At 34.9% G+C, this 121,896-nt stretch overlaps 2 protein-coding genes and 1 long non-coding RNA gene across 19 annotated transcripts; all 3 read left to right on the top strand.

Annotated features, from left to right (window-relative positions):
• The first annotated feature begins 3,043 nt into the window (after positions 1-3,043).
• On the top strand, positions 3,044-35,677 carry LOC127832685 (interleukin enhancer-binding factor 2 homolog). 2 transcript variants are annotated; one of them, XM_052358318.1, is made up of 13 exons: positions 3,044-3,086; positions 9,716-9,817; positions 11,505-11,604; positions 13,016-13,144; positions 14,188-14,290; positions 16,794-16,877; positions 20,745-20,861; positions 22,816-22,894; positions 25,342-25,429; positions 26,118-26,179; positions 27,426-27,540; positions 28,996-29,083; positions 33,682-35,677. In XM_052358318.1, exons 2-13 carry the CDS (start codon positions 9,720-9,722, stop codon positions 33,813-33,815), a joined length of 1,197 nt encoding a protein of 398 aa, XP_052214278.1. In that variant the 5' UTR covers positions 3,044-3,086; positions 9,716-9,719; the 3' UTR covers positions 33,816-35,677. The 2 variants fall into 2 exon arrangements, with proteins under 2 accessions (XP_052214278.1, XP_052214279.1); XM_052358319.1 differs by having other exon boundaries at positions 3,044-3,082.
• On the top strand, positions 24,009-24,654 carry LOC127832706 (uncharacterized). The gene is made up of 2 exons (XR_008027071.1): positions 24,009-24,262; positions 24,425-24,654. It is a non-coding gene; the product is annotated as an uncharacterized LOC127832706 (long non-coding RNA).
• A 555-nt stretch (positions 35,678-36,232) lies between the features above and the next one.
• On the top strand, positions 36,233-112,317 carry LOC127832676 (tubulin glycylase 3C-like). 16 transcript variants are annotated; one of them, XR_008027054.1, is made up of 27 exons: positions 36,233-37,256; positions 38,571-38,660; positions 45,488-45,662; positions 47,425-47,544; positions 47,863-47,892; positions 61,835-61,980; positions 62,533-62,740; positions 65,366-65,421; positions 66,437-66,565; positions 69,839-69,953; positions 70,995-71,255; positions 73,608-73,661; positions 79,390-79,407; positions 83,104-83,252; positions 83,941-84,002; positions 85,146-85,297; positions 86,033-86,128; positions 87,871-87,976; positions 88,965-89,117; positions 89,553-89,658; positions 90,465-90,612; positions 92,031-92,837; positions 93,840-93,869; positions 98,640-98,854; positions 106,238-106,273; positions 107,788-107,808; positions 111,530-111,603. XR_008027054.1 is itself a non-coding variant. In XM_052358296.1 (27 exons), the coding sequence occupies exons 1-25, from the start codon at positions 36,861-36,863 to the stop codon at positions 106,271-106,273; spliced, it is 3,792 nt and encodes a 1,263-aa protein (XP_052214256.1). In that variant the 5' UTR covers positions 36,233-36,860; the 3' UTR covers positions 107,788-107,808; positions 111,530-111,645. The 16 variants fall into 16 exon arrangements, 13 of the variants coding, with proteins under 13 accessions (XP_052214256.1, XP_052214257.1, XP_052214258.1 ...); XM_052358296.1 differs by having other exon boundaries at positions 98,640-98,788; positions 111,530-111,645; XR_008027053.1 differs by lacking the exon at positions 107,788-107,808 and having other exon boundaries at positions 111,530-111,632.
• Positions 112,318-121,896: the final 9,579 nt, after the last annotated feature.

Genomic DNA, 121,896 nt, shown 5'->3' on the forward strand with positions numbered 1-121,896 from the left:
AGACGTCTAATCGAATTATAAAGTCGCTTCGTCCGAATAGGGCCCTATGCAAATAGGTCCCTGATATTTACCATGCAATTTTCATATTAATGCAAGGTCTGAGTTTATTGATCTAATTTAAAAATAAGATATTGACCCAGTACATATAACGGGACAATCTTAAAAACTTGACCAATAATTGGATGCATAAACATTGGTGAGTTGAAACACTCAGCATGCAATTGGACGTAATTATTGTGATAAAGATGCAATTCAAACTTAGTGTTTAAGTATGCTATACGGTTACTGGTGGCCATATGTGTCCGTGTGAGATTTCTTAACACAAAACGCCTTTTTAATATTTATTTTTGATGACTAAATGGCGAGTATGGAGAGCCAGACACAATGTGAATATAACACACGTTGTATGCATCATTTTCATTTTAAATTGATGCCGAAAACAAAGGTGAAGTTGATAAGGAGTCCACCCTGCGACCGACAGGTCCCAAATTCGATTTGCACTTATGGAGCGTTCTTAAGGTCTATCCAAGGCAACCGAATACTGTATAAGTGTTCCAATTAAACATTGTGTTAAAAGCCTACAATAGGTCAGAGCTGCAATCGAGCGCAACAGCTCTTCCATAATACAAAACGATATTACTAAAACAATACAACAATGTTCAGCACAAATAACAAAAAATAAGACAAAAACAATTAGACAAACAACGTTTTTCGAGTTCTTTTAACTATTTGTTTTGCAAGAGGACATGTTGGACAACTGCCATCCTACAAGACAGAGGGGACGTTGCTTAAAGGGGCCTTTTCACAGATTTTGGCATGTTTTGAAGTTTGTCATCAAATGCTTTATATTGATAAATGTAAACATTGGATCTAAAAAGCTCCACTAAAATATCAAGAATAAAATTTAAAAAAGAAAAAAAAGTAGCCCGCGACAGGGCTCGAACCAGTGGCCCCCGGAGTCCTGGAGTAAAAACCAATTACGGTAGACCGCTCGGCCATCCTGCCAAGTATGTATAAGAGACGTAGTTTTTACTTTATATAAGCAATCTTCGTAGTTTCACAAAATTAAACGACAACAGAACTCTCCAAATAATTCAATCGTTTCGCGTTGCAACGCTTTATAATTTTCAGGTTTTTAAATCGTCAAAAGATGCATATAATGGCTATATTAGACCATGGTAAATCTTCTTCTTCTTCTTTTATAATAATGGCTATGTTCAATACTGATACATTATGGCCATGCGTGGGGGGTTAAAAAGAAATAGATTGATAGGTTTCCCGAGTTACTCAATCCACTCAGGAAAATCCTATCAACAGTGATAAAAAAGGTGCAAAACCTAACACCTTAAGCCCCTAAGACTTAAATATATACATATACAACTGTGCATTTGGTGAGAATATTAGTCGAGTTAAAAACAGGATAAAAGCAGAAACATGTGATCTAAGGAAGGAACACTGATGTAGACAGCACTGATTTAAATCCAGGGATCGTATCAGCGCTGACTACATAAGATGGAAGTGTGTTCCATTGTACAACTGTTCTTGGAAATAAAGAAAATTTGTGGTAATCAGCTGTACTTGGTGGTATTGGTATGCCATGTGATGGTGATGGCGTGAGTGTCTAATGTATGGAGTGAGATAGAAAAGAGGATTGACGTCAACATGATTATATACTATTTTATAGAACAAAATGAGTCTAGCTTGTTGTCTTCTTGATTGCAATGTATTCCAATTCAAATCCTTAATTATATTTGCGACCGTGCCCGGTGTCTTGCTTTAATTATTCGTTACAAATCTGGCAGCTTGACGCTGAACATTTTCAATTTTATCAATATCTTTCTGATGGTAAGAGTCCAACACACTAGAGCAATATTCCAAGGATGGTCTAACAATGCTGTTATATGCCGCTGCCTTAGTTTCCATTTTAGAAGAATGAATCCTAAGCTCTGGCTTGCTTTACTACTTATTTTATTTACGTGAGGTGACCAGTTTAAAGTTGAGCTTACTTCAACGCCAAGATAAGTGGCTTGGTTTACAACAGACAGAGCTAGGTTGATTGTGAAGAGTGTAGGCTGTTTTTAAAGGTTTACGGTCTCTCGTAACATGCATGATATGACATTTTTCTATGTTAAAAAACATCTTCCATTTCAGCTCCCACAATGATAGACTATCTAGATCTCTCTGAAACTGAATAGTGTCAGCCAAAGTTTTTATGGATCTGTACATGACACAGTCATCCGCAAATAGACGGACGCTTGACTTCACAGACGAAGGTAGACCATTAATGTAGAGCAGAAACAGAAGAGGCCCAAGAACTGATCCCTGGGGTACGCCTGAAATTACAGGGGCCATGGTGGAAGTTGTCCCATCTACAACAACCTGTTGACTACGGTTACCAAGAAAAGCTTTAATCCAAGAGTGTGTAGTGCCCGTGATGCCATAATGGGCTAGTTTCAGCAACAATCTACCGTGATGTACAGCGTCGAAGGCTTTGCTAAAATCCATGATGGCAACATCCATCTGGTCTCTCTGCATGGTAGAAGCTAAGTCATGGATAAAACCCACAAGTTGGGTTTCGCAAGAGCGCAGGGCTCGAAAGCCATGTTGGTTGTCCACCAGGATATTAAAGTTGTCAAGATGGTCTAAGATGTTACTAACAACGATATGCTCCAGCAATTTACAAGCAATACATGTTAATGAGACTGGTCTATAATAACTAGCTTGGTACTTTGCACCTGTTTTAAAAATAGGAGCTACAAAAGGCATGGACCAGTCAGAATGGACAGAACCAGAAATAAGTGATTTGTTAAAAAGAATTGTTAAAATAGGTGCAATTTCATTTGCACATTCCCGTAAGATTCTGGGTTTGATTTGGTCTGGCCCTGCGGCCTTGTAAGGATTCAGTTTGAGTAGGAGTTTCTTAACACCATTTACCGTAATATTAATTTCACTTTTTGGCCGTTGATTTTGGTTAATAGACCATCTTTAGTTTGGGCTTTATTTGGAATATATACTTTGGATAACTGGTTCGTCCACCATACATGCGCAATCAATTATCTTATACTTCCGGAAGCAACAAAGCGTGGGTATCCAATTGTTATTTTGTTTTTTTGTAAACAATGCATGAATTTGATGCAAAGGAAAAGAGTTATATGTTTTAATAAAAATGCGAAAGTATATTTGATACGGTCAAAAGCTTAACAGCTAAATATGCGGTTTTTAAAATGATTAAATAATTAGAATCTATTTCGGATAAAAAATGTTCGGATACACCGGCTAGTTTGGTTTATTGTTCAGTACATTTAAATACTTAAAAACATAATTGCATGTCCGTAGAATGAAAATTAACAATTGGTAGAAAGTTATTAGATCTAAATATTATCATTCAACAGATATAAATCAATGACATGATGATATGCTGTTACATATTAGGCAGTGGCTAGTCATATGGCCCCGTACTACTTGCCAATAGGCTAGCCATATGGCCTGAACAGCTAGCCTATTGGCTAGTCATACGGCTCTGTACCTATAGCCTTTCCTAGGGGTATTGTCTAGCCGTACGACTGTTATAACAATTACAGCAATCAAAATAAATCACATTTATTGAGCATATAAATACGCATTGTACATGCAAATATCATGTTACTGCATGTGAAATTAATGTCCATGTTTGCATGGCCTATGCATTATTTGCGCATGCCCGAATTCATTCGCGGAAATCCGTCCGGCTAATGAGAACCTTTGTTTTTTGCGTTGCGATAGAATCTCGCTGCGTGTTTGTGATTTGATACGTTAATTACATTAGAATTGCGGATATACCCCCCCCCAAAAGAGGTACAATATTATAATATTGTTATTATTCTTTAGTTTAAATGATTACTCAATATGTCTTTATCGCGAACGTCACATTATCTAATTTATATCGTAAATACATCATAAGTCATTAAGGATACATTTTGAATACAATTAAATTTTGGTGTTTCAATTCGACGTAGACGTTGTTCGTAGAAGTTGTTAATCAGCGATTTTCCTCCTTCTTTATAAAGTACCGGTAAACGGTACTTTCCCAATCGAGTGAACATTCCCAAATTCCCAATCGGCATCTGAAAAAATCCCAATCGGCGTCTGAATTTTTTCTCAAAACGATCGAAAGTTTCGTAACAAAACCCAACTTTCGGCAAGCGAGCAAAGAAAATCGTATAGTTGTGTGTAACCACGTGCTCGATTAATTTTGGGGTTTTATTTCTCAGCGCGTTCAATCAATAGAGTCGTTACTGTTTCCGGATCTTTTGTCAGGCAACCAGCATACTGTTTTACGTCGGTTTGTAACCTTATCGTAGTTGGAAATGAGTCGAATAGCAAATATTATGCAAAAAAACTAAAAAAGAGTCATTAGGAAAGTGGATCCCGTTTACTGACGCAGTTTGGTTTCAAGATTTCAAACCAAGCCCTCGAGGCCTGTGGATATGAGGCTGTGTCAAATCAGGCCCCCAAAACAGTGTCATACCAGGCAAAACTAGTAATTGATTTTGTGTGTTCTTTATAATATTTTGTTATTTATATCAACTTTATTACTTAATGCTACGTTAGCGTTACCGATCGCCGAAATCGCCATTTGCGATAACAATTCCTGGCTGGCGATTAAAAATAAGATTTTCATGAAATTGGCGATTGAAAAAAAATAGACCCTATGCTTTACAAATGCACAATCTAAATGCCTGTTTTCAGAACATATAAATCGCCGGAACATCGCTAAGATTACACAGATAACACCCTTACCGGAAAGGCCCCAGGGGATAATGACGACCGCCTAGGTCGATAATCCACTTGTCTGATGTTTTAATTGGTCACGCTTTACACTGCGACCAGACTTTTTCAAACATTTGGGTTACTTGGCGATTTACGTGATAACTGAATCACTGAAGCGTGCCGTGTAATGACCTATGCTATAGATGTCACGATTCAAAGTTATCGAATCGACCAGTACGGAATCTTCATTTAATAAGATGGGCGGAGTTATGGCATTGACATAGCCACTATAAACTAATTTCCCAGGAAACAACGATTTTGATTGGCTTAAAAAGTATAAGTAGAGTAACTTCCCTTTACGGTCGCTATGCGACTTGAAACACAGATTTAAAAAGTGAGTTGCAGATTCCGGGAAAAATGGATGCTTCGAACGAAAATGGAAAGTCGAAGCAACAGAAATTAACACAATTCTTTAGAAAAGAAAGCGGACAGAATAATATAAGCTCAGGAAATGACCAAATGTTCGCGATCGGAGCACGTCTTAAATAGTGCAGACATGAATGCAGAATCGGAAACGTCTGATCAAACCAGTGTATACAGTATAAACAGTTTTAAACAGTTTCAAAGTTCTACAGTTAACTATATTTTGGAATTTATTTCTTCAATTTTTATGAACTGACAAGTTCAGGATAGTTTCAATATGAACATACGTTGAACATATTCCTAGTTTATACAATGTAGTCTCACGGTTTTTGGCATGCAATGACGGTCTCATGCTGACTTGGTGATTTCTCACGCATTTCTTCAAAAAAAAAAGAAAAAAAGTAATGTTTGGATTTCATTATATGTCGTATAATTACTACAGAGACAGGCGGGCTGTTTTAGTGGTTTTTAACCTAAATACCACATGTACCAAAACCTGTTTAACGGCGTTAATGTATCATTATCACTACGCCGCCGGTGTGTATGTAAACAAAAAAAATCGGCTGCAAAATGTCAGCAAGTGGCTCACCAGCGAAGAAAAAACTTCAATAAAAAAAAGGGCTAATTTCAGACAAAAATAGTATTAATTTTGCTCAGGAAATAGCCCCAAAATGCACCACAGACGATCTAGGATCCAACAATTTAATGGGGGGGGGGGGCATGCACCCGGACCCCCCTAGATTTGGCGACTATGTTTTTTTCCTTAGCGCCAACCTAGACTTAATGGTCATAAGGGCATGCTTCCAAATGATTATTTTAATGGGTATGTTCAATTAAGTATGAATTGATGTATTCAATAAGACCCAAACTTTCCCAATTTAAGGATTTCATGACTCGATTTTTCCCAATTTTGAAGTTTTCACGACTCAATTTTTCCCAATTGGACCGGTACGGGTACTTTTCCCAATTGGACAAGGAAAATCGCTGTTAATAGACATATTTCATAGACATTGTACCAAAGTTGCAAGTTTAAATTACTAAAATTGTAGAAGTGAGAAGAAACAAAATATGCGAGAATAAATATATATATATATCAACCAGCGTCTTCAGTCTGATCCTCTTGGTAGTGGCTTGCGTAACCCTAACGGCATCGTTGCGGCTGTTACATATCAAATGTATACATTGAACATATAGCAGGTTTTTTTCCTTCTTTGTGACTCGCCAAAAAACTGCCCTTTTCCCTCGGATTTTTTTTCTCCTCAGCAGGTAGATTTTCCCCCAGATTTCATTCCCCCCCCCCCCCCCCCCCCCCCCCCCCCCAGGGGTTGAATTTAATTTTTCCAGAGCCACTCGCCCTGCAGGGCGAGTAGGCCTAACAATCCACTCGCCCTTCACTTTAATCTACTCGCCCTGCATTAAATTAAATAGATATTTATAGTTATGATCAACCAGAACCTTCTAAACCTTCTTAACATAGTGACACTAAACTGCAAACAAATTATCTACATTATCTGATGGATTATATTTGCTTTCCTTACGTTTTCTGCACCTCTTTCCTTTTCTCAATTCTTTCCGCTTCTCGTTTTGACGACCTTTCTAATTCTTTCTGTTCCCTGTCGCCACCACCTTGCAGATATTTTAAAATTGAACCCTTTTCCATTTTAATATTTCAGACGAACTTTTACTGAAAGACAGGCTTGATTGACAAACGGTTACAATATGGTAAATTTTGCCTAAGGCTTCTGATCACGAAAATCGGAATTATTCTGTTTATTAATAATTATTTTTTTCTGTTTATTTTCAATTAAATATAAGAAGAATTATAATTAATTAGTGATGTATTATTGTTTTATTGATATTTACATTAAAACTCACGGAATGACCAATATATTTAACAGTTTTATTCACTTTTAATCGATTAGCTAAGAGCACTGACAACGACGAAATGAGCGCAGCCGATTTCGAGAATTATTTTTACTGTGCCCGTGACGTCATTTTCATTGTCAAAACGAAAGTGCAGTTTCTTCGTGTACTTAACGTTTTTTTTGTTCGTTCGAAAAATTGTTCGCACTTTGTATCGATGTGGAAGGAGTTCTGGAACTGAATTTATATTTCTCAACTTGAAAAGCAGCACTCGCCCGGTCGGTCGAGTATTTAACAAATTTTACTCGCCCGACCGTCAACTTCACTCGCATATGCGAGCGGTCGAGTGGATTCTTCAACCCCTGCCCCCCCCCCCCCCCCCCCCCCCCCAATTTATTTTTTAAAAACTTTATATACATAAGTTAACCTGATCCAGTGTAGAAAATAGAACATATTATATAATTAAATTATCTGTTGCCTTGAATTTGTTTTAAAAACAGTAAAATATGTTTAATTGATTATTTAAGACTTTACTTATTTTCCTCAAAATCAGGCATTTCGTGTGATTTTTTTCCCGAAAATCCGGCATTTTGCGTGATTTTTTCCCCTGAAAAAAGGCCAGGCCCTTTCCCCAAAATCAGATAAAAAACCCTGTATATAAAATAATCTTAAATAAGTCAATAAACATTGCGACATCTCAATGAGAAAAGTTTATAACAAAACAAATAAAAGGAAACTTAAGGTGAAAAGGATAAAAAAGAATAAAAAGAATGGGAAATGTAAATTGACACAAGATCCCTTCAAGCGTATTTAACACCATCAACAGTGGTTGAGGAGTAAGTCAATTCTTTGACCTACCTTTGATGGCTGCAGTAATGGAATTTCACAACAAACAGTTTTTCACACCTTACTTAGGAACGTCAACTAATTAAAGAATCAAATTAGAAACCAAATTAAATTATTTGTGTAACTCAATTTTTGAGACCTACCTTTGATGGCTGCCGTCATTGAATTTAAAATTTTGATGCCATTACTCATTAAAACAGTTTTTCACACCTTACTTAGGAACGTCAACTAATTAAAGAATAGAATTAGAAACCGCATTACATGAAAGAAAGCCAAACCAGGTGAAGAATTTGTGTACTTTTATGAGCTTAAACAAACTTATTTATGATTAACAGCACTGAATGAAAATTCTATACTTTATTAAGCCGTACGACTAGACAATCCCCATAGGAAAGGCTATATGTACAGAGCCGTACGACTAGCAAATACGGGTTGATGGCTAGCCTATTGGCTAGTCATAAAGGGCCGTACGGCTAGCCACTGCCTACAAATTAATCATAATTCCCATATATATATCTGATCCGTCTTAAAGCGTTGCATAAAGGAGTGTGATTTTCCCCCTTTAAGCTGATTTCATCCCTTTAAATATTAAAGATATTTAAAAAACAGTATTAACATAAGGAAGAGTTAACTTGAACCTCTGAGGTGGTTCTTAAATCACGCCCCTGTTATATGACTCGTATCCCCGGACATTAACAAAAAAGACACAAGACATGGGATTGGCATCAGTGTATAGAGTATTTCCTCGTTTCAATATAAAGCATGGGAAAAGTATGCAGCATGTACAAAGTATAGTGTTGGTGTACATGTATTTATTGTTGTGCAAAATCGGGAACGGCACGTCAGGCAATTTAAGCTTGTTCAGTGGAAAAAATGCCCAGATTGGACATTATTACGTCAAATCTTTAAATAGTAACATATGCTTCAATCCATTTGATACTTAGTGACATGTGTTTGTGTTTATCAAATTCTTAAGCACTTTTATTCTCAATATTAAATACCAGAATTTTCTTGATAAAATGGAATTCATGGGATTACCAGGTAATTTATAGCGAAAGGAAAAAAGTAAATATGCAGTAATTGAGTCCTTTATATGGCTGTAATGGGGAATAGATCGTGTCAGGATTATGTGTTATTAAGCCTGAAAACAACTTTAAACGTATGTCTTTATGTACGACTTTATAGCTGGAATTTTTCTTGAATAATCATAAAGCACCAATTATCAACAAAAATAAATGTTGAAAAACATATGGAGGGGCCCCGACTTCCCTCCCAATATCAACCCTAACGGCCCCAGGGCGTCTAGAGAAAAATTCATGTGGAAAGCATTGCATGGCATGTGTATTCTAAAGTTGTTGTTAAGACTTGTATTTTAATACAAAATAATACAAAATAATACAAAAATAAAAATAAAAAGAAAGAAAACTTTTTAAATATTTTTAACGATCTCTGCTTATGAAGTAGGTACGCGAAAGTTTTTTTATTAGAAACTACAACAGTTTAAGTTTTTGACATGTATGATGTAATTTTAACAGTCCATTAACATCATGATATTGGCACACAACAAAATAACTCAAATTGACTCTTGCTTTTAGCCCATAGCCATGACTGTTGGTATTTGAATCTTTGTGAAATTCCTGTGACAGTAATGTACAACTCAGACTGATAGTAGTATTATTACCAATGAAACCTGTAACTGATAAAGATATTAATATACAACATGCAGATTGATTGATATAGATATTTTTTTAGCACAGATTGATGAAAAATATTACTAACAAATTACTCGACAGACAGTGATCTGTAACAAAAAGTGTCATAATTTGTTTTTCAGAACCATGCCTGGTGGACGCCCATTCAGACGTGGTAGAGGAGGTCCCATGATCCGAGGTGGTATGATGCGGGGAGGCATGATGGGATTTAAACCAATGCCACCGTGAGTGTATATTTTTTTCTTTAACCCTTTGCATGCTGGGAAATTTGTCGTCTGCTAAAATGTCGTCTGCTGAATTTGTAAAATAAGCATTTTCTTCATTTTTTTTCAAAGAATACTATCAGAATAGCAAACAGTTTGGATCCAGATGAGACGCCACGTTCTGCCTTTAAAATTCGGTTCCCGCACTGAAAGGGTTAAAAAAATATTCCCCAGTAAGAGAACATATTGCTGATAAGCCTATATGGTCAACGTAAAAAGTTTAAGTTCAAGGCACCTTTTCAAATATTTAATATTTAGTGGTACTGGTAAGTAGCAAAAAAGTGAAAGCTTTATTTAAACTCTTAATGGCATACTGGTCATGTACGTAATTCCGGCCTGTACGTAAAAAATCGGCAACCTGTGTAAAATCATCTTCATGATCTTAACGCACTTATTTTGTTTTTATTTAGAAAAGTCAACATGAAAACCATCCCTACTCTCATTATGTTGCAAATGTAAGAACCATATCACTGTAAACTTTTGTGTTAAAATGTCACAAATATAGCAGGAAATATTTGGCTCGTGGGGAAAGTGATGTCATCATTAATTGCAACAATTATATTCATATAAGAAACAAATATATTTGATAAAATTATTTTAATTTTATCTAATAAACTTTAATTAAAGTTTTACCAATTAATTGTACAAAAAAAATATATTCAAAACATACAAATCAGAACCTAAATATAAATTTTTGATATATGAATTACCTCCCTTGATAAGAATATTACTAGATTACATGTTTAAATATTATATATAAGCGTTTACTAATAATCAACACTGAAGTAATTTTTTTAAACAAAAAGTATTTACTTTTTTAGCTATGTTTGAAAAAATTGATTAAATCCATTAAAAACAAGTATTTTTAATGAATTAGCAGCTTCCAATTGTTTATATTTATTAACATAGGTAGGGGAGTAACTGGTATAATGATTTCGCATTTATTTTAAATTTCAAGTCAAAAATTTTAATAGTGTAAACATTGATTAATACTCTGAAATTGAGGACATTTGTCTAAAGATATTGCTTTGTAATTTTATATGCAGATCAAACTGAAAAGTGGCCGATTTTTTAGGTACATTTAATCTACGAAAATGGATAGTTTACATGTCATCATTTTCTGTTCATTAAGTAACATTCACCGATCTAATTCTATTTAAATTTTCATGCTAGGTGAGTTTTGAACCCAGGATTATATATGTGAAGTTTAGTTTCAACCAGTTGCCTAACACTAAAGATTTTTCTTAAATAGTCCCAAAAGTGGTCGGAATTACGTACATGACCAGTATGTTGGAATATTAGACAAAGAAGTTTCTTTTATTGTCTTTGTGACAGTTTGTATGAGACCTTGTTAATTGATTCTTAAATATTATTGATCATTATTGGATGGTGAACTTAAATATAACAGAACAGACAGTTAATTATGAGTTATATAAATGAACATTTTCTAAATACACAAAATATAAACAAAATATTGTCATGTGTCAATATATTACAACGTCTAGGTTTATAACAAAATGTAATCTAACAATTTGATACAAAGTATATTTAAGAAATGAGTATAACTTTATATTATTGTAGTTAAATATCATAATCTGGTATTACCGCCATAAAACTTTTTAAGTATTATCATTATATAATTTTTCAGGTTCCGGACATTCATTCCTCACATACCATTTGACATTACACAGTGTGAGACAAACTTTCCACAAGCACGGCCAGTGTCCGAGGAAAAAGCTCTGTCTGATGTAAATATTTGTATGCTTACCTTCAGTGATAGCAGTTTAATGCAAGTATTTACTTTTTCTTTGCAGAGTGTACTGTGTTGAATTACATGTTGGTATTTTACCTGTGTGAAGCATAACTCAATAAGTAATGAAGTGATAAAAAGTAAACTGCATATATCCAAGGAGCACATTGTGAGATCATTTTCAAGCAATCATTCCTCATTTTAAAGCGACTAGTTTGCAAAAGAGCATTTACAATTTTAATGGCCCTGTCCTTAAGGAATTTCTAAATTTTAAACTTTTAATGGTCCTGTCTTTAAGGCATTCCTAGATGACATGTACCCTTACAATGCTTGTTTTGTCATTCATTAAAAACTGGGAATATAAGAAGTATCTAGTTAACAAAAATTTAGCTATAAATGTTTCTTTATAAAGCACTATTAAATACCGAAAGTTTTTGTAAACCTATTAAAGTATGTACATAATCAGTTCCAGTAGGAACTGTTTAGTAATTGTAAGCAATCATGTTCAGCCCTCCCAACTGGCATTAGATTAAAATGTGTCTTGTTCTGTGAAAGCTGTGCATAATGCATGTGCGTAAAGTGTCGTCCCAGATTAGCCTGTGCAGTCCGCACAGGCTAATCAGGGACGACACTTTCCGCCTTAACTTGATTTTCGGTAAGGAGGGACTTCCTTGAAACTAAAAATACCATAAAAGCGGAAAGTGTTGTCCCAGATTAGCCTTTGCAAACTGCGCTGGCTAATATGGGACGACACTTTACGCACATGAATTATGACCTGCTTTCTCATGTGCACAAAGTGTCGTAGTGCTCACAGGCCAATCAGGGACATTCATGTGCACAAAGTGTCGTAGTCCTCACAGGCCAATCAGGGACATTCATGTGCACAACGTGTCGTAGTCCTCACAGGCCAATCAGGGACATTCATGTGCACAACGTGTCGTAGTCCTCACAGGCCAATCAGGGACATTCATGTGCACAAAGTGTCGTAGTCCTCACAGGCCAATCAGGGACATTCATGTGCACAAAGTGTCGTAGTCCTCACAGACCAATCAGGGACATTCATGTGCACAAAGTGTTGTAGTCCTCACAGGCTAATCAGGGACATTCATGTGCACAAAGTGTCGTAGTCCTCACAGGCTAATCAGGGACATTCATGTACACAAAGTGTTGTAGTCCTCACAGGCTTATCAGGGACAACACTTTCGCTTTTTGTACTTTTCGTTTGAATTGAAGACTCCTTGATGAAAATCCAGTTTAGGCGGAAAGTGTCATCCCTGATTAGCCTTTGCGGACTGCACAGGCTATATTCAGACAATTCTTTACGCACAAGCATTACGAAATGTAAAACCCCTAATCACAGAGAAAGACTTTTGTTTTTACTGAAAGAAATTGGGATTTTCTGGTTTCAGGCTTTGCTGAAGCGCAATGGTGATCTGACACCCTCTACGAATGAGCAGGCCTCTGTTTTAAACCTGGTGTCCAAAATCAACACAGTCCTCGATAGCCTCACCATCACCCCCGGCAACTTTGATGCAGCTGTGAGTATGCATAGGGGCAAACATTGTGGAATGTTTTTTATTGCGGTTTTGTTATATTTACATCTTGGTATCTCATTTGAAATATTTGTTAATACTTATATACTTATATATATATATTAAGATTACATTGCAAGTTTCCCGCTTGTTACTTTTAAAAAAAAGTTGTATTTTTAATGATATGCATGCATATGATTAAAACTCAGCAGTACAGCTCTTAACTGAAGGAATTGTTCTATTTACTAACTGCATGCATATAAAGAAAACTCAGTAATTTTTAAGTGAAATAATTATTTGTCCCCTACCGGTTTCATCGGAGGGGACTTATGGTTTGCGCTGTGTGTCCGTCTGTCTGTGAGTCTGTCTGTCACACTTTTCTGGATCTTGCGATAACTTAAAAAGTTCTTAATACTTTTTCATGAAACTTGAAACATGGATAGATGGCAATATAGACATTATGCATGTCATTTCATTTTGTTCCTACGTCAAAAATTCTGGTTGCTATGGCAACAAATAGACTAGAGATACTGCTGAAAATGGTGGTTTTCTGGATCCTGCGATAAATTTTAAAGTTCTTAATATTTTTTCATGAAACTTGCAACATGGATAGATGGCAATATGGACATTATGCATGTCATTTCATTTTGTTCCTACGTCAAAAATTGTGGTTGCTATGGCAACAACAACAAAAAATCTGAAAAAGGTGGAATTTCTGACCAATTTTGGAGCCGGTAGGGGACCATATTGCTTGACAATAGCCTGGTTCTATTTATAACACATAAAATTCAACATACAAAGTAATGTGAATATTTTGTCAACATCATTCATTGTTGTGTAGGATCGCGAAAATGTATGACAATATAAATGACACCTTACTTGCAGATTGCTTCATCCTCCTTAATATTTAGATTTTAATGTTTGGTGTTTCAATAATCCGTCCAGTATTTATGATAAAATGCACAAACGCAGGTCATGTTCAATAATGAATGACCTACATTCCTATCCTTTCATATGTTTGTTTTATGCTTGTATATATTTACTTTCAGCAAATTGAGGAAGTACGCCAAGTTGGGTCTTTTAAAAAAGGGACGATGATGTCAGGAAATAATGTTGCAGACATTGTGGTTATGTTAAAAACACTTCCTACTAGTAAGTTTGCAATATGAGTTATCAACAGTTACAGTCAAAAGGCTTTTTCGATCAGAAATGCTGTTTTTCTTCACATATAAATATAAGTGTTTTTGAAGGTTAATCAGATTTCTACTCCACGGCCTTTAAATGTCAGTATTGAACTTCTAATTTATTCTCTAAGCAGTATTGAACATTAAACTTATTTCTTTAGCAACTTACAATAAATTATTTTATACGTAGAATTGAACTTTAAATTTGTATTCTAAGCACCATTGAACTTTTAATTGATTTTCTAAGCACCATTGAACTTTCAATTGATTTCTAAGCACCATAGCACTTTTTATTGTTTTCCTAAGGCCACAACAAATTGAAGATTTTTTCTACCGATTTTTGCTTTCCAAAAATGAAGCGAGTGAGCAAAATAAAAATAAATAATAGGTTATGGTATTATACAATACTCGATGCATTGCTTTTGTTAATTTAGCACTGTTAAAATTAGAAATGAGAAGTTTAAGTTTTGTAAAGTAAATAAATCATAACTTCCTAATGAAAAAAAAGGAAATGACTAGTAAAAGTTTTGTATTTTAATGAAAAAAGTAAATCAAATCACAGTATTGTTGTTTTTGTCCAGCAAGTTTCTTCACTTTCTTAATTATGTTAAATTCATGTTTTTGGGGGCATAAGGTAAACCTTAGACTTAGTCATCAACAGTTTGAACTAGTAGATGACTCATGCAACTTATACTTTACTCCACATTTTTTTGTCCAGTTCAAAGGCAACACTCATTGCCATGTTAATTTTTTATATTTTAACTGAATCAAAACCATCATGTTTAAGTACCAATTGTACGCATACCGGCGACATTTCACATCCTGATGTAGATGTTGTTGAAATATAAAATTGCTAAAATCCTCTGTGAGGCAATTACTTATTGCCACAGGGGAAAATTAACATTTCTATTTGTGTCTTTGGCCAGTGTTTTTTTTAAATGAAATATTCGACGTTATTCGGCCCCATTCCCCCATCTCAAGAGTATATATTTTCCCCCCAAATATTTGAAAAATTCCCCTTGGAAGTATAATTCAATTTTAATCAATACCTCATTTAAATACGTCTTTCTTTACAGATGTATATACTATAATTGTCCTGAACTGCCGCATCCGCATGTTTACTTTCTTTTAGCCTTTACTCCTTTACTGCAAACCGTACGTAGTTCACTATCATGACTTTTGCTTTACGACATCTACCGCAAACCGTACGTAATATTTTTTTTTCTCTATGTATGGTGAATTTTGGTGTCAAGACTTGATTTTGTACTGTTACTTGCTAAGCATTGAATTTCCTCTTTTTCCCCTTTTATGGCAAATCCCCCCCCCCCCCCCTCTCAGGGGACCCAACCCCTTTCCACCAAAACTGAAAAAATACACTGTTGGCCGACATGACAAGACAGACGAAAGCTGCCATTTTTTACCATGAACCAATCAAATAACGCAAAGCGTTATAAAAGTGTATGTCGTAAAATACTTAGGCTTTATTAAACTAAATCATTTAATAAAAAGGGCACGCAGCAAATTTGTTGCTGCGGGCGCAAAATAAAAATATTTTTATTTCGTTTTTAGTTTTTTAGGTGCGGCAAATCTAACAAACATTTAATCAATTTGTTTTGGCCTAAGCAGCATTCAATTTCAAATTTATTTTGAAGACGAATTGTTATTTTATTATTTTGTTTATAAGCACTGAACTTTTAATTTATTTTCTAAGCAGTATTGAACTTTTAATAATAGACTCTTTAAGCAAGATTTAACTTTTAATTTTACTTTTTAAGAAGCGTTTAAGTTTTTTCTGCAATATAAGATGGGCTGCACATATTTATATGCTATAAATTAAGAACCAAATGTAATTTATTGAAAGCCATATGCACTCTTTTGAAACTTGTATAACTTATATAAAATCATTTGATGCCCTTATAAGCTAACAAACTTCATATTCATCTTTGTAATACTGTTCTTCTTAATAAAGGCATTTTTAATTAAAAAAGGCTATTTAAAAAAAGTTCCAGCTAAAAATAAATTTCTTGTGCAAATGTTTTATTTGATAGCAGTGTTGGCACTTATGTTATATTTAATCACAGAATGAACTTGATGTTCCTAATCCTTTTCTTCAAATAATTAAATATTTTGTTTTCCTTAACACTTAACCACTTAGATACGTATTTTGACGCATTTGTAGTCCCTAAGAAAGTTATATTTAACTAAAGACCTTTCTTGCTAGATTCCAGTTTTAAAGGCATCTTTCCAACCTTAAGAAACTGATGAGCAGCAAACAGCATAAAACCTGAACAGACTGACATTTTCACTTTGCTTCTGAGTGGTAAAGGGTTAATAATTGGAAACATACCACCATGATTTACAATCGATATATGATGCTCCAAGTCCTTCATACAAGATTGCAGGGTGCATATTTAAAATTATTGCAATTTGGTGCATTATCTATATTATTAATATGTGTGTTTTCTTTGCAGAGGAGGCTGTAACGGCCCTTGGCAACAAAGTTGTGGATGATTTACGAGCATCCGAGCCTCGCGATGGTAAACATGGAACCGGAGGTACTATGATTTTTAATATGCAACATTGCATGTCTTTCCATAAGAATTTAATTTATTTCCCTTTATTGTAATCCCTATGTTAATATTCAGTTCTGTTAATATTAACAAAAAAAAACAATCAAGGAATAAAGCACTAGCTTTTATTTTCGTCTGATTGATTGAATGTATTAATAAAGTAAATTACAGTAAAAACTGACCTAGCGGTCAACTGAGAACAATGGCCAACTGCAGACAACAGTCATTCTGGATTCCTTCTGATGAAAATGACTCTATATTATCCCCACGCTTTTCGGAGGAAAAGTGGGGATATTGTGGTTATCTCCGTCTTCCGTCCGTTCTGGCCACTATCTCCTCTAGAGCACTAGAACCTTGAAACTTACACACATGGTAGCTATGAGCATATGTGTGACCCTGCACTATTTGGAATTTTGATCTGACCCCTGGGTCAAAAGTTATGGGGGTTGGGGTGGGGCTAGGTAAGAGATTTTCACTCATTTTTTATTGTATTTTACATTAACTTCTTCATTTCTACACCGATTTACTTCAAATTGATACTGAACATCTCTTATGACAATACGGTCAATCTCATCTATGCATGGCCCCATTACCAACCCTGGTTCGCCCGGCCCACATAGGCCACACCCTACCAAAATTGCCTTTTACTATTACTTCTTCATTTCTACACCGATTCACTTCTAATTGATACTGAACTTCTCTTATGACAATACGGTCAATCTCAACTATGCATGGCCATATAACCAACCCTGGGGCGCCCATTTCTACACCGATTCACTTCTAATTGATACTGCTCTAATGACAATACGGTCAATCTCAACTATGCATGGCCCCATTACCAACCCTGGGGCGCCCCTGGGTCAAACATGCGGCGTGGGGATACGCGTCATTTCTAGTTACACTTTAGAACAAAAGTCAACTGTTTATATATAATGGCCATCAGCCAGTGTATTTCAGTCTGAAAGTCATCTTCGAACTGAGAACAAAGGTCACGAATCGTTTGTTTCGAGTTCAGTTGCGAAAAGTAAAAGCACAAGTTGTTGTCTCTTTTTTAGCTCACCTGTCACGAAGTGACATGGTGAGCTTATGTGGCCGTGTGATGTCCGGCGTCCGTGTGTGCGTGTGTCCGTCAACAATTTGTTTGTGTAGACAGTACAGTTCACAGTTTTCATCCAATCTTTATGAAATTTGGTCAGAATCTTTATCTTGAAGAAATCTGGTTTGGGATTGTATTTGGGTTGTCTGGGGTCAAAAACTAGGTCACTAGGTCAAAAACTAGGTCACATAATAGGTCAAATAATAGAAAAACCTTGTGTAGACAATAGAGTTCACAGTTTTAATTCAATGTTTATGATATTCAGTCAGAATGTTTATCTTGATGAAATCTGGGTTGGGATTGTACTTGGTTCATCTGGGGTCAAAAACTAGGTCACTAGGTAAAAAACTAGGTCAAATAATAGAAAAACCAGTGTGTAGACAATAGAGGTCGCAGTTTTCATCCAATCTTTATGAAATTTGGTCAAAATGTTTATCTTGATGAAATCTGGCTTGGGAATGTATTTGGGTCATCTGGGGTCAAAAACGAGGTCACTAGGTCAAATAATAGAAAAACATTGTGTAAACAATAGAGGTCGCAGTTTTCATCCGATCTTTATGAAATTTGGTCAGAATGTTTATCTTGATGAAATCTGGGTTGGGATTGTATTTGGGTCATCTGAGGTCAAAAACTAGGTCACTAGGTCAAATAATAAAAAAACGTCAACAATTTGTTTGTGTAGACAGTAGAGGTCACAGTTTTCATCCAATCTTTATGAAATTTGGTCAGAATGTTTATCTTGATATAATCTGGGTTTGGAATGTATTTGGGTCATCTGGGGTTAAAAACTAGGTCACTAGGTCAAAAACTAGGTTACTAGGTGAAATAATAGAAAAACCTTGTATAGACAATAGAGGTCGCAGTTTTTATCCAATATTTATGAAATTTGGTCAGAATGTTTATCTTGATGAAATCTGGGTTGGGATTGTATTTGGGTCATATTGGGTCAAAAACTAGGTCACTAGGTCAAATAATAGACAAACCTTGTGTAGACAGTAGAGGTCACAGTTTTCATCCAATCTTCATGAAATTTGGTCAGAATGTTTGTCATGATGAATTCTGGGTTGGGATTGTATTTTGGTCATCTGGGGTCAAAAACTAGGTCACTAGGTCAAATAATAGAAAAACCTTGGGTAGACAATAGAGGTCACAGTTTTCATCCAATCTTTATAAAATTTGGTCAGAATGTTTATCTTGATGAAAACTGGGTTGGGATTGTAATTGGTTAGTCAGGTGAGCGATTCAGGGCCATCATGGCCCTCTTGTTTGATATCATAGTGTCAATTGTGCGTCTTTTTTGCGGGTAAAGAATCTGATTGCAGTAACTGCCTTTGATAGGATTAAAAACCATTTAGGACACAAGAACATTCTTAACAAATACTTTATACAAAGTTACAAGAGCTTCTTGGATCCATTCAATGTACCAATCAGTAAACACCATTGGTTTCAATTCTCTTAAATATATTTGGAGATTATTACATTTTTTGTCATAATCAGTTTGTAACAAGCTTGACTGAGGATCAATATTTAATCACTCTCGCCCACTTTACATGTTAGGATTGGTTATGAAATCCTACTTAACAAACAAACAAATGCTTGTCATAAAACATTTTAAATATATAATTATTACATAAATGATAATCTTAATTATACATATTATAATAAATGTAATACCTAAATATTTTGCAAGTCATGCACAAAAACAAGAATTTGTATGCCCCCGGATCGAATGATTGGGGGTATATTGTCTTTTGCCTGTCTGTCTGTCTGTCATTCTGTGAAAAACTTTAACCTTGGTTAAAGTTTTGCAATATTGAATAACTTTTGCAATATTAAAGATAGAAACTTGATATTTAGCATGCATGCGTATCTCGTGGAGTTGCACATTTTGAGTGGTGAAAGGTCAAGTTCAAGGTCATTCTTCAAGGTCAAAGGTCAAATATATGGCTTCAAAGCGGCGTCAAAACTTTAACCTTGGTCATAACTTTTGCAATATTGAAGATAGTAACTTTATATTTGGCATGCCTGTGTATCTCATGGAGCTGCACATTTTGAATGGTGAAAAGTCAAGGTCATCCTTCAAGGTCAAAGATCAAATTTATGGCTTCAAAGCGGCGCAATAAGGGACATTGTGTTTCTGACAAACATATCTCTTGTTTTAATAAAAACTGATCAAAATATGCAGGAATGATCTTATTCGTAATATTGATATTTTGAAAGTATATTTTAGTGTCCCCTCGAGAATGTATTGTGCATATTCAGGGATTTTTCCTGCTTTTGTGAAGCGGCCTTGGCCCCCCCCCCCCATTTTGTGAAAAAATGATTTGCAAACTGTTGGAAATTATGAAAAAAAAAGAGCAGCGAACTATCTAAAATTGTGAAAATTTGAGTAGCAAACTTCTTTTAATTGTGAAAATTTAAGTTGCAAACTTCTTGAAATTATGAAAATTTGATTTGTGAACCTCTTATAATTGTGAAAATTTGAATCGTGAATTTCCCAAAATTGTGAAAAACGACCATTCTCACTGAAGCCCTGATCTTTTGGCACTAATGCTTTGAAGTTCTTGCTGACTTTGTTTTAAAAACTCAGGATAGCCATAGGTTTACTACAGTATCAGAAGAATAGGGAAATAATTAAAATCATATAAACTAAAATAATTTAACGGCAGGTAGTGCCTTGTACTAAGATTGGTAAGATTGTTACAATTTTCAAATGTAAGTGTGGGCTCTAATCATGTTTTACTGCTAATTGCCAGTGGTAACGATGTTGACAAGTGAGACGGGCTTTGAGATCAGTTCCTCAGAGGCCACAGTGCGATGTCTGATCACCACCATCCCGCCAAACCTCAAGAAACTGGATCCAGATCTGCACTGTAAGTGTTTAAAGGGTGAGCCTTGTCCTGGGTAAACTGGGCTTAGTGCATGTGTGTTAAGAGTCATCCCTGATAAGCCTTGCAGTCTGCACAGGCAATTGACTTTCCGCTTTTATGGACCTGTCAGTTAAAGGATGTCTCTTTTAAACCAAAATCCAGTATAGGTGGAAAGTTTTGTCCCTGATAAGCCTGAGAGGATGGCACTGGCTAGTCTGGGACAATACTTTAAGCACATCCATTTATGCCAGTTTTCCCAGGACCAGGCTTAGGGTTGGAAATTACCAGGGGCTAATAAAGAATGAGGATAGGCCACCAATGTTACAATGTTAGTTACAAACTTGGTATAAGGCTCTCTTTTGTTGTGGATAGTCTGCCAAGACCACACTGTTTATCAGGCCATCAGTAACCCACTTAAAGTTGATCCATTCTCAACTGTTATTTGATCCTGATTTTGTAGTCTTTTGGATGCATAATATTTAACCAGGTTTTCCGAAGGAAAAAACTGGTTAATAGTTTGGCAAATGCGGACGGGCTGGCTGGCTGGCGGGCGGGCAGAACAAGCTTGTCCGGGCCATAACTATGTCGTTCATTGTCAGATTTTAAAATCATTTGGCACATTTGTTCACCATCATTGGACGGTGTGTCGCGCGAAATAATTACGTCGATATCTCCAAGGTCAAGGTCACACTTTGAGTTCAAAGGTCAAAAATGGCCATAAATGAGCTTGTCCTGGCCATAACTATGTCAATCATTGTGAGATTTTAAAATCATTTGGCACATTTGTTCACCATCATGGGATGGTGTGGCGCACGAAAGAATCACGTCAATATCTCCAATGTCAAGGTCGCCACGACTAAAAATAGATTTTTTTAAAAAACAAACTTACAAAGGGGGTTAATTTTGTTTGTTCATTTCAAAAGTTCAGTTTGAGTTTTCTCCCTTTATCAGATTTTTTTTTCACAATGAAAACCTGGTTTTGTGACAATTTTGTCCCTTGTTATCTATATTTATTAGGCCATCATAAAAATAAATTTTCTGATGATCTATTTTGTGTCGCCTCACTATGGTCAGGGGACATATAGGTGTTACTTGCTTCGGCGGCGGCTGCGGCGTCACACTTTTCGAAAAAGTTTCATAACTTCTGTGTCCCTTCAGATATTGCTTTCATATTTGGTATGAATACAATTTTTTACCCCTGTGACCTTGAACTTGAGGTCAGCGTTCAGGTTTCAAAATCTGCGGCAGCCATTCAAAAAAGGCTCATAATTACTGTGTCTCTTCAGATATTGCTTTCATATTTGGTATGCATAATAGTAAACAATTACCGGTAACACAGGTATGCTACCATCAGGCGACACATCCAACTCGCGGAGTTCTAGTTTTAACAATAAAATTAGATCTTCAGTTGTTACTTCTAGATAATGCTGCTTTCTTTGAAATGAGTAGCTCTGTAGTCTCTATTGTAGCAGTAAGTGAATTGTGGAATAAAAAAATGATCTGCACAAGTATTAGCCCCCCTCCCCCCCATCCCCTCCCACAAAGGAAGTTTACTATGTTGAAATGCAAGATATATTTTTTGTGTACATTGCAACACTCTTTGCAGATTAATGTGCCGGATACCTACATTATTGTATAATATAGATATGCAGTTTATGGTATATCATGACTTTCTTGACAGAGTTGTGTGCCCTTGAAGTTAGGCCATTAATTTATTAAAACTGATAATCTAGTCTTTGCGACCATTTTCAAGTGCCATGTCATAATATTGTCATCTTCAATGACTGTTCTGGTTGGAACTGTTTGAATTAGGTATATGCTTTTCCTTCTTTTAATTATCTTTTGAACTTTACTTTTGTTGTATAGAGCCTCACACAAATAATAAAAACAATTATTAGGCCAAGTGAAATAAATTATTTGTTACAAGACTATAGATTGTGTTGATGTTCTCTTTCAGTGGATGGAAAAATCATGAATGGTCATTTGGCCGCTATTCGGCATGCACGTTGGTTTGAAGAGAATGCGTCTCATTCAAGGTTAGCTTACCTTGGTGTCCATTGTTTTACACCTAGTATTATACGCTACAGTTAAATATTATCAAAATGTATGCATATTTTCCTGCTTGATGTTTTGAGGTGTTTAATTAGCCCTTGGATCAGAATATGTACAGAATGTTTCCTTTAGGGGAAGGGGACGGAGTTTTTTAAATAGTTCTTGGTCATTTTCTAAATACATTTCAACACTTCAAATTTGGGCAAAAGGGTCACTCAGTAGGCAACCAAAAAGGGCAGGGTGTGAACTTTATGCAGAAAAGGCAGCCCCATGCTGGACATGCAGTCCCGGGCTATATTGCCCTGGGTCTTCTGCCATCACACATAATTTGACTTAACTTAAAATGCATGATGAACAAGCAAATTTGTTGAATTGATATCCCCTGCCAAATAAACTTTGTTTATGGAACAGTGCAACTCTCATGATATACAATAGAATCTTTAAGTGTAGAGAAATAATTAATAAATAATAATTAAGTGTAGGATAATTGTTTTTATGAATTCCAATTCTCCTATCTACGCACTCATGAAGTTTCATGAAATCTTGTAGCATATTTGAGATATAGCCTTGAAAAGTTACATCATACAAAAGCAATAAAGGGCAATAACTCTTTAGTTAAGAAAGTGCTTGGTTTTGGTTCTTGTGCATGGTACTTCCCTTTCCAATTGATTTCTACACACCCATGAAGTTTCACATTTAAATGTATCATATCTGAGATATAGCCCTGAAAAATTATATCATACAAAAACAACAATCGGCAATAACTCATATTTAAGAAAGTGAATGGTTTCGGTTCTTAAGCATGACACTTCTCCTCATTAATATCAATACACCCATGAAGATTCAAGTTGAAATCTTGCATGGTATCTGAGATATAGCCGTGAAAAAAATTGTCACATACAGAAAAACAAACAAAGGGCAATAACTCTTATTTAAGGAAATGTTGGATGACGGTTTTTGTGCATAGCACTTCTCTTCATTCATATCTGTACACCTTTGAAGTTTCATGTTGATATCTCTTATGGTTTCTGAGATTAAAGGGACTGTCAACCACGACGAGGAAGAAAAGAAAAAATGTAAAATACCGTATTTTTTACAATTATTTGTTTTTAACCAGGTTTTCCGAAGGAAAAAACTGGTTATTAGATTGGCGAATGCGGGCGGGCTGGCTGGCTGGCGGGCTGGCTGGCTGGCGGGCTGGCTGGCTGGCTGGCGGGCTGGCGGGCTGGCGGAATAAGCTTGTCCGGGCCATAACTATGTCGTTCATTGTCAGATTTTAAAATCATTTGGCACATTTGTTCACCATCATTGGACGGTGTGTCGCGCGAAATAATTACGTCGATATCTCCAAGGTCAAGGTCATACTTTGAGTTCAAAGGTCAAAAATGGCCATAAATGAGCTTGTCCGAGCCATAACTATGTCGTTCATCGTCAGATTTTAAAATCATTTGGCACATTTGTTCACCATCATTGGACGGTGTGTCGCGCGAAATAATTACGTCGATATCTCCAAGGTCAAGGTCACACTTTGAGTTCAAAGGTCAAAAATGGCCATAAATGAGCTTGTCCTGGCCATAACTATGTCATTCATTGTGAGATTTTAAAATCATTTGGCACATTTGTTCACCATCATGGGACGGTGTGTCCCACGAAAGATTCACGTCAATATCTCCAATGTCAAGGTCGCCACGACTAAAAATAGATTAAAAAAAAAAAAAAAACTTACAAAGGGGGTTAATTTTTTTTGGTCATATCAAAAGTTCAGTTTGAGTTTTCTCCCTTTATCAGATTTTTTTTTCACAATGAAAACCTGGTTTTGTGACAATTTTGTCCCTTGTTATTGATTAAAATATCACGACTGGTATATTACATTACTTGAAAAAAGTTGTTAAGTTTTCATATTTTCATTTTATTGGTAATAAATTTTACTGGGTATGTCTACCACGTAACTACCAGTTAACTATTAATAACGCCAGTAAATTGATCATCATCGTCACTTGGTTAACCCAGGAAGCAAAATTGTGAATGCTTAGTGAATTGAATATATTTTTCTATATAAAATGATCTGTCTACTGGCCTTATTTATAGTGTGTATATCGTTGTGTCACCTATTTTCGCGATGTACTTTCGATTTCACATCGCGAAATTTTATTACCGCATATACTGAAAATATGAACTTTTTCAAGTAATGAAAAATTCCATTTGTGATATTTTTATCAATATAAACTAATAAATGTAAAAAAAATACGGTATTTTCGAACTTTTCTATTTTCGTCATTCGTTGTTGACAGTCCCTTTAAATTAAAAAATTGTGTGACTGACGGACTGATAGACATGGGGGGGGGCTTATTCTGTATCCCTCCGCTTATGATTAATATAACTTCTGCATATCATAAAATATCTTTTTAATTGCTTTTATGTGTAATTTCAGCATTAAAGTCCTTAACAGGCTACTCCAAGATCTGAAAAACAGATTTGAGGGTTTCTCTCCCCTTACATTCTGGATCATTGATCTCCTGGTAAAGTATCTCAGTTATTCTGAAGAGTTTGCAGTATGCTGAAATTGTTCTGTTTTATTCTCACTCGGATCATATACTTATTACAAAACAGCATGAACAAATATGGACATAAATACATAAATATAAGCATAACTCGGGGCCTAATTTGTTGTAAACACTTGAATATCATTATAATTGTATTAATATATACTGTATTATGCATGTATATTTATCTTTTTCTTTTGAGATCTATTAACAAACTGTTGGCTTGCATTTGAAGCCTATTATAATATGGAGTTATTCTTTTTAACAAAACAAACAAGTACCAAAGTCTTTCTAACAGATGATGTTTTGCCTTTAGTTCCTAGTACATATCAATGTTGGTGTATTTAACCCTTTACCACTTAGATACGTATTTTGAGGCATATGAAGTCCCTTAAAATGTTTTATTTAACTAAAGACCGTTCTGACTAAATTCAAGTTTTAAAGGCTTTATTTCCAATTCTTAGATACTGATGAGCAGTAACACAGTATTATACCTGAACAGACTGCGCGTTACTTGCAGGCTGAGACTGCGCGTTACTTGCAGGCTGTCCTGGTTTTATGCTGTTTGCACATAGCCAATGCACTTTGCTTCTGAGTGGAAAATGGTTAAAAGTGCAACATATTCATTGTTTGTATCACTGACCAGTCTGGTTGTCTTTTACAGTCCCATTATTCCATCATGAACAATCCTGCCCGACAGCCATTGCCTCTTCACACGGCCTTCAAGTAAGTACATTTGAGCCTGGGAAAAAGGGGCTTACTGCGTGTGTGTAAAGTGTCATCTCAGATAAGCCTGTGCAGCTGTACAGTCTAATCAGGGACATGTCTAGAAGGGATTTTTGTTTAGAAAAGACTTCCTTTAAATGTAAAAAGCCATAAAAGCGGGAAGTGTCGTCCCTAGTAAGCCTATACAGACTGTACAGGCTAATCTGGGAAGAGACTTTACCCACATGCATTAAACCCATTTTTTACAGATAGAAAGTATTCAATAATACAGAATCTGGCTTGATTAAAGATAGGGTAGTTTTCAGTCACCATTACTGCTTGAAATCTGAACTTTGCTTTTATGTTTTATGTTTTAAATATGCATAAATAAAAATTTATTTTGGGTGGAGCATATAGTCGCCGCTTCGTCTGTCCGTCCGTTTGTCCGTCCGTGCACAATTTTTGTCCGGGCTATTTCTCAGCAACTAATGACCAGAATTCAATGCAACTTTATGGGAAGCTTCACTACCAAGAGTAGATTTGCATATTATCAGCGGGTTCTGGTCGGATGATTTTTCACAGAGTTATGGCCCTTTGAATTTTTTTTAATTTTCCATTAACTGTACATATACATGTAGTGCAATTCTTGTCCGGGCTATTTCTCAGCAACTAATGACCGGAATTCAATGAAACTTTATGGGAAGCTTCACTACCAAGAGGAGATGTGCATATTATCAGCGGGTTCTGGTCGGATGATTTTTCACAGAGTAATGGCCCTTTGAAATTTTCTATAAAAAAATTCTTGTCTCCCCAACTACTGTGCCCTCAAGACAATTCCTTTTATCTGAATATATAGTGCAATATTGTGACACAACAAAAACCTTTGGGGAGCATCACCCCTCTCCGACGGTTTCTTGTTTGGATATGTTGTTTATAGAATAAATCTAATTGGAATGAACAGTATTTTACATTTTTTTTATTCATGCAACTAATATGCACTTTATGAGAATCATGATGATCTATGTTGTTTATTATTGGAATTCTGTGAAAACTGGGCTTAAATCACGTGCGTAAAGTGTAATCCCAGATTAGCCTGTGCAGTCAGCACAGGCCAGTCAGTGACAACACTTTCAGCCTAGACATGATTTTCTTTTAAACAAGCATATTTACATGAGAAATACGACAAAAGCGGAGAGTGTAGTCCCTGATTAGCCTGTGCATATGCATTAAACTAATTCCCATAATGCAGCTCATGTATTTATTTCAGACGGTGCCTACAGATTCTGGCCGCTGGGTTTTTCCTCCCAGGCTCAGTGGGCATCACAGACCCGTGTGAGCAGGGCACAGTGCGTGTTCATACCATCATGACACTGGAACAACAGGTTAGTAGGGAGTGTTTGAGCCTCCCTCTGTGAAAACAAGGCTTAATGCAGGTGCTTAAGTGTCGTCCCAGATTAGCCTGTGCAGTTGGGACAGGCGAATCTAGGAAGACACTTTCCGCTTCTATGGAAGTTTGGGTTGAAAGGAAGTCTCTTCTACACTAAAGTCCCATCTGAGCGGAAAGTGTGTTCACTGATAAGCCTGTGCGGCCTGTACAGGCTTATCTGGGACTTCACGTTTTACCCTAATGCATTAAGCCCAGTAATCCCAGAATGAGCTCATTTGTAAAATGTTTATAATTTTTACATGCTCTTTATGAATAAATTGGAGTAGATTTTACGCTACACCGTCATACAGGGGTACACTTGTCACCATTCTGTTGATTTAAAAAATGGTCAAGCGTTTCAAAATAAATATTGATTGACAAGACATAATTGCTGAACACAAAGTGCTTATGATCAGCTTTTGGGCATGGTCTGTTGTCCGTCATCAATATTTGCCCTGGAACACTTTAAAGGCCACATTTACTGCCTTATCTTCATAAAACTTGGTCTCTACATATTCCTTGGCAGAGTTCCAAAAAGGCTCAGGTAGGATCAGAATCTCAGATTCAAGAAAAAGGTTAAACATGCACATACATTACAGGCAACATATACAAACGTATTGCCTAACCTTCATGAAACTTTGTAAGAACATTTGTCTCAAAGATATCTAATCCAAGTTCAAAACCGAGCTTCATGTGGTCAAACTGAGTCAAATTAGAAAAAAAGCATGCGAACACATACATAGTCAATGTTCATGAAACTTGGTCATATGGGTTCAAAAATTAGATTACAAGATCAAATCAAAGAAAAAACTTTCAAATACTCTAGAGGCAACATTTATTGGCAAATCTTCATGCAACGTGATCAGAACATCTATCCAGAGGATATCTTGGCTGATATTGAAATTGTTCACGTGGAGACAAAAAGTAGGTAACAAGGTCAGATTAAGAACATGGCTTGTGAACACTCAAAAAGCCACATGTTTAGCCAGATCTTCATGAAACTTGGATAGAACTTTGCCCCAATGATATCTCTGTTCAAAACTGGCTCACATGGGGTCAGAAACTAGGTCATAGTGAAGGAAAAGCCACTATAAACCCTGGAGACCGCATTTATTGCTGTCTTCATGCTACTTTATTTGAACATTTGTCTCAATGATGTTTTCAGCGGAAGCTGTAATTTTGTGACCTGCTAAAAAAAATTGCAGCGAGTAAAGACGAGATATAGAGCAAGTATTAATATGCTGTATACGCTAATCAATTTATGCCGATAATCTCGTTATCGACAACGCCATCTTGATTGTCATGTGATTACCCCCCTCTAATTCATAGCATTGTCAATTGTGAGGTCTGATAGTCCTTAAACTCGACCTTGAATAGAAGGCTTGTTGAATTGTTGTTTCATATTTTGCAGGACCAAGTTTGCTACACAGCACAGACTTTGCTAAGAGTTTTAAGTCATGGTGGCTTCAAGCAAATACTCGGAATGGAAGGAAATGCAAGTATGTAGAAAATTAGAGGACGCCATTTGAGACGTATTCAATAGAAATAATAACCAACTTCAGCTTCAGTATTTCATGTTTTCTGACATTATGGGCAGCATGTGCCATGTAATCATTAACAAAAATCTTTCAGTTTGTATTTATAAAGTGAACAATTATTAAAATATTTTAACTTGTAGTAAACAATACCAAAAGTTACATATGTATTCTTGCAAATAGGTTATGTGTTATGTTGTATCCAAAAATGTCTGAGAATTCTTTATAAAACCTTCAAAGCACTACTGAATGCGTATAAGTCCATACGTATTGAACAATGTTGTTGAAGCACGTTTTGATTGTTGAACCACTTCTCAATAAATTTTAACCTATTCAAACTCTGCAGAGAGGAAGTCATTCTGTCAGTTTGTCAGCTGGTTGCTCTCTTTATCAGCATTAAGTGCCATAAGTTCTTGGAACTAACTTTATCCTAAATTGAAATTGAAAATAATATCATCAACATAAAGTTGCACTAGACAATGTTTGTCCAGTAATCCACATGTTTTTAGTAACATGCTTTAGCCCTTAAAGTAAAAGACTTAAACAAAGCTGAAGTCGATTTGCAGGAGATTGTTCTTTAGTTATGAGCCTTACAATATAGCTGACATCCTGCAGGAGATTGTTCTTTAGTTATGAGCCTTACAATATAGCTGACAGCAGGAGATTGTTCTTTAGTTATGAGCCTTACAATATAGCTGACATCCTGCAGGAGATTGTTCTTTAGTTATGAGCCTTACAATATAGCTGACATCCTGCAGGAGATTGTTCTTTAGTTATGAGCTTTACAATATAGCTGACATTTATTTGCAGGAGATTGTTCTTTAGTTATGAGCCTTACAATATAGCTGACATCCATTTGCAGGAAATTGTTCTTTAGTTATGAGCCTTACAATATACAGGGGTGTCAATTGTCCCAAATTTGAAATCCGGAAAATTAAGCCGTAGGATAAAGGGAAGAGAGGGCCCAACCCCCCGAGCCCTAGCTTATTGTTCTTTTTTTAATAGTCTTTCTAGGTGCAATTTCTGGTGAGTACAATGCGAAATATTATAAACCAAACCATCCGTAACACCGCAGGTGTATTTGTCATTCTAAACAAATGAAATTAAGAACTTCAAAATTAAATTAAAATCGACAAACCAGCGTATCCGAAAACGACTGTCCGAAAACATGTCGCGATACATCATTTGCAAATGAAATAAAATATGCATATCGTTTGACTGCAGAAAATGAAAACCAGTAACCAGTAACCTAGAAAATACGCAGTCAATATATAATTTTGATGAACATGTTGTTTTAAAATATGATATTGCAGTGCTTTACTTAGCCAGTTACTGCTCATGTCAGTGCCAGCCGCTTACCAATCAGAAATCAATAAATAAAATCGGTACCAAGCGCAAATGTCCGGAATGCCGACAATGCTATAACAATATTCGTTCTGAAATGATCCCGCACTTAAAGAATTTGTCCCTACCCCCACCCGCCTTAAACAAACTCATCGGATTTACATTCACCTCAAAATCAACCCTGGATGGCTCAAATCCGGATTTCTGGAATAATCGGGAAAATTGACACCCCTGAATATAGCTGACATCCATTTGCAGGAGATTGTTCTTTAGTTATGAGCCTTACAATATAGCTGACAGCAGGAGATTGTTCTTTAGTTATGAGCCGTACAATATAGCTGACATCCTGCAGGAGATTGTTCTTTAGTTATGAGCCTTACAATATAGCTGACATCCATTTGCAGGAGATTATTCTTTAGTTATGAGCCTTACAATATAGCTGACATCTCTTTAGTTATGAGCCTTACAATATAGCTGACATCTCTTTAGTTATGAGCCTTACAATATAGCTGACATCCTGCAGGAGATTGTTCTTTAGTTATGAGCCTTACAATATAGCTGACATCCATTTGCAGGAGATTGTTCTTTAGTTATGAGCCTTACAATATAGCTGACAGCAGGAGATTGTTCTTTAGTTATGAGCCTTACAATATAGCTGACAGCAGGAGATTGTTCTTTAGATATGAGCCTTACAATATAGCTGACATCCATTTGCAGGAGATTGTTCTTTAGTTATGAGCCTAACAATATAGCTGACATCTCTATAGTTATTAGCCTTACAATATAGCTGACATCTCTATAGTTATGAGCCTTACAATATAGCTGACATCTCTATAGTTATGAGCCTTACAATATAGCTGACATCTCTATAGTTATGAGCCTTACAATATAGCTGACATCCTGCAGGAGATTGTTCTTTAGTTATGAGCCTTACAATATAGCTGACATCCTGCAGGAGATTGTTCTTTAGTTATGAGCCTTACAATATAGCTGACATCCTGCAGGAGATTGTTCTTTAGTTATGAGCTTTACAATATAGCTGACATTTATTTGCAGGAGATTGTTCTTTAGTTATGAGCCTTACAATATAGCTGACATCCATTTACAAGGGTATTACAATATAGCTGACATCCATTTACAAGGGTATTACAATATAGCTGACATCCATTTGCAAGGGTATTACAATATAGCTGACATCCATTTGCAGGAGATTGTTCTTTAGTTATGAGCCTTACAATATAGCTGACATCCATTTACAAGGGTATTACAATATAGCTGACATCCATTTGCAAGGGTATTACAATATAGCTGACATCCATTTACAAGGGTATTACAATATAGCTGACATCCATTTACAAGGGTATTACAATATAGCTGACATCCATTTACAAGGGTATTACAATATAGCTGACATCCATTTGCAAGAGTATTGCAATATAGCTGACATCCATTTACAAGGGTATTACAATATAGCTGACATCCATTTGCAAGGGTATTACACTATAGCTGACATCCATTTACAAGGGTTTTACAATATAGCCGGCCAAAAACTAGGTCACGGGGTCACTTAGTGCATTTTTTAACATTCAGCATGGTGTCCTCTCTCTTATTCAAGTAGTTTTCATCCGATCTTCACCAAACTTGGTCAGAAGTTTTATCTTGCTGATCTGTTGGCCGAGTTCGAACATGGGCCATGCCAGATCAAAAACTGGGTCACAGGGACACTTAATATTTTTTACACATTGAGCATGGTGTCCGCTGTCTATTTCAGGTAGTTTAAATCCTATCTTCACCACACTTGGTCAGAAGTTGTAACTAAATTATGTGTAGGTCAAGTTCGAACATGGGCCATGCCAAGTCAAAAACTAGGTCACGGGGTCACTTAGTGTGTTTTGAACCTCACCATGTTGTCCGCTCTCTAATTCAAGTAGTTTTTATCCAATCTTCACCAAAATTGGCAGTTGTATCTTGATAATGTCTAGGGCAAGTTTGAATATGGGTCATGCCGGGTCAAAAACAAGGTCACGGGGTTTTAAACATCGCAATGTTGTCCGCTCTCTTATTCAAGTAGTTTTCATCCAATCCTCACTAAACTTGGTCACAAGTTTTATCTAAATGATCTCTAGGACAAGTTTGAACATGGGCAATTCCGGGCCTAAAACTAGGTCACGGGTCACTTAGTGCGTTTTTTTACATTCAGCATGGTGTCCGCTCTCTAATTCAAGTAGTTTACATCCTATCTTCACCAAACTTTGTCAGAAGTTTTATGGAGGTGATGTTAAGGCCAAGTTAGAACATTGGCCTTTCTGGGTCAAAAACTAGGTCAAGGGGTCACCTAGTGCGTTTTAAAAATTTAGCATGGTGTCCGCTGTTTTTTGTGAAGACGACATGTAAAATTTTAGGTGTCAATGCGGCATGTGGGGGTATTTGTCACGTCTATGACAAAGCTCTTGTTGCCACCTGCTGAGGTGTTTCAAGTTTACAGTTTTAACTCCTAAAAATCGGCCCCAACATCAAAGACCTTTGATGTCTACAGTCTACCGACAGCATTGACAGCTTGCAGTTTTTTAGGGATTGGTTTAATTGACATTATTTGGAAACACTGTTGTGATTGTCAAAGATTTTTGTATTTAAATGATTGTATTGAATTTGTTGTTTCTACTTGAATTTGAGCATAGGGTAATTATAATGTTTTATTTAGAAGACAAAATTAATATTAAATATTAAATGAATAATACCAAAATATACCCCCCCCCCATTTTTATTTTTATTTTTTAAATTGTGGGGTTGATGGGTAGTGTATGTAAATATAATTTATTAAATACTGTAAAGTGGTCGTTTATTGTGTTGTTTTCTTTATACTCTATTGTTGATTTAATAAAAAATACCGTTTTAACGGTTAAGAGAATTGAATCAGCATGATTCATAATGCACATCTTGTATTCAGCAATTTAAAAGGGTAAAACAATAATGCAACTAATTACAAGATATACAAGATATAACAAAAAACATGACTTCTCCTTATTTCTCCTGACTTCTCCCTAAATGCCAGTCAAGAGAGAAGTCACTTCTCTCTAAAATTTTACCCTAGGTCGACACCTGCAGTTTAATGTGATTTTCTAATGAACTACAAACTAGTCAATTTGTTTATCTGAGTTGTGAAAGATTAATGTTAAAGCACAAGTGACATTACACCAACTTTTGCCATTGTTTTGTAGCCATAGCGACAGAGATGAGTGTCTGGGAGGGGGTGGTGGTGACCCCGTCAGACAAGGCCTACGAGAAACTGGAGAAACCTGTTGAAGAAGAGGAGGATGAGGACGAGGATGAAATGGAAACAGAAATGAAGTAGAGCTGTGACTTAGTATCGTGCAATGTACTTTGAACTATATGTGAACTTGGGAGTTTGGAAACTGTTAAGGAAGATGCGGATTGAAAATTGTATGGGATCTGATTGTGTTGTCAGATAGTCATGTGCAAAATGAACTTTTCATGAAAGAAAGGATGTATTGCAGATAGAGAAGAGCATGTTATATTGGTAGTACTTTCTTACAAATATATTTCTGTTGCTTTGTGTACTTTATGAACAAAAATGTAAGCCTAAGTCATTAAAACAACATTGTACTTTTTAACATTTGAGAAAACAATATTATGCAATATAATAATGTATAAGAAATATATAACTTATAAATGAATTAGCATGATGTCAGTGGTTTATATCATGTATTTATGTTTAGATTTAAACAGTCTGAAGCATAAATGTTACTGTATTTCAATTACATATTTTTAAAAATTGTATTAGGAATTCCTATAGTTTTGTTTGTTGAATTTCTAAATTTTAAAAATAAAACACTTAAGATTTCAAGATTTATTAGGTATCATGTAAATAAAGGCCTCTGGCCCAAAATACAGCATTCATTTACAATTTCATAATGATAAAATGCCATTCTTTTTTTTGTACACTGGTGTTTTAACAAATACACATTTTCAAAATGATACAAAAATCCGAGATACCAGTGCATACATGTATATATCTCCATCATTCATATATGAGAGACTCAAAAGTATTATTTTTCTGCATATTGTGACATTAGTAGAGTCTTTCAATGAAACTTTTATATAACAAAAATTATTACATAAAGTACAACGAAAATTATTACATAACAAAGTTTGTTATCAATGTAAATTTATATTCCCAATGACATTCATTAACTTCGAAACATAGAATGTTAATTGTTTAATAACAGAAATATCAGTGCTAATCATTAGGATATTAAATGATGTTTCGTTTCTTTGGCCATTATACCAATTATACAAATAACTTGTTCGTATATCCGTGTACTGGGGACACTCAAAGAACGCATTAAATTCGTATTCCAATACATGTACGTCAAATCTTCTTGAACAAAATAAGCATGTTGGGTTTTCGCGCTGTACGTTAAAATGCCTGCCATGTTCAATGTTCAATTTATGATTAGAACACCTAAAACGTGCAAATGCGCGACGTGACTTTAAGGGTACATCTATTGTTAAATATTTCTCCGGAGTTAAAATTGACTTAAACTGTTTGTAAGTGTCGCAGCGCGGAGATGCATTAATCTCATTGTGCCAGTCTTGGGTTTTACAGTCTTGTATGCGCTGTTTAAAACATTGTAAAAATATATTCATATCGCCAACGTCCTGGGAAACCCAAACAAAACCAAAACCATATTTGAATAAGAGTTGCTTAACAAATGTTGCCCAATTTTTCCTTCCATTATCATCTAATGACTTCAGCATTCTGTAACAATTTACTGGATATCTATAGTTAGGCATTTGTAGTAACTGACACCAGTATTTAATGCATTTCAGATAATACACACAACAAAGTGATAATCGACCAATATCTAGGTATATAGAAATAAATTAAGGAAACAATACTTCTTTGGTGTGCAATCTAATTTCAGTGACCACTATTTACACAGATGTTGTATCTTGATGTTGCATTAGCTCAGTTTAGTGCTGCATTTTATATTGGCAATGTTCCTGATATTTTCAGTAAATATAACAGTGTGAAGATAACATTATTTTAAATACTAAAGTAATAAAAAGTGGGTTGGACAAATAATGAATATTTACAAAGTATGTTATTTTTATTGTATGCAAAAAATTCATTTGTAAATGTTGTAATGTGATCCAAAGTGTCTGTAGATCAATAAAAATACTAAGAAAGAATTGTACATTCTTGTTTATATCCATTTGCATAGTATAGAAATGCCCTTCTTTTTTCGGTATATCCTTCAGTCTATCGGTAGCATGGTTATATCAACTCTATACCCTCTATCGTGTGAAGGATTTTCAAGAATTTTAAGGATCGATATTAGTTACTTTTTATGTATTCTCATTTTCTCTATACTTTTTGAAGGTTTTTATGAAAATTAGTTCAAATGATATGCTTGTTGAGGCATAATGCACGAAGTCACAACAGGTCATGAGGTCAAGGTCACATCTGAAGGTGGATTGTATGAGCCTGTCAATTCTATTATTATCTCCCTTTGAGTGTGAAAAGCATTTGTCGTGCAGCTGGTAAGTCAGTGATATATTGCGGAGCCTTTTTGGGATGAACTTTTGATCTGTAAAATAAGAGTTTGTGTGTGTGCTTTGGTTTTTCAAATACATGTCAACTTTAACTTTATCACTCGTGTAATTTAAAACAATCTTCCACAAATATTCATATGGATACAGATTCTTATGCAAGACTGGTGTCTTATCTCTCAGGGAAAGGTAACAAGGAGGTCAGGGTCAAATTTTTTAACAGTACAGATTGCATGGGTTGAAACTACAATATTCATTAGGCAGTTTCAAAATAATTTACCACTAATGTTAAGCACATGGGGTTGGCATTTAATGTATAAGGTCTATGTCCCTGGTCAAGGCCACAGTTCAAAGTTCACATGGTTTGCACTGTAACATCACCACTGTTAAGAATGTGCATCAACTATTTTGCTCGCTTGACCTTTACCCCCAGCTTTCTATGCTTGAACAATTTGTGATAGAGGAAAACCTAAAAGAAACCTTAATCGCTGGATTTTAATTTGATGCATTTGGGTATTTGATTTACGGTTTCAAGACTTTGGCAAATAAATTGATATAATGTGTCCTGTATTTCAAAATTTACGAAACAAGAATATTTAATGGATCTTTGATTCGGAAAAATACGGGGGAAAATCCGGTCGTTTCCGTACATTAGACATTTCGTCAAAACGTAAACTTCCGAATCATTCCGATTCTGCAATGAAAACAAAAATGGCGACTCCATAGTTACGGAGTACGCTATGTGACTTTCAAGAAGAAAACTATTATTATGAAGTTTAAATAGGAAGGTTATTATAAGGGATGGCTGATTTATGTCTAACTAATGGGGAAGAATAAGCGCGATGTAGTTTCAGACGAGAATTTCATTCCGCGAATTAGTTCTACCAGTCGTAAACTTGCTGCCAAACGTTTGGAGCAGACAAGTTTGGGTGGTCTTCCGCATTTTATGCGTGAAATAAAGTGCAAATCCACAGTGCCTTTAGCTCCCATTCCTTTGAATGAAAATAATAAAGCAGAAACGACTGCATCAGACACTCGCGCTGAAAATTCTATTAGAAAAGTTCTGCAGCCAATCACAATGACTGCAAAACCATTATTGGACGACAGCGTTTTTACATTTAAACCAAGAGTAAGCTCCGCAAGTGCAAAAATCGTGGAAAACTTAGGTACAGATTTTATGGAAAGGCAGCAACAACATTTAGACAAGCAAAAAAAAATGGTAAGAATCATAAATATCCAAAACGTCAGTCAGGACTCTGGTTGTGTTCATGGCTTTTTGCTTGTATTGCCTGTGAAGGTCAAAAAAGGGTTTCTACAATAACAGTACATGGTATAGCATCCAGATCTAGCCATGACTGATCAGATTCACAAGTGACGATGAAAAATACCATATGTCAAATTACTTATTTTATTGTTACCAGTGATATAATTAAGGAAAATAAACTTGATTAACAATAAACATACAGTCAAAACCCGATTGCTCGAACTCGCTTGGCTTGAATTTCCAGTTGGCCCAAACTCTCATCAAAGCACCGATTTTTTACTGCTATATATTAATATAAAATTTTGTCGGATGGCTCGAATACTTGAGGCTTGAATTGTTGGATGGCGCGAACTGTTTTCAAGTCCCGGTAACAAAATTCACACGTTCTTCTGTTGGAATGACTTGAATTCGCTTCTGGTCGCATAAACTGATAATCAATAAGGACCTCTTGAGTAAAGGCACTCAATAATTGATTTAACACTGTTTGTAGACATGTCATCGACTTTATCGTTAATTGATTTGAGTAAAAGATGACATTTTGTATTATATAATAATGCAATCAGAAATTATTTTAAGGAGTGAGAAAACTCGCAGCATGTTTAATGTCAACTGGATGTAATAGAAAGCTCGTTGCTCAACATCAGCTTAGGAACACAACACAGACCGAAATAAAGTTTTTCTTCATTTTTTAAAAAAACAAATCAGTAAATGTAATACTGTCTCATATGTAAATGATGTGTATATAGTGCCGATGCATGTTTTGTTCCTTATTGCTCTGTGTTTCCAGAAAATGTGCTACTTTAAAACGGCTGATATAATTTGCTATATGATATTTGTTTGATTGTATTTGTAAATGTTTTAAAAAACACATGATTTACAGTTTGAAAATAAACAAAAATCCTCCCCCATCCGGCAGTCAATTTAATATTGCATTATTTATAGACAAATGGATATCCCAAATAAAGAAGTTGAGATTTTTTTATAAGTTGTCCATGGACAAGTTAGATTTTTGTACATGGTTAAATTCAGGGCTGTAGTTTATTATACTGCTTTTTATAGCATGTATGGTAGTTAACAGTAGTATCATGATATCCACAAAGTTTCATACTGCTATGAAAACTAAACAGGCATCAAAATAGGGAAGTACATGTTACAGTTCAGTTGATAGAAGTTTTTGATTGCCTTTTAGAGTGTTAAAAATGTAGCAAATATGCAGTCTTTAGGCATATTTACCAGACAGGTTTTAGGTCATTCCTGTCAATGTTGCAGATTGAGCGGGCAGGTAACGGGTCTTACAGTGGGGCAGGGAATTTATCTCCATTGAGCCAGTACAAAAGATTGAAAGAAAAGGGATTTAAGGTAAATTGTAAGCTGCGTTTTCTAAATACAAAATGGCAAATATTGAAATATGGAGCAATATAATTGATGTAGTAAAAACATTGTTAATGTCAATATTTTAGTTGGTCAATTTAGATTTAATTATCAAATAATGTTATAGGATTGTGGGAGACTACTAAAACATATTTATGACATAACAGTGATAGTTGTAAGCAAATGTCATTTAAAAACATTAAATTATTGTTGATATTGACAAGCAATATATATAAATTATACATTTTTTCTTTGTGATATTTTATAAATAATCTTGATCAATGCAGTTGTTATAAAAACATTACTGCAATTAGGAATAAAAAGCATACATTTTGAAACAATAATCAATGTACTTTTATTCTATATGTACATTCATCCCATGAAAATTGGTTTTTGTGGATTTTTCAGATTTGCTTTTCACTTTATAAGGTAACATATTAAATGGGGCTTGGTCTTTTTGTTGGTTGTATTTTTCTAATTGCCCTCAGCATCTTCAGATGCCTTGATGCATATTGTGATTGGTTTGTCCCACTCAAGTTGAGCTATTGTGATCACCCTATGTCTGCTGTTGGTGGTCATGTAATGTGCATTGTCAATGTCTTGGTTGAGTTTGATTCTGGGTCACATGTTTCTATAACTAAACCACCAGGTCAAATCTTAGAAAAACTGTGTTACCTCTATAGCGGCCACATTCATGCCTCGATCTTTATGAAACGTGGTCAGAATGTTTATTTTGACATTATATCTAGGCCAATTTGCGTCACAATCGTCATGTGTCTAGAAAAAAGGTTACTAGGTCAACTCTAACAAAAATTCTTACCACTATTGGAACAACATTAACAACTTAAGCTTGATGAAACTCAATAGTGAAAAATTTTATGTTGACAATTACTAGGCCAAGTTTGATTCTGGATCAGGTGCATCAAAAGAGTAGGTCACCAGATCAAATCTCTAAATGAAAACTTGTTTAATGTGAAGGCCATCTTACGTGTTGCCAAAAACTAGATCACCTGGTCAAGTCTTCAACAATTGGTGTCTGTGAACTCAGGTTAGTGCAAAAGCGGCCATTATAGCCATCTTGTTTTAGACAATTATTTTTCACAAATTATTTGGTACTCGTAGTTTTTTTTCTTTAAAATTTGGGTCCAGTAGGCTTCAAGGGGGACCCATTCGCAATGGAAATAGGAAAAAAAAATTCAAATGGGACCTTCAAATTCCTAATTGAAGGTTTCCATCAAAAAAAGATATTAAAAGACATATTAAGTTATAACATAATTATATAATACATTGTAATACATTTAGTTAATATCCTCTCAAGTTCTATAAACTGAACCTTACTAAATGTAATATTGAAATCACTTGTATTGTCAATTTTGAGGTACAGATATTTGTTGGCAGAAAGAACTACAACACTAATTTCCCAATTTAAGTAATTTATTGTCCCCTACCAGTGAAACCGGAGGGGACTTATGGTTTGCGCTCAGTGTGTCAGTCAAGTCTGTCAGTCCGTCACACTTTTCTGGATCCTGCGATAACTTTGAAAGTTCTTTATATTTTTTTATGAAACTTGAAACATGGATAGATGGCAATATGGAGAGTATGCACGTCATTTCATTTCGTTCCTATGTCAATAATTCTGGTTGCTATGGCAACAAATATTTAAAAAAACAAAAAAAAATTACTGACAATAGTGGAGTTTCACCGGTAGGGGACAATATTGCTTGGCAATCTCTTGTTCTTATTAAAAGGGACCTGGCCCGATTTCCAAAATGATGAAAAAAACACTGGTACTTTTTATGGCACTAACAAATGTCCAGTTTTATAATTCGTTACTTAATTTTATTTTCTACTCATTCACACTCTTTGGCAACGATTTGCTAACGCTCTTTCAGCTTTCCTGTTTATGGCATTCTTTGTTGACACACTGGGCTGTACACATCCCCCAAAAAGCATATCTTTAATTTTACTCAATACATTACAGCAAAATAGTGCCATTTGGGGACCAAAGATTCAATTATTCCATGCATTTTGGCATAAACATTTGTCCAGACACTGCTATCTCATTCTGAGAATTACTTAAATTAAGTATTTATTGAATGGATTTTTTAAAATAGAAAATCTGTATTAAGGGTTGTATGTTATGATGCCCATAGTATGAAACAATTCCCTTATAACAGGTCCAAAAGTTAAAAAAAACTAATTTCACCATAAACATTACATTAATTCTTACAAAACTAAACGTTACAAATGTCATACTTTTAAACACACCATTGTTCAGCTGCAGGACAGCCTACAATTTTCTCGTTACCTCTGAGTCCCTTCATATTGTACTGTTTGGCCAGCTTACTTTACTAGTTTTTGTATGGACTTATTTGTGAATTACCATTGAGAATCTGTTTGGGACCATTGTTTTCTTGGGGATCAAAAAATTAAAACTGTAATTTTGGTGTAATTGGCGAAAACATTGCAAAATTGATCGATAACCTCGAAAAAAGGAAATGAAACCAGTTGCTTGAACATGTATACAATAGAACAAGGCGTAAAAGGTTAAAACATAAGGCGCTAAATAAACCTCATCAAGGGCTTAATTATAAAACATTAAATTGAAAAAAGGCAATATGTACATCTTTCACAATCTTTAATAGTGAGGGATTTTAAAGGGTAGGGGACACCATAATATTGCTAATAAGACTGTCAAAGCAATATGTTATGATCAGTTGGTTGTATACAGTCATGTAAGACCATGATCATACAGACTTTAAATGTCTGAACTGCTCTTGAAGTCGTATACAATTACTGCCAGATATTTCAATTGAGGTACTAATTGATGTATTGATTTGCTATGTCAAAGAGCTTATATCTGACCTAAATCTATCAATACCTAGGGTGGCTGCATAAGTCGGTTCATTTACATGAAGTTGTAAGCTGTCAAATCAAAATTTTACAGCTCAAAACTATTAAGACAGTTATTGCCCTTTGGTTAGTAATATGATATCTTTTAATGAATTTACCATTTATATGTCAGATGACATGAAGTGATGATCCGCATTTGATGAAACTTTATATGCCTTGGCCCTACAAGGTGGGCATTTGCATATTGTCATGTTGTTGTGCTCCACTGAGTTTTCAGGGAGTTAATGCCCCTTGAATAGTAACTTGTTTCCACACAAGCATCCGGGATCAGCAATTTTTCTTCCACAATTGGGAAAAGTACCCGTACCATACCAATTGGGAAATATAAGTGCGAAAAACCCTGAAATTATGAAAATTTGCGTCGTGAAATCTTAAAATTGGGAATTATAGGGTTTTTTAATTGGTTGGTTTCAAAAGCAAAAATAAACTAAAATATTGATTTACATTTATTTTGCTTGAAATGTTCAGTGCTCATTTTATTTGTTTACTTGCAGATAATGCACTTTTGGAACAGTTTTTCTTCAATTGGGAAAGTACCTTTTACGGGTACTTTATAAAAAAGGGAAAAGATTGCTGGGGATCCATCAGTTTTACTGATATTCTTGTTTTAGGATGACCTTATTAAGTTAGCATTCATGAAAAAACTTGAGATCTACATCTTATGATTAATCACCCAGCAAGCACGCCTTGATTTATAAAACAACCACGTCATATTAACATAAGTTTATCTGTGTCTTGTGAGGTCAAGCAGAAGCTGGCTGGCCGTAAAATGACCGACCAAGGCTCAAAATGATTATTTTTTTGCTCCCCGAAATAAAATTTCGGCGGAGCATATAGTTGCCAGTTTGTCCTTCCTTCCTTACATCCGTCACACTTTTGTTACCGTTTCTCATAGCGCCTTAAATACTTAACCAATCTCTTTCATATTTGGCATGTAGGTACCTAGCATGGACCTCTACCTTTTGATAAGGTTTGAGGTCACTAGATTCAAGGTCAAGGTCACCAAGGCTAATAATAATAGATTTTCCGTCACACTTTTGTGTCAGTTTCTCATAGCGCCTTCAATACTTTACCGATCTCTTTCATATTTGGCATGTAGGAACCTTGCATGGACCTCTACCTTTTGATGACGTTTGAGGCCACTGGGTTCAAGGTCACCGAGGCTAATAATATATTTTCTGTCACTTTTTTTTACAGTTTCTCATTGCGCCTTCAATACTTTACCGATCTCTTTCATATTTGGCATGTAGGTAACTTGCATGGACCTCTACCTTTTGATGAGGTTTGAGGTCACTGGGTTCAAGGTCAAGGTCACCAAGGCTAATAATAATAGATTTTCCGACACCCTTTAGTGTCAGTTTCTCATAGCACCTTCAATACTTTACCGATCTCTTTCATGTTTGGCATGTAGGTACCTTGCATGGACCTCTACCTTTTGGAGGTTTGAGGCCACTGGGTTCAAGGTCAAGGTCACCGAGGCTAATAATAGATTTTCTGTCACACTTTTGTTTCAGTTTCTCATAGCACCTTCAATACTTTACCGATCTCTTTCATATTTGGCATGTAGGTACCTTGCATGGACTTCTACCTTTTGATGAGGTTTGAGGTCACTGAGTTCAAGGTCAAGGTCACCAAGTCTAATAATAATGGATTTTCCGTCAAGCTTTTGTAACAGTTTTTCATAGCGCCTTTAATACTTTACCGATCTGTTTCATATTTGGCATGTAGGTACCTTGCATGGACCTCTACCTTTTAATGACGTTTGAGGCCACTGGGTTCAAGGTCACCGAGGCTAATAATAGATTTTCTGTCACACTTTTTTTACAGTTTCTCATAGCGCCTTCAATACTTTACCGATCTGTTTCATATTTGGCATGTAGGTACCTTGCAAGGACCTCTACCTTTTGATGAGGTTTGAGGTCACTGAGTTAAAGGTCGAGGTCACCAAGGCTAATAATAATAGATTTTCTGTCACACTTTTGAGTCAGTTTCTCATAGCGCCTTCAATACTTTACCGATATCTTTCATATTTGGCATGTAGGTACCTTGCATGGACCTCTACCTTTTGATGAGGTTTGAGGTCACTGGGTTCAAGGTCAAGGTCACCAAGGTTAATAATAGATTTTCTGTCACACTTTTGTTACAGTTTCTCATAGCACCTTCAATACTTTACCGATATCTTTCATATTTGGCATGTAGGTACCTTGCATGGACCTCTACCTTTTGATGAGGTTTGAGGTCACTGGGTTCAAGGTCAAGGTCACCAAGGTTAATAATAGATTTTCTGTCACACTTTTGTTACAGTTTCTCATAGCACCTTCAATACTTTACCGATCTCTATCATATTTGGCATGTAGGTACCTTGCATGGACTTCTACCTTTTGATGAGGTTTGAGGTCACTGGGTTCAAGGTCAAGGTCACCAAGGCTAATAATAATGGATTTTCCGTCACACTTTTGTTACAGTTTCTCATAGCGCCTTCAATACTTAACCAATCTCTTTCACATTTGGCATGTAGGTACCTTGCATGGACCTACACCTTTTGATGAGGTTTGAGGTCACTGGGGTCAAGGTCACCGAGGCTAATAATAGATTTTCTGGTACACTTTTTTTTACAGTTTCTCATAGCGCCTTCAATACTTTACCGATCTCTTTTATATTTGGCATGTAGGTACCTTGCATGGACCTCTACCTTTTGATGACGTTTGAGGTCACTGGGGTCAAGGTCACCAAGGCTTATAATAGATTTTCTGTTACACTTTTTTACAGTTTTTCATAGCGCCTACAATACTTTACCAATCTTTTTCATATTTGGCATGTAGGTACCTTGCATGGACCTCTACCTTTTGATGAGGTTTGAAGTCACTGGGTTCAAGGTCAAGGTCACCGAGGCTAATAATAGATTTATGTCACATTTTTTTTTACAGTTTCTCACAGTGCCTTCAATACTTTACCGATCTGTTTCATATTTGGCCTGTAGGTACCTTGCATAGACCTCTACGTTTTGATGAAGTCACTGGGGTCAAGTTGAAGGTCACAGAGGCTTATAAGAGATTTTTTTAGGTGGTTATTAGCACAAAGCACATCATCGGGGAGCATCCATCAGTTTCACTGATATTCTTGTTTATTTATGGCTAATAAGCTTATCTTACAGTATTATTGTTGCCTATTTTTATATTAATCTGTTGGTATTTTCAGTTACAGCTATCAAATTCATGCAATTTTAATAATGAAATATCAAATGGCAAGCAAGTTTCATGATATGTTATACAAAGCGTATTGAACTTACTCATCAATATGGGTACTTGAAAAGGTGTTTGCTTGAATGATTTCTCCCCTAGTGTATAAATATGTTTTATTGATTTCTATAAGTATGTGCTGGGCACAATAAAAAAATCTTTTATTGAAATACAGATGATTAGTTTCCAAACTCACAAGTGATCACAAATGAAGTTTTTTTTCCATTTGAATAGATCAATAAGTAATCAGCATACGTTTTTGTATGTTTTTGTGGTATAAGGACGTGACATTTATGTGTAAGAAACTGTAATCAATTATAAGATTTCTTCTATGGGGTCTTTGGACCGAAATTATGATACTCATTCACTGAGCAGTATATTTAATAGGATCATATTGCATTGAACAGGTGATATAAGTATTATGAACCCACCAACTTAATTAATTTTTATTATGTCTGGTGAAAGTCTGTAGTTTTCTTAAGTTTTGTTGTTTTACTATACCTGAAGTAAATTAATTAAATAAGATATTTTTAAATAAAATAACTTGCTTTATGCACTTGTCATTAAAATGATATTGCAGTTCATACAATTCAGAATATAAGGCATTTTTTATAAAAAGTTATGATGATAATTTTGTAAGGGTTATGCATGTTATGATGTCAGATTGAGGAGAGCGACAACACAAACAACAACTCCTCCCCACCAGATCAGGAGGCAGAGATTGAGGGCCCTGACTCGCCTACAGATCGCTCAGAACTGGAGGAGCTTGCGGACACGATGCCAGCGCTCATGAGGACCAGGACTTCCATGTCCAAGAACCTCCAGCGAGTCTTGGATGGTATGTAACCATGGTTCTGCGATTGGTTTTTCTTGTACAGCTCTGAAAATGGATTTGCGACCTGGCATACGTAGAATATTTGATATATTGATGTAATGAAGAACTTTAAGTATAGGATAGACCCTTTACAGTAGCAGCTTTATATGGAATTTCGACAAGTAACTCTCTAACATTTTGGTGATAAGTAGTTATGTGTTAAATGGTTAAAATGTTTATTTATAGAATGACAAAACATCATTTGCTACGATTGAAAATCAACACATGCTTAAATTGTTACTCCACTTTTACATCTAAATGAAAATACGAAGCAAACTACAGTTGTACAAACAACAAAACGGCATTAAAAATAGCATAACAATGAACGGTAACAAAAAACATAACATTTATAACAGCACGAAAAACATGAATAATAACACACTCTCAAACGCAAAAAGAACTGCGCGCTGTTAAACAAAAATATAAACAACAAGAGAATTATAACAATAATATGAACTGAAACGACCTGAAAATCAACATTAACAAAATCAAGAAGGCCATTATGGTATAATATTTTGGTTTTGTATGTTGGTACATATTCAACAAACCTATTCAGAATCAACCCAAAAAGTGATATTAATGAGCGATTTAAGGACAATAAGCATTTTCAAATGTTTAAGGACAAGCACTTTCAAATCAGATCTAATCAATGCTGATTATCTACACATTTGATAACTAAATTGTTAGGCTAGAAAACAATTGAATGCATAAAAAAAATGATTTTGAAGTAAATATTGATAATTAGTGGGAATATGTTGTTGGGACTGGAATTTAAGTTCATAACATGAATTTATGAGTTTGCATGAAGAAATTTGAATTAAAAATGCGGATTTTAGTTAAAGAAAGATGGGGAAAAAAATGGGACTGCAGAAATTGTTTTAAATTGCAATTATTTTTATTGAACCGTGTTCAAAATAGCAGAGCAGTGATCAAATGAACAACACTTTTCCTTGTCTATGATTGGTTGGCTAGCATTTCTAGCTTAAAAAACTTCTTTAGTCTTTTATCTTTTGGTAGTTAATCTAATTTATTAATAACACTAGCAGTGCATTAGATAATTGATCAGGTACTTCTTGATATGCGCCATTTAGAAAATACAAAGGGTTATATTGAGTGTTGAAACTTAATTATCATCTATTCTTCAGTCTGAAATGTATGATCATACATAATATTATTGAAGCATTGGCTGTCATTAATTTCATTGTGTTGTAATGAATTCTGAAATTGGGAAATTACTTTCTATTGAAACGTGATACATTGGAAAATTGATGTTTAGGCCAAATATTTCTTTAGGCTGATTTTGATATTGAAATTTAGATATGAAAATTGTATCCCTGTTGTATAGGACTACCGGGTAAATAGTATTATGGAAACAGAGTCATAACTTATTTTGGAGAGGTATGTCTCTGGTGCACTTTTCTATTTTACTTTATGAATCAATTATCTGCTCAAGATTTTTTTAGCTGCAATTTGAAACTTTTCTATTTATAGAGAAATAATATATTTGAATTCCCAATGGAGTGTCACTTTTTATCATTTAGGACGCATGATAATAGTTAAATTTGTTTGTTTGAAATACAAGATCACTGTATGTACAAAATGAAGTAGATGGTTTAATGGCTCATTTCTCCAGCCAAAATACAGAAAACACATTGAAAGCGATAGAATAAATAAATATTTGGAAAGACTGATAATTACAAGAAATGTTGGTGTTACTTTTGATTAGGTCCTTATGCTAATGGAAACCCAGACATGGTGCTAAAACGTCACAAGACCCGGATACGGGCTCATCACATGAAGGGGAACAAATCACTGGGGGATAACTATGACCTGGATGACCTTAGAGGTGAGTTACCACTTTTATGTAGGTTACATTTTCAGACAGTTGTCATGGCCTTTTCTTCGGGGGGGGGGGGGCCTATTGTTGGTTGGATACCTTTGAAACAGGTAAAAGTAAATAGAAATAAACCAAAAACAAATTATTTGATAATGATTTTGAGGAAATTCTGTTAGGCGATGGTGATGTCCCAGATGATTTTACCAAGTTCTTTAAAATTTCTTGAGTGACTTCAGAACTGGATACGTAAATTTAATGTATGCTAGCTTTTTCATAGACATTGTGCGACATGTCAATCATCTATTGTACGTTGTGATATTATTTCAGACTCTACAAATACAACTATAGAAGAAGAAGGTAATGTGTGTGTGATTCCATAACCAGCTAACCGTACCTATCCCATATTAAAGTTTCAGTATTCGTATGTATCCCCCCCCCCCCCCCCGCCCAAACTGCATGTATTGAAATAATCCTGAATGTAAGCTCCTTGCTTATATGGAATATCAGAAAGTTATTATTATTGGCACTATTTATTCTGTTTTGACACAGTCCCATTACTTTCTCAGGGTTTCCACAATCTCAAATGTCCACTTTCATTTTGCTAACATGTTTGGCCTGTTTGTGATATGGTCCTAATGAAAATTTGTTGAAACCTTGTGTGCCTGTTTGTATTTTTTATGATACAGGCGAACATTGGTTGACATCTTATGTTTCTGACAGTGACAAAATTGTCATTTTTGTATTTTTAAAGTATTTTTTTAAATTTACTAAAAGCCTTTATTTTGTCAACATTGATTTTATCACTGCTAATTCACATATTCACATATTTGATTAATGCTTTTATAAACACTCACTATGTTTGATTGCTTGGTTTTATTATGCCCCCCAACTTTTCAAAGAAGGCAGTTTAAAGCAGTGGCATGCCTGTCCCAAAATTTCGGTCTCAGCCATGACTTTGGGATGTAATGATTATTGCTGATTTTTTTAATAACCTGGCACAAATGTTAAGCAGCACTATAAGATGACATGTTACATGAATTTGTAAAACCTGTCCCCTTACACATACATGCCATACGTCCCGGATTGTCCGGGACAGTCCCGGAAATGAAGAACTTGTCCCGCTGTCCCGGACATCTGTCGTATGTCCCGGAATTTACAAAATCCATATATACATGTACCTTTTCTTAGGCTTAGGCTTAAGGGGTCCTGTTATCATATCGATTGTCTCACGTTCGCGGTCAAACCGAAAAGGCGGCATTGTTTAATATGGTTGTTAATTGACTTTAATCTACTACGTCATTATTTCCCGCTGCTTATGGGCAAAGGATAGTTGTTCACACATCTGAAGTCCAACATCGCTGAGTAAAAAATTAAAAGCAGTTTATGTTCGCACGTTTACCCGACAAAGAAGTTGAGTAAAAAAAAATGAGTATGTATTGTGAATTGATTTGAGTTGACGATCTAATGGTACTGTATTGTTGTATTTTTTATTGTATAAATGTTATAAATGAATAAAGGCGTATCAACAACTACGCGTTACACACCGGTCTAAATAACAATAACGCAGTGACGTCACCATCTATGTTTAGAACGCTTACACTGAAAACACATGACTTGTGTCTAGTAACGGAAGTAGTAATGTTTAATTTGACGTTAATAGATCAAGTGTATTTCGGATAGGCTTTTGAACTTTTGCAATTAACGATGCGAAACAAAAAAAAACGTACCAAAAATGCATATGTCTATAAATATCCCTACATTTTAAACATGTCCCGGAAAATCGGTAAAAGTCCCGGACAATTTAACTCAATGTCCCGGAATTGGTCTGAAAAATTATGGCATGTATGCCTTACATCAAAAGTTAACTCTACAGTAAGAGGTCAACTATAAATCTTGGCCCTGAATCAGCGTGACAGTTCCTGTTTCAGCAATAACAATGTCATATTTCCATAAATTGATGGATTTAAAATAAGATGTAAACCACCAAAAGATGGCATGTATAATTGTCCCCTACCGGTTTCACCTGTCATCTGTCTGTCCGTCACACTTTTCTGGATCCTGCATAACTTTAAAAGTTCTTCATATTTTTTCATGAATCTTGAAACATGGATAGATGGCAATATGGACATTATGCACGTCATTTCATTTTGTTCCTACGTCTAAAATTGTGGTTGCTATGGCAACAAATATACTAGAAATACTGCTGAAAATGTGGTTCTCTGGATCCTGCACTAACTTTAAAAGTTCTTAATATTTTTTCATGAAACTTGCAACATGGATAGATGGCAATATGGACATTATGCACGTCATTTCATTTTGTCCTACGTTAAAAATTGTGGTTGCTATGGCAACCAAAAAAAAAGCTGAAAATGGTGGAATTTCTGACAATGTAGGAGCCGGTAGGGGACCATATTACTTGACAATAGCCTTGTTCTATATGTAACACCCTACTCCCTATCTCAAATTCGGCCATATGACAGCTTTAAAATTCCTGTTTCTGCAATAACTTTGCCATAAAGTGAAGAATATTAAAATATCTTTGCACAAATGCATCATCATTTAGTAATTTGTCGAGCAGAGCTCATGATAAGGATTTAGTCTAAAGGTTATTTTACCCCCTGATATTATTGTTAAGGGTATTTTACTCCTTTCTTTCAGCCATAAAGGTATATATAATAGAAATATTGAGGGGTATTTTTCATTTTCATAGAAAACTGACATAGTACATGGCATGTTTAATCAATAAATATTATTATTTGTTATCAACAAATGTAAACAGAATAAATTTTAAATTATGATATGAACAGACTTTCTTTAAAATATTCAACTGAAATGTGTTGTATCTCTGTCTTGATTGGGTCTTTCTTGCATATAGTATTCATATACTACATGGCCATTTTTTCGCAATTAAACTTAGTTATGTCACTGCTTGTACAATTGAAATATAAGTCACACAGCCTGTGGTCTATGTAAGTTAACTATAAACTTCTTCAAATATTTGATAGCTTAAAATTATTTTAACAATTCTAGAAGCATCATAAGATTTATCTCTATTGGAATATTGTAATATACAGTTACTTCCTACAGGAGCTGCTGTTCGCTTGAAACGTCCCTTTTTCAAACCTAGAACCCGATTGGCCTCCAATTTGATTACAAGGTTCTTTTGATTGACTTACTTTTGATTCGAAGGTTAACGTACACTAAACACTCAATTGGATTATTGGTTAAACCGATAATGCACTTTAATTGATCAAAAATATGTACCAATATTTGTATTGCATAATGCTACATAATGGGCCGCTTTTTAAAGCGTTGTTTTAATTGTTCAATGCGTAAATATGCAAATACGCATCTCATCTGGAGCTCTGATGTCGAGTGTATTACTTGCCTTCCATCACTCTAAGGTCAAGGTCACACCCAGAGAGCAAAAGTCAAAGCTTGCAATAAAACAGCTTGTCAGGACTGTTACTTTATCTTCCTTGATGTTATTTTAAAATAACTCACCACTAGTGACCACCATTAGGAAACAGCATTTTATGTGTTACCTTAGTGTTCCTCTCTCAAAGGTGAAGGTCCCATGCATTTCGAGGTCAATAGTAAAATATTTGCCCTAAAACACAGTGTCTAGATGATAACTTTTTCCGTCATCATGAATTTTAAAATTACTTACCACAAATGACAACCTTGAGCAGACTGAGGGTTGTGTGTATCCACCTTTTCATAACCTGAAATGTCAAGGACATTTAGAGGTCAAAACTCAAAGTAGGCCATAAACAGCTTGTTGACAGAACATGGAGTTTTGAGACAAAAGTGGGGATATGAGGGGGATTTCCGTGCCATGGATACATGTTTTGTTAACTTAGCAGGTTATATCTCTTTAATATAGTTTAAATATTGCAAATAATGTTTATTTCTGTGTAATTGTACAATATATAAACAGTTCTGTTTAAAAACAATCATAGAAATTAATAGGAGTATCATACCAAATGGGCAGTATATAAATTTACCAATTTGTGCCTGTGGTCATGTAAAACTTGGTGAAGCCGTTTTATTGAACAGTTTTTAGCGCATCTATTTTTTGAAAAAAAATTATGAGCTATTGTCATCACCTTGGCGTCGGCGTCGGCGTCGGCGTCCGGTTAAGTTTTGCGTTTAGGTCCACTTTTCTCAGAAAGTATCAATGCTATTGCATTCAAACTTGGTACACTTACTTACTATCATGAGGGGACTGGGCAGGCAAAGTTAGATAACTCTGGAGTGCATTTTGACAGAATTATGTGCCCTTTTTATACTTAGAAAATTGAAAATTTTGGTTAAGTTTTGCGTTTAGGTCCACTTTTCTCAGTGAGTATCAATGCTATTGCATTCAAACTTGTTACACTTACTTACTATCATGAGGGGACTGGGCAGGCAAAGTTAGATAACTCTGGCATGCATTTTGACAGAATTATGTGCCCTTTTTATACATAGAAAATTGAAAATTTTGGTTAAGTTTTGTGTTTAGGTCCATTTTATTCCTTAAGCATCAAAGCTATTGCTTTCATACTTGCAACACTTACTAACTATCATAAGGGGACTGTGCAGGCAAAGTAATGTAACTCTGACTGGCATTTTGACAGAATAATGTGCCCTTTTTATACTTAGAAAATTGAAAATTTGATTAAGTTTTGTGTTTAGGTCCACTTTATTCCTACAGTATCAAAGCTATTGCTTTCATACTTGCAACACTTATTAACTATCATAAGGGGACCGTGCAGGCAAAGTTATGTAACTCTGACTGGCATTTGGACGGAATTATGGGCCCTTTATACTTAGAAAATTGAAAATTTGGTTAAGATTTATGTTTTGGTCCACTTTACCCCTAAAGTATCATAGATATTGCTTTCATACTTGGAACATTCAAAAACTATCATAAGGGTACAGTAAAAGGACAAGTTGCATAACTCTGGTTGTCATTGTTACGGAATTATGGCCCTTTTTTGACTTAGTAACTTTTAATATATGGTTAAATTTTGTGTTTCGATCCACTTTACTTCTTAAGTATCAAGGCTATTGCTTTCAAAATTCAAATACTTTCATGCTATCATGAGGTTACTGTACCTGGCAAGTTGAATTTTACCTTGACCTTTGAATGACCTTGACTCTCAAGGTCAAATTATTAAATTTTGCTAAAATTGCCATAACTTCTTTATTTATGATTAGATTTGATTGATACTTTGACGAAACTACTCTTACCTGACATACCACAATAGACTCCATCCAAACCGTCCCCCGTGCCCTCCCCCCCCCCTCCCCCCCCACCCTCCCCCCTCCCCCCCCCCCTATTTTTTTTTTTTTTTTTAGATCATCTCACAAATGACCACCACACCCTCACACTATACCCCCACCCCACCCCCCCCCCCCCACCCCACCCCCCCCCCCCCCAATTTTTTTTTTTTTTTTAAGATCATCTCACAAATTACCACCACACCCTCACACTATACCCCACCCCCCCCCCCCCCAATTTTTTTTTTTAAACGGTTATGCTTGAAATACCGTCCCACCCCCGATTTTTTTTTTTTTTTTTTTTTTTTTTTTTTCGCTTTTTTGGAAGATAATGTAATAAATGTCCACAACCCCACACTATACACCCCTCTTCACTCCACCCCTCCCTCCTTTGTGATTGAAAATGAGAGTCCCTTCACCTTTAAAAAGAAAATAGATGAGCGGTCTGCACCCGCAAGGCGGTGCTCTTGTTGTTATTAACTTCACTGTTGAATTGTTAGTGTAAGTAACTGAAATGCACATATTAATTTTTACATACTTCTTGAAATATAGAAAGAATGATTTGTATAAAAAAAAATTACAACTAGCAATAATGAAAAAAAGAAGAATTTTTTCAGTGTTTAAGACTGACTGATTAGTTTGAAATGGTCAATCTTTTTCAGTTTGATACAATAATCATAGGCATTTGAAGTTAATACGTGTATTTTACATAACACTGTATCTTTATGTATGATTTAAAGGTGTGTTTTTAGTTTGGTGAGCATTTAAAGCAGCAATTTCAAATTATATTTTACTTTCGTATATATAATAATATGGTCTATTAAACATCACTCAAGATTAATTTTGGGGCCAAACTTAGGTCTACGTGAGAGAGGGCAAGCTGAAGTTAGAAAGTGAGAAATATTCATATGAAAATCAACAGCCTTTAATTGAAATCTACAATCTTTAAACATTGAATGTTGTATTGATTTTTAAATTCAACTCAATATCTGTCAGCTGTAAATTATTATGGGGTACAAGGTTCTACCCATCAGTTTTGAGTGGTGTTTTATTAAGAGACTGGAATTTATGTGACTGGATTGTAAATTAAAAGATTAGAAGAAAATGATCAATTATTTTCAAGACAAACTGTGCATGAATTATCCTAGTTGATTTGAATATGTTTTCTTTATCGCCACGCTTGGTGTATAGTTAAAGAAGTGGGCTTGAAACACATAATAAACATCAACAAAAGCTGCTTTGATGTAAAAGGACTTTCTGAAAATATATTATGCATTTGATGACGTGTTCTTTGGACCAGAGTTTATCGCTAACTTGAAACAAGAATTGCAATTGATTTGAGTTTATAAGGAAGAAAATGTAATAAACATTGATCATAAAAAAATTCAAAATGTAACTATTTTGGGAAATTAGTTTGTGCCAGTTTAAGGGATTTTATTGATTATTATTGATATATTAATGAAGAAGACATTATATGAATAACATGAAGTAAATTGTGCTGGAACATATTTTCCAGTTTTTGTCCCCTACTGGTGAAACCAGAGGGGACTTTATGGTTTGAGCTTTGTCTGTCTTTCACACTTTTATGGATCCTACGTTAACTTAAAAAGTTCTTCATATTTTTTCATGAAACTTCAAGTATGGATGGATTGCAATATGGAGATTATGCACATCATTAAAATTTTCTTCCTACGTCAAGAATTCTGGTTGCTATGGCAACAAATAGACTAGAAATATTAACAAATAGTTGTAGACTAGAATAGACTAGAAATATTGCTGAAAATAGTGGATCCTGCGATTACTTTTAAAGTTCTTCATATTTTTTTATGAATCTTGACACATTGATAGATGGCAATGTGGAGATTATGCATGTCATTTCATTTTTTTGCTATGTCAAGGATTCTGGTTGCTGAAAATGGTGGAGTTTCACTGGTAGGGGACTTATATTGCTTGGCAATACTCTTGTTTTAAATGCTGTGTCTATATTGACCATGTTGACATTAGACTATATTACAAGTCATTTAAAAGATTAAATCAGGGTTCTGTGCTCATAAAAAAAAAACAATTGAAATATGTGGCTGTATGTAGGAAACAAAAATAATCTCAGGAGATCATCTGAAACAAAAACTCAACTGAAACAGTGTGTGTTTAGAACTTGTGTTTTCGTGTAATCTGCAACAGAGTTGTTAGCTCACCTGAGCACAACGTGCTTATGGTGAGCTTTTGTGATCGCCTTTTGTCAGTCGTCCGTCGTGCGTTGTCATTTTTACTATGAAATATGTATATCTTTATCCCTACTGGATATAAAACTGAGCACTCTCTTAGAGGCCACATTTATTTTCAATCTTCATGAAATTTGGTCAGAAGATTGGTTTCAATGATATCTTGGATGAGTTCAAAAATGGTTACGTTTGCTTGAAAAACATGGCTGCCAAGGGACGGGGCATTTTTCCTTATATGGCTATAGCAAAATCTTGTTAACACTCTAGAGGCCACATTTATTGTCCGATCCTCATATAACTTGGATAGAAGATTCATCCCAATTATATCTTGGATGAGTTTGAAAATGATGTCGGTTGGTTGAAAAACATGGCTGCCAGGGGGCGGGGCATTTTTCCTTAAATGGCTATAGTAAAACCTTGTTAACACTCTAGAGGCCACATTTATTTTCCAATCTTCATGAAACTTGCTCAGATGATTTGTCCCAATGATATCTTGGATGAGTCGAAAAATGGTAACCTTGGCTTGAAAAACATGGCTGCCAAGGGGCGGGGCATTTTTCCTTATATGGCTGTAGTAAAATCTTGTTAACTTTCTAGTTTGCTCAATCTTCATGAAATTTGGTCAGAACATTGGTTTCCCATGTAGTAAAGTTTGGTTTTATTATGTCAGTATTATGTGACATTAACTGTGTTATGTAATTTTTCATAACACAGAATTTTCATAGTTAACATAACTGTTTTAGTCATTAACACTTATGATAAGCCTTTCAACTAAGAGATAACTGAAAGAAAGACAACATGTACATGATTTTGCAGTATTTATGCAGTATTTATCTCCCTTGTTCAACCTTGTTCAGTAATCTATTTTTAGTTCTGCTCTGGAATTTGGGAAGATATTGATCATTAATAAATGCACTGTTTTGAGGAAAAATTGACTACTCTGCCATTGATCTCTTCTGAACTGTAAAAAATAAGCTGTTTTGGCTGATTTAAACACCTCTTGATGCTTTCTTGAAAAGTTCACAGCTCTTGAAAAAGGTTGGAATTTTGAAATAATTAAACTCTAATTTATTTTTAACACCAGCATCAATACATTTTGGCACTTTTTTCTAAATTATTCTTATTATTTAGATTATTTTTATTTGGCATTTTCTAAATTAGAAAGACTATTCTATTTCAATAACTGTAGTAAATTTTTCTTATTTTTCAATTGATTAACTTAAGTTTCCTAATCTCCATAAATATTGTTATTTAGATTAAATTAGACCTATTTTGTAAACTAGATTTTTGAAGCACTTTCTAGACTAACAGTAACTTTTATTTATATCAGTTTTTTTGACAGATTTTGAACTTCTTTTATATTCATTAAGGTAGCGCAACTCTAATGATTTCCCACGATTTCTTCGAAGATTGAAGAGCCTATTATTAGGTGCTGTAGCCTAGTGGTTAAGGCGATAGACTAGAAATCTTTTGGGATATTCCCGCGCAGGTTTGAATCCTGCCGACGACGTATACTTTTTTGCGACGCGTTTTATTTATTTTCTAACGTAATTTGATTTAATATGGCATATAAGCTATATTTATTGTTAAATATGTTGCAATTTTTATTCACATTCTTCAATTATTAAAATTAAAACAACGTTATGGTGAAATTGGGTGATTTACTGTTGAAAATACGAACCATGCATGTTGCATTTTTATTTTTATTTCAAAAAGTAAACGGTAAATCTGTCTAGTTCTTGGTATTTTTGCTGTATATAGTGTTTCTATAAAAACTAAGTTTAAAATATGACTTAAATGATACTATTTTGAATTTTATGACACTTTGTTTTTAACCGACCCCATTTTTACTCGGCTGAAATCACTTACATTTCATGGCGCTCTTCCATAGATAAAAATTTGTAAAAAATAATTGTCTGTAAAAGAATACTTATTTCATCTTGTTTAAACTTTAAACTACTTTACAGCATCTGTACACACCAACTGCATGCCCATATTTGGAAATTTGAATGAATTATGGAACTTTTATATACCCCAGGGGTGTAAATAAACTGGACAAAAGCCGAGGGTGGGGGTGGTTTTGAAAAAATCGGTATATTTTTTTAAAAAGCATGGAAAGCCTACCTACAAATTTGCATGTACCGTAGTTCAGTGAAATGATGCTGATTAAGAAAATAATTAATTAGATTATATTTGGATATGTGCCCATTAGAGGTGCGCTACCTTAAGGTATTTGCTGTATGTTGTTCATTTTTGTAACGATACTTAGATCCTTTAGACTTGGCTTGTACCTGTTCTTAATTTTCTGTCATTTGTTCTTCATTTTCCGAGTTCTTGGAATAAAAATTTGTTATTTTTGTTAAAGCTGCCTTGGTTTTCACTTGTAAATAAATTCTTTACGTGTATTTAGGCGTGACTGAACGCCTTTAGTTAATTGAATTACAACCAGTCAGTATATTCATCCTGACCGGAAATAAGAGTTTGTCAAATAAATATTTCCGCATTACATAAGTGCTTACAAAGTTACATAACTTGTAACCGTCCTGTGACCGGTTCATTTGCGTTAGCGAAGGAGACCGCACTACCACACCTGGATAGGACAGTTGAGTTCGATAATGGTTTGGATCGGTAAAAAAACATGTCCGCCAATGGGGGGGGGTCTTTTTCCTTGTATTTATATAGTAAAAAAGCTTGTGAACACTCTAGAAGTTACATGTTTTGCCTAATCATCATGAACTTTTGTCAAAACATTAGTTATCTGGATGTCTCGGACAAGTTTGAAAATGGTCCTGATCAGTGAAAAAACATGGCCACCAGGGAGTGGGGCAGTTTTCTTTATATTTATATAGTGACAACATGTGAACAGTCTAGAAGACACATTTTTTTCCCAATCTTCATGAAATTTGGACATATCTTGGAAGAGTTAAAAAATGGTTCAGGTCTGTTAAAAAAACATGGTTGCCAAGGGGCTATTTGTTGTTCATTCTTCATGATACTTGCTTAGAACATTTTGTTCCATTGATATTTTGGGCTGCAAAGAACAGGTCATTTCTTTTTATCTCAGGTGAGCGACTTTGGGCCTTTCAGGCCCTCTTGTTTTCTTAAGTTGTCTTTGAACAGTGCTCATATACAAAATATAAAAGGCACACCCAAAAACTCACAGTTTTGTGTAGGATGTTTGGGTTTCCATCCCTACAGGATAGGTTTATGGACTCGGCTGAAATTTATCGAAGAGGAGGAAACTTGCCTTTGTTGTTTGCCAATAAACCTCGATATTCTCCACCTAAAACAATTCATTTAAATATGGGAAAAGTGTGCTCATCTAATCTTAATGGTAGGTTTTAAATGTCAGTCTGTCTTTAGCAATGATTAAGTGTAACAAATAATGTTAGCAATGGTTTGTAACAAATATTTATGCCCCCCTTCATACATGTAGAAGAGGGTTGTTTTGCACATGTCGGTCGGTCGGTCTGTCCACTAGATGGTTTCTGGATGATAACTAAAGAACGCTTAGGCGTAGGATCATGAAACTTCATAGGTACATTGATCATGACTGTCAGATGACCCCTATTTATTTTCAGGTCACTAGGTTAAAGGTCAAGGTCACAGTGACTCGAAATAGTAAAATGGTTTCCGGATGATAACTCAAGAATGCTTAGACCTAGAATCATGAAACTTCATAGGTACATTGATCATGACTGGCAGATGACCCCTATTGATTTTCAGGTCACTAGGTCAAAGGTAAAGGTCACAGTGACTCGAAATAGTAAAATGGTTTCCGGATGATAACTCAAGAATGCTTAGGTCTAGGATCATGAAACTTCATAGGTACATTGATCATGACTGGCAGATGACCCCTATTGATTTTTAGGTCACTAGGTCAACGGTCAAGGTCACAGTGACTCGAAACAGTAAAATGGTTTCTGGATGATTACTCAAGAATGCTTACGCCTTGGATGATGAAACATCATAGGTACATTTGTCGCATAATTGGTGTATTTCATGTATATTCCTTGTTCGGTGTAACTGAATACATAATATCTGTCTTCATGAAGAAATGCATAAATGGGCATCATATGTCAACGTCAAATTAGACGAGAAAAATGCAACAAGTTATTGCCCATGGCTGGGTTCACTAATTAGTTATGTCTATGGTAAGCACATGCAGCACTGTTAATTTGTGTATATTTTCATGTTAAATGACAGGTGAACTTTCATATATGCAGTTAAACAAACGTGGTCTCGCTTAATTATTGGCATATATATGCACAAGATATGTAAGTCACACATAAAGCCATCCCGTATCAGGTAATTCAACTCATGTTAAAGTCAATCATCCAGACAGCCGTCACCCAATTTATTTGTCCATTATTGTATAAATTGGCATCTGCGTTGTATGAAGGGAGTCCTAAGTTTGACAATCGAGTAGAGTAGTCACGCTTTCTTGACGTGGTGGCCATGTCGGCCACCGCGATGTTAAATTGTACTTCATGAACATTGGAAGCGTTGTGTTAGAAATTATTTAACAGAAATAAATCTCGATAAAAACAGAAAGGAACTTTGGTTGTTACTGTGTGATTATCAAGGAACAATGTGCAATTACGCTACACATTGATCATGACTGGCAGATGACCCCTATTTATTTTTAGGTCACTAGGTCAAAGGTCAAGGTCACAGTGACAAAAAACATATTCACACAATGGCTGCCACTACAACTGACAGCCCATATGGGGGGCATGCATGTTTTACAAACAGCCCTTGTCTACATTCGCTTGGTTCTGAATAATCCGACAATAACATTGAGTTTATTTGTCATGATTTTTTTGCTGTTTAGATATATACAGCAAAAGCAGGCGTTAATTATTAGTGTTCAATAATTACTATGTGCCCTTGAAAATTGGAGTTGATGTCCAGTATTTACAGCTTTGAATTGTAAATTGAATATTGAAAGTGTTTCCGACTTATTTTTTTCCTTCAATTCATGTTAATGTGCTATCTAACATACAATTTAGGAAACTATGTTTACAAGTTTGGCCATTTTTAGCTCGACTATTATATATGAAATATATATAGTGAAGCTATCCTACTCACCCTGGCGTCGGCATTCCCGTTAGCGTTAGCGTACAAATGTTAAAGTTTGCGTACTACCCCAAATATTTTCAATGTCCCTTGACATATTGCTTTCATATTTTGCATACTTCTTTACCAACATGACCCCAACCTAAAAACAAGAGCAGACAACTCTATCAAGCATTTTGTAAGAATTATGGCCCTTTTTTCACTTAGAATATGCATATTATTGATAAATCTATGTTAAAGTTAGCGTACCACCTCAAATATTTTCATTGTCCCTTGACATATTGCTTTCATATTTTGCAAACTTCTTTACCAACATGACCCCAACCTATAAACAAGAGCAGACAACTGTGTCAAGCATTTTGTAAGAATTATGGCCCTTTTTTCACTTAGAATATGCATATTATTTATAACTCTATATAAAAGTTTGCGTACCACCTCAAATATTTTCAATGTCCCTTGACATATTGCTTTCATATTTTGCAAACTTATTTACCAACATGACCCCAATCTATAAACAAGAGCAGACAACGGTATCAAGCATTTTGTAAGAATTATGGCCCTTTTTCCATTTACAATATCCATATTAATTTAGTTACATTGCCATAACTTCTTTATTTATGATCAGATTTTATTAATACTTTGACAAAACAACGCTTACCTGAATACCACAATGGATTCCACCCAAACAATACCCCACGTCCCAACCCAGAATCCCTGCCCCCCCCCCCCCCCCCCCCTTCCCCCCCAAAAAATTCCTTTGTTTATTTTTGAAAGATCATCTTATATATTATAACACCCCACATTATACCCTCCTCTCAACCCCCCCCCCCCCCCCCCCTAATTTTTTTTCCTTTTTTATTTATTTACTTTATTTTTGAAGGACCCTCCAAACTTCACACCCAAGCTATTGCTATCAAACTTGAAATAAAAACTATTTAGTTTGTTTTATGTCCTTACAAATGTTCAATAGATTGTGGAAAATATACCTGAACTATTACCTTGACCTTATTGAATAATTTGAACAATTACCCCATGATGGCTTACATTATACTGTCAAGCACTCGAATAGTCAAGCGCGCTGTCCTCTGACAGCTCTTGTTTGTAAAGACTGTTATTAGGAAGGATTTATCCAGAAGTTTTATTAAAGTAGTTTATTATTAAAAATAATAATTTGAAACCAAATTAAAAACTTTTTTAGGTGGAATTCATTGTTTCGGTTATTTTGTTTGCCCCAAGCATCAACTGATGCCGAGAGGCATTGAGCACTTGGCGGGTCCGTTACTTGCTCTGTCTGTCTGTAGGATGTTCACCCTAGATGACATGTTTCTATGACACCAATACTGCTTGCCACGAAGCTTTGATACATCCCTTGGTGTTATCTATCTATGAAGATTCTCAGCTCACCTTACCTGACCTCATTTTGACCTTGTGATTGACCTACTTCTAGATTAAGACTTCTTCATATGGGCCAATGAATTGATACTGATGAAGCTTTCTTCGGGGAAATAAGCGTTCCTTTAACACAGCATCTTGTAACACTATAATAAGTGACCAAAAAAGCATCTTGCCAATGGAATTTGGTACATTCGACAATTTTGCTAAGAGTGACTTGTTATTTCAATATTTATCTTTAGGATTTCATCGAAAGATGTACTGTGATTACTAAAATGTGTTTTTTGTCCATGTCTTAATATCCTTCTGCTTTTAATCATAAACCAACTCTCTTTTTACAGAAGACATTGAGAATGGAACATCCTTGTCAAGGAGTAAAACTATGCCCTCACTTGGTCGGCCCAAGCTGTCAAGGAAGATTACAAGTATAAATACCTCCACTGACAGGCTGGCCAAAGCTAAAGATGTTGCAGAAAAAGCCATCAGAGTAAGTTCCATATTAGGTTATGTGTTTGTTAACTTTCTTAGTAATATTCTTTGCTTTGGATTTAAATGATGAGGAAAACGGTACTATATGTGACATTTTGTTCTGAATACTTTCTGTAGCTTCATGCTTTTTCAAACTTTGGAATTTGTTTTGGAAAGCTAAAGATTGCAGCAGTTTTCGGAAGTTAAATAATGTAGCCTTGCTTTTTTAACACATTTGCATAAACTAGTCAAGTCCTTTATGACCATACTCAGATATTAAACTTCAAAGCTCCAACTTCTGTTAACCTGATAGGGTTGAATACCCAGTTAAAAAGGACACAACTGCCACACAGGTTAGAAAGCTGAGTGAATTCTTTAGCACAAACAATTAGTACCAGTATTCATATACACTTGTAATTTATTCATTTCATTTATGTACTTTTGCGTAAACAGGGACAAAGCAGTACAAATTAACTTCCTGCAAAGTGTCAGGCATTTGTAAGATATTAGTAAAGAAAACAGAAGTTTATCAGGAAAGGTTTCTCAAATCATAAAAAAATAATATTTTCAGAATAAAAAGGTGTTTACAATACAAGGAGGTTATTCTGCAATCAGACACAGTCTTAGAAAACGTGGTTGGGTGGAGAAGTTTTATAGAATACCAGGACCACAGAAATCTACAAAGAAAGGACACAAGAAAGGGGGTGATGATGATGATGAAGATGGGGATGATGATGGAGACGACGATGATGATGACGATGATGATACCGATAGTGACAGTAAGTAAAATATTGTGGAAATGAAATGAATGTTAAGTATTTTTATCGCAACTGAGCTTTTGTGATTATCTTTTGTTCGTCATATGTTGTCAAGAGGCTGCCTTTATTTTGAAACCTTCACTTAAATTGGTCTGGACATTTGTCGCAATGATATCTTGGCCAAATACAAAACTGGGTCTTATGGGGTCAACAAAGAGGTAACTAGGTTAAGTTCAAGAAAAAGCTTGTTAACACTCTAGATGTCACATTCATTGAAAATTAATGGAAAAAAAAAGAAAATGATCTTAGCGGTTTGCTTAAAAACAATGCTGCAAGGTGTTGGGCCAATTTTTATGCCCCCAGTTAGATGGAATATAGCAGTCGCACTGTCGGTCTGTCCATCAGTTCTGTCTGTCTGGCATTCCATTGTCCGGAGTTTTTTTTATACAACGCTTTCCGACATTGAGCTGATATTTGGTATGTGAGTCTACCACATGACCTTCAAATGAAGTGTGAAATCGTTCCGGTACATTGGTTTTTAGCAAAGTTATGGGCCTTGGTCTTAGAATTTATCTGTATTATAACATTTTTCAAAAGGTTTTTTACGCAACGCTTACATATATTGATCTTATTTTTGCTATTTGAGACTACCTACATGACTTACAGATGAAGTGTGAGCTTTGTTTTGGTCCATTGATTTTTAGCGAGGCTGTTTTCGGAGAAAACCCGAGCTATTGTCATAGCCAGCTCGTCGTGTCGTGTTGTGTCATCCGCCGGCGTCATGCTAAAACCTTAACATTGGCTCTAAAATCAAAGTGCTTCCACCTACAACATTGAAACTTCATATGTAGATGCACCTTGATGAGTTCTACACGTCACACCCATTTTTTGGGTCACTAGGTCAAAGGTCAAGGTCACTGTGACCTCTAAAAAAAATAAAAAATTCTGACAAGCTTTCGCAGCGGAGCGTGGCACCCGTTATGCGGTGCTCTTGTTGGCTAAATTATGGGCCTTGTTTTCTCTAAAATAGCTGCTGTGCGGTTTCAAAGCGCAGTTGGGGTCATTGTGTTTCATAAATGAAGCTCTATCATGTTTACTTTATAATTATAAAAATGTGTATTTCTCTTCCAATTATCAGAGAAAAGAATCTTGAATGTTCAAACAAAAAGTAAAAATGTGTTTACTAACGATATGTTAGTGATTTTTGTATTATGCCCCCCTTCGAAGAAGAGGGGGTATATTGCTTTGCTCATGTCGGTCCGTCGGTCTGTCTGTCGGTCGGTCCGTCCACCAGGTGGTTGTCAGACGATAACTCAAGAACGCTTAGGCCTAGGATCATAAAACTTCATAGGTACATTGATCATGACTCACAGATGACCCCTATTGATTTTGAGGTCACTAGGTCAAAGGTCAAGGTCACTGTGACCCGAAATAGTAAAATGGTTTCCGGATGATAATTCAAGAACGCTTATGCCTAGGATCATGAAACTTCATAGGTAGATTGATCATGACTAGCAGATGACCCCTATTGATTTTCAGGTCACTAGGTCAAAGGTCAAGGTCACGGTGACCCGAAATAGTAAAATGGTTTCCGGATGATAATTCAAGAACCCTTATGCCTAGGATCATGAAACTTGATAGGTAGATTGATCATGACTGGCAGATGACCCCTATTGATTTTCAGGTCACTAGGTCAAAGGTCAAGGTCACGGTGACCCGAAATAGTAAAATGGTTTCCGGATGATAACTCAAGAACGCTTATGCCTAGGATCATGAAACTTGATAGGTACATTGATCATGACTGGCAGATGACCCCTATTGATTTTCAGGTCACTAGGTCAAAGGTCAAGGTCACAGTGACCCGAAATAGTAAAATGGTGTCCTGATGATAACTCAGGAAAGCTTATGGCTAGGATCATGAAACTTCATAGGTACATTGATCATGACTCGCAGATGACCCCTATTGATTTTCAGGTCACTAGGTCAAAGGTCAAGGTCACAGTGACAAAAAACATATTTACAAAATGGCTGTCACTACAACTTAGAGCCCATATGGGGGGCATGCATGTTTTACAAACAGCCCTTGTATATAATAGAAGTCCCTGTTTTGACTAGGGTTGATTATTTTAGAAGTCCCTGTTTTGACAAGGGCTCATTATTTTAGAAGTCCCTGTTTGCACTACTGCTAGTGTTCATTTTTAGAAGTCCCTGTTTTTACTAGAGTTCATTATTTTAGAAGTCCCTGTTTTGACTGGTGTTCATTATTTTAGAAGTCCCTGTTTTTACTAGAGTTCATTATTTTAGAAGTCCCTGTTTTGACTGGTGTTCATTATTTTAGAAGTCCCTGTTTTGACTAGTGTTCATTATTTTAGAAGTCCCTGTTTTGTTTGATGTTCATTATTTTAGAAGTCCCTGGTTTGACTGGTGTTCATTATTTTAAAAGTCCCAGTTTTGTCTGGTGTTCATTATTTTAAAAGTCCCTGTTTTGACGTGTGTTCATTATTTTAGAAGTCCCTGTTTTGACTAGTGTTCATGATTTTAGAAGTCCCTGTTTTGTCAGTTGTTCATTATTTTAGAAGTCCCTGTTTTGACTGGTGTTAATTATTTTAGAAGTCCCTGTTATAACTGGTTTTTATTTTTTTCCAGATGACCAGCCCAGTGTTCCACCATGGGAGGAGGAAGAAGGCATTTATGGCATCATGGTTAGTAAGAGTTCTGGTCCTAATTCATAAAAGTCCTTTTGTAGATTGTTTACCATTTGTCATATTATTTAATAAGTGTGTATCAAAGCTCTCAGCATTTCCCGCTTTTTCATTCTGTTTATGCCACCTTTGTAAGAAGGGTTAATATAGTAGTTACACTGTCTGTCTGTGCATCTTTTAGACTGCCTACACTGATTTCTGTTTGAAAATTCCTGTCTCACATATATAACTTTTCCATCTTTTTGATATTTTAGATAACTAGGCACAAATGAAAACAACAGACATCTTGTTGCATGTAATACCCGTCTCCTTATCTCAAAGGTCAAGGTCATACCCTATTTTGTTCCATATATTAATGGATTTTAGAAGTACTTGGCGCAAATAATAACTATGTTATGATGTCCTGTGCAATACCTGTTCCCTACTCAAAGGTAAAGGTCACAGTTAGAGTTTAAAGACTGAATTTTGTCATTAAACAGCTTTTATACTTCATTAATCTGAAGTTTATTGAACAATGGCAGTTTGTTTATTGTCCCCTACCGGTTTCACCGGAGGGGATTTATGGTTTTCGCTCTGTGTGTCTGTCTGTCTGTGAGTCTGTCACACTTTTCTGGATCCTGCGATAAGTTCTTAATATTTTTTCATGAAACTTGAAACATGGATAGTTAGCAATATGGACATTATGCACGTCATTTCATTTTGTTCCTACGTAAAAATTCTGGTTTCTATGGCAACAAATATATATAAAACAAATTAAAAAAAATTGACAATGGTGGAATTTCTGACAATGGTGGAGCCGGTAGGGGGCTTAGCAATAGTCTTGTTCATTATATTTTCATATATTTCCATCATAAATCTAGAACTTATTGACTACATGATGGCTCCTTTACCAAAGAGCCAACTTTTTAAAAACCATTTCACTTGGTATTCCAGGCGCTTATAGGGCTTAATGTGACCCTGCCATGGCTTAATGGTAACTCTATTAACCTTTTCACATTTGACCTGTTATTTTCAGTCGCGTATTGTGCGAAACGTGAACCCGACCTTTATCTGGGTACTGAAGCGTGACGTGATAGACTACCGCTTTCTCACTAAGGAACAGATGGTGAACCACTATTGCAAGGCTGGATCATTTACTACCAAGGTAATGATGTGAGGAGGATTGTTCTAACATCACCAGCAAAAATGTGTTGATGACTGATGGTAATTATATATAAATTTAGCGCTATAACTGATGGGAACATATTTTTTTGGCAAGCGAAGACTTCTTTATTAATGGTACATAAATTATGTTATGTAAGGCATTCTGAATTATTCTTTATTGTTTCAAAAAGAGTAACTATCACAAATATATGTATTACTATAATTTGCAATGATTTAATATTGCCAATTTTAAATTGTCATATAAATTATATTTTTATTAGAAGCTTTTGTTCATAAATGAGGTGGTGTGCCTTTGTGCAACATAATGATTAATTTGTATACATGAGCATTATGCTTTAAAAGGATCTTTTCACAGATTTTGGCATGTATTGAAGTTTGTCATTAAATGCTTTAAATTGATAATTTAAACATTGGATCTAAAAAGCTCCAGTAAAAAAAGTAACCCTCAACTGGGTTCGACCTACTGACCCCTGGAGTAAAAGTCTTAAGCCTAGACCACTCGGCCATACTTGCTCATTCAATGAGTGATGCATTTTATACATAATATAAGCAATCCTCGTAGTGTCACAAAATATAACAACAACAACAAAACTCTCCAAATAATTCAATTGTTTCGCATTGCAACGCTTTATGCTTTTCAGGTTTTTAAATTGTCAAAACATGCCTATAATGGATATTTTAGAGCATGGTAAATGTTCAGAATTACTGTTTCCTCAAAATTATCACAACTAAAACAAAAATTTGCAAATCTGAAACAATTTTTTTTTTTTTTTGTCAATTTATCAAAACGTGAAAAGACCACTTTAAAACCTGATATACCGTAATACTTCAGATGTAAAAGTTCTTAGAACAATTTCTGGTTGAGAATACCCATTAAAATCTACGATAATTAGTGTCCAATAAATAATATAAGTTTCACAGTAAATGTTTGCAAAAATCTCAAACCAATTAATATTTATATTCATAAAATTATTATCATGTACTTATCAATGGAACGTACAAATTGCCTTGGCAGATTCATTTGTGTGCAAATGAATCTGTAATACTTAAAGGTTATTAGACGTTTCATTGTACAATACGACGATATTTTTGGACAAACAGACAGTTTGAAGTCATATTGGAAGAGCCTTATAGTTTATATGATTTTAAACTGTGTGCGAGTCCAAATATCTCACGCATTGTACAGTTTAAACGTCTAATAAGCTTTTTATTCTATATCCCTTTTTTAACCTCTTTGTTCGATTTTAATTTTGATTTTAAAATGCTTTAATTGCATCTAGGCTATTTAAAAAAAAAATGCCTGTGTGAATGGATAATTGTACATTCAGCTGCTTTTTCTTGGTAACGGCTTTTATCGTTATAAAACAATTGCTTAGTGCACTTGTCCAATATGGAAAAAATACAGAATTTTTGGATCCAATACCGGAATATATTGAACGGTCACATGGTACATATGAAGAATGCCGATTGGATGAATTTATTTGATAAAGAATTATAGTTTATATTCAAGCAATATATTTTTTTTAAACCTCTCCAGCTCAAAAGCAAATTGAAAATGGCTGTATGCATACATGCCATACGTCCCGGATTGTCCGGGACAGTCCCGGAAATGAAGAACTTGTCCCGCTGTCCCGGAAATCTGTCAAATGTCCCGGAATTTACAAAATCCATACATACATGTACCTTATCTAAGGCTTAACTGCACCTCAAATCTGTGTATATCTGCAGCGTCTCCATGACAATGCCTACCCGAATAGGCAGACTACGCTACGTGTCAAAGTCGATCAATTAACAAGGGTCCTGTTATCATATCGATTGTCTCACGTTCGCGGTCAAACCGAAAAGGCGGCATTGTTTAATGTGGTTGTTAATTGACTTTTATCTACTACGTCATTATTTCCCGCTGCGTAAGGGCAAATGATAGTTGTTCACACATCTGAAGTCCAACATCGCTGATTAAAAAATTAAAAGCAGTTTATGTTCGCACGTTTAACCGACAAAGAAGTTGAGTAAAAAAGTAAGCATATAAAAACGTCATCCTGTCCGGATTTTAAGTTGACGATCTACCGGTACTGTTTTGTTGTATTTGTTTTATTGTGATTGGTTGTATGTATTGTGAATTGATTTGAGTTGACGATCTAACGGTACTGTATTGATGTATTTTTTATTATATAAATGTTATAAATGAATAAAGGCGTATCAACAACTACGCGTTACACACCGGTCTTAATAACAATAACGCAGTGACGTAACCATCTATGTTTAGAACGCCTAACTGAAAACACGTGGCTTGTATCTAGTAACGGAAGTAGTAATGTTTAATTTGACTTTAATAGATTTAATAAGTGGCTTTCGAACTTTTGCAATTAACGATGCGAAACAAAAAAAACGTACCAAAAATGCATATGTCTATAAATATCGCTACATTTTATACATGTCCCGGAAAATCGGTAAAAGTCCCGGACAATTTAACTCAATGTCCCGGAATTGGTCTGAAAAATTATGGCATGTATGCTGTATGCATCAAGCTTTAAGCCAGAACAGCCTGTGAGTAACTTGCTATCTGTTCAGGTTTGATGCGTTTTTTGCTAATCAGTATCTAAGCCCCCGCTCACACATAGACGCCTCTTCCACTACGATCAAAGCGTGGCCAAAAACATGGCCGATCGTGACAAATCGCAGGAGAAACGTAGTGGAGTCTTCATAAGGGCAGTATGATCAGGGTAGAGTCTTCATGATCGCAGAGCTCAATGCTCTCGCCACGCTTATTTTGAACATGCTCAAAACAAGCGTAGCTGGATCGCGGCCAACAACAATCGGTGTAAAGTCGTAAAAAGAGCGAAGTAGAAGCGCCGTAATCGTACAGGCAGCACGCACGCATCGTGGAGAGATCTTCATGATCGTAGTAAAAGCGCAGTAAAAGCTCTGCCTACCGTCGTAGTATTATCTTAAATGTCACGGCAATAAACGCAGTAAGCTTTTGACGTAAGGGCATCGTAGAACGGTCTAAATGAAGACCATAATTTTCCAAATTGCTCGATTTAGACTCCGATCGCCTCGATCCTTTTTTTCAGATCATGGCATGATCGGGATGATTGTCCTAAAGTCGCAGCCTTGTGAGAACAGGGGGTTACTGTTGGAATAAAAGCCTTTTAAATGTGAATCTATTCAGAAAATCATAGATTTTTGCAATGCGTCAAATAGCGTATATGGGTGGAAAAGGGTTAATGGCAGTTCTCCTTTGTGCTTGCAGGTTGGTTTGTGCGTGAACATGCGACAGGTGCCCTGGTTTGACGAGTCAGATCCGGATGAGTTCTACCCGCGCTGTTACCGCCTCAGTCACGAAGAGGAGAAGGCTGCGTTTATTGGTGCGATGTAGCCTCCAAGTGGAGAGCATCTTGTGTTAAAACTTGTTGTTTAGATGTTTAAAGTCTGCAAAACCTGGGAAGGACCCGTTAGACACATCTTTCAGACATGCAAGCTCATTTACTTGTGAACTTTTTAAATTTCTTGTCTGACTTTCAAATGAAAGTAAATAGACATGTGATTATCTTTTATCTCATATATATATATATATCATTACACTTTTCTAAATATGACCATTTATGAAAATAATGCAGAAATAGCTTCGAAGCACAAGAGAAGCTGTGTTATAACAATGTTGAATCCTAATTAAGAGAGAAAAAGTCAATTATCATTAGCGTCCCCATTTATTTTTTTGGGACAGGAATTTATATGTGGTTTTCTTGTGTTAATTCACCGGTTTATACATTAAATAAACATAAGTTTTGTTTATCATACAATTTCTTTTAAAAACGCATTTTAATAGAAAGCATTCTTTTGCTCTTGTAGAATAATAGTTTGATTTTTTGTAACCACATGCACATGGATGAATTTGCTGCTCATTATAAATAGAAGTTGCTCTGAGTCAGATTTTGATAACAGGATTTAAGATCACAAATCAAAATAGCAAAGGAAATATTATGCAAAAGAAATTCAAATAATTTTATTCATTTTAAATGATCTTAAACTGTATATAATAATCAAAATAATATTGTTTTAACATATTCAACTGTAACAGTGTTTTTAAAAACCTGACCTGACCCGAATTTTCTAAGGAGGAACCAATCTCAAGTGAATTTTAATGGAAGAAAAATGTGTGTCTTCTGTCTTGTTGGGATTCAATTCTGCAAAAGAAAGCAATTAGCTAACTCTTATGTATTTTAATTGATTGCACAAAGATGCAAGTATTTGCTTAAACATGTTTTATTTAGAAATAGGACCTAGAGCATTGTCCTATTTTGCAAGAATTTAATACAAAAAAAGAAATAAAATGCTAGATTCTTTTACAATTCATTAACAAAACTGAAGCAAACATAAATAACATATTTTTCACTTTTCAATTTCAGATGATTACAGACTCACTACATGTGTCAATATTCTCAAAATAGTCATAAGTATGTACATGGAGGGGGGTGAGTGTAACAGCGAGGGGGTACGGGAAAAGAAGCAGGAACAGCCCGAAATTGACCCCGAAGTTTACGCTTGCACCAACCCCGAATGCACAAGATCTCGACCGAATGAACCAAGTGAAAATCTTTGCGTGCATGCTCTTCAGAAGAAGAAAGAGGAGGAGGAAAAGCAGCGCGAAAAAGAACTTATTGCTTCCGGTAAGCAAAAGTAGATAGGCTGTACTTGTATTGCTTAAAATAATAGTGTTTCTTATTTGGTTCCTGTAATGAGATGATATTGTTTTATTTAAGCATAAGGACATTTCAGGAAGGATTTTGGGGTATTCAGTTGAATAAGATTTAGTTTTGCATAATTATATAAAAAATGTTGACAATTGGTACTCAGTAACAAGTGGTTTTAACATTATTTTCAAATCGCTCATGTACTTTTATTTGAAAATGTATTTAGTGCCAGTTGGCCTCATGTGTGCTATAGATAGGAGTGTCTCAGAATGAGTTGTAAACCAGAAATGTCTGTTTAGCTGTTGTTAGCATATTTTTTCCATTATAGTCCCTAATGGTTTTATGTCAGATAGTGCTAGATACAGTCATACATGGGTATTTTTTGTGTTTTTCTGTTAGCATAAGCAACATCTGTTTATGCTTTAATTGATTTATTTTGAGTTACGAGTAGTTGTTGAAATCATAAGAGCTTATTTTATTAATATGAACACTCTTTTCTGTAAACCAGCACTAAAAGAACAGTACACAATATGTCTTTTCTTCTACGACTGTTTTAAAAATAAGAAATGTCAAGAAAGGTATGAAAAATATTGTAGCCAAAATATTCATTTTGTCATGTATTGCACAATCAGAATTCATAACTCATAAGAGATTTAGAGAATTATTAAAGGGGTGTATCAATGGCCAGTATAGTATTTTATTTAATTTTTATTTTATTTTTGTAAAAAATTATGTCTCTAACATTATTGGAACACCTGCTGCTGGCTGATTCAGGGCGATATCCGCTCTGTATTTCAAAATGTTTACTACTGATGAAGGCTATGGCCGAAACATGATTGGTTTAAAAATCAATAATTCAATAAACAAAGTAACGTGTTTGTTTTGATTATTTTATTTTATTAAAATGTTTACCTCAAATGTTCATGATATACTTATGCCCCCCTTCGAAGAAGAGGGGGTATATTGCTTTGCTCATGTCGGTCTGTCAGTCGGTCTGTCCGTCCATCAGGTGGTTGTCAGACGATAACTCAAGAACGCTTGGGCCTAGGATCATGAAACTTCATAGGTACATTTATCATGACTCGCAGATGACCCCTATTGATTTTGAGGTCACTAGGTCAAAGGTCAAGGTCATGGTGACCCAAAATAGTAAAATGGTTTTTGAATGATAACTCAAGAACGCATGCGCCTAGGATCATGAAACTTCATGGGTAGATTGATCTTGACTCGCAGATGACCCCTATTGATTTTGAGGTCACTAGGTCAAAGGTCAAGGTCGCGGTGACCCGAAATAGTAAAATGGTTTCCGGATGATAACTCAAGAATGCATACGCCTAGGATCATGAAACTTCATGGGTAGATTGATCATGACTTGCAGATGACCCCTATTGATTTTGAGGTCACTAGGTCAAAGGTCAAGGTCACGGTGACCCGAACTAGTAAAATGGTTTTCGGATGATAACTCAAGAACGCATATGACTAGGATTATGAAACTTCACAGGTAGATTGATCATGACTCGCAGAAGACCCCTATTGATTTTGAGGTAAACAGGTCAAAGGTCAAGGTCACGGTGACCCGAAATAGTAAAATGATTTTCGGATGATAACTCAAAAACGCTTTTGCCTAGGATCATGACACTTCATAGGTACATTGATCGTGACTCACAGATGACCCCTATTGATTTTCATGTCACTAGGTCAAAGGTCAAGGTCACAGTGACAAAAAACGTATCACACAATGGCTGCCACTACAACGGACAGCCCATATGGGGGGCATGCATGTTTTACAAACAGCCCTTGTTAATGATAACGTTTGTGGGCATAATTTTGTGGCCAACTTAATAACCAACCAGATTAATTGCCCTTAATTTTCTTGGCCAATTTTATAACCAACCAAATATTTTTTCCTTAACCTTGTCTTTTCTCTAACAAAAAAGTTTCAATCCAAATTGATAATCATCGCCTAAAGTACTTCTGAATTAAGGCCCATTAATTATCCAAGTTGGCCAAATTAATCTTGTGTGCTATAACCATGTGTACTTCTTGTGACAAATGGCCATTTTTGTTTAAAAGTAGTGAAATCAATATAAATTAAATGTACAGAAAGTACTGCTTTGCATATGCACAATTTTGTTAGCTGCGTCTTAGTATGTTTTTCTATAAAATGCGCACATTTGTCAGCATATCTTTGAATCCTTTTGGAACTATGTTGAAAATAATTTTGCATAAAAAGGTCTTATATCAATACACCCCTTTAATTTTCGGGCCTTAAATGTACCAGTATTTTTATATTACAACTCATTATCATTACATTATCAAATTAAAAAGAGGAAGACCAAATTCTGGATGAACAGGAAGAAGTTGAATGTGATGAAAATGGTGGTAAGTGTACACCACACATGTTATTAAGGTGAATGATAATATTTGCATGAATTATGTAGTGTTAAAACTATGGTGTGGTGAATGGGTCACAACTTGTTTGATATTATGTCTAAATGATGTTTTGATGTTGTTTTTTAAGATCATACAGATGTCAGATTTTTTTAAGATCATACAAAATAATAATATGAAATCAGATGTATCTTAACATTTGTTATCATGTGGTATGTACAAAAATACTCAGTTAACCACATGATTAGAAAATAATTGGATCAATCAATCAAATGATTAGAAAATAATTTGAAAAAGAAAAGAATGTATGACCATCTTACCACACCATATTTTTGTGCAAGTAGATTTTGCTTGTATAGTATGGTGTTCTTGAAGTGTCATCTCATTTTCTATGCATTCTATTTATGCATCACACATTGCTATGAACTAGAAAGTGAATTCATCTTTATAAACCAGGTTTTCCGAAGGAAACAACTGGTTATTAGATTGGCGAATGCGGGCGGGCTGGCTGGCTGGCGGGCGGAACAAGCTTGTCCGGGCCATAACTATGTCGTTCATTGTCAGATTTTAAAATCATTTGGCACATTTGTTCACCATCATTGGACGGTGTGTCGCGCGAAATAATTACGTCGATATCTCCAAGGTCAAGGTCACACTTTGAGTTCAAAGGTCAAAAATGGCCATAAATGAGCTTGTCCTGGCCATAACTATGTCATTCATTGTGAGATTTTAAAATCATTTGGCACATTTGTTCACCATCATGGGACGGTGTGTCGCACGAAAGAATCACGTCAATATCTCCAATGTCAAGGTCGCCACGACTAAAAATAGATTTTTTTAAAAACAAACTTACAAAGGGGGTTAATTTTGTTTGTTCATTTCAAAAATTCAGTTTGAGTTTTCTCCCTTTATCATATTTTTTTTTCACAATGAAAACCTGGTTTTGTGACAATTTTGTCCCTTGTATTAGTATCTTGTCTAATTACGTTTGAAGAAACCCTTATATTAAGCAGCTGCAGATATTGTATTCGCATACCCTGCAATTATTTGTTTTTTCCCAATGATTGCTTGTTTTCGGTGAAAAGATATGTCCAATTATGTTTGCGTTTCTGGTAACGAGACAATTTTATATTTGTACTTTTTTTTGTTCAGTAGTAATTATTACTTGTTTGAATGTTTTATATTGTGTTTGACAATCTGATAAAATGTAGAAATAAAACATAACTGGCTGGGATTGGATTTGGAATGCATGCCATATTTATGTATAGTCCAAACACATTAACCTGAAAATCATGAACTTTGTAAGTAACAAGATATGTCTGTAAAACAACATTTTCCAGGCGCCTCCCAAACTTTCATAAATGAATGTAGTCAATTCCTAACATCAGCCAGCATGGAAAATCATGAATGTAGTCAATTCCTTACATCGGCCAGCATGGAAAATCAATAATGAATGTAGTCAATTCCTTACATCATCGGCCAGCATGGAAAATCAATATATGGTTAAATTAAGACTTATTGCTGTAACAGGATTTTTGTAAGAGGGTGAATTTTTTAATGTTTGAATGCATTGTATTGTAGCTAATTCCATAATTTATTGAAAAGTTATGGAATTCAGAGTACACAAAACTAGTGTTCTATCACAATTTAATGTCTTTTTAAGGGATGTTTTATGGGCATTAATGGTGTGATTATTGTACCTATTTAATTTCATGTTACAGGTCCCTCAATATGACCTTGAACTTTACCTATTGACATCAAAGTCAAAAGGCCTCCTTTTCTCCCAAGCAATCATCAAAGAAATTTGATTGTCTGTAGAATTAATTGATATGTGGAAATGAACGGTCTATGGACAGACAGACCTTCTGATGGATGTGCAAAGCAATATTTCTCTACTTTTTCATAGAGCTGGGCTTAAAAAAATATGCGCAGGATTTCTACATTTATACCGGTACTTGTTTTGTTTGTGCACGTGTTTCACAAGTTCATTCATAAAAAAAAGTTTTAGTTTCTGGTTACATGCATTAATAAAAATAGGTTGGTAAGTAGGGTTAATGTTGTCTTTTTTGTTGTTTTTTTGTTTAAAGACTTAATTTTACCATAGTATTTCAAGACTTTGAAGATTTTTTATGTAACTATTTGTCTTAATCACAAATTATGTCATTACCAGCAAAACGTCTAGTGCATAAAGAGTATGCAACAACTTGCAATTAGTGGATTGTAATTTTTGTTGATTTCACATTTATAATAATGCATGGCATTTTCCCCTGTATGTCAGCTTGTTATCTATATGGTGACAATGGTATATCTTCGAATTGTATGCATGCTTTCTATCTTTAAGGCATAAATTGCTTCTGGATATTTGTATTCTTTATAAATACAAAGACTGTATTGAAAAGTAAACACTTTTCCTTTTTATGCTCACAAAAGTACAAAGTTTTCAATGTGTAGGTTACTGTTACATCTAAAATCTAAAATAAACCTTGTCACTACTCTTGAAACCACATGTATGACTCAATATTGATGAAACTTAATTTGAATGTTTATTTTGACTATATCTAGGCCAAGTAAGAATCTGGGTACTATTTGTCCAGAACTAAGGTCAGTAGGTCTAATCTTAGAAAAACATTAAAACTACTCAAGAAGCCACATAACTCTTGATGAAATGTTATGTTTATCCTAACTATATAGTGGTCAGGTTCTAATCTGGATGAAGTGGGTATAAAAACTTGTTTACTAGGTCGAATAGTACAAAACTGTGTGACCTCTTTAGAAGCCACATTTATTAATCATACTTGATGAGCATGGTCAGAATGTTTCTCTTGAAGATATTGTTAAGGCCCAGTTGGAATACAAGAAAGACCTTGTTATTGGCAACTTTTAGCTGGTTACCTCCCACCATATTTATGGCTCAATCTCAATGTTTGGAATGTTTATCTAAGTAATATCTAGGCCAAGTTTGAATCTGGGTCCTGTTTGTCCAAAAACTAGGTCATGGGGTCTAATCTTCAGAAAAACCTTGTAAGCACTGAAGATAAGCCACATTAATGATTTGATTTTGATGAAACTTGGTCAGAATATTATGCCACTGGTAGGGTGGCATATAGCAGTTGAACTGTCCATCAGTCAGTATGTCAGTATGTGTGTATGTCAGTCTGTCCGTCAGAACGAAAAAAAATACTTTAACATTGGCCATAACTTTTGCATTATTGAAGATAGAAACTTGATATTTGGCATGCATGTATATCTCATGAAGCTGCATATTTTGAGTGGAGGAAGTTCAAGGTCAAGGTCATCCTTCAAGGTCAAAGGTCAAACAATATTTAAAAAAAAAAATTATTTCAAAGTGGCGCAATAATCCAGGTAATAATTTGGATCAAAATGTGTACAAAAACAAGATTGACTCTTAAACAAAACTTGTTACTACCACCAAAGCCACATTCATGAAGGAATATTGGTCAGTATGTTAATGTTGAAATATCTATAATTTGGATAAAGTTGGGGCAAACACAAGGTCATTGGGTAAAATCTTATTCCAGTCTTGAAGCCAGATTTATTACTAAATCTTGACGAATCTTTGTCAAAATGTTTTTATGATAATATCTAGGTACAGTTGGAATCAAGTGGGGAAAAAACCCACACCATGTCAAAACCCATATTACTACTCTAGAATCCAGAGTAACAGACAACTTGGTGTACCTGGATACCTGGATCTTAGAGCCATTATTTGAGCCATTAAGCTATCATGGCCCATCTTATTATGGTTGTCTTTTAGTTTTCTTAAAACTTTTTAGTTTACTAATGAATATATTCGTTCTGACTGTTCCAAAATAAAATAGCTCTAATTGAAACAGAATTCAATCTGATGCACTTCTTGCAGTTTGGTTTCTGGAATTTCAAAGAACGACCATGCAAATCCTTTTGTGAAAGAGAAAATAGTTTTTTTGCCATTTAAGACTATCATTTTTTTGCATGGATTTTAACTACTGAATCATATCTTTTCTTTCTGGTCTATATTTCAATGTTACAATACCAAAATCCCTCTACCTCTGAGTATATATAAGCAATATGAAATAGACTTGGCACAAGTTTGGTAATTCTTTGTTGCATATCTTCTTTCTTCTTTATCTGTTTTTGTGGGGATCATACACTAGATGCCATATTCCAATGTGGTTAAAACGATTGATTTGTAAAAGTGATTCAAAATGTCCTTGTCAAGATATTTTAATGTTTTGTGTATCAGACCCAAAGTTTCTTTGTGATTTGTTTGTGTTAGTAATGTGCTGATCAAAATTTAGCTTACCATCAAAATAATTTAAAAAAAATCCTTTTTATTAAGTACAAACTCGATGTTAACATTATTTCCATCATTCTCTCATAGAGTATTGGTACATTTCATCTTTACTGCCTAGCTGCATGCCCTTGCATTTATCTGCATTAAGGACAATGTTCATTTCTCAATCCAGTCGCAAAGTTTGTCCAGCTCAACTTGAAACTTTTCACAATATTCAGGGTTGGGTACTGTGAATATAATTTATAAAGTATCATCTGCAAAGAATTCCTGAGACATCATCAAGCAAGTAATTGATAAAGCAGAAAAACAAAATTAGACCCAGCACACTCCCTTGAGGTACTCCACTTACAATAATAGCTCATGCAAATATGGATAAATCAAAGGGCACGCACTGTTTCCTGTTATGCAAAACATTTTTCATCCAGTTTAAAAAGTTGACCCATGATGCCCAATTTTTTTGTTTAAGCAGCAACAATTAATGAGATGCCTGGTCGCAAGCTTTGTCATCATCAAGATAAATAACATGAATTGACACCACCAAATCTTGATGTCCTGTCCAATCATCAAACATCCTGACATGAATCCATATTGAGCATTTGTAAGCAGTCTTTAAAAACCATATGAGCTCTGTTTGTATTCCTGTTGCTGGATAACATGTTCTAGTCCACTGAAGACAATTCAGCCCTTATACTTCCATAGTCGCCCTTGAAATATTGATGTTGCTCTTGATTTTCTGATTGATTATCTGAATATAAACTCAGTTTGCAACATACCAAAGAATGATCACATTGACCAAATGGAGACTTCACTCAAACTGAGTTGTCTATTTCTGTAGCTTCCTCAGTAGTTAACAAAAGATCCAGACAGCTTGGATAATATGACCATCTTTAGAACGTGTACAATGCCGTAGATTCCTTTACATGCTGATGCAAACATAATAATAGGCTTTATTGATTAATTCCAACAGTCCTAATTTGTTGGCGTAATTAGAGTTGAGACTCCTGTAAATCATTATAATTGATATCTTATCTTTCCCTTGAAGTTTCAAATCACACCAGATATGTTCAGCAAAATCTATGCTACAACCCTTGGAGCTTTTAATAATTTCTTAACTTATCACAAAAACACATTTTAAATCTGTATTTGGACACAGAACATCATAGCTCGGGAACATAAAATCTTGGCTTCTCATGCGCAAACTTGGGAATGACTTTATGTATTCCAAAAATGTCTGGATTTTCTTTCACTAGAAGTGCTTCTAAATCTGCAACCTTTTTTGATAAACTGGCAATGTTTATAAAGCCATTGTTAAGCCAATTCACAAATGTACTTTTTGTTTGTACATTTGTACTGTCTGTAATCACATGTCAGATGGCTCAATAACCAATGTCAAAGTACTATGTTTACTGTAATCTGTACTTTCAGATATTGAGAAATCAAAAGGTAAGGTAAACCAACTAACTGTAGAGCTGTTAATCTTTGTAACATTCACTGTATAAAACGATAAGTCATTTAGTTTGCATTCCCTTTCCCCTCTGCCTCAGTGTAAGTAACTTTGGGGAGCGCAACTATCTTTTCCCTCCGTATTCCCCAGTTCCTACTAGGGTCATCCTTCCCCCTATTCTTCAGCTTCTTCATTAATTCTCCATTCAATTCTCATTGTTTAATCAGAAGATCTGTCCCTATACCAACTGTGCTGAATTCTCCGTTGCTCTTCTGAAGAATTCTATTTCTCTGGATATTACCTTTTACACCCCTGCTGTCGATGCTCAATCTTAACCCATTTATGCCTAGTGGAATCCTCCATTCTTCTAAATTGGATCTATTTATTTCCAAAATTAGGGATATCTTGTATATTTATTTCTATATTTAGAATATTTTTTACAGAAATTCCTTTAAGCAAACAGTGCAGATCCTGATGAGACGCCACATGATTAGACGCCGCATCATGCAGCGTCTCATCTGGGTCTACGCTGTTTGCCAAGGCCTTTTTTCTAGACACTAGGCATAGATGGGTTAATGGTGTTACCATAGCTGATTAGTTGTAAAATTAGTCTAGTAATTAATGATGAATCAACATGCACACTTGCACCTGGGGATCCTTATATGTCTTGATGAGCTGATTTCAACATGTCTTTATTGATGCTAATGTTCCGGTTATATTTTAAATTGACGAAAATAAATTTCTTTTCCCTGGCACTTAACTCATTTCTCTCATTCAAAATATCTTAAACTGTGACTGAGATAACGCTTTGAAGATTAGCTTTCATATAAGTGACATTGCCATTACATTCCTGAACACGGTTAGACAGTTTTTAGAATTCAATCTTAAGCAGGTCCTGTTTTTTAAGGACTTAAAGTTAGCATTGTGTAGGCCATCTGAGATCCCGTTTACAGCTCTTACTGAATCACTGAATGCTGTACTGAAATCATAGTCACTTACCCTTACTCTCTGACATTTTATATGCAACGGTTGTCACCTAGGCTGCACACTAGAGTCTTATTATTAGGAGACACCTCTTTGCTGCAATCATCACAAATCTCTTCAGAATCAGACAAAGACTGACGTCTTTCTGCGTTTCTTTCTTACAACTGCTTTAGGAGTCCATTGTGATGTACTTTTTATGCCCCCTGAAGGAGGGCATATAGTGATTGGACCGTCCGTCCGTCTGTCCGTCTTTCCGTCACACTTTGCGTTTAGGTTTCGAAAAATGCTAATAACTTTTATGTCCCTTGAGATATAACCTTCATATTTGGTACGCATGTGTATATGGACAATGCCTTTCCGTACACACACAAAGTTTGACCCCTGTGACCTTGACGTTGAACTTAGGGTCCGCGTTTAGGTTTTGAAATCTGCGTGTAGGTTTCGAAAAATGCTCATTACTTCTTTGTCCCTTGAGATATAACCTTCATATTTGGTATGCATGTGTATATGGACAAGGCCTTTCCATACGCACACAAATTTTTAACCCCTGTGACCTTGACCTTGAACTTAGGGTCCGTGTTAAGGTTTCAAAAACTGCATTTAGGTTTCGAAAAAGCTCATAACTTCTATCAAGTGTTTATAGGGGGCATAAGTCATCCTATGGTGACAGCTCTTGTTTGTGTAAAGTTCCTCAATTTCACACACAATATTAACATTTAATGTTTGAAATCACTTCACTGGATCCAAGAAAAATACTCCCTGCACGTATGCAATATTAATAAAACCACTTCCTGTATGGATTTTTTCACAAAAACATCTAGAAACACAATCATTAAAAATCTCCCTAGATTTTTTTCCTGAATGTGCTCGCCCATGCACACTTCAGTTGCTATGTTAGTAACAAGATATGTTTTAAAAATATGTTCCTCCAGGCTCCTCCCAAACGTGCATAAATTAATGAAGTTGATCCCTTTCAGTTATAAATCGGTCAGCAATCAAAATCAATACTGGTTTATGGTTTATTTTATATGGTTAATTTGTTACTGACTGTTGTAACAGAATTTTTGTAAGAGGGTTAAATGTGTATGCTTTAACGCATTTTACTGCAGCCAGTTCCATTATTTATTCAATAATTATGGAATTCGGTGTCCCGAAATTGTTTTAAGGGATGTTTTGTATGGGTATTAATTGTACTTAGAATGATTATTGGACTTATTTAATTTCATGTTACATGCCCCTGTGACCTTGACCTTTTAATCAAAAGGCATCCTTTCCTCCCTTGCAATCATCATGGAAATGGTGATTTCTTTAGGTCAAATCGTCTGTAGATATGTTGAAACTAGTGGTCTAGAGGCCAACTGACCTAATGGATGTACAAAGCAATATTTTCCTTCTCTTCCGAAGGGCTGGGCTTAAAAATAATGGGCTTGATTTGTACATTTAAATTTTTTATTAGTCCACGTGTTTCACAAGTTAACAAATAAACAAGAAATGGTTTGTTTCTGGTAACAAGCCTTTACAAATTTGGCTCTGGAAGTGGGTTGAACGTTGTTTTTTAGCTTGACTATTATATATGAAATGTATATAGTGGAGCTATCCTACTCATCCCGGCGTCGGCGTTGCTGTTTCCGTTGGCGTTTGCAAGCAAATGTTAAAGTTTGCGTACTACCCCAAATATTTTCAATGTCCTTTGACATATTGCTTTCATATTTTGCATACTTGTTTACCAACAAAATACCCCACGCCCCAACCCAGAATCCCTGCCCCCCCCTTCCCCCCAAAAAAATTATATATATTTTTAATATATTTTTATTTTCCTTTTTTTATTTTTGAAAGATCGTCTAATTAATGACCACACCCCACATTATACCCCCCTCTAACACCCCCATACCCCCACCCCCCCCCCCCCCAACAAATATATTTGTTTTCCCTTTTTTTATTTTTGAAAGATTGTCAAATAAATTATTGAATATTAACAATTTCCCCATGATGGCTTACTTTATACTGTCAAGCACTCAAATAGTCGAGCGGGCTGTCCTCTGACAGCTCTTGTTTAAATTTCAATTCCAAATATTTTCCGATATAATTTTGTTAAAATGCGCTTCTGAAATTTTAAACAAAAGTAACAAATCGCAATGTGCTCTTCACTAAAAAAAAAATTTGTTGCAACTTATACCCCCACATATTCCATGCAGATGACGTAACCTACATTTGGTTTAATTTATGACTACTATTGATTGAAAAAAAGTGTCTTCAATAACAGGACAAGGTCATTTTGTTAGAATATGCAGTTTTAAAATCATGCAACATATTTTGATCTGTTACAAATCATGACCTGTAAAACTTGCAACACTTTAAAAAAGATCAGGCTCGTGGTCTTTTACGTAATAAATTTTGAGTTAAAATACAGGGTTGGCAGGTAAACATAACATTTTTTTGTGTATGCCTTTTTTTATTTATGAAAACTTTTATTTTCTCCTTGATACTATTTCATCAACTTAAATTGATTCCCTTATGGAAATGTGTATGGTCTTGTTGATAATTCAAATATTTTCATCAATAATGGTCCAAGTGTTATTGTGATTGAGCTATTATACTTGCAAATTACTGTATAATTCATAATTATCATTTAACAAGTTAAGTGTTTCAAAGTTTACTACAACGACAAATACCATTAATGAGCCTATTTTAAAACACCCATCTGTTTGCAGTGATACGATCGCTAGACTCGAGCCGAAAACAGAAGGCAAATAAGAAGAAGCGTATGGTTGTGCCCCAACAGTGCCTTGATCGAGCCTTGATTCAGTGTGAGAAGTATCTCATCTTCCGTAACCATGACGACATTGACCAATCCGTTGAGGTATTTCTCTGGGCTTTTAAGTAGCTGATTTTATAGCTGTTTTCAAAACCAGTCGAAAATTTCACAATTGATGCTTTCACCTGTAAAATTGTAGAATTGAAGGGTTTTGAAGTTTGAATAATTGATTTTGCTGAAATGTTTAGGCTGGGTAATTTCTATTTTATGTAAGTTTTATAGATAACTGTTCAAATGTTATACATTAAAGAATACTTTTTTCCCAATTTATAGAAAATTGACACTAAAATTCTCAATATGTAGGGTATAGGTTGTATTCCAGAACTGGTGGGAAAAAGCCCTGTTTCTGCAGACATTATTTTGTTTGTGAGCATTTAAAATTACTGCATTTCATGCATACAGGTGTAATCCCTAACTTTACAGACATTATTATGTATGGTGCTTTGTCTTAACATATACTTGTTTCGCAAAAAGAAAAGTAAAAATTGCACTATATTTACAATCAGTATAGTGTGTGTACTTTATGCACCATCTTTATTCTTATGCATAGAATTGTGCATAAAACATATCATTGTATGATTTTACTGATTTGCGCCCTTTAGTACTAATAAAAGAAAACTTACTATATGTTTATGTCCCATTTTCAGTAACATACCAACTCATTCTTGGTGTGTTGTCTGTATGCTTGGTGTTTCTATATTTGGTGTTACAATGCTTTGTTTTTGCCTTCTAGAGGGACTCTCTGACTCCTGCACAGTGGGATGAGCTCATCACTTGGTATTATCAGCTTGTACAGTGAGTACTCGTTTGTACTGCTTTTAAAAGCGCTAAATTGGTCATTGTCGGCTTGGGTGCTACTTAAATGTACCTGGGGTACAGAAAATATACTGAAATGTACCTGGGAACTCAAATGCTAAATTGGTCATTGCCTTTTTTTTCAAATTAATTATGTTAATAATTATGTCAATATTCTGTAAAATAGCCTTTATATTATCGAAACTCCTACTCAAAAAGGCATGTTGAGGAACGTTTGTTCAAAGAGAATTTTCTTTTGTATTCCGTAAGTGCGTTTTACAACATCGGATTTTTGATGGGAATACAATTTTAGGTGCAATCTAAGTTTAACAGGTACGTGCTAGTATATTTTCCGTACCCAGGGTACATTTACGTATACTGAGGGTATATTTAAGTAGTACCCGAGCCGACAATGACCAATCAAGCCTTATTAACCAGTTTTTAAATGAAGTTGAAAATACTGGACTTAAGATTGGGGTATGGTGGGCAATAGGGTGGCCCCTCAAAGGTGGTTTCTGGTCAATCACTTTAGTTTTCATTAGGTTTGTAATGCAACCTTAGATATTGCAAGCTTGCATGGAGACCTGCTTGGGATTGTATTTGGGTGTATTGAATCAAGGTTAATGTCACTGTTTCCTGAAATAGAAAATAGATTGGTAGAGCAGTTGGTGCCAGTCAGGCCAAGGTGAAAGATGGTTTCTGGTCTATAAGTTAAGTTTGTTAATTTGTATTGACCTCTCTGTATGAAACTATGGATATAGCAAGCATGCATGGAAACACAGCTTTGGATTATTGTAATTGTGAAAAAATTTCATCTCATTTGTTTGTCCCAAAATGCATCAATTGAGTTAACAGATAAACATGGTGCACATTGTACAATAGTTATGGGATAACTAGCACCAGCCCATAACCCCTTCACTAGTAACATAATGCTCAGATTCTTTTTTTGGCTTACTTGTCAGTTTTTCCGAAAAGCTATTTGTGACTTGTCTGTAAACAACTGACTAGTAAATTCTGACAAATTTCTTGTCCATACATGCTTTTGGACAACACTGACTGTTTCGTTCGCCACCCGTTATATAAGAATTCAGCAAGAAAGCTAATTTCAAGGTCTTAATAACCATATGAAAATTGTGTTTGTAGTGAGGGTGGCCTGATTTCAAATGTGCCAAGCAACATACTTGGGCAGATTGAGAACGTCTTGAACAGGATCAAGGCAGTCTGGCCCCAGTATGAGCTAGACGGGGTGAAGAACGTCTGGATTGTCAAACCTGGGGCCAAGTCCAGGGGCCGAGGTAAGTGCGCTATCAGCCCTCTGGGATAAAATTGTTAAGATTTTTAATCTTTTTTTACCTCTGTCTCTATGTAAGTCAAAATGTGAATAATTATTTGAGACACAATTATTTTAAATATTTGCTTTATAAAAACTTTAATAATTCCTTGCATTGCAAATATTGTATCAACATTTTTCAACAGTTCATTGCTTTGATCCCAACTTTTTTAAATCAAATGATGATTCTTCATATTTAAGGATGTTTCCACAAAAGTTTACAGTTAAAGGTCAAACATATGAATCAACTCATTTATATCAGTCTGAAGCATAACATCGTTGATTATGGATTGATAGAAATGACAAGCATTGTGCAATTGCAAGCTACTAGGAACCTGGTTCCTAGGTCAAGGTCAAAGTTCAACATGAATGATCCTCTTCTTTTTGGAGTATACATGTAGTTTTTTCCAGAATGAATGTATTTTAAGTTAGCTTTCGGAAGTGACAAGCATGGTGAGACAGGGTGTCACAATCAAAATTCAGGTCCCTAGGTCAAAGGTCAAGGTAATAGTGGTCACATTGAAGTGCCAAAAATACAAAAATACAAATCAAGACTTTGTTCACACTTAGGCATAAAGGTCTTTAAATGTACTGGTAAAGTGTTGGTTTTGGATAGATTTTTTATGCACACTTATTTGCTAAAATAGGTAGTCTGACATGTTCTTGAACACTTTTTAGCGCACTATATTTTTTATTCCAGGCATTACGTGCTATGACAAACTAGAGGATATGCTAAAACTTGTCAGCAGTCAAGTTATACGCAAAGACAACAAATATGTCGTGCAGAAGTACATGGGTAAGTTTTATGGAGTTGTTTTCTTAATTACTTACCCATTTGCTGTTTATTTTATAATGGTATTTGAACATTAAGGCATCTGTCCACAAGATTGTGAAGGAAATTGAAGATATAGACATCATATGGAGAAAAAAAAACATGTGTTAACACACCTGATCAATGATGTCTTATGAAAATTTGGCATAGACAAATATAAATACATATCTTGCTTAAATTTCAATGTTACATCTGAGTGTATATAGTCTAATAAAAAAAGAGAATTATTTATTCGGATAAGATTTTAATTTTTGCGTTTGTTTGATTAATTTTAATACATAGCATTTGATAAGTATTTACATTTTTATCCCCACACTTTTCGGAGAAAAAGTGGGGATTAGTTAGTTTAAACCTATTTATTTTAGCTCAATTGCATCGAAAGCCTATGGCTTATATAAATGCTCTCGCGTCCGTTTCCTGGGACAAAGTGGGGATTGTGGTTATCTCAGCCGTCTGTCCGTCCTGGCCACTATCTCCTCCTACACTATTAGCACTAGAACCTTGAAACTAACACTTATGGTAGCTATGAGCATATGTGCAACGGTGCACTATTTGGAATTTTGATCAGACCCCTGGGTCAAAAGTTATGGGGGTTGGGGTGGGGTCGGGTCAGAGATTTTCCTGCGACCGCGATTCAAAAAAGGCTCATAACTACTGTGTTCCTTCAGATATTGCTTTCATATTTGGTATGCAGGTGTATCTTGTCAACACCTTTTCATGCACATACAAATTTTTACCCCTGTGATCTTGACCTTGAACTTTAGGTCAGCGTTAAGGTTTCGAAATCTGCAACCACGATTCGAAAAAGGCTCATAACTACTGTGTCCCTTCAGATATTGCTTTCATATTTGGTATGCATGTGTATCTGGACAACACCTTTCCAAACAAATAAAAAAAATTACCCATTTGACCTTAACCTTGAACTTGAGGTCAGCGTTCAGGTTTCGAAATCTGCGACCGCAATTTGAAAATTGCTCATATCTACCATGTCCCTTCAGATATTGCCTTCACATTTGGTACACATGTGTATCTGGACAACACCTTTCCATGCACATGAAATTTTTGAGCTTGGGGTCCGCATTCAGATTTCGAAATCTGCGACCCGAATTCAAAAAAAGCTCATAACGTCTGTGTCCTTTCAGATTTTGCTTTCATATTTGGTACGCATGTGTGTCTGGACAAGACCTTTCCATGCGCATACAATTTTTTACCCCTGTGACCTTGACCTTAAACTTTTAGGGTCCGCGTTTTGATTTTGAAATCTATTATGTGGTTATCTCCGCCGGCTGTCCGTCCTACCTGGCCACTATCTCCTCCTACACTATTAGCACTAGAACCTTGAAACTTATACACATGTTAGCTATGAGCATATGTGCGACAGTGCACTATTTGGAATTTTGATCTGACCCCTGGGTCAAAAGTAATGGGGGTTGGGGCGGGGCCGGGTCAGAGATTTTCACTCATTTTTGTTTAGGTGATTTTACATTAGCTTCTTCATTTCTACACCGATTTACTTCAAATTGATACTGAACATCTCTTATGACAGTACGGTCAATCCCAACTATGCATGCCCCTGTTACCAACCCTGGGTCAAACATGCGGCTTGGGCTACGCGTCGGCCTCTGCTGCGCCATTTCTAGTTTAATTGCTTTTATTAAATTAGTAAATATACTAAAGTAACCAAATAACCCCGGTAACCATTTCAGAGCGTCCGTTATTAATACACAACTGCAAGTTTGACATCCGCCAATGGTTCCTTGTCACAGACTGGAATCCCCTCACAATCTACTTCTACATGGACAGCTATCTAAGGTACCGTTGTTACTACAACATAGTTTTCCTACATTTTGTTTTTCGTATCCAAAAAATTTAAATTCTCAAAAATGCTCCTTAAATACAGTGCCTGAAAATTAAAGACACACTTGCAAAATACTTAAAGCAGTTGATGAACCTATATACCTTTGCTTAATGTCACCTATGAATAATAGGGTATGCTTGTTAATACCACACCATTTAGCATTCACTAATTTAGGACATGTTTGCAATGTATTGAAAAAATATTTTCCGAAAAAATTACAGTCACACAAAATTATTATTTTGGCTTCAAAAGAATGTGTCAGAAAACTTATGAGTGTCTGAAAACTTAGAGTTATTACCCCGATAGTCAAGTCTGTGTTGCAGAGATGGAAATAGTGATACATAATTTTATAAGTCTCCTACCTGTTTAACTGGAGGGCACTTTAGGGTTACCTCTGGTCCGTCTGTCAGTCATGTCATGCCGTTCCAAAAAAGCTGGATGATGCAGTCACTCAAAAATAACATAAGTTGTTGTTGCTATTGGTACAGAAAAGTGATAATTAAAATCTGAATTCTGCAATAACTAAAATGGTACTGAAACTAGGTACTGCTAGGTTGATAAAACTCAGTATGTGGTAAAAGGGCCATTTGGCGCATCTATATGTATATGTATGCTTATTTAAGCTTTTATGCCGGAATAATATTGTGATTGCATGCTACGGTTAAGAATGAATGGAAAACTAAAATATGGAGCTTTTGCTTCCTCAAAAAGGTCTTCAACAAGGTTGATGAAATTAAGTTTGTGTATGCAGGGCCATATAAGGAATATGTGAGTTATTTAAGATGTTTTATCAGACCAAAATTGTGGTTGGTATTAATACAGAAATAATTGAAAACTAAAATCTGTATCCTTCCCTTACTAAAAATTACATGGTTGATTAGCCTTGTGGAGATTGTGTTCTTTCTTGAATGAAGTTTGAATGTCATTTACCTATTCTTGCAGGTTTTGTTCGCAACAATTTACGCTGGAAAGTTACGATGAGTCCATTCATCTGTCAAACAACGCCATACAGAAACACTACAAGAATGGAGTGCGTTCCAAGGAGCTTCCACAGGAGAACATGTGGACCCACGAAACATTCAAAGAGTTTACCAAGTAGGAAACATGCAGGAATTATTCTTAAGACTAAATTGTTGATGTTTCGAACTACAAAGAGTAGTTTATTGGACAATAAAATTGATTATTTAAATATTAATTTAGATTCAAAGATGATTTGACAAATATTTCTGCACTATTAATGAGAACTAGATTTGTGTTTGCTTTGCTCAAAATATGGAATATTTTTAGAAAATATTAATAAGAAATTAAACATGGCCATGTTGTTGTTTCTCTTTAGAAAAAAATCTGTAATTAATATTTAAATTCAAAATTACATAGAGAATAGAGTGCTGAAGAATTTCATTCAATGGTGTTATATATTTTACAAAAATACTGTGGGGAAGAATTTGTGCTCAAAGTTAAATGTCCTATTGTTAGAACACAGTAATTATTAGTGATTTTTTATAATATTAAAATATTTGTAATGTTTAGAAAACAAGGTGCTGGCAATGTCTGGGATGCCTTGATCTATCCTGGCATGAAGAAGGCAATCATCTGTTCCCTGTTATCTACCCAGGATCTTGTTGAGTACAGAAAGGTTAGAGTGGTTTAATGCACAAGCACTATATGTGATTAATCTTGATCAGTTATGATATGACCAGTGTCATGCGAAAATGGGTCTTTTGCAATATGCTGCACACAGTCTGGTTAGGAGCTACGCAGTCCTCTACAAAGACACGCAAGGTTCTGTGGTCTCGTTAGCGGAAAGGCTAGCTCCTGACCAGATTGCGCCAGCTGGTCTGCAGCCACACTGATGGCATATGGCGTAAGACCCATTTTCAAACGGGTTCCATTGGTTCTTGCCATAAATAATGGACCACATGCTATAATTAGGATTCTCTCCTTCTGGTGCAGCTGAAGTTTCACTTTGTGTGTAATTTGGCACAATGATATTGACCTTAGAGCCATATGTCCATATATTCCCCTTTTGTAATGATGTAAAACATTTTCCCAGGTGAAAACCATCGACTTATATCACGGCTTTTTTTAAGAATAACCAGCGAAAGTGTCTAAAAAAATTGTATCTCTACTATTTACTGTTTTTATCTTGATGAAAGATATGGTAATTAATACTTTGTAAAAATACAATTGAGCCCTTGCTCTGTTAAAACGTGTCTTAATGCATGTGCTAAAAGTGTTGTCCCAGAATAACATGTGCAGTCTGCACAGGCTAATCAGGGACAACACTTTCCACCTAGACTGGATTTTTGTTGAGACGAGACTTCCTTTGAACAAAGCATTCCATTAAAGCGGAAAGAGTTGTCCCAGATTAGCCTGTGCGAACGACACTTTAGGCACATGCATTAAGCCCAGAGTTCCCAGAAAGTGGATGAATTTCTTTAGGCCTCTTTTGAGCTGTACGGAGCTGACTTCATGCTGACGGAGGACTACAAGCCCTGGCTAATTGAGATCAACTCGAGCCCGAGCATGGAGAGCTCTACAGCCGTCACCTCTCTACTGTGTGCCAACGTTCTAGAGGACACACTGAAAGGTGCGAGGCTTGACTCATTCATTGTGAAAAACACATGTTTGTTCCGTTCTTTGTAAATTGATTTTTCTTCGAAATGATGTATGTCTGTATGTTTTGTATTTTATTGAAAACATGTTGTTATTGAATGTGTATGTTTAGGACGCTGAGCTTTATATGCTCAAGTCAAAATAAATTATTCTGTTCTGTTCTGATCTGATTTTTGTGGTTTCTTTAATTGTGCATATTTTGGTTTGGCAATGTGGGTTGACAATGTTTTGCTCTTATCTTATGATTGTTAAGTATTTGATCTTCATCTTTACATTTGACCTAGTGGAGGCATACCCCATAATTATACAAACTGATTGTTTTTGCCCTGTCTGTTGGTCTGTTGGTTGGTCTGTTGGTTGGTTTGCGCCAACTTTAACATTTGCAATAACTTTTGCAATATTGAAGATAGCAACTTGATATTTGGCATGCATATGTATCTCATGGAGCTGCACATTTTGAGTGGTGAAAGGTCAAGGTCAAGGTCATCCTTCAAGGTCAAAGGTCAAATATATGGGTCAAAATCGCTCATTTAATGTACACTTTTGCAATATTTCAATATTCAAGATAGCAACTTGATATTTGGCATGCTCATGGAGCTGCACATTTTGAGTGGTGAAAGGTCAAGGTCAAGGTCATCCTTCAAGGTCAAATATATGGGTCAAAATCGCTCATTTAATGTACACTTTTGCAATATTTCAATATTCAAGATAGCAACTTGATATTTGGCATGCATGTGTATCTCATGGAGCTTCACATTTTGAGTGGTGAAAGGTCAAGGTCATCCTTCAAGGTCAGAGGTCAAATATATGTGTCCAAAATCGCTCATTTGATGAGTACTTTTGCAATATTGAAGATAGCAACTTGATATTTGGCATGCATGTGTATCTCATGGAGCTGCACATTTTGAGTGTTGAAAGGTCAAGGTCAAGGTCATCCTTCAAGGTCAAATATATGGGTCAAAATTGCTCATGTAATGTCACTTCTGCAATATTGAAGCTAGCAATTTTATATTTGACATGCATGTGTATCTCAAGGAGCTGCACATTTTGAGTGGTGAAGGGTCAAGGTCATCCTCCAAGGTCAAACGTCATATACGGGGACATAGTGTTTCACAAACACATCTTGTTTGTTTTTGAATTGATTTTGTTTTGGATAATTGTTAGATTGGAGTTGGGGTACGTATACATAACACTGTCAAGCAGGTGTAAAGTAACTAAAATTGAAACAATGAGCATTTAGTGAAAATTGCAGAATTTATGTAAGCTTTGATTGTGTTCATAAAACAATATTATTGTCTATTTGATGAATTGTTCTGTTGCAGGCTGTTGTACATACACTTTAGGCTCATTTGAATTTTGCTATGATTCCAATTATAATGTTTTTTATTTCAGTGGTTCTTGATCGAAAATGGGACAAAAACTGTGATATAGGCCGCTTTGAGTTAGCCTACAAACAACCCCTGGTGACTGTCCCGCCTTATATTGGCATCAGCCTGTGTGCAGAAGGGAATGTTGTGAAGAAACCAAGCTGGATGAATGTGAGGCGGCAGAGTGAAAACAATGAAGCGCTCTTCTCCCCTCGTAAAGAAAAGCAGGTGATATTCAATGATAAATTGTTGGGAAACAGAATTGACACTGGTAGTAAAGGTGTAAAGCGTCCGAAGAGTGAAAACGGACATGAGGATACTAGCAGTTACACAAAAGCCACTACTTCCGCCCCTTTAAAGAAGTCCACAAGTCGAGATAATAACCAGGACAGTCCAGGGAATCTTCGGCCAAAAAAGGCCGCAACGCACAAATCTCCTAAAATTGTGGAAAATTTACAGCCTACAAACAGTGCCAGCAACAACAGTGTGACCAATGAGAAGTCCTATAGTGAGAATGGCAGCATGTACAGTCGAGCTCATTCTGAACAGAGTAAGCAGGACATCGACAATCAGGATGACAGAAAATCTGAACGGACAGCTATCGTTTCCTCTCCACCCTCACCCATACTAGCCCCCAAGATGGCCATGTTTGGTTCGGGAACTGTTCCTAACGCAAGCTACATTTCCAGCCTTGCTCAAAGGAAAATCGTGTCAAAAACGTCGGTCTCTATGAATTACACCATTCCATCCCAGGATAACAAAGAACGGCCGCAGTTAACTGTGAGCAATGTGGAAACGACTGACCTGCGTACTCTGCGGGCCCAAGCCAAAGGTAATGTCCCCCACCCAATGTCTCTTGTAAATAGTAGCACCCAAACGCAGGAGATTCTTAGTGAGTATTACAATTTAGATGCTTTTCCCAACCAGCCGCGGAGGCCTAAAAGACGCCAGCTTGGTGTTTTGAGACAATCGAAGAATCAAGCTCTGTCTAAAAGCTCTAATAACAGTAGAGCACGGAAACCCGAAGTGACTATAAAGTTTCCGCGTGTGCCCTATGCTAGCATTAATGTCACCTTCGAACCAGGGGAGGAGAAGAGTCCAAAATTTAAATATTTCAATCTGACCCGGTCTACTGAGGACCTGTACAGGTCGAGCTCAGATTCATTTGTATCTAATTTTCCTATAGAGAATTATTGATATAGGATGGATATTTTGCTGATTATTATTTTCAAAACTGTTTTCCAGGTATATCGTTTATTGATCAGATGGTTGTAACTGAGTGTGGTGGAAAGTTGGAACAAGAGTTTTAGATTTCTAAAAACTTGAGGGCCTGCTAGACATTGATCATTAACGTCACGATGGAGGCAGGCAACAAGATCAGTCTTTTGACATTTCATAATAAATTGATTTTGTACTGGGTCAGAGTTGAATGAGACATTTAGAACAAAAGAAATACCGTACAGGTGTAGATATTTCTCATCCCCTGGTTTGAAAGAAAATAATTTTGCAAGTTTGCATTTGGATGACGCTTTTTACAAATCAGCATTTGAATTCAGTTGTTCCATTTGATAGCATTAGTAGTATTTTAAGCCCATTTTTGAGTTGCATTTATTTCAGTTCTTTAATTTGCTGTTATTTTTTAGCATTTCAGCGAGTATTTATTCCATTTGTTATATTCATAGAGTGCCTTGTTTTTTGGAATAGTTTGCCTTATTTGTTGTTTTTTTGCCGCACTAGTATCTGATATCTTTTGTGAAAGTTTATACACCAAACATGTTGTTTCTTATTCCATTTCATTTACTATATTTGTTATGTACCTTATTTCTTTATTCAGAAGTGTTTATTACCTTCGATCTAAAAAATGGTAAAATTTTACTTTTTTTATATTAGAGCATTTTTGTGCACATTTTTATGTATTTTTCAATCAGATTTTATTACAGTACCTACAGTGAAGTCAAACAATCATGAGTAATGTTGCAATTTCCATGGATACTCATTAGTGCTGTACAAAATGTGTAGCAAGTCTATTTAACTTTGTTGAATATATAAAAGAAGTTGCAGAACTTGTGCTTACTAAAATGGTTTCAAAAGTTTTTTAAGATACTGGTTTATGATGTGTTGAAACAAAACTGTTTTTTAGTGAACAATTTAGTACATTAATCAAACATCTATATAGTGGTTTGTAAAAGAAAAATACCGGTATGTTTAACGCTCATATATCTATATGCTTTGTGTTGAAAATTTGGCATATGTTTGTAATTTCATGCAGGAAACCTGTTTGATTTCACAGTAGATGTTTATATGAGGCATATTGTGGGACAACTGGGCTGAACAAGTGCTTTTTTATACCTGCCAAACAAAGTCTGACATAGTGTATATTGGAGTCACTCTTGTTGGTCAGTTGGTTGGTTTCTCGGTCATTCCGCATAAAAATTAAGCCATCAGAATGTTTGCCAGGCCTATGACAAAGCAATTCAAGGGTATTGGTCACCTTTATGGCATAGCTTTAGTTTTTATATGGTTAATATTCAATCTGAAATATTAGGCAAAGGGGTAGAAATTGTTCATGGTAAACTTGAAATTTGGAAAAAAATCATCATTCTAATGAAATAATGTTAGGGTAATGGTCATATATAATGGGCTGATGCTAAAAAAGGACAGAGTCATATTAATCCACTTGCATAGTGTCATTTCTATTCAGTCTATGCAGTTATTTTAATGCATGTGCACTAAATCCAGTTTACCAGATGATATGCCTCATGTTGTTTTTTTCTACCCTTTGGTATTGTTTTCATTGAAGGAAAATTTGGACATGGGCACATTAGACTAGAATTTCTGCATGTTTCTATCTTTGTATTTATTAAGTCATGAGAACTTGTAATCTGAAAATAAAAAGTGGACACTGCACAGTGCACACTCATGCTGACATAAATGTCTCACTATTTTCTATCATGCAAAACAAAAGGTTGTTAATTAAAGTCTTTAAAAGTACTGATGCTTGTTTACATTAGTAAGATCGTTGTCTATTTTCCATATAATTTTGTTTCATTGGTAATGGACAACAGTAAACAAAAATGGGTATATGATTTGCATAGTAACTTACATATTAGTATAAATTTAGTTTTATGGCTAAACTTGAGTAGACAAAGTTTATTAGATTTTTTTTTAGCTTTGTACGTCACATATTTTGTTCCTAATTAAATAAAAATAATAATTCTTTTAAAAGGGTGCTAGAAGTAATTTATTTGTTATAAAATTTCATTTTGTTTTTAATTCAAAATGTTCATTAAAGATTTCTTGTTTTCCGGAATAGATAATAAAAACAATAAATTGAATTGAAGAACCTCAAAGTTGTTACCCTCATTGCCTGAGATATTTTCAGCAGTTTTAAGTCAATTGCATTTGATCCTCATTGGGTAGTTGGATTTTCCAAGTGGGGTAAGTTTTCGTGAAGAAGTTTGACATAACTGTAATATTGTTGCTTAAACCGGAGATGTTTCACTCATGATAGCAATATATTACTCTTTCTGAAGTTGTCTTGCTGCAAGCTTTTTGTCAATGTTGCATGTCGGTCATCATCTGCCATAACTTGTAATAATATTTGTGCATAATAGTCTATTTAATAGAGATTTTTTTACTTTATATTTGTATACACACCTTTTTAAGCTAGATTTTTCTTAATAAAGGCAAGTTTAAACTACTCGCCCTTGCTGAGGCGGCAGAGCTAGGTTCAAGTTTTTTTGTAAGCGTTTTTCTCAGGAATGGCTGGAGGGAGTCCATTAAAACTTAACAAAAGTCACCACTTTCGCCAAGTTTGGTAACTCTTTATTGAAATTTGTCAAATTGAGGTATTTGATGGAAAGTACACACATTATATCCAGATCTAGCATATTATTTAATACGGGATCAAGGTCAGAGTAAGTAGAGATTAAAGAATTGTTTGCACTCAATCACTTGAAAACATATTCACCAATTGCGATGAAAATTGAAAGATGCGTTCCGTATGTCCATGGTTTACACTTATGTGGATATGATCAAAGTCAAAATCACTGTTACTCAATATAGAAAAGTCATAGCTGCCTAATATCTCAAGAATGATTGAGCATATATACGTTGTACAGCTTCTTATTTTTTGTTTGCATAAGGGCTCAATGGGTCAAGGACAAAGGGCAAGGTCATTGTTAGTAATTATAGAAAAAAAAATTGGCCCAAAATTAAGGTTTATTTCTCGCATTACTTGATAGCTAAAATAACTAAAGATCAGAATGATTTAGCTTATGAAAAAGCGCCAGAATATCTTACGAGAACAAGAAAACTCTAGCCCCCTTTCCTCTGAAAGCTTTTGTTTATATCTTGAAAATATTTTATTGAAAGGCAGTAATTTTATATTATGTGCTGTGCTTTGAAAGAACTAAATTCATTTCAGCTTTTGATGCAGACATTGGCACATTCCATTCTTACACAACCATCCATTTCAATCACCCATCATATTTCAAGGAAACCCTTCATTTTGGTGTAATGTGATAATCAAGCACTTCAGCCTATAACTGGTAATAAAATCGGTTCAAAGCAGTATAGCTTGGGAAGAGGACAATTACAACGAGCGAGGCATGGTATAGGGGACATAACCCTGGGTTATGGTTAGGTTAGGGTTAGGATAAGGCTAACCCAAACCCGACCCCTAACTCTAACCATAACCCTAACCCTCTAACCCCACATGCGCATTACAATACCATGCCTCGCTTGTTGTCGTTGTCCGCTTCCCGTATAGCTTAGTGTCCTCAAGGCATAATTTTAATACAAGGGAGGATAGGATTCATTAATTTAAAAAAATCCAACAGAACTTTCCTGAAACAAGTCTTATCCTCTGAATGTAGGATGGGAGCCTCCATTCAATGGTCATTGCAGTGATTTGGTTGACTTATGGGTCTCCTCAACATTATTGCAATATTATCATTTCAAACCAAATGCTGAGGTCTTTTTTGCATCTTAAAACACTGAACCTTTTTTATTAAAAGGGTCCCCAAAAGTCATTTGTGAGTGTGGATAGGGTCTTCAAAATAAAGCAATCGTATGATCAAATGTGGTATAAATTGAAAACTCATTTATATTAAAAAGTCTCATTCAAATTTTGAATAAATTTTATTCTTAAAATTACGAGAATAATTTGTTTAAACATGTTTTGCAAATGAGGGTTTTTTTCTGGTTTAAAATGGCATTCTATAGTGAAAGAAGAACCCAAAACAATAGAATAAATGTGTTCATCTTTTAATCTGTAAGTCATAAAGCTGTTCTAGATGCATTTTGGAGCATGCAGTGTGTTTTGCCGTGAATGCAAGATTTTGGGCAGTAACTGAATGAAGCTGTCTGTTCACACATATACGACCCACCATGATTATCCTTTGGTGATTGAATTCGCATTTACAGTTATGAAGGGTTATTTGTTAGTATTTTTGTTTTAGATTATTATTTCTTGGGTTAATTCTCCTTTGATTTAGAGGGGAAAAAAAGATGCTTTTTTGTGTGTGAAATTTTAAAGAACAATTTTGTTAAATAATTATTGCGTGTTGTCCGATGAAGGATAATTATGGTCTTAAAAAGAGGAAGAAAGAGAAACACAGTATTTTGCATGTAAATTAATGTATTTATTTAACTGTGTAATTTGATTTCTGTAATCCATAATTATGTACTACAAAATATTAAAATCTTGATGTGTTAAAATTACAATTGTTTAAATGAAGAAACATTCATGATGACAATTATAACTGGTATGTACCAAACAAAAATTTAAACATGTTCCAGTCCTCTGCCTAAAGCTGGGTACCCACTGCCGATCAGATCAACTCGATCAAGTCAGACCAAGCGGTCGGGTATTGGTCTGGTTCGGTCTGCATGAGTGGTTGGGGGCAGTCGAGTAGGTCGGCTATGGTCGGGCTTCCTACCCGATTTTTTTGACATGTCAAAAATATCGAGTAGCTGTCGAGTAGGAAATGGATTGAGAAGTGCTCGGGAAGTGGTCGTGTATTAGTCGAGTAGAAGATCGAGTTGATCGTGAAGCAATCATTTGGTGTTCGGGTTGACATCTTTTACACGATCTGTACCCGATCCGCTCGACCTCTACCCGAGTTATTATAGATGGCCACTCGACCTCTATTCGATTAGATGTACAGATTTACTAGACTGCTACCCGACGGCTACTCGACCGTACATGATCACTTTCCGATTGCTATTCGACCATACACGAGCTCTGTACCCGATCCGCTCAACCTCTACCGAGTTATTTTAGATCGCATTGTACGACTTTTGTACGACCATCGCGATCTGGTCGTGTGAAGATCTGGTGGCGATTGAGCTGAGGTCCACTTGGTCGAGCTGAGATCGTATAGGGCTCGAGTATAGGTCGAGATGATCGAGCAGAAATCGGAAAGATGGTTGGGTGGACGTAGTGAATGATTGGTGTGGGGGTCGTGTGTTATCGACAAGAGGTCGAGAAGAAGTCTTGTATACCCTTTTTAGTCGAGCTTGGTCAGGTTTGGTCGGGGAATTTCGGTGATCGGGATGATCGAGTTGATCAGATTGGCAGTGGGAACCCACCATTAACCTCTGATTCCATAGTCACTGTTTATATTTAAAGGCCGACGACGTCGAAAGAAGCAGCGCATTGTTCGCAGTGTGCCAGTTTTTCCCACTGGCGTAACCGATCCAGTAAAACTTCAATTCTCAAAGGGCGTCACCACCAACTCCTCCCCGTATATGATGGTGCAAAAACTGCCCGTAATAAAGGTCCATATTATAAACAATGGGCAATAGGGAGCTTTTTTTACACTCTCATACATAGAAAACAAACAGGTACTATGTTATTTCCTGTACAAAGCATGTCTTACTGTTCCGTTCCCTACCCTTTCCCGAGACTGCTGCCTTACTTGCTACTGCTGCCTTTTCACAAGCCTAAAACATATTGCATTATACACTATATATACTTAATATGTATGTATTTTATCAATATGTGAGTGTCTACGAACTACTTTGCCAAGTTTGGTTTATTTTTTTGCGAATTTCTGGTGTAAAAATTTGTTCAATCAGTTTCATTTATATAATTATTTGAATATTAGACATAAATATTTAGTTTGCAACAAAGAGTTTAATTTTAATATTTAAATTGGCATAATATCCCCAAAAATCAACTTTGTATTCATATTTATTCTATGCTCTAACTTGGTTTGATTCTGTTATTTAATGAATATAGCTACTGAAATATAAAAATCATAATGAATTTATAATTAATAGATTCTTGTAATAAATGCATTATCATGTAATTTTTTCTTCAGTTCTGTTTATTCAAGGCTGATTCAAATTTAAATTGTATATAACTTTGGAGAATTGTTATTATAAGCTCTTTTATTGTTTTTTATTGTTGAGAATCTTGTTTCTGCAGTTGAACGTGCTATACCTGGGTTATACACTAGTTTGACTTTACTTTATTGAATATTGAATATTACTTAAAATTATTTAACTAAGTTTTACTGTTACAAATAAAGGGGAAAACTTTCAAAAGACACTTAAGAGCTTAAGAGCATAACTTTTAGATTCACTCTTTTGTATTGAAAAAAAGACTCTTTAAACCTAGTTATTTCAATTATAAACTGTTCCATAGAAGTGTTTTCTGTTTTCAAAAATGATTACAACTGATGCAGACATGCTTTGTATTTGGTACAATGTTGTATGTGTGAACAGCTTTTTGCTTCTGCACTTTGTTGGGGAATGCTGGATATTCATATCATAACATTCATACCATTTGCCATCTTTCTCATAGAAACCTTATGAGGCAATGCAATAATAAAGAATTTTCTGTATGCACTGTCCTAAGGCAAGACACTTGTATCTCTCTATTCTGTAATGAATTATCACTTGGTATTTGTCTCTTTCAGTTCTTAGGACTGCTGAACTTACTATACCAACTAACAACCTTGACTGAACAATGTTTCTCTGTATTAAAGGGACTGTCAACCACGATGATGAAGAAAAGAAAAGTTGTAAAATACCGTACTTTTTTACAATTATTAGTTTATATTGATTAAAATATCACGACTGGTATATTACATTTCTTTAAAAAAAATGATATTTTCAGTATATTAGGTAATACAATTTTGCAATGTGAAAGCAAAAGTACATTGCGAAAATAGGTCACATAACGATAATAAACACTATAAATAACAATAGTAGATTGATCATTATATATATATATATATATATATATATATATATATATATATATATATATATATATATATATATATATATATATATATATATATATATATATATATATATATATATAATATATACAATTCACTTTGCATGCACAATTTGCATTCCTGGGTTTACCATGTGACGATGATGATCAATCTACCGGCGTTATTTATAGTTAACTGGTAGTTACCTGGTAGACATACTTTGACAACTTTTGTTGTGAGTTTGTTGTCAAGATAAGTTGTTAAGAAGTGTTTTGTTTATAAGCGTTCTGTTTATATATTATTCAGTTATTTTGAATACGATTTGCTCATTGAATTGTCTTTTGAAAATTGAATATTGAACTCGAATAATTTTGATGTAACGACTCCTTGATGTAGTTTAACTTTTTCTGTGAGAGGTTTAGGAGGAAGCCGGACTGCAACGCCAAATAGAAAAACACCATTTATTTACAAAGAAGGAATGCAGTCAAATATACAAATACAATACACAAATTACTTAAAATCACTAATACACGATTACATAGGGAACTTAAGTCTATAGAGCCACTCGCTTTGAAAGTAAATATGAATTGACTTAAACTGTAACAAACATAATTATTAAACTGATATAAATTAACAGACTTAATTCTATTGCATTTAAATTCATAACTGACTTATCATTGAAACTGACAAAAATTCTGAATAAATAATTATATTACCATAAAACAGTTAAGTATTTGAAACTTGAAGTAAAACAAATTGAATCAAATATAATGTAGTAAAATCAGTTTCTTACCTGCAACGCCAAATAGAAAAACACCATTTATTTACAAAGAAGGAATGCAGTACAGATGAAGGTCTGCATTTCCTTTTTATACTAGTTTGGTGTAACCTAGGAATTTGTTGCATAATTGGCGTTACCAGGTGGTTATAGAAAACCAATACAGAAAACATTTGTTGTCAAATCAAATCCACAATAAACAACACTATTATAAAGAAACCTTGATAAATAAGTAATACATATTGCATCATGAAAATGTTTGTTGATTTGCATGGAATGTTGTACCAATACAATGACAAAGGCTATGAGACAAACTTGTTAATAACAACCATAATCTTATATCAGTAAGAATGCATTATAACAGGTTTCTTAGTTCAAGTAACTGCTTATTACAAATGTCTTTGTACATGGATCCACAATCAGCTGTTGAACTGTAAAGTTATGCAATAAGCTTTATAAGCATTATTGAGAAAATTGGAAATATGCAATAAGCTTTTATAAGCATTATTGATAAAATTAGAAAGTTTTAATATTAGTCACAACATAGGGGGCAAAGGAACAGTTAAGTATTTGAAACTTGAAGTAAAACAAATTGAATCAAATATAATGTAGTAAAATCAGTTTCTTACCTGCAACGCCAAATAGAAAAACACCATTTATTTACAAAGAAGGAATGCAGTACAGATGAAGGTCTGCATTTCCTTTTTATACTAGTTTGGTGTAACCTAGGAATTTGTTGCATAATTGGCGTTACCAGGTGGTTATAGAAAACCAATACAGAAAACATTTGTTGTCAAATCAAATCCACAATAAACAACACTATTATAAAGAAACCTTGATAAATAAGTAATACATATTGCATCATGAAAATGTTTGTTGATTTGCATGGAATGTTGTACCAATACAATGACAAAGGCTATGAGACAAACTTGTTAATAACAACCATAATCTTATATCAGTAAGAATGCATTATAACAGGTTTCTTAGTTCAAGTAACTGCTTATTACAAATGTCTTTGTACATGGATCCACAATCAGCTGTTGAACTGTAAAGTTATGCAATAAGCTTTATAAGCATTATTGAGAAAATTGGAAATATGCAATAAGCTTTTATAAGCATTATTGATAAAATTAGAAAGTTTTAATATTAGTCACAACATAGGGGGCAAAGGGACAAATCCCTATGAAAATACCCAGTAAAATTTATTACCAAATATACTGAAAATACAAAAACTTAACAACATTTTTCAAGTAATGTAATATACCAGTCATGATATTTTAATCAATATAAACTAATAATTGTAAAAAAATACGGTATTTTACAACTTTTCTTTTCTTCGTCGTCGTGGTTGACAGTCCCTTTAAGTTGAGACACAAATTATTTTGTAAATGATCTTTGAATTATTATAATGTTATAATTGTAACAATATAATGTTGCTACAAAAATACTCTCTATTTTAATTATATGTGATTCATTTGAAGCTTTTTTTTTATAAGGATGTAATGGTGGAAGTGAAGTACACTGGCATAAATTTCATGACATTCGTTTAGGGCTCAAATTTTAGAAACATTTAGACATACATAAATAAGGCAGTTTTGTCTCTCAACTTTACGGAAGTGATGGATGAATATGTTTATAATGTGAATATTTACCAGCTCTGCTTCTGGCTTTTACTGTAAAATCATTTATTATTGAATTCGATCACGTGGTCTTTAAAAAAAAATTTTGTCTCCAAATTGCTTAAAAAGATACAAGAACACAAATTCTAGCAGGTCTTAAATTTGCATTATGCTGAACCCTCAAAAACTATGACATATGACTACATCATTGTGTCTTAGACCACAGGAATATAAAATGATTTTGCAGTTTTCTAAGGCTTTGTGTCTCTTCTGTTCTATAATTGCTTCTTTTCTGGTCTTTTGTCCTGAATATGTTCTTTAAGTTATAGCAAAAATAAGATAACATTTAGCGTAGGACTGAAACTTTCATGAGTGAATGATTATTACATAATGAAAATCATCGTTTAATAGCAGTGCCAACATCGATAAACATTTTTAAGGAAATAAGAAAAATAATTTTTACGCTGTGTAATGAAACATGAGGGAAATCTTTTATTCTGCTCAGTCACCATCATAGCCTCTTAAGTTTCATATTTTATTGTATGGAAGAATTGATTCACAAAATCATATAGTCATTTAAGTTTGTCTTCATAATAATTATTCAAATGTTTTTGTTAAAATTAATTCTATGTCACATTTGCTATCTTTATTTGAAGGTAGGGTTTCCAACATTTAATATGTCATAAGTCATTCCATAAAAAACATTCACTTTCATAACATTCACACGAATATTTGACTATGAATATAAATTTGTTTAAGCTTCTTACCATATTCTTGTAACATATTGCTTTCTCCAGAAAATAATAAGCAATTTTAGAATTGTTGGTGTTGGGGAATTTTAATGAATCAGGTTTGTTTAATCTTTCCTTTTGTCTAAAGGTTTGTAGCATTCTGTTTTGATTGCAAGTATTGTTTTAGGTATCTTGCATGTTGTGGTACATGTTCATTTTTGTCTGTTATTGTAATTCAGATGGTCAGTACCTTGGACTTGACAGACAGTTTTTTTTATAGAAAAACAAATAGAAAGTTTTGTTACATGTCATAAACCACTACTGTTATCAAGTTTCAACCTATTAATGATCTTAACAATATTTGTTATCCTGTCATATCAAGAAATGCATCTCATGCAAGAATCATGTTGCTCAATTTAACCACAAGTTCACAGTGGACACTTTCAGTTTGTGCATACTCCTTATAGATGGACATAGTGAAAGTAGATGTACATGTCCAACCTATAACTTTTTAGCTCACCTGTCACTAAGTGACATGGTAAGTTTATGTGATTGTGTGGTGTCTGTAGTCCGTCAAAAACTAGGTCACTCGGCCAAATAATAGAAACATTTTTGTCAGAATGTTTATCTTGGTTGGGATTGTATTTGGGTCATCTGGGGTCAAAAACTAGGTCACTAGGTCAAATAATAGAAAAACCATGTGTAGACAATAGAGGTCACAGTTTTCATTCAATCTTTATGAAATTTGGTCAGAATATTTATCTTGATGAAATCTGGTTTGGGATTGTAATTATGTCATCTGGAATCAAAAACTAGGTCACTAGGTCAAATAATTGAAAAACCTTGTGAAGACAATGGAGGTCACAGTTTTCATCAGATCTTTATTAAATTTGGACAGATTTTTTGTATCTTGATGACATTGGATTGGGATTGTATTTGGGTCAAAAACTAAGTCACTAGGTCAAATAATAGAAAAACCTTGTGTAGACAATAGAGGTCACAGTTTTCATTTTATCATTATGAAATTTGGTTAGAATGTTTATCTTGATTAAATCTGGGTTGGGATTGTATATGGGTCATCTGAAATCAAAAACTAGGTCACTAGGTCAAATAATAGAAAAACTTTGTGCAGACAATAGAGGTCACAGTTTGCATCCAATCTTTATGAAATTTGGTCAGAATGTTTATCTTTATGGAATCTGGATTGGGATTGTTTTTGGGTCATCTGGGGTCAGAAGCTAGGTCACTAGGTCAAATCATAGAAAAACCTTGTGTATACAATAGAGGTCACAGTTTTCATTAGATCTTTATGAAATGTGGTCAGAATGTTTGTCTTGTTAAAATCTGGGTTGGGATTGTATTTGGTTCATCTAGGGTCAAAAACTAGGTCACTAGGTCAAAGTTTAAAAAAAACTTGTGTAGACAGTAGAGGTCACAGTTTTCATCCAATCTTTATGAAATTTGGTCAGAATGTTTATCTTGATGAAATCTGGGTTGGGATTGTATTTGGGTCATCTAGGGTCTATAACTAGGTCACTAGGTAAACTAATAGAAAAACCTTGTGTAGACAATAGAGGTCACAGTTTTCACCCAAGCTTTATGAAATTTGGTCAGAATATTTATCTTGATGAAATCTGGGTTGGGATTGTATTTGGGTCATCTGGAATCAAAAACTAGGTCACTAGGTCAAATAATAAAAAACATTGTGCAGACAATAGAGGTCACAGTTTTCATCCAATCTTTATGAAATTTGGTCAGAATGTTAATCTTGATGAAATCTGGATTGGGATCGTATTAAGGACATCTGGGGTCAGAAACTAGGTCACTAGGTCGAATCATAGAAAAACCTTTTGTATACAATAGAGGTCACAGTTTTCATCAGATCTTTATGAAATATGGTCAGAATGTTTGTCTTGTTAAAATCTGGGTTGGGATTGAATTTGGGTCATCTAGGGTCAAAAACTAGGTCACTAGGTCAAAGTTTAAAAAAAAACTTGTGTAGACAGTAGAGGTCACAGTTTTCATCCAATCTTTATGAAATTTGGTCAGAATATTTATCTTGATGAAATCTGGGTTGGGATTATATTTGGGTCATCTTGGATCAATAACTAGGTCACTAGGTCAAATCATAGAAAAACCTTGTGTATACAATAGAGGTCACAGTTTCCATCAGATCTTGATGAAATTTTGTCAGAATGTTTGTCTTAATGAAATCTGGATTGGGATTGATTGTATTTGGGTCATCTGGGGTCAGAAACTAAGTCACTAGGTCAAATCATAGAAAAACCTTGTGTAGACAATAGAGGTCATAGTTTTCATCTGATATTAATGAGTCAGGTGAGCGATTCAGGGCCATCATGGCCCTCCTGTTTTAAATATTTTTTATTTTATTTTATCATGTTACTTGTCAAAACAATTATGTGAGTCTTAGTCTTGTTCTTCTGTGTATTCTTGTATGACTATACCTCATCATTTGTGTACTGGGTTAGATGTGGTGTTGCCTGTAGCATGCACATGTAATATAGCATTACTTGTATGTATGATTTTGTATTTTATCCAAGAGAGAAAGATAGAAAGTTATGCTAATTACAGTATTCATATTATTTTAGACTGCAACTCTTAACTTTAGCAAGTGGTTAGAAATGTAATAATTATAATAATAGTTATAAAACAACAACATATCAACAAAGAGAAGCCGAAACTCTTGGTTATTGTGTGTATGCAGTGGTTGCATAGACAATAACAGTCAACAGCAATTTACTAGGGATCATTTCAAATCTGTTACAGTATATTTATTTCTTGTTCAATGAATGACCTACCCTTTTGTTGCCTAGGTATTAACAGTGAGTAGATTACCTTTAACCTTTCAGGTACGTCCGGGCTGGCTCACAAGCTCTTTTATATAGGTACTTTGCTTTCAATTTATTATATTCATCCCAACTTATACTCAATGCCCATGTATTCGCTTTGACAATTCTGGTTGCAAGACGGTTGTATTGCAATGTAGTTTTGATATGAGATACAGCCGTGTTGTACCAGCCTATGTTACTCTATGTCATCATTGTTTAAGGATGAAATGGGAGAAACTAATTCTACAAATTATTATTGACGGCCATGAAAGTGCAGTAAGCAAGTTTTGAAACAATTCATTGCCTTTTCAGATTTACTGATACATTTTGCCTTTTATTTTGGATACATAGGTGCACATTCAGATTTTCATGTCATAAATATTGATTAATTTTGGTTTTAAGATTTATAGTTTGCACCCATTTCATTGTCAATGTTATTTGTGTGTTTTCAGCATAGACTTTCAAAGCAAATATTGACTTTGGTGTTAATTTTTTTTATCTTTTACATAAAAAAATGTTCAGTACTTCTAGGATTTTTTTTAAAGAATCCAACATTGGAAATTAAACAGAAAATGTGATTGATGCAATATTAATGAAAGATTTGAAAGTCTTTGCAATATCTCAATCCTGTAATACTTTGTTTATGATGCTCTTACTGATATAACCCTTTGGAGATATTCCTTGATGCTCTTACTGATATAACCCTTTGGAGATATTCCTTCTTCGTCCAATGTATGTGTTTGTACGATATATTTTACATCAATTATAATTAATTTTAAAAGAGCAAATAAAACTGGCAGAATAAATTTAAAGCAGAAATTAGCAAAAGAAAAAAAGTATTTTTTCAAACAAGGATAATTTCAATGAATTGAATTAAGAGTTGATTTTATAATATAGGAAAAGGAAGTTTATGGTTACAAAAAAGCTAATTATTCATTTCAGAACAATGTTTCGTTTCATATTATTCTGCCATTTAACATTTAAGTATATGGTAACAATATGGTAATATTGTGTTATGTCGGTCTCTCCGTTGAAAGATTGTACCTACTATTATTAAAACCAAACAATGATGATGAAGACAATATAATGAAGAATTTTAATATAGCTTTTTATCTTTAAGGAAAAAAAGAAGACAATTCGTGTGTGATGTTTTCTTTGTTGCATTGCTATTAACTATATTATCTAAGTGGCTCTTCTTCCATGAGGTTGTTTAAATTTTCTGCTGCAATCTGCGTATCATAATCACTTTAATAATATACATGTACAGTGTATTCACTCCTTCATTTTTGTCTACACGCATTTGTATTTGAGTTATATGATGTTAAGATAATAGTTAATTATAAAAAAAAACGCATTCTGACTATCTAGTGTATGAGTAAAACATACAACCAAACTCACAGCTGGCATGCTCATGATCATAAAAAAGTGTATGATAAAAGATGTTACACAGATAATTTTATATATAAGACAAGCATGTTATTATATCTATAAGGTCAATTTTTCTGCATTTAAAGAGAACTGCTTAATCCATAAGAATTCAGTATATTAAATTCGTTGTTTTGTCTTTCCAGGGCAATCCTATCCTCATCAAGGTAATAAAATCAACCTGCCGCCACCTTGCCCTCTACATTTAATGGCAAAGCATGAGATTTCTAGAAGCATGAATAACCTTACTTATATGCGAGAATTGAGGCAGAGACTCAAAATGGCGACACTTAGTCTTAAACTTTACCCATCCTTAAAGTAGAACTAAATATGATGAGAAACGGCTTTTACTAATGATATAGATTGACCCTGTAGTGAGGATAATCCTAAAGAAAGGGTAACTTTACTAAAAAACTGAATAAATGTTTTTAATCTATGTTTTCAGACACTTTCTCTGTGTATTACTGTTATCAGTCCAATTAATTTTTTTTTAAATCAAGATCAGTCCAATTAATATGAGGATCTGAAATATATTTAATGAAGCTTGCAATAATTGATGCACTCATTTGTCTTCTATGATGATGACTTCTGTTAAATTTTCGTATCAGACAAAATTTTAGTGTCATTAAATAAATGTACAAACAAGACTGTAATATTTGGGATAGTTTTACATAATTTTTATAACAAGTAAAAACTATACAATAAAAAAATGTGCCTTTACAGAGGTCCAAGCTCGGGATCTCTCAAAACGAAAGCTAACACTACCACTAAACCATGCATGCTTTTAATTTGATGAAGGTAGTTTAAACCCTACGTTGGCAATAGATGGTTTTTGTGAAATTATTTTCAAAGAGGGTTACAGACGCTTTATTATATTTCCAATTTTGATGGAAGATTTTCCACAAAAGACTCATCATCTTTAACATTTTTCTAAGTCTTGGGTGTTATTTCCCTTGTTTAAATATAATCAAAGCATTCTTTATTCAACCTAGGACCATTTAAAAAAAATTATTTTGCCAAACTGTTAACATGTCCCTTAAATTTAATTTCTGGAGGTGTTGGAATGGATCCTGTAAATAATAGGGAGTTAAAGCATATGAACACCAATATTATTGCCATATCTGTGAAATGTTTAATGACAATCTGTCTTGGTTGTAATAACTTGGTTCCAATGAGTAACTGTCCATAAACTTTGTTTATTATTTTAATCCTTTTCTAAAAGTGTCTCAATATAACAAGTAATGTTATATAATGAGATTTGCCGATTTTGTGGACTTCCATAAACATAGTGTCCTGAAACATAGAATAAATACAGTAAATTACTTCCTTCCTTTTCTTCCAAAAATGTAAGACAATTGATGTTAAGCTTTATATAATTGTACAGTTTTGCAGTCATTATTTTTTATCTGTCTTTGATACAGGTTCTCTAGATATTGCCTACACAAGTTTTAATATATATGTTTAATACTGATACATTGGCCATAAGCACATCAGATCTGAACAAATAGGTCTTGCCTTATTTATAGAATTGTATAACATATCATTGATCACGAAGTGCTCATAGTATGCTTTTGTGTTCAGTATATGTCTGGAGTACAGGTTCGTGCATGGTCAAATTATAGCTCTTTACCACACTGGAGGCCAAAGTTATTATCCAAGGTGAAGTTTGAATCTGTCTTATGGGAGACCAAAGCCTAGGTCACTAGGTCAATGCATAAAAAAAACATTTCTTACAACTTAACAAGCCACATTTATTACTTAATCTTGATTAACCTTGGTAAGAATGTTTATCTTGACAATATTTTTGGCTGATTTTGAATCTGGTAAATGTGAGTTTACAAAAAAAATAGGTCAAATTTTAAAAACAGCAACCGTGTTACCACTCTAAAGGCTTGATATATTACTAAATCTGGATAAAACTTGGTCAGAAAGTTTATTTTGACAATTTCTATGTAAATTTTCAATCTTGGTCACATAAATCCAAAATTAAGGTCACCAGGTCATGTCTTATAACAACATTGATACCTCACTGAAAGCTACATTTATACCCAATCTCAAAGAAACTTGGTGGAATGTTTATCTGGAGAATACCTAGGCCAACTTCAAATCTGGGTACTGTGCATCCAAACTCTAGGTCATGTGGTCAAATCTGACAAAAACCTTCTTACCTCTCAAGAATATGACTCAGTGATAGAACTTGCTTAGAATGGTTATCTTGTTAATATCTAGGCCAAATTCAAATATGGGTTACATTAATCCAAAAACTATGCCACCTTTTTAAATTTTAGAAAACAATTTTACAAAACTACAGTTGGTATTATTGACAGAGTCTTGATAAAACATGATAAGAGTTTATATCTTTACATTATAAAGCGCATGTTTAAAAATGATTCAAGTGTGGTAAATTATGCTTTTAACTCAGGTGAGCGCGTTAAGGACCATCATGGCCCTCTTGTCTTACGTTTCATTGTTTCCATTAAAGGCATAAATGGCTACTTGCCTTCAATAACAGACTAGCAAATGGTAATAAGAGTTTGTGTCCTGGAGTATATTTTTACCTGAAGTTAATTGCAGAAAATCGCCCTATACATTGTATTTTATTTAACCCTTTGCATGCTGGGAAATTTGTCGTCTGCTAAAATGTTGTCTGCTGAATTTCTAAAATTATCATTTTCTTCGATTTTTTTCAAAGAATACTATCAAAATAGCAAACAGTTTGGATCCTGATGAGACGCCACGTTCTGTGGTGTCTCATCTGGATCCAAACTGTTTGCAAAGGCCTTCAAAATTCGGTTCCAGCACTGAAAGAGTTAAGAGTAACATTTCTACAGACAGTTTGAATCTAAAATTGTTGCACTCACTTTATGTTTTTGGATTGACCTTGCAAGGAGTTTGTTGTTGTAAAGAACCCTGTAAAAGAAAGCTTTCAATTACATTTTGATAAGCTGGACATTTATTGTCCCCTACCTGTGAAACAGGAGGGGACATATGGTTTGCGCTCTGTCAGTCTGTCTGTCAGTCTGTCGTCAGTCTGTCCGTTACACTTTTTTGGATCTTGCGATAACTTTAAAAGTTCTTCATATTTTTTCATGAAACTTTAAATATGGATAGGTGGCAATATGGAGATTATGCACATTATTTCATTTTGTTCCTACGTTAAAAAGTATGGTTGCTATGGCAACAAATAAAAAATATATATAAAAATTCTGACAATGGTGGAGTTTCACCGGTAGGGGACCTTATTGCTTGGCAATCTCTTATTTTTATACTCGTAGGCAAGGTTGATATGTTCACTTTACTTATATTTATATACTAACCAAGAAGCTGCCCTTCTCAGGTGTTATTAATCGATGACACAACGCACTGTAATTGTTTGTGTCTGATATTTTTCCAGAAAATAGATTTACCTCCTTTGTAATAGCAAGGCACTATTGTGTCACTGTAATTTTCATAATTGTGCATAATCTGATTACAGGATATACAGTATATAAATATAGTTGTGCATTCTTTTGGATCTTTTTTTATTTTTTTTAGCAAGCATACTGCATATTGCCTTACAAATTTGCGCATATTAATTTGATGTTTTGTGAGCTAACTTTACATGACATGTCTTGTGTGCTAACACTTTCCTTAAATAAATCATTCGTTACCTTAAATAAATCATTCGTTAACATTTTTGGTTATCATTAATTGCATAGCAAGAATTTTAAGGCATTGAACATTTTGAGTCTTTTAAATCTTTACCTTTTTATCTGATATAACTTCATGTATAATGAACAATAAATATTGCTTCCAATACAGCATTTGCTTACTCGTACATGTTTTCGCCTTAATTAACGATTGCCTGCCTGCTTTATTAACGCACGTGTTTATAACCTCTATTAACAGGTGTGTACTCGCTAACAGACGGCACTTGGGCCAGGACCTGCAGTGACTGCGGCAACGGCCTGAACTTACACTTAGATAACATTAACCCCTTCTGTAAGTGCCGCCAGGATGGTATCAGACTCTCGCCCGATCCCCAGGAATTCAAATGTCAAAGGGCAAAAAGTGCACGTAACCCCCCTTCCCGCAATCATAGTAGAATAAGTCCTCGACCACCTAGTGCTTCGGGCGTTACGCCCAGAAAGTCAAGCAGTAATTTATCAGACACTTCAGTAATTAGTAACGAGCCTGCGTCTAAAAACCCTGTGTTCCTTCGCTACACTGATGGTGGGATCATGCGGCCTGTAACGCCCCTGTATTATTACGGGTCCAGGTCTCTGCCGAGGTTAGTACGGCGCCATATCGGGCGCCGTGTGGGACAATACCATGAGCTATCTGTTGGTCAGAACTCGGCCATCTTTATTGATACCTCCCAGCTAAACGGGGCTCTTTCTATAATCTCTCATGGATACAGTTCAAAATAGGACATTGTTCATGATTGTTTAAGATTGTTTGTAATGTTGGCTTTTTTATCAAGTTGTTGATGTTTTTTGTTGTTTACTGTTGATGTTGGTTTTGCATTTCGATTTGTCATTGACATTTGTGTAAGTGGCTTACTAAGTAAGCAAGATCATATTTGTTATGTTTACAAATACTGGTATAATGCCACATTAGGCTCTTTAAATTTCAAAATCAATAAATTGTATAATAGGTATAATTGATGATATGAATTAAAATTTGAAGAAAAAACACTTTCATTTTTATATTCTTTTATGACAGATATCATGGTATAAATTGCTAATCTTTTTCTTTTTTGACACACTTAAACATTAATAATGATAATTTTAGGCACCCAGGTTTTGGTTTGAGTTATACCCTTGGCTGAATGAAGAAAATCAGACTTGTTTGTAATGAAGTTTTTTGTATAATCACGAGACAAACACTGTTATGCCTATTTCCATTTTTTCTGTTAAACATGTAAAGTCACAGTAAAATTTCAGGATGCATAGAGATCCACAGGATAAATGTGATTAAGAGGTGTAACATGTTAAAATGTATTTGTTGTTAAGAAAAGGAAATCATGGTTCACACTTCCTAGCAACATGTCTGTTTGTTGTAAATTGTTGTATCCAAGTTGTTAATATTTTTTAGTCAAAATGTTAAAGCAAGTCCCCCAAAGCTGTGATATTTCTTCTAGTTTAAAAACAAAATGCATGCCAAACACAAGTTTTAATATCCCAATCCATTACTTTAATCTTGGTTGCTTTGTTGATTTGTTTGTTTACTCTGAAAATGTTGTGTACCTTTATAATACCTTGAAAAATAATATGTGCATTTATTTAAAAATCATTTATTAATATTTTGTCAAAGTATGTCATTCTAATGTTGTTTTAGCAATCTATTGTCTGGTACAAAGTAGGTCTTCTTTCATGTCAATTGATATGATCTCATTTTGGTAGATTGTAACCTCGCATTGCAGTCTGTGCATATACCTTGATGCTTATGTTGTTTTTAATAATTACAATATCCAGGGTTTCACAGCTTTAAAAAAACATTAATCTGCTGTGTTATGTTAGCTAACCTCTGTTTCAAGTTATTTTATAAGATATATTATGCGTGTATTTGTAACTTGGAAATCTTCATTATTACCGTAGGTTCCCACGTATAGCGCGCAGTGTTTTACCTCCAAAATTCAAATTAAAAAGCTGGTGCGCGCTATACATTGTTACAACGCAATCCTGGCTGCTAAATTGGTAAAAAATATGTTGTGTAATCGTAAATAATAAAAATGGCCGCCATCTTTTTTTTCATAAAATTACCACCCTATAATCAGGGCTCACGCTGTCGTTCGCCACTTGAGCCATTTGCAAAAATATTTTGAGATTTTGGCTCAAGAAAAATACGATTTGTGAAAATGCTAAAATCTCGTTAAATTTCATTGAAAACAGCGGCCATTTTAACCAGAAACTGGTTTTTAGCCGGATTTTTTTTGAAAAAATCTCGGCTTATAGATTGATGTTGTCGGGCGGGCGGGGGGGGGCGGGCGGGGTGGCGGCGTGCTCGAAAATGTTAAAGTTCTTATTTCATGGTATAACTTTGGTATGCTTGGACCTAGAGTCTTCAAACTTGACATGAAGGTTGGCCAGGATTAACAGATGACCACTGGTCATTTCAAGGTCATTCATTTGAAGGTCAAGGTCACTGTGACCTTCAATATAAAAAATGTTAAAGTTGTTATAACTTTGGTATGCTTGGACCTAGAGTCTTGAAACTTGACATGAAGGTTGGCCATAACTAGTTAGTAACCACTGGTCATTTCAAGGTCATTCATTTGAAGGTCAAGGTCACTGTGACCTTGAATGTAAAAATGTTAAAGTTCTTATTTCATGGTATAACTTTGGTATGCTTGGACCTAGAGTCATCAAACTTGACATGAAGGTTGGCCAGGATTAACAGATGACCACTGGTCATTTCAAGGTCATTCATTTGAAGGTGAAGGTCACTGTGACCTTCAATATAAAAATGTTAAAGTTGTTATAACTTTGGTATGCTTGGACCTAGAGTCTTGAAACTTGACATGAAGGTTGGCCAGAACTAGTAAGTAACCACTGGACATTTCAAGGTCATTCATTTGAAGGTCAAGGTCACTGTGACCTTGAATGTAAAAATGTTAAAGTTGTTATAACTTTGGTATGCTTGGACCTAGAGTCTTGAAACTTGACATGAAGGTTGGCCAGAACTAGTAAGTAACCACTGGACATTTCAAGGTCATTCATTTGAAGGTCAAGGTCACTGTGACCTTGAATGTAAAAATGTTAAAGTTCTTATTTCATGTTATAACTTTGGTATATGCATGCATTCAAAACATAACACAAGGTTTGCTCATGCCTTGAAAAGTACTTACATTTCATTTTGACCTTTGAACAATATTTCAGTAATTTAAGTATTGCATTGACAAAAACACGAAAGGTACTTTCCTGTCATTTAAATCAAAAATCCGGCTTCAATGCGGTCATCTCCGACCGCGGAACTCTTGTCTATATTTTTCTCTTTGTTTCAATGAAAGTATTCGCAATTTGAACAGTGAACGCAAACCGGTCTGCACCTGTATCGAGACATCGCTTGACCTTATTGTTATTGAAGTGCACATGGTAGCTGGCCAATCAAAACTGAGCACCCTTACACATGAAATGACGTTGTTGAATAAATAAAAATGGGTGGAGCTATGAATACACAGTTAATATTGTCGTCTGCAAACACAATAGCGGCCGGTCGCAAATGTCGTATTACCAGATTAAAAATGAAAATAAGCGTGACAATAAATTAATAATGTCCAAGCTGACTATCGATCTAAATTAAAGAGTGATAATTAAATAATTAGTTCTATGTCGTCGATGTTACAACTTTCTGCAGATTTTCGATTGAAATGAAAAGGTGATAATTAATTAATTTGATCGTTTTACTCACACACTATGCTTACTAACTGCCGCGTATTTTAATCAAAGGAAAACGTGAAAAACACGCGCGGTTTAATTTTAAGTATAGTATAATCGTATAGACTGAGGGGCCATTGTCGAAACAACAAGAAGTTGCTACTGGTCGATATGAATGCGGTAGAAGAAGTTTTTTCGAAAATATATTTGTTTGAATAAACTTGCGGACATTTCTTTGTTTGTGTTTTTACACTTCTTTATTGATGAATTCCGATGGGGATTGTTGTCGACAGTCCGGAGAGCAGGCAAGGGTAGGTGCGTACGAGATCTTTTTTGCGGGTAACGGTAGGTGTGAAAGGGGGTCATTTTGCACTCCGTAATTGGCAGATGTTATTGAGTAATATGTGCCACGACTTGTTAAGACGCTAATTGACATTTGAGACACTAATTGACACTTGAGAACGTGAAGATATGCAATTGCATTTTGTGTGTATAAATATTGAACGTTCAACAGTGGTGTACCTCAACAACTGTATCCCTGTCTCCCATGCGATTCAAATTTACCGGTAATGCCCATGCTTTCCCAGAGGAAAAATCACACGATGTACACTAATTCTTATTTTCTCACGTTTTTCACGAAATGCACGTGGACTGTTAATCTTTTGCTAGAAAATTACAAAATTGTCAGAAAAGTATAGTGCTATGCAACCCATGCTCCTAATCATAATGACGCTTCCTATTGTGAATGCTTAATTAAGCTTTCCAATGCCCCGTATTATTGGATTGTGCAATTGTAAAATGGCGGCCATTTTCGGTCCGATTTGGTGGATTTATTGTCTTTAAATATTTTTTCTACATTTTTGAATTTTAAAAAACAGTCTGCGCGCTATACACGGGAGCGGGCTATACGTGGAAATCTACGGTATTTGTGTATATGCCTATAGACATTCAAATAGTTAAAAAGGGTATTTCTTGTGATAAAACAGTGTATCCTCCCTTGAAAGGGAGACAATATTTGAAGGAGTCATGGCATTCATAAAATATGTATATCTTCTCTCTTTCAAGAGTTGATATTTGGCGTTATCACACCCAGTCACCCAAAAATTTTAAAAAACACAAGTGAGTAAATTTCTAAACTTTAAATGTCTCTATTGCATTTAACTATAATTCACTTCTTATCATTAAATAAATAACTTTATTGAACGAAAACATAATCATGGATCATACTGAATAAAGATTGCCTGGTATACAATAATAAGTTGTTGTTGTTTTTGCACAGCCTGTTTAAAATTGTATTATTTTTTTTCAAGATCCTATTAGAAGGTTGATGTTTTTTTAATTGTTACATCATTTTAAATTGTAAATTATAATGTGTATTACTAGGTTAAAGATAGAAACAAAGCATTTCAAATGCATTTTTTCATTGTAATAGTTATGTTCTATCACCTGATTGTTATCATAATTTTTGATTATGCTTTTTCATTTATGTGTACATTTGTATTTTATAAATACATGTGCATTGTTTCACATGCAAGTATGCATTTAATATTTTTTGTTTGAGTGCATGCATTTTGTGATGAAGACCGGCTTTGCTATTCAATTGTTCCTATGAATTTTTTGTTATAATTTCTGAACATTTCTTATAAAGTTTTGAGACCATTAGACACGGCATTCTGAATTGTTGTTTTAGCTTGACATTAACTTAAACTTTCCTGTTCAAGTGGTCTCTTCAAATTGTGCATTAATAAGAACCTAATTAACTGTATTGAAATTAATTGTCAGTGCATATTTAATGTGCACCGTAATTACTCGAAGTTTTCGGACACCCTCTTTTGGGCCAAAATAATTATTAATGGGGACTTTAAATTTTCGGACATTCAGGTTTCATCCATGATTAATGACTCATTCAGACAGTCTATTTTCAAGAAACTATTTTACCAGATTTAAGCCCTCTTTTTGTTAGATGGTGTCACTTCAATCATGCGTTTTTATGACCGGCAGATGAATGCCCTAGGGACCATTACATTTTTGTTATTGGGTAAATAACCATGTTCATCAGTAACAAACACTGGTTTCACCTTAATAATATAACTGTGCCAAATACGTAATGATTCAAAATGTAATGCACCATATTGTAAGTTATACAAACAATTGAAGGCGGTAGATTAATTGTGTTAATTATAGGTTCATACTAGAGTATCAGTAAATAAAATGCTCAACTTTTAACGCATTGTTTAAGATACAGCCTTGGAATAATGTTCGGTAAACAATTTAACATGAGAATTATTTTTTTTTTAAGTGCTAACATGTATAAAAGTAATTTATAATTTATTTTTGTACAGGGTGGTATTTTACAAGCCAGTGATATTAGTCATTGATACAGTGGACACTATACATATTGGATACCTGTATCAGATCATCAATGCAATATTTATAGTGGCTCTAAATTTCCAGACACTTTTGTAATTTTTGACAATTTTTGTATCTAAATTTTTAAACATATTTTTGTAAATGTCCCGATACTTAGAGTAATTACAGTACTTTAAAATAACAAATATTGTTTACTTGAGGATTCAGCCAGACTTATAAAGAAAGTACAAACGTAGGATATTGACAAATGAAACAGGAACAAAAAAGCGTGGGACATATTTTGTGATATATAAGGGTGAGGCAATAAAATGGAAGTAGTCATATATTTTTAAAGAGTGGGGAACAAATAATGGACGAGGCCCCCTACTATTATGCTTTAGCTCAATGACTAGTTCATATATTCTTTCTTATAGAAATATTATGTTGACATTAATGTTTTTGTTCCATGTGTATGACCAACAATCCAAAAAATAAAACTCGATCATGCCTTCTTCAGCATGTTATTTTGTTATTTCAGTTGATTTTTTGGAATACAAATATTACAAAGCTTTCATTAAAGCAGGATGAAATAAACTCATTTTATTATAAAATAAAACAAATAACAGCATCCTATATTTTCCATCTCTTGTTGCTCATATGTTGTTTTGAATTAATCTTTTGTTTCTGCATTAAAGCTTGTAATTTGATTCAGCATCAAAATTGTATAGTTAAAAGTATGTTATAATAGTTTATACAACCTGTATATGCAGTGCATTTGTGTTTTATATCTATGTGTATGTTAAGTAATGACTGTTGTTTTCTTTTAAGTAAATGTTTGTTATTTAAAAAAGGAGAGTTTAATATTTACATTGAAAGTGATATTGAAGTTTTATAATAAAGATTTAATAATGACAGCTTTGTGTTTTTCTTGGTTTGAATTTCCGGAGACTGTGACGGTGACCTTCAGAACTGTCAGAAAATGTGTTCATATCAACTGTCATGATGTTCTTCTAGAGTGTTCAAATGGTTTACCTAAAGGCATATAAGGAAAACTGCCATCACCCCCATATTGCCATGTTTACCAAATCACTTAAAATATTTCATACATGTTTTCTTCCAATTAAGCAGTTTCAGAGGCCATTTTTAGCTCATCTATTTTTTTTTAAATTATGAGCTATTGTCATCACCTTGGCGTCGGCGTCGGCGTCCGGTTAAGTTTTGCATTAAGGTCCACTTTTCTCAGAAAATATCAATGCTATTGCATTCAAACTTGGTACACTTACTTACTATCATGAGGGGACTGGGCAGGCAAAGTTAGATAACTCTGGCGTGCATTTTGACAGAATTATGTGCCCTTTTTATACGCCCGTCTATGACGGGACGTATTATGGTATACCCCGCGTCCGTCTGTCCGTCCGTCCGTCCGTCCGTCTGTTAATGTCGTACGCTACGTCAAATATCCTTTGACAGATTTTCTTCAAATTTTAACACAATCTTAATATTGATAAACCCTGATCCCCTTTCGTTTTTGACGGAATTCTGAATTGTCGTTCCAGAGTTATGGGACTTTGTTCGTCAAAATTTCGTGATTTCATTGAATGTCCTACTGTAGCTCAAATATCCTTCGATGGATTTTTTTCAAATTTCAACACAATCTTAATATTGATAAACCCTGATCCCCTTTCGTTTTTGACGGAATTCTGAATTGTCGTTCCAGAGTTATGGGACTTTGTTCGTCAAAATTTCGTGATTTCATTGAATGTCCTACTGTAGCTCAAATATCCTTCGATGGATTTTTTTCAAATTTCAACACAATCTTAATATTGATAAACCCTGATCCCCTTTCGTTTTTGACGGAATTCTGAATTGTCGTTCCAGAGTTATGGGACTTTGTTCGTCAAAATTTCGTGATTTCATTGAATGTCCTACTGTACCTCAAATATCCTTCGATGGATTTTTTTTTTTTTTTTTTAGTATCCCTGAAAAATTGAACAAGGTGAGCTTTTTTCTATTCCGATTGTACACTACCACTTACCCATCTACATTTCTCTTTTATTATTGGTCAAAATATCTATAACAGGTTTACTTCAACTCCATATCCTCTAAAGAAATGCATACATATACTCAAAAAAAGATATGGTATGAATGTCAAGGAGACGGCGCTCCATGCTCATGTACTTATAAAATAAACCATGTATTCAAATACAAATAAACTGAAGTAAAAAAATGATTCAAAGGGTTATTTATTACCTTACTACTTCATTGGCGAACGACGGGCGTATCATGCGCTCATGGCGCAGCTGTTTATTATACTTAAAAAATTGAAAATTTTGGTTAAGTTTTGTGTTTAGGTCCATTTTATTCCTTAAGTATCAAAGCTATTGCTTTCATACTTGCAACACTCACTAACTATCATAAGGGGACTGTGCAGGCAAAGTAATGTAACTCTGACTGGCATTATGACAGAATTATGTGCCCTTTTTATACTTAGAAAATTGAAAATTTGGTTAAGTTTTGTGTTTAGGTCCACTTTATTCCTACAGTATCAAAGCTTTTGCTTTCATACTTGCAACACTTATTAACTATCATAAGGGGACTGTGCAGGCAAAGTTATGTAACTCTGACTGGCATTTGGACGGAATTATGGGCCCTTTATACTTAGAAAATTGAACATTTGGTTAAGTTTTGTGTTTTGGTCCACTTTACCCCTAAAGTATCATAGATATTGCTTTCATACATGGAACACTCGCAAACTATCATAAGGGTACAGTAAAAGGACAAGTTGCATAACTCTGGTTGTCATTTTTACGGAATTATGGCTCTTTTTTGACTTAGTAACTTTGAATATATAGTTAAATTTTGTGTTTCAATCCACTTTACTTCTAAAGTATCAAGGCTATTGCTTTCAAACTTCAAATACTTTCATGCTATCATGAGGTTACTGTACCTGGCAAGTTGAATTTTACCTTGACCTTTGAATGACCTTGACTCTCAAGGTCAAATTATTAAATTTGGCTAAAATTGCCATAACTTCTTTATATATGATTAGATTTGATTGATACTTTGGCAAAACTACTCTTACCTGACATACCACAATAGACTCCACCCAAACCATCCCCCGTGCCCTCCCCCCTCCCCCCCCTCCGAATCCCCCCCTATTTTTTTTTTTTAAATCATCTCACAAATGACCACCACACCCTCACACTATACCCCCCCCAACCCCACCCCCCCCCCAATTTTTTTTATATTATTTTTAAACGGTTAAAAAAACAAATATTTATTTTTATTTTTTTATGTTTGAAATACCGTCCAACCATCGCACCCAAGAATCCCCACCCCACCCCCCCCTCCCCCCCCACCCCCGAATCCCCCCCCCCCCCCTATTTTTTTTTTTTAAGATCATCTCACAAATGACCACCGCACCCTCACACTATACCCCCCCCCCCACCCCCCATCCCCATTTTTTTTTTTTTGAAACGGTTAAAAAACACAAATATTTATTTTTATTATTTTATGTTTATAATACCGTCCAACCATTGCACCCAAGAATCCCCCAATGTACCTATGAAGTTTCATGATCCTAGGCCTAAGCGTTCTTGAGTTATCATCCGGAAACCATCACTGTGACCTTGACCTTTGACCTAGTGACCTGAAAATCAAAAGGGATGATCTGCCAGTCATGATCAATGTACCTATGAAGTTTCATGATCCTAGGCCTTACCTTTCTTGAGTTATCATTCCGAAACCATTTTACTGTTTCGAGTTTTTGTGACTTAGACCTTTAACCTACTGACCTGAAAATCAATAGGGGTCATCTGCCAGTCATGATCAATGTACCTATGAAGTTTCATAATCCTACAAGGCCTAAGCATTCTTGAGTTATCATCCTTACACCATTTTATTGTTTTGAGTCACTGTGACCTTGACCTTTGACCTTGTTACCTGAAAATCAATAGGGGTCATCTGCCAGTCATGATCAATGCATCTATGAAGTTTCATGACCCTAGGCCAAAGCATTCTTGAGTTATCATCCGGAAACCAATTTACTGTTTCGAGTCACTGTGACCTTGAGCTTTGGCCTAGTGACCTGAAATTCAAAATGGGTCATATGCCAGTCATGATCAATGTACCTATGAAGTTTCATGATCCTAGGCACAAGCATTCTTTAGTTATCATTGAGAAACCATATTACTGCTTTGAGTCACTGACCTTTGAACTAGTGACCTGAAAATCAATAGGGTTGATCTGCCAGTCATGATCAATGTACCTAAGAAGTTTCATGATCCTACTAGGCCTTAGCATTCTTGAGTTATCATCCGGAAACCATTTTATTGTTTCGAGTCACTGTGACCTTGACCTTTGACCTAGTGACCTGAAAATCAATATGGGTCATCTGCAAGTCATGATCAATATACCTATAAAGTTTCATGATCCTAGGCCTAAGCGTTCTTGAGTTATCATCCGGAAACCATTTTACTGTTTTGAGTCACTGTAACCTTGACCAAGTGACCTAAAAATCAATAGGGGTTATCTGTCAGTCATGATCAA

The sequence above is a fragment of the Dreissena polymorpha genome, chromosome 5, assembly GCF_020536995.1.
Source record: "Dreissena polymorpha isolate Duluth1 chromosome 5, UMN_Dpol_1.0, whole genome shotgun sequence".
In the NCBI taxonomy this organism is placed as follows: domain Eukaryota; kingdom Metazoa; phylum Mollusca; class Bivalvia; order Myida; family Dreissenidae; genus Dreissena; species Dreissena polymorpha.

What these genes read in the sequence shown, in the direction of transcription:
- LOC127832685 (XM_052358318.1), top strand. Translation starts at nt 9,720, where the DNA reads ATGCCTGGTGGACGCCCATTCAGACGTGGTAGAGGAGGTCCCATGATC. An exon ending in GGATTTAAACCAATGCCACC is followed by an intron (nt 9,818 to 11,504) that starts GTGAGTGTATAT and finishes ATAATTTTTCAG; the next exon opens with GTTCCGGACATTCATTCCTC. An exon ending in TGGTAAACATGGAACCGGAG is followed by an intron (nt 16,878 to 20,744) that starts GTACTATGATTT and finishes GCTAATTGCCAG; the next exon opens with TGGTAACGATGTTGACAAGT.
- LOC127832676 (XM_052358285.1), top strand. Translation starts at nt 36,861, where the DNA reads ATGGGGAAGAATAAGCGCGATGTAGTTTCAGACGAGAATTTCATTCCG. An exon ending in CTGGATCATTTACTACCAAG is followed by an intron (nt 66,566 to 69,838) that starts GTAATGATGTGA and finishes TTGTGCTTGCAG; the next exon opens with GTTGGTTTGTGCGTGAACAT. An exon ending in TCTGCGGGCCCAAGCCAAAG is followed by an intron (nt 92,838 to 106,237) that starts GTAATGTCCCCC and finishes TTAACCTTTCAG; the next exon opens with GTACGTCCGGGCTGGCTCAC.